At 41.0% G+C, this 144,179-nt stretch overlaps 1 protein-coding gene across 1 annotated transcript; it reads left to right on the forward strand.

The window, feature by feature from the left end:
• Positions 1–3,062: 3,062 nt before the first annotated feature.
• LOC6594072 lies at positions 3,063–109,303 on the forward strand. Its single transcript, XM_002019696.2, has 17 exons — positions 3,063–3,217; positions 39,104–39,513; positions 64,348–64,471; positions 64,547–64,670; positions 64,738–64,822; positions 65,869–65,979; positions 74,086–74,286; positions 79,261–79,412; positions 79,474–79,618; positions 83,154–83,284; positions 90,267–90,426; positions 91,589–91,797; positions 98,455–98,617; positions 103,757–103,978; positions 105,893–106,192; positions 106,999–107,177; positions 107,492–109,303. The coding sequence occupies exons 2-17, from the start codon at positions 39,426–39,428 to the stop codon at positions 108,440–108,442; spliced, it is 3,345 nt and encodes a 1,114-aa protein (XP_002019732.1). The 5' UTR covers positions 3,063–3,217; positions 39,104–39,425; the 3' UTR covers positions 108,443–109,303.
• Positions 109,304–144,179: the final 34,876 nt, after the last annotated feature.

Raw genomic sequence — 144,179 nt, forward strand, 5'->3', positions numbered from 1 at the left:
TACTCGCATTTCTGGGGTTTTTCGACAGGCCAACAGAGGAGGAGAGGGGGGCTATGAGGGGGAGGGGTAGACATCAGTCGCCAGTGGGTGAAGGGCTGGGCTTCTCCTACTCTAGGGGTTTCCGCTTGCGCCTGATGAAATGCCATGCTTAGCGGTTGAGCGTTGAGATTTTCACTGAAGGGGCATCCAGTCCTTGCCACAAGACCCAAAAACTGCACATGTGTGTGTGTGTGTGGCATGGAATTTGTGCAGTTTTAGTTAATGTTTTTAGACCGAAGACCGAAGCGAAGCGAAGCGCAATTTTCGGTCCAAAAGAATGCCGTGTGACGGAAGAAGAGCCAACAAATACTTTCGGATGACACCATCCACTCGTAACAGTTTATATATGAGTGAGAGAGAGGGGGACAGAGAGAGAGAGAGATGTGTGAGTTTTACTGGCATTGGGATTTTGCGCCATTAGAGTGTGGCCAAGCGTATAAATGAAATTTGATAAGATTAAGGCACCACCCCCCCCCCCCCCCCCCACCCTGCACACCCCGCCCCCCTCCACCACTTGCCATTGTTGCAACACACTGTGTGTGTGGCATGCAGCTTCTTGTGAAAAGCTTTTCTTTGAGTGAAATATAAGAGTGAAACCGTTGGAACAAAACATTTGAAAATAAAACCTCAATGGCATCCACATGGCCAAACATCTATGTTGCAGTCCACAACGAGTGAGCGAGAGAGAGAGAGTGAGAGGCGCATGTCCCTGAATTCGATATCGAATTTCGAGAGAGAGCCTCGGCTTTCGTGTAATTTTACACGCGCGTCTTCTCTGTGTTTCCTTACTGTAAAAGGGGGGGAGGGGTAGCAGTTAGCGGGGTTCGGGGGGGTGGTGGGTGAAATGGTGGCGTAGGTTAAGTTTTTTTTTTGTTGCCTGCCAAAATCTTATTAATGAATGACTGGCTTAACCCCCAAGAACCCATCAAAAGAGCATAGGCAAAGGGTGGGCGATAGGAGGGGTGGATGGTGGGTTGCTTGAAGATGAAGTGACCGGAAAATTGGTCACCCTGCAGCACTTGAACGTCGCCTCAAGTGTGTGGCCGTCTGACGCCCACAACAAAAAGTTTGCAAAATCTTGCAAAGATTTTGGACCACTTTTTGGCCAGAAATGGTTCATTTTTGTCGATTAATGTTGCCCCTGCAACATGCAACATAATTTGTGGCTTTGACTTCCACACGATGCTGCAACGGCAGCCTGCAACTGTGCCGCCAAGGCGGTGTGTGATTTTTTTTTATGCAATGAGCCATCATTGCTCTTGTGGGAGCGAAAGAGCGGGCACTCGGAAACGGGTTCCACAAAAAGTGCGTGGTGGAACGTGTAAGAGAAAAACATTTTTTGGAGTCGCTTTATGGGGAATATGGGGGTGTTTGGCGGGTGTTGAGGTAGGCCAAAGCAGGAGTCTCAAGATTGGCGATGATTCGGGATTTTTTGTATGATATGGGACACTGTTTATGGGGTATTTTGGAGGGATTTTGTACTGATAAAAGAGAAATTTATATATTCTTAGGATTTATTCCATTCAGAAATACTTTTGAATAGTTTTGAATCCTAAAAGATTAACCATTACATTTTTATAAAATTCTACAAAATACTTCTAAAAAATAAAATCTTATAAACAATAAAAATAAAATATAAATATAATCCTAAAAAATAAAAAAATAATTTTGGATAAAAAAAAAACTATGGAACTAACTAAACTAACACTGGAAAAATATAAAAATATCTAAGAAACATTCAAAATTTCTATAAAAATAAATCAAATATAAATATAATCCTAAAAAATGCAAAATAAATGTTGGATAAAAAAAATATTGAATTTAATTGGTTTGTTATATTTTGATGTATTATTGTACACAATTTTAATCAAAAAAATATTCACTGAAGAATATCTTAAAAAACACGAAAAAATATTCATTTTCTATTATTTTTTCATATTATTTTCTTATATATTTTTTATATTATTTTTATATTTTTTTAAAATATTGTTTTTCGTTTTTTTTTCTATTAAAGATAGAGTCGAAATGCAAACTTCCTGAAATCTGTTCTGCCTCTTTAGATTTAATATTTCATATTATATCATATTTAATACAATAAAAAAAATAAAATAAAATAACGGAAAAAGAAAAAAATAGAAAATTTTAAATTTTTTTATTGAAAGAAAAGAAAAACTTTAATATTTTTTTAATAGAAAAAAAAGAAAAATTTTAATATTTTAGGATTTTCTTATTTTGTTTTCAATCCTCTAATTATATTTAGGGCTTTAAAAGCAACCCCTTATAATTACCTTAATACCCCCTAATACAACCTTACAGCCCCTTTATAATAATATTTAGTAAAATATTTATTTCGTAAAATTTTAAATATTTATTTCTTATAAAATTAAATAATTTTCTATCCATAATTAATTTATATTATTCTTATTCTTATACCTCCCACATCTTATTCCCATCTTATACGAGAGCCGCCTTCGGAGAAACATGTTCATTCAAGTGCAAGTCGAAGCTTGCATTCCACGATCCAAATGGAGTCCACAGACGCCTTCACGCTCTTTTTGTTTCGCTCTTTCGGTCGGGCCTCCGCTAGCTTGCTCTTTCGGCCCTGCCTGCCATGCCTTCGCTTTTCGATATCGAAACTGTCGAAGCGCCGCGTTGGCCCACTTACAAGACACGCACAGACATGCACAAGGCAGCAGCAGCAGCGCAGGGCTCTCGTGGCTCGTGGATTCCGCTCGTATTTTCGATAATGCGCGAACCGAATGGTGGGGGGGCGGGGGGTAAGCGGCGGACCCGAAGCCTGGCCTGGAGCCTCGGCAGTGGAGTCGTGTCTGGAGTCCAGAATCGAATCAAAGCCACGAATGAATGACTGGGCGCTTTAGTACTGAAAAGGTCGTGGATTTGTGTAGTTCTCGTGTGCTCCTCCGCAGAGTGTTTGCCCGTCCGTCGTCGTCGTCGTCGCTGTCGCCGTCGTCGAGTCGTCGTTGTTGTCGTCGCTGTCGTCGTCGTCGCCGCCGTCGTCGTTGTTGTCGCGGGTCGTGGACAGCAGCAGCAGCAGCAGCCGCCGTCGCAGCAGCAGCAGCATCAAAGACCGCCGTCCGCCGTACAAGAAAAAAAAGAAAGAAATATAGAGGAGGAAAACAAGTGTTGAATATCCCTTCAAGAATATAAAACAAATCCGGTAATTGTTGAATGTTTTTGACCCAGTGATACGCGCCCCCTACCCCTACACCACCTCTCCAAAAAAAGAATAAAAGTGTTGCACGTGTGGAACCAGAGACTCTACTCTCCCGCTCCACCATCGAGAGTGCTGTGTGTGTGTGTGTTGTTATGCAAATCGCGTCCGTCGCAACAATAACTGGGCTACAGCGAGAGCGAGAGAGAAGTGGAGTGGAGTGGGTGTGTGAGTGCTGTATCTGTGTGTGTGTGTGTGTGTGTGCGTACGCGCCCACAATGCATAAATCAAAAATACACATTATTGAGTCATAAATAAAGTTCCACGAGACGAAAGGCAGCGTCGTTCCCTTCGCCGTTCTCCATTCTGCTGTTTTAAATAAACCCCAAGGCTGTTCCCCCATCCCCCCCTTCCCGCCACCCCCCCACACACACTCACACACACACATACACCCGAAAATTTATGCCTTCTCGCACTCTGGCCATATTTTTTGCTCAATTGCTTTCGCAGCGCTATTGATCCTGAGATCAGGCGAAGGCGGAGGCTGCGTGCCCAGACTCCATCCAGATATGATGTGTGCCTCGTTGCCATCGCCGTTTGCTGCATAAAACTTGCTCAATTCCTTACACGCCCTCAAGAGAAACAACAAGAACAACAACAACAACGACAAGAACAGCAGCCTGTAGCCAGTAGCCTCCTCACTCCATAGGAACCCCTTTGGGGCCTGCTGCTTTTATTACAAAAGCCGTAAAAAAAACGCCAAAAAAAGGATACAATAAGGCAACTTTTGTTGAGGGTAAGTGCAAGCACAGGATATATGTACACGACACAGACATCCTGCAGGATACACATAGGTGTAACGCATAAGCCATAAGCACCGTAGTACTACCTACCCATAAAAAAGGTAAAGCAATCCATACGACATTACCCGAGGGCTGAATTTTCGGGGCATTCCCTGGCATAAAGATCTCAAAATGGTAGATTGGAACGGGTAATTTTCAGAGCCAGAAAAGGGAGAGATCTGGAAATTTTGGTATAGGATAAATAGGATAAATATTAAGCAACTTTCCAGGTGACTTTGGGAGGCTGAAAGTTGGCTAAAAGTTGGTTTTGGAATGCAGAAAAAGTCCCTTGAAATTTTTGGGATAATCTGCTTTTTTTGTACAAATTTTTGGGAACTCTGGAAAAATTTCTAAATTTTATTCAATCCCCAAATGTTAGCTTCGAGTGTTTATAAACTGATTGTGGTGTCAATACGTATAAAACGGGATTATTTCCTGAGCATTTGAATGAATACAAGAGCAGAACTTCTAGGTAGGAAAATGGTAAGGAAATAATTTATTGATGGCAAAAACCAAACTTAGAGGCTGTGGAGGAGAGAGTAAAAAGTGTTTCAGATATAAATTAAATGATTTTCAGACACCTTTTTATATAAAAAGAAGATATAATACATACAAAAAGGAGATAGATGGATAAGAAAGATTGATTGAAAGATTTAAAGAAATTAAGTGAAGAAATTAAATTTTCTACTAAAAAGCATGGCTGGAATTTGATAGGATCTATAAGGAATTTTTATATAGAAAGGAATGTATTAAGAAATCTATTTGTGAATCTATTAGGAAATCTATTGAGAAATATATGGAGGAATTTATTGAGGAATCTATTGAAGAATCTATAAAGGAATTTATTTGGGAATCTATTGATGATTTTATTGAGGAATCTGTAAAGGAATCTATTTAGGAATTTATTCGGAAATTTTTTGAGAAATATATTTACGATTTTATTCAAAAATCTATAAAGAAATCTATCTGGGAATCTATTTAGGAATCTATTGAGGAATCTATAAAGGAATCTTTTTGGGAATCTATTGAGGAATATTTTAAGGAATCCATAAAGAAATCTTTTTGAGAATCTATTTGGGAATCTATTAAGGAAGCTATTTAGGAATATATCTGGGCATATATTGAATCCCCTCTGTAAAGAATATCTATTAAAACTCCACTTAATGAAAACTTTCAAAAAAAAACATCTGTTCTCAAAGTGAAATTTTTTCAAACGTAAACGCAGAAAAGTATGCTATATTTTCGAAAAAAATTTGGATTAAAATTTGTTTGCTTTGCCTTCCCTGCTGATCCCCTTTCGCTCCCTTGCCCTCAATTTGTTGCAAACTAAATATCATGCCACTAGACACGTAAAAAATTGTAAGCCCCGAAAATCGGATCATAAAAATTGAAACCACAAACAAAAAAATGTGTGTCGGCGGCTGTCCCACTTTTAGGGATATTTTGTCAGCCTTTTTTGATAATTTACTGAAAACTGAGTCGTTTCATTTAGTCGTTGATGTTGGATTGGCGGTTTCGGGGGGGACGGGGGGCAGGGGGTGTTGAAGTGCGTTAGGGCCCATGGGAGAAATCATATTAAAATTCTGTCTGTGGCATAACCTAGTTTTGTGTTGTATTTTTTGTATATTTATTTTTGGTGTGTTGCAAACAAACTCTTTTTTTTGTAGTGCCTGCAACCTAGTCCTCTCATGTGTTTGCCTCAGTCGCTGTGAGTTTGTGCCGCCGCCGCATCTGTGTCTCTGTCTCTGTGCCGCTCTGTGTCTCTGACTCTGCCTCTGGGTTCCCGTCGCCGCCTCTCTGTGTCTCTGCCTTTGCCTCTGGTTTCCCTGCTGTGTCTCCCTCCTGCTGGCTCTGTCTACCTCCTCCTCCTCCTCCTGCTCCTCTCTGTGTCTCTGTGTCTCTGCCTCTGAGTCCTCGCTTCAGTTGTACGACAACGAGTATTGTTGCCATTTCACTTTTGCTGAGCACGTCGTAGCGCTGCGTATTTGCTGGCATTGCTGCAGGCGCTTGCCAAATGCGCTTTGTTGCCACCATTGTCAACATGCAGCAAGAAGGAGCAGCCAGAGCAGCCAGAGCAGCCAGAGCAGCTGTAAGAAGGAGCAGCACCCAGGAAGGAGCAGAATTTTCGCATTTTTCGGCTCTGTCAGCGCAAAACGTGGCCTGGCAGTGGGCCAGCCAGCTCTCGTCTCTGATTTTTGTGCCATAGCCTTAAATTATTAAAATTCTGGCGCATAAATCAAGCAGCTGGTCAGGGGCGTACAACCTGGCGTATGCGCAACTTTAAAAAAGAGAAAGAAAATCATAAAAATTAGGCGGCAGTAGCTGTAAAAGTTTTTACACTCTCTCCCGCGCTCTCTCTCGCTCTCTCTCTTTGGGAGTGAAAGTTTAATGCAGCGTGTAAATATTGTCGTGACACAACCGAAAAACTTTCACTGGCAACGCTGCGCTGTCCTGTTGACAGGATCTCAAAGGGATATGTGTGTAGGGTAGAGATTTATGGGAGAGGGACCAAGAAAGTTTTACAATTAATTTGAATAGTTTATAAGCGAGCGAAAGGGCAAGACAGACAGACAGGCTTTAAAGCCTTTGGAACAATCCTCGAATAACAAACAGAAATCAAAGGCAAAAGGCAAAGGCGTTTAGTGGATAAATAAAGCTAAATAATCCATCAAGTGGCATTAACTTGAAACAATAAATTCGTACACACAGCCCCTTCATAGATTTTGCAGGCAGAAAGCAGAGCCAGAGCCACCAGAGCCACAGCCAAAGCCAAAGCCAGAGCACTTGAAGTGCTTGACAACTAATCAGGTTTCAAATGCCTCGCACAGATACAAAACACACACACACACACAGACACTCGAGGCAGTCGGCTGTGATTGCAGCAAAAAGGTAGCAACAATCAAAGGGGGGCACCAAAGTGGGACCCGCAAAGCCCCCTCGCCACTTGAAAGTGTTGGTAATCAAAGCTGCTTAAAGACAGAGGCATGCCCCTGCCTGCGCTTTGATTGTTACGGAAAAAGGAATAAAGGAATCGGTGTATCGGCATCGTAAAAAGGGGAATATGAATCGAAGAAGGGAATGGGAATCTGAATCATCGGAACAGGGGTATAAGAATGGGAGTCATAGGAACAGAGGAATGGGAATCATGAGGAATGAGAATGTGAATCAGCGGAACAGGGGAGTGGCAAATAGGAACATGGGATTGGGAAATTGAAAAGGTAGCGATCCTCATTGAAAAACGTAATGCAAATCGATGAAGGGAATCAAAAGGTAGTTCCAATCGAAGAGTGGGAATCGGAATAGGGAAGTCGTCATCAGGCCTGAGGAAACGTAATCGAAATGAAGAAATTCACATCGGAAAAAGGGTAATCGGAATGATAACTAGCCACGAAAAGGAGGAATCTGTATGGAAAAATCATCGGAAAAAGTCAGCAGGAAAAGAGGAGGTCAGAATGAGGCCTCGAAACGTGAGGAACGACTCAAAAATATTCTCAAAAATAGGAATCATCATTGAATAAAATAATGGACACTAGTAGGGAAAAGTGTACCAGTCCATACATCGGAAAAATGAAGGAATAAACAGCGAAAAGGCAGAATAAGGAAATCGGATTGAGAAGGGAATCGGAATAGGGAATTGGAATGAGATGGGAATCGGAATGAGAAGGGAATCGGAATGAGAAGAATATCGGCATCTGAATGAGAAGGGAATCGAAATGAAAAGGGAATCGGAATCGGAATGAGAAGGGAATCGGTATAAGAAGGGAATCGGAATCGGAAAAAGAAGGCAATCGGAATGAGAAAATAATAGGAATGAGATTGAAATCGGAATGAGAACGGAATCGGAATGAGAAGGGAATCGGTATAAGAAAGGAATCAAATTGAGAAGGGAATCGGAATCGGAATAAGAAGGCAATCGGAATGAGAAAATAATAGGAATGAGAGGGAAATCGGAATGAGAACGGAATCGGAATCGGTATAAGAAAGGAATCGGAATGAAAAGAATATTCAGTGAAAAGGGGAATAGGAACATCGGATTCAAGAATCGGATTGATGACACGAAATCCTCATCGAAGAAGGGAGACTCATCCGACTGAGGTGGGATCCCCCACCATATAAAGTGAATCCTTATTGAAAAATGGGAAACAGGAATCGACGAAGGACATGGCCATGGAAATGGTATCCATGAATGAAATCACCATCCGGAATCCGTGAAAATGTCAAAAGTTTGAGGTTCTCTGGAATTTCAATTCATTTTCTTTCATTTTTTGTGTGTTTTTTCTTTTGTTTTTTGTTTACCGTCTAGACATTTGGCTAATGTTGTTCCCCCTTTGGCCCTTGTGGCCCCTCTTTCGGTCGTGGGTGGGCGCAGAGATTGAATTTCGTTGTACAATAAAATTCTACACTAGAAATTATTTTGTGTGTGTTTGTGGGAGTCCGGCAAAGGGCTCTAAATAATTGATTCGCGTTGGCCAAAGAAATGCCAAAGACGGTTGACGATGAATGTGATTAAGTGTTCGATTAAGGATTTCGAGTCTATAATTTGCAGCCGAAGGCAAGTGACCTATGAACTGGCTTTTAGCAGATATTATATATTATAGATATTTTCTGACATTTTTTGATTGATTTTTGGGTTGCGTTTAAAGGTTAGTTTTTGGGGAGCGAATAAGTGGAGGAGGTGTAGGACTTTTTAGAATTTTTTCCATATTTTTGGGTAAGATTTTGGTGGCTATTTTTGTGATTTACGGAAGCTTGTCCTTGACCAAAGTGGACCTCAATTTAAGGAATACAAAAATTATGAATTGGGATTTCTTGATTACAAATATTTTAAGAGTGTTCTTTGTTGGATAAAAAAACGATTAAAACGCTGTGAATGACGCAGGAAACTCCATTGGATTTGCGTCAATGAAAATGAATAAAACTCTCTGAATAATGATGGAAATTCGATTGGATTTGCGTCAATAAAAATGATTAAAACTCTCTGGAAAATTATAGAAATTCTATTCACTTTTCATTGATAAAAATGATTAAAACTCTCTAAATAATGATGGAAATTCCATTGGATTTTTATCGATGAAAAAGATTAAAGCGCTGTGAATTACCAAGGAAATTCCATTGTATTTTGGCCGATAAAAATGATTAAAACTCTCCGAATAGTGATGGAATTTCTATTGAATTTTTTGAGCTAATAGCAGCGATAAAATATATAAATTTTTAAAAAGGGTTTTGAGAAATAAATTTTAAAAGAAAATGTGAAAATAAGGAAGTTTATTTTACTGGAATTTCCAGGTGAAAAGAAACTTTTCTTGCGATGAAGAAAACTTGTTTGTTTGCCTCTTTCTTCGATTGAGCAAAACTTTTTTCAGTCTTTCTTTGAGCAAAAGATTTATTAGAAATATGGTTTACAAAAAAAATACTCTAAACAGTTGGAAATTCCCATTATTTTGAGAATCAATAAATGAATTTTAATCCCTTTTAAAGGCCTTTGAAGCTGTGTTTAAACATGATCCTTGATAGCCTAAAATGTCAGCAAAGGCTGGCAGATTTATCAATGAAAAATCCTGAGCTCTTGTCTTGCATTTAATTTTCTTATATTTAAATATAAAACGGAAGAAAAAGTTGTTGGAAAATTTCTATTAAAGAAAATTCTTCCATTTAAATTTTGCTGCATTTCCCCCAAGCACTTGTGTGTTTGCCTCGGAAAACCCTTGAAATGTAGGAGGATTTTTCTTTGCTTTCAGCTTTTTGCTTAGCATTTCCGCATTTTCCGAGATTTCCGATTTAAGCAAAAAAAAAGGAGGACCTTAAATCACATTCACATTCGAGTGCAGCATTTCCTTTACTCTCTTTTCTTTCTCTCTGCTTCTCTGCTGCTCTGTGTTTTTCTGTCTCTTGGCTTTTCTTTGATTTCCTATACATTTTCCAGGCATTAAGTCCTGCCTGCTGCCGGCCTGTAAATTAGCACAAATTGTTTCGAGATGCCAGGCCATGCGTTAAGTCCGGCGCCAAATGCTAATCCCCGGATACCAGTTATTCCCTATAGTATCTCTCTCAACAGAGTCCCGTAGTCCTGGAGTCCAGGACGGAACGGCTTTAGAAAATTAACTCGACTTTCGCCTGAAAAGGCTAATGTACTTTCAATGTTGAGCCGCCGCTGAAAGCAGCTGAAAAATAATGAAAACCCAGTGGAAAAAAAGGCAGAACCCAACAGAGGGAAAACAGTGGGCAGCCAAGAGAGCAGGCAGCCACCGCAGGAGTGGGACGAGCGGGACGAGCGGGAGCAGCGGTAGCGGAAAAATATGAACTCATTCATGTTACTCTCGACCCAAATCCTGCAGCCGGCACCTGCCCCAGAATGGGGCAGAATGAAGGTAAAATGCAACAGCAAATGAGCGAAAACCCCAAAACCTCGAAGCCAGCTTTTAACCTCGAAAATTATTTACTTTTCGCGCACCAAAAGTACACGGTATCTTAAATATATCAAGAGGCTTGGTTAAGGTGCGTTTTGAGGGGATTTCAAGGAAAATCCAACGCCAAAGAAGTGCAAAATCCTTGGAGATTCTCGGGAAATTAAATTAAATGATTTTAAGGATATTATTTGATATGGGATATGGGATATTATATGGGATACCCATTTTCTATACAAAAAAAACACGCAGAGATTTCGTATGGAAAACCGAGTGTTTTCTGGGAATTCCAGTGAGGCTTTAAAAGGTTCTAGGGGTGCCTCTGGGTTCAGGGGAGTATTCTAAAGATTTGACAAAGGAAAAAAGGGGAAAAAATGCTTCTAAATATAATTTCTGTCGAATTTCTGCGGCTATTTCAAAGAAACTAAAATACCAAAATTATTTCTGAACCACTCAGAAGGGTTTGAAATACAGACCATAAATATTTCACTGCCTTTTTTTCAATTATCCATAAGGATAATTATCCATAAGGATCCATAATTCTAAGGAGAATTCATTAAAACTCAATTAATTTTTTGGAAGTTTTATACACCCTCAAAAAATTCAACATTTTAGGGTCTTAAGTTATTGAAAAATTCACTGAAAATCCATTCAAGAAAACAATCATTTGAAATAGTTGTGGAAAAACAATAATGGAAGCTATAAAATAAATCAAAAAAAATAAAAATAAAATATATAAAGTGGTTTAAATAAAAAATTATGCGAATATGCCAATCAAAAATTTAATATTTGTGAGCATAAATAAATTAAAGATCAAAGAAAAGTCGTGGAATGTTGTATTTTTAACCCAAATAATTTGTTTTTTAATTAATTTTTTCTGGAATATTTTTAGGTATTTTTCAAGTATTTGTGGTAATTTTTTGGTAGCCTCAGGGGTTTTCTTTTTTTTTATATTAAACATTTTTTTTTTAAATGTAATTAATTTTTAAATATATTTATACTTCATTTATTTTGGCTATAAAATGTAAACATTTTACTGCTTTTTTTGTCCATGAAAACAGTTGAGAAAGACCCCCATTTCCAGTTTATTTATTTATTATTCTGCCATTGGTGGAGGCCTTGGGCAAAACTATTTCCTTTAAATTTAAGGCGCAAATATTTGGTATATTTATGTAGGTAAATAGATCGTATATTTTGCGCTTAGTTGTTAAATATTTTCCCCTCATTTTATTAAGGTCTAATATGTATTTAAGCCATAAATATTTGAACGTATTTCTTTTTTTGCTGTCTTCGCTCTCTCTCTCTCTCTCTCTCCCTCTGCTATCAAAAGTAATGCCATCATATCGTAAAATGAGGCAACAGAACACTACTTAAAAGAGGTCTTCCAAGAGCTGCTGCTCCTTTCTTTTTTTGTTAGTTTTTTGTGATGCAAAGTGTATTAAAAGCATCGTCTAGTCTCTGTGCCTTTCTTCTCTCTCACTCTCCCTCTCTTTGCTGTTTGCTGTTCTCGCGTTTACCTTTCGCTGGCTCTGGCAGCGTTCTGTGTGCGCATAATAGCACCAGCGCCAGCGCCAGGGCCCGTGGAAATTAAATCAGCAAGCGGTGTGGCATCCATTGGGTAACTCTTAAAATAATAGCCATTCCAGGGCTTATGTTTTGAGTAAAATATGTACCACAAAAAAGGAGAGAGAGAGAGAAAGAGAGGGGGAGCGAGGAGGAGGCAGAGTTGCTTACGTATTTCCGTTTCCGCTTGGCCTGACTGCATTTTTTATTAACATTTCACCTTTGCTGGCATATTATTTAGAGGTCTCTCTACCTCTCCCTCTCTATCCGTACTTCTTGCCACATTTCTGTTGCATATTTTAGTGGGCGCTTAAGTGAGCTTTTACTTAATTTTTGAGCTGCAGCTTGCCCCAAGAACAAACAAGAGGAGAGACCCTGGCCCTCTATAATTTGTGTCCTAAACCGAGCATTAGCCCTGCCCCCTTTTTCTGGGGAGGGCGGTTGGGAGGGCACTGGGTCTCTGATCTACATTCAATAATAATAATTAATAAAACGAAACCCTCTGCTTTCTCTATTGATTTATGGCGGTCCCTCTCTCTCTCTCTCTCTGTGCGGCAAATTGTGGCACTTACGGTAATTGTTTATATGTACATATATCTATGCCACAAGGAGGTGGCAGTAGCAGGTGGCACATGCCCCTGATTAGCCCTCAGACACCTAATGTCAGGGGGGCACATATAGATTTCCCATAAATTTCATTATAATTTTAACTAAATTATTCATTCGAATGGGGATTGACCGAATGAAGGAGGGCCAGGACTTTGCTGGATTTCTCTTTCATTTTTAGGAATTTTCTAACAAAAGTATAAACAAAATTTATACCATTTTTTAAGGGTAATAATAATAAAATTATAAATAATTTTTAAGAATTCCTGAATAAAGGAAATTGTGCCCTGAAATGGGATTTGTGCTGGGTTTTCCTTCGTCCAAATGTGTATTTCTTTAGAGGATTAAATGTAGGGAAACACCAAGCCTTTTTACCTTTTCCCTGGAGCTGTACTTTTCCTCCTACTTTCTTTGGGGATTTCAAAATGAAGTAAAATCAAGCGAGCAGCAAAACCGCAAACAAATGCTAGGAAGGAAACCTTGGAAAATGAAGAAAAACCAGCAGATGGAGAAGTAAAATTTTGTGGCATATGAAATGAGCAAATGTAAAGGGGTGGGGGGAGAGAGAGGGTGCCAGAGCGAGACATTCAATTATCTAGAAAGCAAAACAAATATGAAAATTAATTTGACATGTTCCGACATTTTGGACAAACATAAGCAAAGCGCACACACACAGAGGAAAAGCAGGGGAAAGGGGGAGGAGGACACACAGGAAGAGCAGGGGAAAGGGGAAAAGCGTGGGAGGACACACAGGAAAATCAGTAGAAAAGCCCAGGAAAATCAGTGGAAAATCTAAAGCACTGAAGGAGTGACAGGACAGGGAAAAACATTTGATTAACCCCAGGATAAAAGGGCATCAAAACAGCAACAAAAACTGTGGCAGGAAGGCAGGAAATGGCGTGATGGCGCGCTCAACTCTTTAATCGGGAATTCCTTTTGGTCTCTCTCCCTCTTTTTTTTTTTTGTTTCTTAGCTAATTTTCAAGGCAAATTGTGAACATTTTTTAGTGCCCTTTTTTTGGGATTTTTTTTTTTTTTTGCTGTTTTCTGTGCCATAATTTTGCTCATGCAAGAAGAGTCACGCAAACTTGTGCGTCTCGTCTCGAGTGCCCCTGTGTGTGTCCCTGTGTGTGTGTGTGTGTTTGTCACGCATGAAGCAAATGCTGACAGCAAAGCAAACAGACAGAAAACAGCAGCAAACATGAAGCAAAGAGAGCTAGAGAGAGAGAGAGAGACAGAGGAGACTATTAAAAGCCAGAAACTAAAAGTCGAGCCTAAAAAATGTATGCAAGGACACACAAGTCTGCCTGTGTGTGTGTGTGTGTGTGTGGCAAAAGCAAAAGGATTCTTGGGGAAACAAACAAACGAAAAAAGAACGAAGCAAAAAGCCACAAATGTTGGATGTGGCTCTGGAATGATGATGAGGATAGATATTCTCGTGGCATTAAAACGCAGGCCAGGAAGCGTATTCAAGGGCTCGAAGATGGCAGTACCCTCTTGGGGGGCCACGATTTCTATGGTTTGCTGTTTTTTTTTGTATAATTTCAAGATCAAATTGGAATAGTAAATGGGGAAAATTTTGATTAAGCTTGCTTTTAAATAATTTTTTATTTAATTTTAATTGTGTTTAGCATTATATTAATTGTTTTTAAATTAATAGAAATAAAAGATAATATTTTACTTTACATAAATTAGGTGCATATAATTTGTATGTATTTAAATAGCTATATATAATATATATTAAATTTTAATTAATTTTTATGTACATGAGAAATATTTTAAAATTTATTAATTAAAAATAATTATTTAAAAATATATTAATATCAGCATATAATTTGTATGTATGTTTGTATATAATATATATATAACTAATTTTTAATTACATGAGTAATATTATCGAATTTATTAATTAAAAATAATTCTTCACAAATATATTATTATCAGCTTTAAATATGTACAGTGGCGCCGAAAAAAATAGCACCAGTAGGGACGACCGTCTTTACTCCTTCAAAACAAGACCACTGTCCAACATTTGCTGGACTTTACTGCAATATAATGTAGCTTTATATGTCTCCTCTCTGAGAGAAGTGTGCTTACTCTCTCAATTCTAACGGTTCTTATAACATTAGGCAATTTTGCGAAAGAGGAGCGAAATGGAGCACCAACAAAAATAGCACCAGTAACTGTTTTATGTAAAAGCTTCTACTTTTCGGAGCTTCTTGATATTTTAACTTCTTGACTGAATTAAAAATCGGTGGCTTTAGGTGATTGTGACAAGAAAGTTACAAAATTTAAGTAGTTATGGGTCTTGGAAAGCTCTAAAGTGAAGAAAAAAGCCAAAGGATCAAAACTTTCATTTCAGAAGGCAGGACCTATGCTAAGGTGTGGCAAATTGTCTGTTGTTCAAAAGAAATGATTAGCAATGCTTTTCAATATGTTTCTAACAAGAAACACGTGGAAGAAAGGCCGCGATATTCCCAATTCTGGTAAAACTACTGGTTCGTGAGAGCAAGGAGGACCCATTTAAGTCGGCCACAGAGCTAAAGCAAGGATCTTAAAAAATCGTCAAGTACCAGGAAAGTTAGATCTTGTTTACAAAAACGTAAAATGGGTACTCGTAGTACGAGGAAAATTTCACTTTTCACGGAAAGGCATGGGGCAAAAAAAGTTTGGTATGCAAAATAGCACTAAAGTTGGGCCAACGAAAATGGAGAAACATCCTGTTGTCCGACTAAAGCCAAAATTTATTTTTTGGTATAAAAGGGTCTTGTTCTTGTGTGAAACGACTACCGAATGCAGAATACAACACCCTGACTCACATGTAAATTCATTAGACATAGAAAAGCAAGCAAGATCGTATGGGCATGATTTTCGTACTAAGTAGGTAATCCAATACATGGCACAACCCCATTATGGATCAACATGTCTATGTCAATATCAAAGAAACAGTGATTCTGCTTTATGCAGAATACGAAATAGAGTTGTTTTGTAACTTCCAGCAGGAAAATGACCCAAAACCATCTAGAAAGAGAGCTCGAAAGTGGTTCGAGCACAATTCACTTAGTGCAATAGATTGGCCTGTTCAGTCTCCAGACTTGAACCCCGTTGCTAATATTTTGGGTCAAGTTAAAAAATATGTTTCTAATGCGGAATCAAAGAACAATAAATATATTTGGGGTATCCTGCATGGTTCGTGGATCAATATCCCAAGGGAAAGATGCGAAAATTAGGTGAGCTTTAATGCCAATATGTTGAGCTGTTGTTGTTGCTGACCAAGGCTTTGCAACAAAATGCCAACCTTTAAATACAACTAAACTAACATATTTTACTAAAAAATGTGGAAAGTTTCCTTGTATTTTATAGTTTTTTGATTTCTTTGTAAATTGGTGCTATTTTTGTTGGTGCCCAAATTTCTGATAAAATCCTCTTCTTTTCAAATATTTTCATTTGGAGTTTGCGAATTATGCCAGTGCTCTGGGATACGATAAATTATACCTTAAAGTTTACATATTAGTCTTAACAACGTTCATTAGAACCATTGCTTAAGCAAAATCCGTCAATATAGACACATTAGTCCACTGGTGCTATTTTTTTCGGCGCAGCTGTACATACGTTTCACAAATTTATTATTGTACAGCATTTTTCATTTTTTAAACTTATAAATTACTAAAAAAATATATATAATATTAGTAATTATTACTAATAAATTGTTTTATTTTAATTATTATTATTATTTAAAATTATTTTTTTTTTTTTAATTTAAAATTTTCTAAATTCATATTTTTTAACATTAATATTAGTAATAAATATATTAGAAAATATTATTATTTTTTAATAATTTTTTTATAATATTTTTTATTACATTTGAATTTATATAATTATAAAAAAAAACCTTTCTGGTTGGATAAAGACAGACTTTCTGCTAAAGACAGGAACAGCGAATAAAGTATATATAATTTCCTGCCTTTCCCAGTCACAAAATACCCCCCTCTCCAACTCCCAGCAAAAAACAAGGGTATCCAAAAAAAAGAAGCCTTCGCTCAAAGGCAGGCAGCAAAATATGTATTTCCTGTCTGCGCTTAAAGATTTCCTAGACGCACACACACACACAGGGAGATACAGATACAGAGGCCCCGCCTGAAGCCCTGAAATTGAAAGCGCGTTGCATGTCAGCGACCCTCTCTTCCGCCCCGCTTGCTCCGCTCCCCTCTTCTCTGGGGGCCACGCCCGCATCCTTTCCGTCTGCTTAGGCTTGCAAAAACTTTTCCCCCCCTCCAACGCATATGAAAATGATGCCAGCACACGCACACACACACGCACACACACACACACGCGCGCGAGTGTAAGGACATCATTTTCTCTGACTCTGACTCTGCCTCTGCCTTTGGTGTCTTTTGATATTCGTTTTATTTTTTTGCTCATCTTTTTAAGATATTTTATACAAAGAAATGTCTGTGTTATTTTTTTGTATGTGCCATAAAAATGAAGTTGAAGTTGACTGTTGCCAAAAAGAGAGCAGGAGAAAGCCAGGGAGAAAGCTAAGAAAAACCGCCTGCTGAATGTGTTTTTTTTTGTTTTGACATTTGACTGTTTAAATTTGAAAGAAATCGTGACGCTTAGGATTTTAAATATAATTAAATTCAATATCATATGATCTCTACTTGGGCCCTAGGTTTTTAGATATATTATTTTGTTAATCTATCTATGAGTTTTAAGACTTTTTGTGTAAGAAAATACGAAGCTTTATATTCAAATTCGCTCCTAAAACTTTCCTACTTAATCAATATTTAATTCAATAAATAATGCATAAATAACAAATAAAAGTCTGACATATTTATGAGTAGAATTTCATTAAAAGTGATTAATAAATAACAATTAAAACTATTATCCATTTATGAGAATTTTTTTTATTAAAATTGCCACAAATTGTGTTTCTGATTTTATTTTATTTTTGTAGAAATTAAATTGATTTAAAAGCCCTTGTTTTCTATAGATTTTCCATAGAATTTTGCCCTTAATTCCCACAGAAATTCCTTAATTTCCATGCGGATAGATTTGGCCCCCCCAAATTCCGCATACACATCTCTTGTACATGAAATATTTCTACCCCCCCAAAACCCTTTCGCTTTCGGTTAAGCTCTAATTCCGATTCCGATTCCGATTGGCCTGTCAGAGGGCCATATAAATTTTCCGTTTGGCTTTCACTTCATATTTCCATAATACACATAAATAAAGTCATTTTGGGCTACACTAATACCCACTCAAACACACGCACACGCATAAACACTCACTCACACACACACACACACGCATAAACACTCACACAGAAAAAAAGGAGTACAAGGGCCGGAAAAAAAAACTAAACCAAAAGTTTGGGGGAAAAAAACTTTGGATAAAGTTTTTGTTTTTTTTTTTACCTAGATTTTCGAAATACCACCGAAAATCGAAGCGTAATCAAAGCAACGGGGAATACAAACAAATGCTAATGCTAATGCCGGAGACTTAGTTTTTTTTTCTCTCTCTTTCTGGGTAATGATGTAGTGGCCGTAGTAGTAGTGGTAGATGTGTGTGTGCATGCTCGAGTGTGTGTGTGTGTGTGTGGGAGATGGCAGCGCGTGTGCGGCACTAACGGAAACGACAGCCAGTTACGTGACTTTTATATTCTCAACGCATTTTTCCTGAGATCCGTAGTTCCTACACTCAGCCAAAAACAAAGGTAATCGATGGGAATCAAAAGGAAAATATTTGCAAAATCAAAAAAAAAATAAAAATACAATTTAAAGGGTGTTTTTTTTAATACTTTCTAAAATTTTTCGCTCTATTTTCAAGCGTTTTATGGAATTTACTCAAGGTTTTTGTAATTGCATTTTCTAATATTTTTTTGTATTTAATCATAGGTTCTTTAGTATTTTCTGGCATTTTGTTTTCTTGTATTTTCAGTTATTTCTAATATTTTGATATATAAAATACTAGAATAAAGTTTATTGAATACTAAAATATTTTTGAAGTATTTTTGTGTATTTTTAATTTCTTCTAGTAATATTTATTTTTATTTTTTGTACTTAAAAAAATTGGTTTTTGCATTCCTTAGTATTCTTAATTATTTATAACTATAAATTACTATAAATTTCCAGTCTCCTAAAACTTTTTCAAGTGCTTTTTATGTCTCCAATTTATACTTAATTTAGGTCGAAAGATTTTCCTTGGGGTGAAAAGTGTAGCATAATTTGTGCCACCATTTTATTGAATATGTAAATTTCTCCAAGTGCACGGACACACACTCAAAGGATTTGCAACGATGTGTTGGGTTGAGGGATAAGAAATAGTGAGTGTGTGTGTGAGTGTGTATTATCCCCTCTGATATGCTGCGAAAACTTTTATGTAAGCGAATTTTTCGTGTGTGTCAAAGGCAAAAGAGTCAAAGGTCAAGTTCGGTGGATGAGTGCCACGCTTGCTTATGCGGTGACATGTTCTATGCCACTGGCCAAAAGTAAAGCAAAACGTGACTGGGTAACAGGATCAGTGACAGTATCCCAAAGAGACAGAGACAGAAAGACACTCCTTTTGGAATCAATGTAAATCCCTGGCGGCATTTGGTTCTAATTAAAAAATTTACCTATGACCCAGGCTTTACCTTTTTACCCACTTCTCCGGTGGCCGTCTTCTGTCTCAATTAGACCAATTTGTTCAAGTCATTAATGTCAATTGAGGCAACAACAAGCAGGAGCCCACGAAGTGTGGCAAATGACAATGAATAGACAGAAAAAAGAAACACCGAAAGAAAAAACCCCGGTGGAGGAAAATTAGCGCATGACTTTCATGCGTAAAATTGAAAATCATTGCAGCAACACCTGACAACGCGAGTGGCGTGAGGCGCCACTCACGCCTTGTGCCACTTGAGGCACAAAAGTTCAATTCGGTGGAATAACAGAGGAAACTGCCTTCTGGCATTACGTGATTTTCGTTTATGATTTGTGCTTACTTTAACCACTTCCGAGCTTCCGTTTTCCGTTTTCCGGCTCCGAGCTACGTCGGAATTTGTCCTTGTCTCCTTGGGCCATAAAAATGAATATTTATGTGTGTGTGTGTGTGTGTGTGCGACAGTTACACATCTCTATACATAATATATTTTGTATGTGCCACACATCTGCATAGATGTGCCACAGGAGCAGCAGCAGCAGTTGGCATTCATCAAATCGCATCGATTATTGTATAGCATTTTCCTTGAAACATCTTTTACGCTAGCCCCTGGGTAAAGGGTGGGGGGGAGGTATTTCTTCCCCTCTTCTCTCTCTATGGAGCTGCTACACTGCACCGCCTGCTCCTCCCTCTCCTCCTCTCCATGTGGCTCTTCCTCCTGCTCCCCTCTTTCTTCTCTCCATGGAGCTGTCGCGTCATTTGTCATGGACAGGAGGACGCAGGCAGGCAGGCAGGCACCAGAGCAATGGGTGATTTATCATATTTACTCGTACCTTTGGAGAGGCGGAGGGGCGAGTGGGGGGGAATACATGCACAGGTGCAAGGGTTCAGAACCTTAATGCAATTTGTTTCGCGCTGCCAGAGCATTTTATGGCCAGAAAACTAGAAAACATGGAGCCAGCGAGAGAGAGAGAGAGGGAGGGAGGGAGAGAAAGGAGAGCCCGAGGCAAAGGCTAAGAGCACTTTTGTGTGTGTGTGTGTGTGTTTTGTATTCATTTAAGTGCTTTGCATAATATTTAAAAGAAGATGAGCAAAAGAAAATAATGCTGCCGTCTCCCCTTCCATCACCAAAAATACTAGACAGAGCCGTATTTTTATGTATGCAAAAACGGATTATAAAGTGCTTCACTTAACCATTGAAAGGGCTATATTTATTGTTGTATATTGGGCCAAGATTTGCAGTTCAAGGTTTCTCTACAACAAAAACAAAACAAAACGTTTGAACTGCATCCTGCATCCGCAAAACATTCATCATCATTTATTCATACAAAATAAATCTCCTGCATTCAGATTTCGATTTCATTTTGAGGAATACGTGTACACCCACACATGGGGAAAACTAACATCAAACCGAAAGTGGTTTTCTAATGAAATGCCATTTCAGAAATGATTTAAAACCCCAAACCGAACCAAAAAAAAAACACCATAAATCTGCCAGGGAAAATATGAGAGACAGGCAGAGAGAGCGATGGAAGAGCTGCAAAAAATTAGCAAAAATATACTAGAACATAAATTAGAAATGAAACTAGATTAAGTACAATATTTGGGAGCTGAACAAAATATTTGAATTTTAGAAATCTAACAGCAGGAAGAGGAAGGAGGTATCTAATATAGTGAGTGATATTGGTGGATAGGTGGAATATACTTGTAAATATAATTAGAACATTTATGTGTACAAAATTCGATGCCCGCAATGGTTGCCCTTCACCAAAACACAGCCGAATGTACCCTAGCCCTGGCACTCGGTACTCTTCGGTTCTCTGGATCACTGCGGCAGCGCAGTCTGCATTTTTTCTTTCCTCCATTCTCCCCTCTGAAGCAGAACTGCGACTGAGCCATGAGCATCGCTGCTAGAGAGAAAGAGAGCCAGCGAGCTGCGTTGTTGTTTTTGCTTTTCATTTCTGCCTGCATAAAATGTCTTTACCTGCCGACAGATCACCCGAAAGCTTCGCCTCTTCGGCTTTCGGAGCGATGGACATGCATGGTCTTGCAAGGCAGCGCAGTGTGATATTTGTTTGTATTTGTAGTCGCTGCTCAGTCGCTCCATTAAATATGATGTTTAGCAGAGGAATAGCCTGTGTTTTTGTGTATATTTCTATGAAAACTAGTCGCTTAACGAATGATATAATTTATGGGTGTTTTCTTTATGGACTTGCCAAGGATTGGTCGTTGAAGCCCTTTTCTGTTACACATTTTAGAGAATTGTGCACGAGCTTTGACGCTCAAAGATCGATTGATTCAGGGAAAGTTATTTATATACTTATTTTATTGAGTCAAATCCCTGCTTATGGCCACACATAACCCAAAAAAATTTCTTCGAATTTCCACAACGCATCCACTTGAAGGCTGATTGAACAGTTAGCTTAATTCCCATCGAACGTTGCGGACTCTGTCGTGAAAAAAGAAGAAGAAGCAGAAAGTACAAGTATTTCTTGGAGATGCTACCGCATTATATTGCCTCGTGCCCCTCGGAGAGGATATAAAAATGAAAATGCCGCAGAAATAAGAAAGAAAATCATGAATAAGTGAGTGTAATCAATGGTTGAGTAGAGAGGACAAAAACGAGGGGGCGGTACAGCTGTGTGTGTGTGAGTGTGTGTTTGCATATGTGAAGAGCGAGCGGGAGAGCGAGAGGGAGAGAGCTTAAAACGATTTGTAGCCTTTAATGCGTTTCGTGGCCTTACATAAGCGAAACGGTAAGCGATACACGTGTCTCTGTCGCTGTTACTCTGTCCCTCTCTCACTCTCACTCTCCCTTTCACTTATTATACTTCCTTCTCTTTCGCACTGGCGCTCTCTTCTTGTTTGTGTTTGTGCTTGTGTGACAGGTGCTTTGTGTTTTATGTGACACGTTTGGTAATTTGATAGCCACGGATATACAAATACTCCCACACACTGAGCGAAAAAACGATGTCAAAATTTAGGTGTTTGAGGGAAATTTAGCGGTTTTTATGCCTCAAAGATTCACCTTTGGATCTGTGTAGGAAATCTTTCAAGATTTTACCAATTTATGAATTTTTTGAACATAATCCATGGAAAAAAGTCTTAGGTCTTTTCAGAAAAAAAATAAAAACAAAAAAATGTAGAAAAATAAATATTACAAAAAAAAAAACAAAACAAAATGATACAAAATAAAAACAGTTATTATTATAATAAAAAAAATATATAACAAAAATATATAATAAAATAATAATAAATAACAATAAAATAAAAAATAATAAAAATGATCAAAAGCAACTGTATTTTTTTTAGCAAGAAGTCGCTCTAGTTTTTGAAATTTTCGAGTTTGTTTCAAAACACAAGGCGGTATTAAATATTATTGAAATATATACATACATATGTATATTTAAATATAAAAAAGTAATAAATAAATTAAAATCTTAAAAGATTAATTTCAATAAAAAATGAAGAAAAATAATGAATAACTTAAAAACAATCTACAAATATTTTTAAAAGAATTTAAAAATTATTTATAAATAATTTATAAATACTTTAAAAATCATGAATAAAATCTATGTTTTCGTGTACAAAATCCCAGGAAAAAAATTCATCTACAAGGTTTCGGCTTTTCTGTTAACATTTTTCGCCATTGCTTTTTTTTGTATATTCTTTCTCCCAGTGTACATATAAATATTTAAATGGCAAAAAGCTTACACAATTTACCAAAACACTTGCTTCCCTGTACCGTTTACCACCTTCCCCTCCCCCACGCCGTGCCACTGTACGCCGTAAAAACCTTCAGTAAAGTTGCAGAATTTATTTGTTTGCTTTGGTTTCCGATTCGGATTCGATTTCGAATCGATAATTCAATTTTGGGCATAATTTAGCAATGGATTTTGATTGATTCGCTCATATCGAATGACGGACACGGCATGTCGTGGCAAGGCTGTTAATTTGCATCAATTTCGTGGCAGGCATCACACTCTGTGGCTAATTTCACATTTGATTAATGTGTGTGTGTGTGTGTGAATGGAGCCCCAAACCCTACCCCCAATCCTACCTTTTTCACTTTGAGTTCCTCTAAGCAGTTCATGAATGAGTGAAAAAGGCTTGCAGAAAGGTTGAAAGGATGTGCGGGCTGTGGCATCAAAGCGCATGAGAAAATTGGTTGAAGGGGGTGGCAGAGGGGCAGGCGGGCGGGCGGGCAGGCACTTTACACCGAACGCAGGCTCTCAAACATATCAGGCGTCTAAATCTGTCATCTGCTCTATTTTTCGGGGCACAAAACACGAATAGAGAGAGAGGAAATAAAAGAAAATATAAGAAACACACAGCAAAAATAGAAGAAAACATGGGAAAATGGAGCAAAACAGAGGAAAATAAAGAAAAATTGAAGAGAAATAAAGAAAAAAAAACAAGAGCGAAAGAGACAGCAACAGAGAGAGAGAGAGAGAGAGAGGGAGAGAGAGACAAACAATAAAAAAGGGCCCCAAAAGTGGGTCTAAAGCCGCTCCCCCCCCTCCCTGCCGGCAACTTGCAGCAGCCGCCTTTGGGGGGCAACAGCCTGACAGTGGGGCATGGATGGAGGCACTTATGTGATAGTCACCCGCTTTGATGGCGGCACCTTTTGTACCCCTGCCGCGCATCCCCGTGGCATGTGTTTTTTTTGTTTTTTTTTTGGGGGGGGACCAGTACAAAAGAGCGGAAGAGCCAGAAGACTTTTTGGGCCTCTTTTCTACTCTACTCTTTTTTTTTTGTTTTTTTTTCTCTGTCGTGTGTTGTTTTGGGCTTGTTTTTATCTTGCTTTCTGGCGTTTTAGCCGCAGGCAATGGGAGTGGCATCTCAACTTTGACACATGACAAGAGGAATCTCTAACGAGGCAGGCAGGAGGGGCAATCTCTCAACTGAAGAGGAAGATGCAGAGCTCTCTCCAGGGCTCATTAGGAGCAAAAGCCTCCGCTTAATTACTCTTCCAGGAAATCTTCGAATTTCAAGATTGCGTTGCCAGGACACCACAGCCGGCAATTTTGGTGCCGCTTTCTAATTGGGATTTAAGGACACGAAATAATTTCAATTTAATCGCTGCGAAAACTTTATACCTAATTGTTAAATCAATGAAAAACCCAAGGTAGAGAGAGAGAGAGAGAGAGAGGAATTCAAACAATACAATACAATACACTAATTACCAAAAGTTCTATCGGTAGGGGGGCTACGGGCTACGGGCTGGGGAGGGGTAGCCGCTAATTAGAGGATAACGAAATAACCAGGAAATCAATACCAAAGTTTCCCTCCCTCCAAGAGGTCCTACCGCTCCCGCTCCCGCTCTGGGCATTAACTGAGCAAAAGTCCTTGGCACTTTCAAGTGGGTTTCAATCAAAGCAAAGTCCCCTTGTTTCCTATCCCTATCCATATCCCCATCCCTGAGCCCTGGTTCCCCCCCCCCCCCCCCCCCCCACCTCTTGGACCACTTCTTAGACTTCAATCTCAATCTCAGACTCTCATTCCCGTTCCAGAGTCAAATCAAAGCGGGAGAGAGAGGGAGAGTGAGCAAAACAAAAGCAGGGAAATAAACAATCGATATCGCAACGAATAAAATAAACAACACATGGATGCAGGGGGGGGGGAGCGGGGGAAAGGGAAAACTGCGAAATGCGTTTGCCAGGCAAACACAAGAAGCAAATACATACACTCAGAGAAAAGAAACACACTGAACTTGTATTTACTATTATTTAATTTAAGATTTAAAAGTGTCTACCCATAAATTTCGAACGAAAGCGTTTTTCATACACATTTTATTAAATATTAAGTAAAGTATTTGATTTTTTAATATTTTTATATAAAAAATACATTTAATTTTATCATAAAAAAAATATTTTTCGTATATCAAAAATAAAATAAATTATAATAAAAAAAAAATAAATATAAAAATAACTAAAATATAATTAATAATATGTATATTTTTTATAAATATTTCATTTTATTTTTTAAATAAAGATATTTTATTTTTAAAACAAATATATTTCATATTTTAATTTTTTATTTTTTGATTAAAATGTTATTTAAAAATTTAACTAAATATTTAATCTAAATATTTTCATATTTTGATTTACAATAATTCCTACAAATGTAATATAATTTAATATTGAAATGAAATATTTTCACTTTTTTATATAAAATATTTCATTTAAATTTATTTTAATTTAATATTCAAATTAAATATTATCATTTTGTTATTTAAACTTTTTCCTAAAAATTTAATTTAATATTTAAATCAAATATTTTACTTTTTTTTATTTAAACTTTTTCCTACAAATCTCATTTAATTTAATTTTCAAATTATATATTTTAATATATATTTTATTTTAAATTTCTTTATTTCAAATATTTCCTAAAATTTCATTTCATTTAAAATTTAAATTACATATTTTCATGTTCTGATTTTAAATACATATGTCCCTACAATTTTAATATAGTACATATATTTTTATTTATTTCATATTTCTAATAAATATATTCCCCACAATTTTAAAATGTTATATTTATTTTAAAGTTTTTATATTAAGATTAAATATGATGCCATATTAAGAAGACTTTTTAATGCATTTATATTTAAATCAAAGTAAATTATTTTAAATTTCATAATTTTTTAAAATTTAAAACCCGAATATTTAATTGAAATATGTTTTTTCTCAGAGTGTAGACAGCAGATGGGAACAGAAGTGAACAGAATTACACACGAACAGGGAGCAGAGACAGGAATACCGACAAGGCCAATACCAAAAAAAGGCAGCTGGCGAGAGAGAGAGAGAGAGGGAGAGGGGGGGTAGCGAGGAGGAGCCTTCAAGACTGGCAAAAGCTTTGGGGATCTACGGGCCAAGACAGGCGAAAAAGTGAGCTGGAAAGTTACTTGTATTTGATATGGTGTTAAGGCGACACCTCGGACCACCCATACTCCCCCCTCTCTCTCTCTCTCTCCCTCTCCACACTCTTCCCATTTCTCCGTGAAAGTATCTCCTAAGCACACACAAAGCCACAATGAAATGTCATGTTATTTATTTATCAGTGATTTTTATTAGAAGGAGAGACGTCAAGGCTGCTTACAAACAACAAAAAAATGTATTAACTAATTGCTTACATTCAAGGTCATTCCGCCACACCTTTCCCCGCACCCCGCCCCCACCAGCAGCATTACAAAAATCTGATTCTCAAGGGCATTGCCCGTGGCCTGCCAGTCTGTCTGTCTCTCATTCTGATAAATGAGAAAATTCCACAACAACAAAACTTGGCCAAAAACCAAAAATGATTGAGGCTTTTGTGTGTTTGTGGCTTCTGATTATCTCTTGCGGCCAAAGGAACAGTCACCTAATGACCAATTCAGAGGGCAAAAGAAGGGGTAAACATGGTTAGAGGGGAGGGGTAGAGACTTACTCAAATATTAATATGGTTTTTGCTTGAATTAAGGGCTTGATAGTATTTCGAGGGGGTCTTCCCACTGCTTGAAATATTACACAATGATTAAAGTTTTACTTTGGAAAAATGTGGCCTAAATTGTTAAGAAAAGTCATGGGAATTTATTTATAATTTAGAGCATATTTTTGGGGCATTTTTGGGATATTCTTTTTTGTCACATTTTCGGCTTTTAATTTCTGTTTCTTTTGTATGAAATTTTAGAAAATAATTATAAGTACTTCTGGTTATATTTTAAGTCAATGAAATAATGATTAAATGTGTGTGGAAAATTCCAGGAAAATGTCAGGAAATTTTTATTGTGTAATTGAAAACTTTTTAGATTTTCATTTAATGTAGTAATTTTTGTGGGTGTTTTCGAAGTAAGAAATAGTTAGTTTTTAGTGAGAAAATATTGATAAAATATGGGGAAAATGAAGGAAATTTTGTAACAGGAGATTGCCATCAAATTTAATTAAATATTACAAGCCAAGGTAAAAGAGTTTTTTCATCACTCAACCAAGGATATCCTCTATTGAAAAGGAGTCGGAAAATCCCTAAGTTCTTTCTAGCACAAAGGTTTGCTTTCAACCAAAAGAAAATGGATCTTTGGAGATGATTTTCCGTGAATGAAAATGAATCAACTGCTTAAAATTTGTCTGTTTTGTGTGTGGGGCATGCAACGTTTGCCATTGCATTTAGTTATTTCGGGCACTCCCTTTTGCACAGGGTCTTTGGGTGGCAGCGACACATGGAAATTTGATGCCACATACTGTCCCTGCCCCGTGCCCCTGCCCCGTGCCCCATCCCCGTGTGTGCATGTCCCCTGTGGCATTACATTTTATCAAAGTCTCAACGCGCGCTTTGTGGCGTCTGCTGCTGCTGGCTGTGGCAAGTAAAATTTGATCCGCTGCATGGAGGACACTGTTACAAAGGCTTTGCCGCACTCCCCCGCCCCCCTCTCTGGGGCGTCTCTGAGCCGCTCGTTGTGGGGTATTATAAATCAAAGTCAGGTGTGTGGCATGCGGCATGCGGCAGCATCCTTTTAATTTTTCGCCTACGTGGAAATTAGTTGCGTAAATCCCAACACGAGAACGCACTCGACGCCCGACGCCCGACGACCGACTCTCGACAACGCACTCTCTGCCTTCTCTAGCAACAAATTAGGCAAAAAGCTTATGTAGGAGCATGTGGCAAGTTGTGTGCGTGGGGCAGTGGCAGTGGCAGTGGCAGGGCCAGGGGCATAAAAATGAATACGGCAGATGGTAAACTATCCGCTTAATAGTGCGGGAGGCAGGGGGCTGGGGGGCGGGCGGCAGGCGTGCAATAAACCAACACAGAAAAAGAGCCCCAGAAAGAGCCCCCAGAAGGAAGGCGGGGGCAGACACAGAGGCAGCCAGGCAGTGGGTGGCGGCCTGGAGGGGGGATGTACCGTCTTTGGGGAAATTAAAGCGTGGCAAAAAAGTGCCCAGGCTTCATGTTAATTTTCATTAAAATTATATTAACTTGTAACGTGGCATGCCCCACACCCGCTGCTGCTGAAAAGACTGGGGCATATGAGGCACAGAGGTGGCCAGGGGGCGAGGGGGCTGGGGGCAGAGCAGAGCAGAGCAGAGCACACATGGATGGAAAATGCGACCAAGCGACTAATTTTTAGTGTCCTTGCAAGTTTATCCATGAAAAGGCGCGGAGGCCAAGGAGGGGTGGCGGGAAGGGGGTATGTGTGTGTGTGTGTGCCATATCCTGCGGGACACTTAAAATATTTAAATGCGCAAAATAATAAATTAGGAAGTTTTTTTTCCTTTTTTTGGGGAGAAGCTATGGAATTTTTGGGCTTTTGTGGAGGGGTTTTTCGAAGGTTAAGCAGGAGAGAAAGGTGAAAGGCAAGGGAGGGAGGGAGACCTTGCCCCATGCTCATGTCCGTGTCCATGTACAGGGCTCTCCTGACACCTAACATGACAGCCGCCCGGCACAGGACACCCAGTGTGAGGCCGCAAGGAGGCTTGGGGTTAGCTCAAGTGAAGTGCAGTGCAGGGCTGAGGGGATCTTTCGAGTGTGAGATGAGGCGAGGACCGCCAACTGGGTCACTCGGCGGTAAGCAGGAGCCGGGCTCAGAGGCGGGAAGGGACAGACAGAAGACAGAAGACCGGGGCTTAAATAATAAAACTCCAAACTTAAATAATGAAAAGCAGGCAAAAACCAAGGCAGGGAAATACAATTTAAGGCGGCCTTAAATATATGTTTTAGAATTTATTTCTAATAAATTATGGATTAAACTTAACGAGAAAAGAAATTAAAATATATAGGGTCGGAAACGATTTTATTTGTATATATATTCCTAACGCAACAGTATTCCTACTTTATGTTAAAGGCTTTTCTGATTGAAATTTCGAGGATAATAATGGAAAATAAATATCTGGTTATTTTAGTTTATTTTCACTTTATTTGTATCTCCTTTTCCTTATTTATTTTATTTAATTCTGGTGAATAAATATTTATTTTTGTTTTTATCTCTTTATTTTGTGTCTGGTATATTTAATTTTTAGTGCTTGTTTAATAATATTTTTTGTTATTTAATTTTGTCTATTTTTTTAATCTGGTTTGTACTAAAAATTTTTGTTTTTTTTTATATAATTAATTTATTTTTATCCGTTTATTATATTTGTATATTTTGCATATTACTTTAACAGTTTTGTGATACAATTTTTTGATTTATTTTTTAGTTATTAATTTTATTTAATTTTTACCTTAAAAAATTTATTTTAAAGGGTTTTCATTTAAACTTTCTGATTTATTTTTTATTTTATTTATTTTTGACTTTAAAAAAATGTATTTTAACAGTATTTCAATTTAATTTTCTGTTTAATATCTTTTTTATTTTAATCTGCTATATTTTTTTATTTTTTCTGTTTCTTACATTTTTTTCTAAATTTTTTAAAACTAGGTTTTATTGGATTTTGACTTTTTTTAATCGGAATAAAGCTGCCAGATTAAGAGGTGATTTTGCAAAGGCAAAAAGGCTGCCTAACATCGAAAAAAATAGACTCCTTTTTAGCTTTTAAAATTGTGAAATTAAAAGCAAAACTAGGAGAACATTTTAAACGCTTCGACTAGACCAAAAAACCCGCTGCCTCCAGTAGGGAATAAATTTAAACCAAACCCTAAACGCAAGGCATATATCATTTCGATTTACCTTTAAGCATTTTTCCACTCTGCCATAACGGAGGCCGCCATCTCTCTCTCTCTCTCTGTCACTCTTTGGCCAACACAAACACAAATACAAACACAGAAGAACCGCGTCTAAACATTTATTTACACTTGGGGCGTGGGGGAGGCGCCTCCAATGGACACATCTGTCATTATTGTAATTGTCAAGTGCCCCGCATGAACCCAAAGCCGCACAGATACAGATACATCTGAGATATATATAAACCATTATGAGTTCTCTTTTGGCCCATAATAAAGTCGATGCGAATGGCTCTGGCGGGGCGTGGGCATGGGGCGGGGGGGCGTGGGGCAAGGCGTCTAGGTGTGCGCTTTACGAGGAGTCGGGTCGGTTGGCGGCAGTTGGCCATTTATTATGTTGCCACATAAACAATATTTTATTTAACATCATTACCCACAAAAGCAGGTCCATGTGTGCGTGCCTGAGTATCTGTATCTGAGTATCTGTGTATCTCTGCATCTGTGTGTGTGCGTCTATAAAAATTGTCAGCTTTTGTGGTCTGTCTTTGGGAATTATTTCACGCTTTGCTTTATTATAAAACACTTTTATGTTTATGTCTTCATATAACCCCCCAAAAACACAGCAGCAGCAGCAGCTTCCGTTTCCGTTTCCGTTTTGTTATTGTTTCAGTGGCGGCGTCTGTTCCTTGGCTTTTCATTGCACCTCCCACTTGTGCTGTAAACATAAATTTCACGCCACAAGCAAAGGCAACACAGAAGATACACAGAAAGACAGATACAGATACAGATACTCCCGTATGCCATGTCTCCGAGACACTCGCGTGTGACAATAAAGCGCATCATAATCACACACACAAAGGCGGGAGAAAGGAGCAAGGATAGAGAGAGAGAGGGAGAGAGAGGGAGGGGGAGAGCTCTCTCTGACTGTGGAAAGCCTATAGAATTTCCCTGTCTGTCAGCTGTAAAAATTCGCTTCAGTTAATTAAAACAAAACATTTTGCAATTATACAAAAAAAAAAAGGGCGAAAAAAAGGAAAAAATCCAGCAAGGAAAAGGATCTAAAGGGAACGATAAAGGGACATGGCTGGCGGCGCGACTGCAGCTGCTGCATAGATACACATGCCACACACTCACACACACTCACACACTCTGTGTGGCAACATTATGGTGATGCTCTGCTCTTCTCTGCTCTGCTGTGGCACTGCCAAGAGTTATTGTCATTGCAGCTGTTGCTCTTTTCTGCCGCCTGCCTCCTGCTGCCTCCTGCCGCCTCCTGCTGCCTGCATTTTATTATTATTTTTTGCTGCTGCTGCTGTTGCACCTCTTGTCAACGAGGCAGCCAAGCATCATCATGAATATATTATAAATAATATAAAATTATGGGTGTGCTGATGGGCGTGTGTGTTTTCTTTAAAGGTGCAGCTCTAATTTTTGATGTAAAATAAAGCCATAATTTATTGAAACCGAAGGCAGAAAAGCCCGAAAGAAAGTTGCCCAACGGATAGTAGGGATTTTGTTGTGGGATTCTGGGGACCGATTCAGTCGAGGAGGCAGCAATGAGGCATAGGTGAAGCATCTCAGAGGCCTCGTGGAACAGCTGGGCATTGGATTTAGCTTTTAGAAATAGTATACCTTGAGGAACAATGAGATATATTATCGATATACCCATGGATAGGGTTCCAATTGGGCTTTGAAGTGAAGAAATATCTCGGAAAAAGGTTTTCCCTATAGAAACCCTATAGAATAGTTGAAAGAACCATTTTAGATCCTTCTTTTAGTGGTTTTAGGAATTATATATTATGAAAATTAAACAAATACTATTTCTGGGAGAACTATAAAATATATTATATATATATATTCAGGGATAGATCTTCAAATAGGGCTCCAATTGGCTTTTTTTGTGAAGGAATGCCTCAGAAAAAGGTTTTCCCCAAAGAAATGTTCAAATAATTGTTCTTCAAACATTATAGATCCCTCTTTTAGTGGTTTTTGGGTATTATATTTTATGAAATTTAACCAAATACTATTTCTTGAAGGACTTTAAGATACATTCTCGATATAGCGAAGGATGGATCTTCAAATAGGGCTCCAATTGGCTTTTTTTTGAAGGAATACCTCAGAGAAAGGTTTAACCCATAGAAACCCCAAAATACTTGTCTTAAAACCTTTATAGATCTCTCGTTAAGTGGTTTAAGGTATTATATCTTATACAAGTTACTCAAATACTATTCTTAGGGGAACTGTTAGATATATTATCGATATAGCGATGGATAGATCATTAAATTGGGGATTCTTATGAAGAATTACCTCAGAAAAAGGTTTACCCTAAATAAATGTTCAAATAATTGTTCTTCAACCATTATAGATCCCTCTTTTAATGGTTATAATACCTATAACAGTATATGAATATTACTTAAATACTATTCCTGGTAGAACTGTACGATATATCCTCAAAAAGGTTCCAATTGGGCTTTGAAGTGAAGGAACACCTCAGAGAGAAGCTTCCTCTAAAGAAACATACCAATAATGGTTCTAAAACCTTTTTAAGACCCCCTTTTAGTGGTTTTAGCTATTATATTTGAGGGCTTTATAGATCCTTATAAGAAATCAACCTTTTTTCCTAGCAAACATTTGCCAGAGACCCCTAAATACCCCGCTAAGCGTAGTAGCTCCTCTTTCTGCTTTCCTTTTCCCCCGTGTCTCTTTCGCTGTCTCATGTAGCCATGCAATCAATCAATCAATCAATCAGTGGTCACACAATCAACATGATTAGACGACCCCGCCGCGCGTTCCGTTTAATTAGTCTCCAACGTCTCCAGCCATGGAGAAGAGCGTGAAAAAGTTGTTAACACCATTTGTGGCAGTGGCAGTGGCAGCGGCTGTGGCAGCCACACGCGGCGCCAATTGTACTGTTTTGTGCCGTGTCCAAAATGGTTTTAGATTAATGGTTGTGTCCGTGCCTGAGACAGAGTACGGGATGGGGGAGGGGGGGTCAAAGAATTAGGTCATATGCCACCTTCAATGTGTCGTTGCATGCGGCTTATCAAAGGAGTAGTGCTGGAGTCCAGGGGTTCCAGGAGTCCTGGAGATTTTTATTAAAAAATTAAGCCTAATTTTATAATTTACATATCCGCGTGGAAGCCGGGAGGAAATGGGAGTAGGAAGAGGGCTCCAAATGGGGGAAAGAGAGGAGATAATACACCGAAAAAAAGGGAAGTAAGGGAGGAGGTATTACCCAGCCACGAATAGGGGAAAGAGAGGAGATATTACCCCCCCATGAATGGGGAAAAAGGGAGGAGGAAGGAGGAACTTCCCACCAATAAAAATGTGAGACAGAGAAGAGGAAATGCTCCTCCTCCAGAGATAAACCCACCGCCCAGACAGGGGGTTTCCTCCGCCAAGGAACCCCCCACGGCTTTTCCTGTGCCCCCTCCCCCCGTCCCCTGTGTGTGTGTGTGGAAAAGACGCAGACAAATTATGGACAAATTATGTCGACCTGGAAATGAGCAAAAGCGGCGGTGGCGGCGGCGGCGGCGGCTGGCCTCTGGTCTGGGCATAGAAAGAGCGCCTCATTATGTACCCACTACCCAGCCCTCTGCCTTCCTGTGTTGTCCTCCCCCCCTCGTCTATTTGCATGCGTGGTGGTGTCCTTTGGCTTGGGGGGGCTTTCGTTCTGGCTCTGCGGCTAGGCCGCATATTTAAATCGCAGGAAGTCAGGCAGCGGCAGCGGCCGTAGGTTTATCCTGCGGGCAGTACTATCCATGTGTGTGTGTGCGTGCGTGTGTGTGTGTGTATGGCTACTTCCGGTCGTTTGTCGCCATTTTGCTACCATAATGTGTCCTCCTCGTCGACGTCGTTTGGCAGCCGCAAGGCATTTGTTGATTTAGTTTTTTTTCTCTCTATTTGCTGACGACTTTTCCAGGCTTTTCTTTTTGTTTTTTGCTTTTCATTCTTTTAATTTAACAGCAGGGCAAATATTTAGGTCGTACAGCCCCCCCTGCACCCCCCTACACCCCCCCTCTAGAGCCCTCTGCTCAATATTAAAAATGCAACAAAAAATAAAATCATATTTCTTTTCTTTTTTTTTTGTTGCATGAAGGAGTCTGCAAAGTGGACGCTGCGCAAATTTTTGTTGTTGTATTATTTAGTAAAAAGTTCACTTGAGCGTGTAGTGGGGTCAGGGGGCAGGGGGGGCAGGGGGCATGGGGGCTACAGGCCCAGAGGCACAGGAACCCAGTGATAAGCCGTGTCGGCAGTTTTGCCGGAAATTGAGGCTGAAAAAAAAACCAAACAGAAGAAATTGTTGCAGTGTTGCAGGTGCAAAAGTGTATGCCCCCGCCCCTCCCCAATTTGGTAGGTTCTTGGGTGGCCGAAAGGGGGGAGAGATGGAGAGAGGGAGGGAGGGAGGCTGTAAAATGTAAACCATGAAATATGCAAGGCAGGTCGGAGGAAGGCTTTTAAAATATTGCTTAAATTTTGTATGCCAGAATCCAGGCCGGATCCAGGCGGCAGGATTTAATTGAAAGGGGAGGCCAGTGTCCATCGAAAAATGGGGGACATCTCCTGCACTGCACCCCCCCTGCTATACGAGATCTTTAAACTGATTTTCATTGAGTCAATCAATTTACATTTTCCCCGCTCCATCGTCTCCATTCTGGCCTTCCGTTCCATGCTGTTCCTTCCTGTTGTTCCTTTCGCCGTTTTGTTCCATGCTGTTCCCCTCTGCTGTTGGTTTCTCCGTTCTGGCTTGCCGATCCATGCTGTTCCTTTCCTCTGTTCCTTTCCTCATTCGGGAACTCCGTTCCATGCTGTTTCTCTTCTGCCGTTCTTTTCTACGTTCTGGTATTCCCATTCTGTTCTTTTCTGCTGTTCCTTTGATCATTCTGGCATTCCATTCCGTCGAAAACTGTTCCTTTCTGCTGTTCCTTTCTCCGTTCTGTCCTACCGTTTCCTGCTATTCCGTTCTGTGGCTCCGCTCTGGCATTCCCTCCGTTCCATGCTGTTCCCTTCTGCTGTGCCTTTCCCCGTCCTGGCATTCCATTCCATGCTGTTCCCTTCTGTTCCTTCAAATAATGTCAAATCGTCTGACAAATGCAGACGATTATACGGCTAAAGGATATACATATATCCCGCAGGAAATCCTCGAATCGGGAGCTTGAAGAATTGAATGCAAATCAAATTTCGAATGGCTGTAAAAACAAAGGCTGCGAAGGGGAACAGAGGAAACAAAGGGGTGGGGCAAGGGGCACGTTTAAGGGGAAATGCTAAGTCAAGCGACTAAATTACCATTCACTTGCCACCCACTAAAAAAACAATACCCCTGCCACCTGCCACCTGCCTTCCTGCTTTCTTTTCACGTAACTTTTTCAGGCAATCTTTAACTCTTTTTCCACACCCTTCCCTCTGTTGTTTCTGCCCCTCTCCCCACTGTTTATTGATTTCCCTGTGTGACAGTTTTTCCGTGCTGCATAAACTTTCGCTGGCTTTCCTTCCTTTCGGGTGACTCTTTTTCTTGCAACCGCAAATTCATTTCAATTGGCCACAAGTGTGTGTCTGTGTGTGTGTGTGTGTGTGTGTGTGCTGCACTTCCGTTTCTGCTCGCAAATTTAATGTGATTTACAATTTAGACGATGTGCAGACATAAACGATACCGAAAGAGCGACGGCAAAAGCACACAGGGAAAATGACAGGAAAAACAGCGGGAAATGCTAGACAGAGAGAGAGAGAGAGGGACAGTGGGGGAGGGGAGGGGAACTGCCTCAAGGGTCATGGAACTAAGTTTATTGTGCACATTTAAATGAAATTGCTGCGCTCAATTTATTCGCTAAACGCCAAAAGGCATTGGCCCAGGCCCAAGCCCAGGCCCAGGCCGAGGCCCAGGTAAAAAAAAACGCAACAAAAAAGAGCAAGAGAAAAAAACTATCATTCCACGGGGCATAAAAACATTCACACTGCCAGGCTGCAACTGCAACTCCAACTACAACTCCAAACTCCACTCCGTGCTGTGGAGAACCCACTACCCCCCGCTGCCCATCGCTGCCCATCGCTTATTCATTTCATTTCGTTTCGTTTGGTTTTTGCATTTCGAATACCCTTTCGCAGGGCACGAGGAGGGTTCTGTGGATTTGAAGAGCTGTTTGGAGGGCCCCAAGAGGGATTTCATAAATCTAAGAGCTTAAGGTTCTATGAAATATCAGAAAGGGAGATTGGGAAATTCCTATCTTTTATTTGTATTTTTTTTTTGCTTGATTCTTGGCTCTTGAAACACTTTTTCAAGCTTTTAATCTACCAAATTGTGGGTTTAGAATATATATATATTTTTTTATTAGTTATTTATTTGTTTTTTTTTAAGATATTTGAATGGCAGCTAAGATTGTTGGCCAAGAGCATGATTTTTCGTGGAAAAATTACACATAAAAGAGCGAGTTTTTTTGTGGGGTTTTAGCAGAATTTATAGAAAAAAAAACAACCCCTTAAATATTAAAATCATTTAAATATTAATCAAATAATATATTGAAAATATATTAAATATTTAATATCAAGAGTTCATTATATTTTTGGAGTTAATACAAAGAAAATGCCAAAAAAAATTTAAATTTCCCATAATTTTTGAGGTTTAAAATAAACAAAACAAACAAACGTTAAAAATTAAAACAGCTAATATTTTAAATATCAATAAATCATAATTTTTATGGATTTAATGCAAATTTAAAAAAAAAAATTATTTGAAATTAAAAAAACCTACAATTTTAAATATCATTAAATCATAACTTTGTTGGAAGTAAAACAAAGAAAAACTCCATCAAAAGAGCTAGATGATTCTCAAAATTTTGTAGTTAAAACATTTAAAACAGTTAAAATTAAAAAAAAAATTAAATTTTTTTTTTTATAGAAAATACAAAGAAAATTCCATTAAAATTCACATATTTTTTCTAAGTTTAAAAATAAATAACAACAAAAATGTACTCAAAATTGTGTATTTTTTACCTAAAAAAACAACCAAATATTTAATATTAATATTTATGGTTAAATAAAATAATCTATTAATTTGAAATATATTAATTTTGAATATTTTGCTTAACAAATTAAAAGTAAGTGCATCTAATATTCCGCAAACAAAAACAACAACAACAATTGATAGTTTTTGTCTGTTTTTGTGATTGTTTTAACAATGGCAATGGCTATAGTTTTATGGCCCTAGGAGCCACCAAGTCCTTGTTGCCATTCCCTCCCCCCTCCAACCGTCCCTCCCTCCGTCCAGAGTCGTTTTATGAAATGTGGTGCATATTGTTGGCATAATTGACTGGGTTTTTGTCATAGGTTTTTGCTTGACATTTTTTGTTGTTGTGTGTCTTTTGCCTTTCATTTCCGTTTCCCGTCTAATGTGCCATTTGTTGACTGTTTTGTTGCCCCCGGGGCATGGGGCATTGCTGCCTCCAAATGGGTTCACTGGCTGCACACAAGTGACTTGGAATTTGTCGAAAAGCGGCAGCAAAGCGAAAGAGTTATGACTAGATCAATATCGTGGGAAAGAGGGGGTGGGGGGCCATGTTTTGCCACTTTGTGGCTTAGTTCTTTCTCTTTTCTAAGTTTTAGTTGCCTCTTCTAAGTTTAGTCCTTGAGGGAAGCCCTCCTTTGGGGTAGGGGGAGCTGCTGCTGCCTCTCAATAAACACTTGCCACACACAGCTCTTAATTACCTCCAATGCAAAACTTCTGTAACAGAGGCAGAGAGGGAGAGGGAGGGAGAGCGCACGAGTAAGTAGTAGGCAGTGACCTGCCACACACCTTGCCACCTTGCCACAGCTACTTCCTGTGGCCTGCTACTGTCTCTTGCTGCTCCTTCTGCTGCTCCTCTTCCTGTTTTTTTCTGCTCCTCACTTCAGTGCCTGTCATATGAAAGTTTTTGTCCAAAGGGGAGCGCTTGCCGGGGAGGGGGTGGGGAGCGACCAGGTTGTTCTGACTGCGTGTTAAACAACAAAAACGTGTGGCAGCAACTTTCCAGTCAAAGTTTTCATGACTCTTTTGTCAATTACCGTTAGTTAGGCAGAGGTTTACGGGGTGGTAATGGCAGCTCTAGAGTTGATATTAGTTGTGGGGGGACAAGTCGATTTGCGTGGGGGGCGAGAGGCGGAGGTCTACTTAGCCTTTTCCATTTCCACAGAGAGAGATATGGCGATCTAGTCCGCCTTTTCCATATCCTGAGAGAGGTCGAGCCTTCTCCCTTTCCTGAGAGAGGACCTCTACTACTAAGCCTTCTCGATTTGTGCTTACCTTCCCTCTCTTTCGCTCTGTACCTCTCTTTCTACGGCCTGTCTTTGCTGTTTCCCAATTAATGCCCCAAACAAAACTTTGGCTATTCATTTGCCCAAGACAGACGGACAGGAAGACATTTAGATAGATGGACAGGACAGAACAGAACAGGACAGAACAGGACAGGACATACTCCCTCGTGTAACTCATGCGAATGTCTGTTTGTGTGTCGTGGCCTAATCTATCATTATTGATTGGCATTAAGTTGTTGCCTGTGTGCAAGGCCTGTGTGTGGCGTGGTGGCATTAGGTAATGGCCTTCAAATTAATGAGCATTTATTTATGGCAGAGGAGAGCCCACAGTCCAAAGCTCAGAGCCCAGAGCCCAGAGCCATGTAATCCCCCCAAAAAGGCGAGTACCAGAGAGCAGGAGAGCAGCAGAGAGAGTGGCTTAGTGGCCGCACAAATATGCGAGAATTTTAATTAAAACTCAACTAAAATGCATGGAAACCTTACAGTCCTTGGACTCCACTCTCCCTCCCCCTCTCTCGTGTCTCTGTCTTGCCGCTGAAACCCAAACGAAACCAATGTTCCTGTCGGCTTAAGCCCCTGTCCTGTGTGTCTCCTTTTTAGCCTCTTCTGCGCCCACAAACTAATTCCATATCTCTCTAACCAACTCTCTCTCTCTCTTTCTCTTTCTCTTGTGTAATTGCAGCGGACAACAGGATGTGAGGAGATGTGCAAAACAAAAAAAAAGGATTTGAAATTACATTTTTAATGCCTGTTGCAGGGGCGCCAAATGAGCAACACGTGCGCGCTTTATGTTAAATATTTATAAAAAAAAACACACACACACACACACACCGAAAAAAAAGTACAGCCACGTCGAAATTCTATTAAATATTCATCTTAACGGTTATGCGACCTCTTCTTCTTCTTCTTTTTCTGTTCAAACAGCGGCTAAAAAATGAATGTTTGTTAATATTAAAATGAATTTATGTGCCAGAGCCCGAAAGTTTTTAATTAAGTGAAAAGCCAGGCAAAACGCACGAAAGAGAGTGAATGAGGAAAAGCGAGTGACAGATAAACGAGATGTTTGAACAGAAAGCGGCAACAATTTATTTGCATATTCAATGCTCATCTCATAAGCTGGTGTCAAAGTGAGCTTAGAATAATAATCAACGCTTAGACAGTGCCATAAGGATCTACCAGCTACCAACAGCAGGAGAAGGAAGAGCAACAGCCACAACAACAACAACAACAAACAACAGCAACAATCATGACCTTCGCACTGATGCTCTGGCTGGTTGTCGTGGGAGCCGTGCACTATACGGACTCCCATGAGCATGCAGATGGTTTTAAACCAGGTGAGTTTTTTCAACACAGAATTAAGAGAACAAAAAATGAAGGGAAAATGTGGGAAAAATCTCAGAATTATTAAGTATGATCGTATCTAATCGACTGCCAAATTTGGTTTGGATTGGCTGATTGGTTTGGCCAGAAAGCACAAAAGAAGTTGCCGTTGGGATGTTTGAACACCTGGCCTGCGTTGTTTTGCAGGCTAGCAGCATAGCGCTTTTCATTGCCTACTTTTGGCGTGTTTATTTAATATATTTTATATTTTATTTCTTTGGTTGACAGATCACACACACACTGTTGTTGCCAGTTTATGGCAAAATTATTTATTTACAAAAAGTGTTGCCTCCGATTTTTTTGTGTGTGGTGGAAAATGTTATTTGCGGATTGTTTGCCCTGCCATTTGCCGTATTTGTTCGCACCGAGCGGCATTTTCATTCCACATTCGGGTGTTTTTTTCTCCAGTCGTGAAGACAAATAAAATTTAATTATGCATCCAAAAAGTTATACACATTTTTAATTAGTCATTTGTTAACTTTTGTTTTGAAAAGCGTTTATGGCGCAAAGTCACGAGAGGAGGGAAAAACGTCTGAAAAGTCTCTGCCCAAAGATAAGGTTTATTATATGGCTAATTAGGCGGCAAAATGGCCAAAGAGAGAACAGCCAAAATTATTATGGAATAAAATTATGGAACGTATTTTGGAAAGGAAAAAGGAAGTGGGTACTTTTTACGTTTTATTTCTAAGGAATTTGAGGGAAAAAATGTGTTGCATATTTTGTATGAACTTTTTTTATGGGCATATTTAAGCATATTTACGGGGAAGTTTTTCAAAAAAGGTACGGGCTCTTTTTTATGATTTATTTTTGGCTAGAAACAATTTTCGTAGAAAATTAAATGGAAAGGAATATCTTTCTTTTTTAAATTAATTTTAAAAAGTTTTGAGATATTTATTGTTTGTAAAATAAAAAAGAAAAAGTAATATAATTAAATTATAAATGTTAAAGAAATATAAAAATACCGAAAAACTGAGAATAGAGTGGGTCTTTAATACTTTATCGAAAGATTTTCTTGGGGGACTATACGAAGAAATTTTATAATCAGGCAGGCTCCGTTTTTCATTTACTTTTGCGGATTACGTTTTCAGCCAAAACGTTTCGTTTTCGTTTTAAGGTGTTCCATTTTTCACATATTTTTTTTATCGATATGTTACATTTAGAAGTCCGAATTAAATTGGGCGGGAAACAGCTGTGCTCACCCAGATTTTCTGTTGAGCGCATGTTACAAGCACAGTCTGAGCTGTTACATGCACATTTGTGCTGTTATACGCAAAAATTTATTAATTTCCAACGTTCCGATAACCAAATCGGAATGCGTCAGCTGCTTACACCAAAACGAAATTTGTTGTTGCTGTGGCCAATTTTTTCCGAGTCAAATTTTAGGTTGGGTTAAAATAAAATTATTTATAAAGAAAGCACAAGTTAAATTACCCTGATATAGGTATCAAGTTTATGTTAATGCATCAATAAGTCATCTATTTTTTTCCTTTTGCAATTAAGGTTCGTTTTGTTGTATAAAAAGCCGTTTACTTTTCATTTCGTCAACGAAAATGTTTTCGTTTTGAAAACGAAGAAATCTTGCGGAATGGGAAAAAGAGAGCCCCAATTTATGTGATTTCAAAAGTAAATCGGAAAACTTTTGTGAATGTGAAAAACGGAGCCTGGCTGAATAATATTTGGTGATAAATATAATGAAAAAAAAAATGTTTTCTGTTTGAATTATATTTTAGGTTAAAATTATGAATTTTTACTCTATGTATAGCCTTCTGTTCCTTTAGTCCTTTTCGTATATATGTATATCTTATATATATTATTCTCATATCCCTCCCTTAAGAGATCCGTGCCTAATAATGGATTGAGAAAATATTCCGAAAATACTCAGAATATATTACGAAAATATTCTGAAAATAATCCTAAAATATTCCAAAAATACTCTGAAAATATTCTGAAAATACCTTCAAAATAATCACAAAAATACTTTGAAAATATTCCGAAAATATTGCGCAAATACTTTGAAAATTTTCCAAAAATAGTCCGAAAATATTCAGAAAATACTCCGAAAATATTCTGAAAATACTCTGAAAATATTTAAAAAATATTTAGAAAATATTCCGCAAATACTTTGAAAATATTCAAAAGATATTCCGAAAATACTCAGACAACTTTGAAGTGCATATTCTAAAAAAATGTATCTTAAAGTGGCATTTCCTGTGCCTTTATAAAATCTTTTTTTCTTTTCGAACTTTTTTGTGTATTTCGTATTTTCGTAATTTTTTTCCATTATTGAACATTTACTGAAACATTTTTTATGCCCTGACCAAAAACATTTAAAAGTGTGGTTAAACATTTTCGCCCATTGTTTGCATAAATGAAGAAAAGTTTAACAAAAGCTGCGGAAAAAAGAGAGAAATAAAATTATGCAATTTTATACAACTTCATTATGGGACATGTGCGCTCCATCCTGCTGTCCCCTCGGCCTCCCCCTCCCCTCGCCCTTTTGTAATAAGCGCCAATGTTGGCCACAAATCCACAAAAGCGTCACCTGTGTCACCTGTGTGTGTGTGCCCCCCTCCCCCCTGGCAGGCAGCTACTTTCCAGGACCGAAAAAATGCATAAATTCTCATTTTTATGTGTCTGCTGTTGGACTTTACATTAGCTTTGCCTCTGGATGGAGGTGTCCCCTGTCCCTACCCCTACCCCAATGTTGCTGCTGTTGTTTCCGCCCCCCCTCTGATTATCCCCAGAGAGCTATAAAAATATATACACATATTATACATAAATACTATATATGATGTTATTCAACGCTGGTGACCAAGAGGGAATTTCCGCCAAGCGAAAATTGAGTTAAAACCGGAATAAAACCAGAGTGTACCAGAGGGGAGGGAGGGGTGTTGGGGAGCTGCTTAAACTGAAGGTTAACTATATTTTACGTATCTCGAAGGGTTATAAATTATCGATCATAAGCAAATGTGTGCCCCAGCTGCCACATAAATTACACAAAAGGTTAGAGAGGGGGCGCCCCCTCCCCCCCACCCCTCGCCACTTTAATAAACGCTTTAATTTCATTAACCAAAAAAGCACTTGACGGCCAGGCAGCAGCAGCAGCAGCTTGCGGAAAGCGCCCGTCCGCTTACATAATAATTAGTAAAATAAATTTCACCTAAATACACAGCGGAAAATTCTGCACAGAGTTAGAGAGCGAGAGAGAGGGGAGAGCAAGGTGGATTTTTGGCTGGAAAAACGCACGTAGCACTTACTCTTTGGTCTGGGTCCTTCCTCAAGGCAGGTGGCAGGGGCAGGGGCTGGGGCAGGACAGCATCGTTTGCAACGTCCTCGTTCGAGTCCTGGCTTGTCGTTGGCAAATTATTTCCCATCATTTTTCACGCAAAAAGCGCAAAAAAGAGAGCTGCAGAAGGGAGGGCAAAGGGAGAGAGCCAGACAGCAACGCAGTTGTCAACGTCGCCGCGGACCGGCTCGGCATGGCATTGCGTTCGTGCCTCTGGTCTGGTGTCGATGTCCAAAGACAGGAACAGGGACAGGGACAGGACACCCAACAGACAGGCAGACAGACAGACAGACAGCTAGACAGAGTGGAGCATCGGAGCATCACGGAAGGACGATGCGATGTCATCCTCCCGAAACTGAAATCTAATTAAAGCGTGCAGCAAACGTGCAACAGCCACTGCGGCGGCTGCATGTCTCCGTGCAGTTAGCGGATTCGTCCTGTGCCTCGACAATGACGGAATATTTTGGTAAGCAAAGCGTTCTTTTATGGCTGCCAAAACGTGAGCCATTGCTGGCACAATGGGGCTTTCGAAAGTTCATTTTGGGATTTAACATCAGAATTTAAATAAATGAAGGGAATCTTTAACAAAGAACTAGAGATTTTCGGGGGGGATTTTGTGATATTTTAGGCCTTATTTTGGGCTTTGTAAAATTAAGGAAGTAATTTCTTTCAATATTTCATCAGTTTTGAGGGAAACAACTGTAAATACTTAACAGAATTATTTATAATTATTGCACTTTTATATATTTTTTTTTTATATACATATTTACTTATATTTACATTTCTTATATTTAAAAGATTCTTCAGAATTTTCATTAATTAAAAGAATTAACAGAATTCATTTATAATTATATTATTTATATTTACAAAAATTATTAACCATTCTTCAGAATTTTCATTAATTAAAATATTTAAAATAATTAATTATAATTCTTGAATTTATATATATTTACATTTTTTATATTTACAAAAATTATTAACCATTTTTCAGGATTTTCATTAATTAAAAGCATTAACAGAATTTATTATAATTATTGAATCTTTTTATATTTATATTATTTATATTGACATTTCTTGAATTTACAATAATTACACGCCATTCTTCAGAATATTCATTAATTACAAGTTTTTTAATTCATATTTATTTTTTTTTTTTTAAGCAAGGTATTTATATTTGCATTTTTTCAATAGAACAATCAGCAAATTATAAGTACATTGCATTAACATTTACATTGTATTTTCCGTGTGGCTAAATAGGGGTCTAGGGGGTAGAGCAGTTGGGGGACTCAGTCCCAGCGGGTGGCGGGTGGCGGGTGGCGGGTGGCGGTGCAGGTTGAAGGCAAGGGGTTCGCTCTGTGTCTGTCTAGGCGCTCCAGGTGGGCTTTGGTTAGCCTGAAAATCTCTTGATGAACCCAAGGGACACCGAGTTCTTGGTGGATTTCCTTGTTAGCGGGGAAAGATCACAGAGATAAGCGAAATTCTTGGAAATATAAGCTTCATATTTCTAAAATTGTAAAAGTCACAAAATGTTCTTTAAAGTAGTTTTTTTGGGGCATATAAAGTTGACTTTCTTTTACAGTCTTTCCAGCTCGGAAATCACCTTAAAAACAAGACCAATTAAAGGCCAATGTACACCTAAAATTATTATTTATTATGATCCTACATTCCTTCCTTTCTGCCTGCCTGCCTTTCTTCCTTCCTTCCTTTTTTGTGTGTCATTAAAAACCCTGTCTACGGAAAACAGCAATTAACAGTGCCGCCGCCGAAGCCTAAAAAGTATCCCCGTAATTTTCTAATTCAATTTCTGTGACAGACACATAAATAAAAGATGCAGATACATTTTTTTTGAAAAAAAAACATAACAAGAAATAAAAGAAACAGAAGAGAAAGCAAACCAACAAAAAAAAAAAAAAAATAAATACTGTAAAAGCAATTCCTTGAAAAAAAGGGGCACAAATGTCAGTTTTCCCAACCAGCGGCAGCCACGACTACAACTACAGCCAAAATGTATCTGTGTATCTGTGTATCTTTGAGTGTGGCCTGCCACTACAACATTTCGACGAATCGTTTACCAATTTTCTCTGACTGTTGCAAATCAAAAAGAAAATCCCCCACCCCCCCTTTGCCATGCGCAGGAAACTTTTTAAATTAACTAAAAAAACAGCCAAAAGAACGGAAAAGATGGAAAGGGCACTACGGAATACGGAATACGGAGTAGAAACACGATGTCGTCGCTGGTGGTGTTGGCATTCTGGTTTGAGTGTATTTTAGAGGCAAAGTGGAAAACTTTTAGTGGCATGTTTACAAAATAAACTTCACTGGGCCCAGGCCCAGGCCCAAACGAAATAAAGAAAAATGCTGATTGCCACAGGAGGAGACTCACATCAGAGCAGCGGCAGAGGCAGCACCAGTGGCAGGGCTGGCAGTCAGCAGTGGCACCACTGAAAAAAGATGATTATGATGCGTGGGTGGTGGGGCCTTTGGTGGGGCAGTCGCTCAGCTGACACACATTTTTCGGCAACATTTGGGTTTTTTTTTGGGGGCAAGGTAAGAGCAACACACCAAAAACTTTGGTTTCTGCGTCGGGGCTGAACTTTTGTTTGGTTTGTTGTCACTCTCTGTCACTACCCAACATATAAAAAACACACACAACAAAATCAAGAAAATAAAGAAAGAAAAAGTTTTTTACACCCATTTTGGATACCCTTTAGATGCGCTGGGATTAGGGGTATATTGTTTGAGAGGGAATCGGGATTTATGGTAGAGTCTGTTTCGAGTTTTATTGATAAAACCACGACGGAACACAGACTTCTGTGTCTTTTTATTCCCAATTAAATCCACAAATTGATCCTCCCTATATTTACAATATTTATTTGGTATTTCTGGAAATTAATATTTGTCTCTAATATTTCTTTGCTCACATAAGAAAAGACTGTGGATATTATTGTAGGATTTGTTCCCAGAAAATAAAGAAAACCTCTTCGAAAACTCCACAAATTTCTTGATGAAGATTTAATATTTTAAAATTTTATTTTTTAACAGATTTGTGGCACTTTTGTGTCTATTTATGCCTTTAGAAACTTTAAAAATCTATGGAAATATTCGGGAATTTCTTATTTTGATGGTATTGAGGCTTTAACAGGAAAATATTAAATTATTTAATTTCATTTTAATTTTATTATTTTATTTTCCTATTTTATTTCATTGTATTTATTATATTAATATTTTAGAAAATACAGAATTATTTAAAAGAAATCAGAAAACAGCAAAATATATATTTTGTATTTCAGTTAATTTTATTGTTATTTTTTAATGAATTTATGAATAAAGAAAATACCGACTTATTTAACAAAAAGTTTATTTAATTTTAGTTCTTATTTTTTTTTATTGATTTTTATTTATTTTTGTATTCTTTAGGTATATTTTATAAACAAACAATACGTCGAATTATTTAACAGAAACTTTTGAAAAGCGAAATATCTTTAATTTTATTAATTTGTATTACTATTTTTGTATTTAATTAAATTTTATTTTGTACATTTTAAATACATATGTATGTATTTAAAAAATTGTTAAAATATCGAATTATTTAACAGAAATCGTAGAAAAATTAATCTAGTTTATTTTATTGAATTCTAGTGTATTATTGTTGTTTAATTTTATGTTATTCCTTTTTTATTGTTATATCTTAAATTTTTTTATATTTATTATTAGTACTATTTTTATTTTATTGCCAAAAAAAATGAAAATTCACTCAGAAAATTAGAAAAATTGCCAGTGAAAGCTTTCTGACCTTTTACACTCTCCCAGCGTGGCTTAGCACTGAAGAGGAGTGTTCCCCACGCAACACCCCTTAGTACTGGGTATCCTGAATGTCTCGACTCTCTCCATCTAAAATTTTTCTCGCACGTTTTTCCATTTTTTGTGTCACTTTTGTTGTTGTTTTGTGTTGTCTGTGGTGTGCTGTGGTGTGGTGCCTTTTTTCTGCTGACAGTTGGGCAAACAAAGCATAATTTTTAATCTGGCCAAAGCAAACACTGTTACATATGCCGCACACACACACACACACACACACACACTCTCAAAGAGACCGAAAGGAGATTGGGAGAGTGTGTGGCAGAGGGCGGACTCTTGCACCTGAAACGTGGCTTTTAGCTTGATTGTTGATGGCGACAGCAACGACAGCAAAAAACAGACACAACCGAAAATTATGTTTATTTGGCTTTGTTGCGCATACGCAGCGTATGTTGCATGCCCCCCCGCGCTACGTGACAATATCATCCAGGCCCAAAAAACCACGCCAGCAAAAACGAATACCCGAAATCCCCGAGAACCCCGAGAACCCCGAAATCGCCGATTCATTGAAGAATTCTAATTAACAATCATTCAAAAGCGATTTAACCCGAGGGAAGGTTTTTACCAATTTTCCCATTCATACAACAAATTTTTGACAATTATGAGCGGCATTTTGTGGCGGCAGGTTTATTAATGCTATGCGTGTGTGTGCGTGTGTGTGTGTGGCAGATTGGTTGCCCCTGCAGCTGACATTTAATGACCGCACAATCTGCTATTTTGCGGTAGGGAAAAGGCATTTAAAATTCAAGTTCATGGCAGGAAGGACTGACAGACAGAACAGCAGCTGCCACTGACAGGTGGCCACATCACACACACACACACACATGAGTCGTGGTTGTCGACCCTCGTCTAGACATGCCTCTGCCTCACTTTAAAAATCCCCAATCAGGCATGACAAATGTGCAGCCGGAGAGACGTTGAACCCTTGCTGTGGCTCTTTGGCTTCTGGTAGAGCTGTTTGCAAATTTCTTAGCACGAAATTAGTCGCCATAAACAAATGGCAAACAGAACGGAACAGAGGGGTGGACAGAGGGGTGACAGAGGGGGGGACATGCATTTAGCTGCCTCTAATCGAAAGCAAATAAAATGCATGCCACATACCTGCATGCCATAAACTGTCACTGCCACAGAGGCACAGAGGCAGACAAACACAGATAGATGGATAGATAGATAGAGAGAGGCAGGGAGAGGGTAGGTAGAGGTAGAGGGTCCCCACAGACATTGCCGGATAGACAGCAGTGCCTGGTGGCAGGGCTGGTGGCAGTGCCTGGGGGCAGGGCTGCCTTCTGGTTGCATGCCAAGTCCTCGTTTCTCTCGTCCGTGTAGGTTTTACCATAATTTGCCACTCGGTTGTGTGTGTGGCACACCGAAACCCCTTGCAGGACAAATTAAAATTGTTTACGCAAAATGATATTAACGCTACAGCGAATTGCTTTTAGAGGCGCCACCAAATGTGGGGCAAAAATGGCGAATCAATCTACAAATCAAACGAAATGAAAAATGCCGAAAGTTTCCCTTGCAAAATATCCCCGTGGAAAGAGTGGAAAATAATACACACACCCATAAATAACACACACAGACACACTGCCAGGATCTGTCGCTAATCCTAGGACTGTGTGAGGGGGTGGAAAAAAGGGATCCCCGTCGGTGGCAGTCGGTGGCATTTTTGGTGTCGTTTACATTGTCAGCGCATGTCGCGCTTTAAATGCTTTGATTTCATTTTTCATTTCGGTTGTGTCACAGAGAGGGCTGGAGAGAGGGGGGGAGAGAGAGCTTTCCCGGGGACACACACCTGAAAGGAGAGATTGGGTGCTGCTTCTGGCTCAATTCAATCACAAGCTACTTACAGACAAAGCCATTATTCCTGGCCATGTGTGTGTGTGTGTGTGTTCGTGGAAAATTTGTAGCATACTTTCCCGGGCAGAAGAACCCTTGGAATGCCTCGTTGTGTTGGTGTGTGTGTGCCATAAATAATCCAATTGAAGACTTTGGAGACAAAGGATACACATATCAGGCAGGCTCCTATAAACAATCAGGAAGTAGGCTCTGGCTCAGGCTCTGCGCCTGTGGTTGTGGGAAATAAGCAGGATTAAGGATGCTTAAAAGCAAGACACTCTCTCTCTCTCTCTCTCCACGGAAATTAAACGAACAGCGAGGCATCGAGGTGCCAGAACCTGCCACAATTTGAATCCCAGTTGCCCCCAAAAAATAAGTGCAAAATAAACTAAGAAACGGTAAACATGCAAGGCTCTGCTTTAAGGAGGGTAGAAAATCGTTTATTTAGTTAGTCGGCCAAGTGATTTTCCTGGGCGCTAATGCCCCTCCCTCCCCAAAAAAAAAGGGAGTAGAAGAGGCCTGGGGTTTCAGGAACAAACAACAGGCACAAATTGTCGTTTCGCGCTTCAGTTGAGCAGCCAGCAAGCAGTAGGAGCCGCTTAAAGCCCAGAGTCAACACAAAGCAAGACAAAAAATGGGTAAGCCCCCCCCCCCCAAACCTGCTGCTGGCATTCCTTGAAGCCCACAAAAACCAAAGGAAAACCCAACGCCCACCGTCCCGCATTAAATTGTGTAAATTTTTCTCATGCCTGAGCAAAAAGCGTAAAAGAAAAAAAACACTAGCATCTTAGGCATTTTTCGGCCTGCCTTTTAAAGATGTGCCCTTAACGGCCCGGCCCCGCCCCGGCCTCCTACCTTTCATATCTCTCTCTCTCTCTGTCTCTTTCGGTGGCTTTTTTTCACCTTCTCAAATTGTTTTCGGGTTTTTATTTTCATTTTATTTATTTACTTGTGTGTTCAAAGAGAGCCAGAGAGCGTGTGGGGTAGAGGGGTAGTGGGGTGGTGCCTCTCCTCTTCTGTTGGCCCTGGCTGATTGAATTTTCCAAGCGAGTAATTTTTAAATTGTGCTCTGGTCAGAAGAGAAGATAATTCAATTTTAGTGTTTAGGTTTCTATTACCAGAAGCGAGCGGGCACTGGTTCGCTGGAAAAGTTTCCTTGTGGCCTGTGGTTTCCTTTTTGGACAAAGACAAAGAGAGGGCGAGAGAGAGTCAGTCCATTTACATTGCAACTTTATGATCCGATCTGAATTTTCTACAGGGTGACGGTGGAAGGAGAGAGAGCACACAATTGGTTGGAAAATCAGGGCTGGAATAGGGTTTTTGCACGAGTATTTATCCCACCAGTTAATACTACAAAAATACTAAGAAAATGCTTATAAAATACTACAAATTACTAATTTACTAACTGTATTTTCTATGGTATTTTTTATTCTCTTTTCGTAAAATTTTTTTTATATTTTTATATTTTTTTTTTTATTTTTCAGTATTAATCTGGTCTACAAAAACAACTAGATAAAACCAGAGAAAAAATAGTAAAAATAACAGTAAAAAATACTGAAAAAATAGAAAATACTAATGGTAGTGTTTAGCATTTTTGGTATTTTTTATGGTAATTTTTTTTTATTTTCTTATAGTTTTTTGTCGTAGAATTGTTTCCAATATATTTTTGATATTTTGATTATTAATTTAGTATTTTTCCAGTAATATTTTTTTGTGTGTTTTGGCTAGTTTTTAGTATTTTTAAAGTGTTATATAGTATTTTTTTGTTTTTATCTAAGAGTATATTGCTTTTTTTATTGCTGGTATTTAACGAGTCTTTTTTGTGCTTTTTTAATAGTTTTTTTTTGTATTTTCTTTGCTTTATATTCTGGTATTATATTCGTGTCACCCTTATACTTGTAGTAGGGGGGGCGTACCTGTCATAAAGTAGACCACGCCCCCACGACAACTCCCTGTAAGCACTTCAGTACCCTGTCTCCCCGCTCCCCGCTCCCCGACATTGCACCATTCACCCTTGCAGCCCCGTTATCGTATGGCCAATCGTTAAATGTCATGTTCAATGCTACGCCTTGCCTTGCCCCCGAAAAACACAGCAGCATCAGAAGCAGCAGATCCAAAGCACAGACTCAGGCGAGCATGCGAGGAAAATGCCACAATTTGTATGCATTATGCTTGCTACGAGTAACAGATACTGCCACACACGATATGTAGCATCCACAGAGAGAGAGCTACAGAGCTTCGGGCTCTCGAGTGCTGGCGTTGTGGCGCTTGAAGCAGAAACTAAGCCAAAAATGCCACAAAACATTTACCATATATCATGCATTTTTACGTACACTTTTGGGCCACTTGTGTGTCTCTCTGTCTGTCTGTCTCCCACTATCTCTCCCTCTCCCTCCCTCTCTCTCTCTCTGTCGTAATTTACACATGCAGTGCAGTGCGGCGCGTACGACTCTTGTGGTTTGCTGCTGCTTTTCCTGCTGTTGCATGGCAGTCCATGGCATTCCGTTTATCTCGGGAAAAGCTCTGCGGGTTAGCTCCTGGCTTCAACTTACTTTCTACTCTACCACTGTTCTCTGTGTCTATCTATCTCTCGATCTCTCTATCCCTTTCTGTACACCCTTTGCTGTAGAGTCCTTTAGTTTTGGTTTTTGGAATACCCTGGGTTTTCAGCGCTACCTGTTTTTCGCAGCGGATTAAAGATTTATCGATTTGTATCTGTGCTTCATTATTGTCCCTCGAGTGTATCTGTGTGCACGGGCTTGTATCTGTGTAAGTTAAGCTGTTTATGGGCCTCGTTGGCTGTTGTCCTTCTGTGGGTTTTCTTTTGCTCAAACAATTTAGTGCCAAAATAACCCAAGAAAATACACATTTACTTATTTTTGTGTGTATTTTTTTCGCCTGCTTTTTTCTGCCTTTCTATTTATATATTTCTTCTATTTCCGTGTACAATATTGATCCTTTTTTTGTGTCTTAAATTAAAGGCAACTACCTTTAAGGCCAAGCATTTTAATTAGCCCACTTTATGGCCCAGTGCCTGCTAATGACTGAAATCTAAGAACCAAATGGCACTCCTCCTTCCAAGCCACTTGCGGCCCTGCCCTCAACATTCATCTCCAAGTCCTGGCCAACACTTTATTACCATTCTAGCCAAGGATATGCTACATTCTTTGGACTAGGGCTACGACTAGGACTGGGACTTTTTGCAGTGCTTGTAAATTACACTCGAGTGACAGTTAGTCGTCATCAGCTTCAGGAGCGTAAGGACTCTACACTTCCTACTGCAATGCCATCTACTACAAGTATATTTTCTTATACACTAATGTGTGTGTGTGTCCTGGGCCTATCCCCTGCCATCTCTATCCATCTGGTCCTTGCCTTTGGCCTCGACTAAATACTCAGCATGTGACGTGAGTCAAGGACCCAGGTAATACTCTCCTAGTGGAATGCCTTGGTCTTGGGTTTTTTTTTTTGTCCTTCCTTTTGTTTGGCCAAACATTTTTTGCTTGTCCTACACTTTAAGCCCCCCCCCCACCCCCTTTGGCTCCATTATTAAAATGCCCTGATAACAGTTTTTGGCTGCAAGCCGAAAGCCAAACACAGGAGGAGGCGGGACATGCCTTATGGCTGTCTGGACATGTCCTTTATGGTGCGTTGAACTTGTCCTTAGTCCTTTGCATAGTCCTTTGCCTTTGCGCCGCGTTGGCAGAAATCTCTCTCTCTCTCCCCCTCTTTGCAAGGTCAGCTTTGGTTGGCTTTCTCTTTTCTTTCTTTTCGGCAGACCGCACAAAACGTGATAAAGTCAATAACAAAACCAATTTCGTTTGGGTTCTGTCTAAAATTTATAGAAAATATCATACAAACCGTTTGTGCCACTCTGCCACACGAAAATTGGCGGTCAATTAAAATCCAGGGATCCTCTGCACCCACCCATCCCCCCTGGCAGCTTGCAACATCCAAGGGGGCGTATGAGTAATGTGCTGATTGCTTTTGATGTTTTTTTTTTGCCTTTTTTGTCTTGCTTTTGGCTACAACCACAACAAAGTGTTAGAGCCAGGTTAATTGATTCACAGACACCGCAGAGCAGACACCACTCGCACCTAGCACCTCTCCCCACCACCCCCACCCCCCGGTGGCCCTTCTGCAACCCCCTCTTTCCCACTCCCCCCCTTGACGCCTCGCATGCGTGTGCGTGGTGGAACCTTTTGAAATATTCATGAAATCAATTTTGAGGCAAGCCCTGGACTTCCCCCCACATCCCCCCAACCCCGAAGGCTGACTAATCTCGCCATGGATCGGGCATATCGTGGAATATATATATACAACGTGAATGTGTGTGTGAGCTGGCGATTATATCCAAAATATGGCTATGGTTATTACCGGGCAAATGGCTGTGTTTCCGGAGTGGCAAGGACCCTTGCACTTTGCCTTTTCGGCTGGGAAATTTATATTAATTGGAATACACAGAATATTCCCTCTGGCTTGGTGGAAAGTTTATATTCTAACCAATTTAAAGATATTTTCATGCAGCTTTTCTTGGGAAAAACAGTTTGCCTTTTCCTCTACTGCTTTGGGTATCAATGTCGGGTTTATTTTTAAGACGTTTTTCTTTTGGGAAATCAATCAGTGAATATTTATAGAATTTTATAAATATATTTTGTGCTATTTTTATGTTTTAAAGAGTTTTAAATTGGTTTTTTTTAGTGGAAATTAAGTAAAAAAAATAAAAATATACAAAATAATCTAAAATTTCTTTAAAAATAATACAGAATATTAATAAATAATAATAATAAATAAACAAAATATAAAAATAAAAAAAAATAAATAAATAATAATCTAATTAATTTTTAATACAGAATGAAATATATAATAGCCAGAAAAAGGGAAGAATCTGTGGAGTTTCCGAATAAAAAAATACCCCAAAGAGGTAACCAAAAGGTGATCCATCCTCTTACCCCTCCAAGGACATTTTTCTTTATCAATTCTCTGCCTTTTTTTGGTTACCCCAAGAAACCCTTTCATCAATCCAAACCAATTCAATCCCCCTCCAACATAACACCTATTTTTCCAGCAATTAATCAAAGAAAAAAGGCACCACCCCACCCCAGCCCCTAGCTGTTAGCCTGCAACATCTGTTGCCACATTAGCCCACAAGTTGAGAACCATTTGCCACATCCCTCGTGGATGCTGGCGGCCTTTCAAAGTAGCCTCAGAGGCCCCGATGCCACGCAGCTGCTGCTGCTCGCTGCTGCCTCTGCCTCTGCGGCTAAGCGCAAAATTAAGCAAATTAAAAGCCGCACCGAGAGCAGAGCAGAGCAGAGAGCAGAGCACAGATGCATAACTTATACATATGTGTGCGTGTGTGCGTCCGTGTGTGCGTCCGTGTGTGTGTGTGTGTGGCATGTCCTTTCTATGCCAGCGGATAACGTGCAACAAGCAACAGCAACAACTGAAAACCACAGCCAGCAGCCACACAACCCAAACCCCTCCCCCTACCCCCCCCAGCGTCAGGGTCACCTACTGCAAAAAAAAAGTAATGGAGCAAAAAAAAAAAATATATAAGCTGGAGGAAAATGCCATTGAAAAATGTTCGCTTTTGCCGGCCATTTTCAGATTTTTCATCAAGCTCAGGTTCAGGTCCCCCCCTCCCCCCCTTCGCATACACATAAAAGCCAGCCCCTCTCCCCTTTCTGTGTGCATGTGGCAGGGGGAGGGAATGTGGTGGGGGGAGGTGATGTTTGTGCTGGTGAAGCGCTGCGAAAAGGCTGCCAAAAACATTTAAATTAAAATTTCTCTACATATATACAGGGCACTCTCTCTCTATATATATATATATATCGCGTATATATATATATATTTATACGATTTCAGCGGCAACAAAAGCGTCAGCAGGCACCGAAAATTTCATGGCCTCTCCTGCCGCTTCTGGCATTAACTGTTATGGTGGGCGGAAGGAGAGGCGGGGTGCTCTTTGTAGGCGTGGCCATGTAAGCCGTTTAGCGCTCTTTGATGGGGCAAGCAGCACAAAATTTATGGCATGCTTTTAGGCCGAGGGGCCATCAGCGAAATGAATCGCCGAGGAGTCCCCTCCCAGAGAGAGTGGGAGAGCGGGAGAGATTCGGAGACAATTGTTCCGTAACCAGAAATGCAGGCCAACAAATGACAGTTTAAAGTGTTGCTGCAACACACACACACACACACATGAGTGTGGGCCTCCAAAAAGGGTTACGGAGGGGGGGGAGACGGGCACTTTGGTTGCATGTTTAATGGCATTTGTTGCTAATCAATGAATAATTTATGTGCCAAGGTTTTGCTACTCCACACACACACACACACACACACACGGCACTAATGCATATGTATTTGGCTGTAAAGAAGTTCTGTGCTCTCCCCCCCCTGTGCGTGTGTGGCGGAATATTGTATGTTTTTGGGAACACTGCAAAACAAAAACAAACACACAGGGTATTTGGAGAGGAAGTTGAGACTGAAAATCGAATCAGAAGAGGGATTTTAAAGGATTTTTTTTTATAAATAAATTATATCTTGAGATTAAGACTTCTGGCATGAATATAATATTTATTATTATTATTATATTTATTAATTATTATTTTTTGTATCTATTATTATAATAAAATACAAAAAGTTAACAAAATGAAAAAAATTACTATGTTGCTTTTTTAATAATTTGTTTACTTATTAAATATTATTTTATTTTTCTTAATATTATTTTATTTATTTATTTTTGTTTTATAGATTATTTTTCTATTTATTTATTATTGTTATATTTGTTTATTTTTATTTTATTACTATTATTTGATTTATTTATTATTATTATTTATTTAATATTTTTTTATGTATTTATTAATATTATCTTCATTTGTTTTTATATTATTTATTTATTATTGTGTGTGATGAATTTTTTTAATTTATTAGTTGGTTTTTTATTATTATATGTATGTAACTATTTTTATATTTATTTATTTATTATTGTTTTATTTTTTGTGTAGAAAAATAATATTTCGGCCAAAGACGACGACGACCCAAAACTATTTTAAATAATAGAGATATTATTATTTGATGCAATATATTTTATTATTTTCGGCATTCGAAGGTCTAAAAGCTTCTTCATGGTCATGGTTTTGAGGGCTAGATCTACCAATATTTTCTGCAAATGTTTGCTGTGACCAAGAGCCAATGAAACAAATGATCTTTTAATGAAAATATATGCGAAAAGAAGGCTGCTATCACTTCAAAAATATCGTTTAAAAGATTCATCCCAGAAAGAGCTTTATATATAAGCTAAGTAGTTCCTTGGGTTTTGGAATGATTGTAGCATGATTCCAGATAAAGAAAACGGGAACCAGACTCTTGAATACTTTGTTTAATTATTTTATTTTATTTAATTGCTAATTTTTGATGGAATAACGAAATAAAGTCAAAAGAAAGGAAAGAATTCCTTTGCCCAATTCATTAAATAGATATTTTTGATTGGTTTCTGGGAGTCACTTTGAAGGCTTTAAAGCATAATCCTACTTACTTTTCTACTAGCTTTCGAAGGATTTCCCAGTAAGAATCGATTATCCTCCAAATGAAAACCCAATGATCAATTCAAGAGCTTAAAGATATATCTATGTATCTATCCATCTATGAGTGTATCTGCTGCTTCGGTTAACGCCTTCAACTGTTCGGCCTGCCCCTGGGTGCCCCTGAGTGCATGTGTGTGTGTGTTGCATGTGCATGTGCATGTGCCTCTAAGCCTAAAATGTTGTTACTGGCGTGTGCCCCATTACACACATTCCCGCCTGCCACTTGTTTCGATGCAGGTTGTGTTGCAACTTGATGTTGTACTCGTGTCGCATTTAATATGCGACTTTTAATAGCGCAATTATTATTTGCATGTTGTAATAGGGTTTTTTCTACCGCCCTCCCCCCTCCCCGCCCCAGAGGGAGGGTTGCTCTAAACAGTTGCCAATTCCAGGAATATATATATATGGCCAGGAATAGTCCTGTGGCAACCCTCTGCGCGGCAAAAACTTTTCATTAGAATAATGAAAAATGCGGAAAGCCCATGGTGTATTGTATCGATCCGATGTGGCCAAAAACTATTTAGCCATTCAAGTATTCCGGCATTCAACATGCCACTAAAATATTTAACAACGAGTGCCAAAAGGCCCCCCGAAAAGTGTCGCCGCGGGTGGGCGAGGGCTAGGGCTAGAATAGTCGTACAATTTTCCAGCAATTAATCTTGATACAAGGCCTCTCTTTTCAGGCCACGCAATAAACACGGCCATAATCATAACTAACGCCAAAGAAACTCAACAAATGCTTAGCTCCCGCGTCACACAAAAACTTTTAGACAATAGATAGTGGAAAAGGAGTTCGGGGGGTAAGCCATGTGTGCTGGCTGGGGGAGGGGGAGGGGGTGGTGTGGTTCTGTATGGCATTTAACCATTAGATAAATGTTGACGAGGTCAACGGGCGACAAGCGGAAGTTATGGCCCTGCGGAAGAGTGGGGCCACCAGGGGCGAACACGTACAAATAAACTCCAGAGTCCTGGAGGAGACAGGAGCAGGCAGGCAGGCAGGAAGGCAGGCCAGGAAGATGCTGCCGGCTGCCAGTCAACTTTGGCCCATTAGCAAAAAGAGAGAGAGAGGGAGAGAAAGAGAGAGCCGGTAGGTGAAAGGGAGGAGCAGAGAGCGTAGGTTCTGGTTTCGCGGTGGGTGTGGGGGGCGGGGGGAACGGGACTTTAGCTGCATTACGTGCCCTGGCCAATAATCTCTGTCAACATCAATTTGCTCAACAGCCGCCGTGGCAGCCCAAGAGCCCAACAGGAAACTAATTAAATGGTGTCCCATAAATTGCACATTAAAGTAAATTTATTGCAGCACCACCGCCCCGCCCCTCTAGCCCCCTCCCCCCCTCTACCAGCCCCTGTGCCGAAAACACACGAAATCGAAATTATTGCCAAAGTCTCGTTTAATAAACTTTGTGTGTGTGTGTGTGTGTGGAGGGGGGCAGAACGTGTCGCGATCGTGAGGTGCAACGCGCACCAATTGTGATTTATTTAAAGACTTTGAAGGGTAGCCAGGAGTAGGGGCAGGCGGAGTTGAGGGAGAGGCAGTGCAGGATGTGGCAGGCAAATTTAATCAGCCAAACTTTTTCGGTAATCGTTTGAGGCGTGTTACAGGCGAAGGATAGCACATTTCCCATAAACGAGCTCTCACAATATCTCCTTCTGCCGAAATCAAGGCACCTCTGAATGGATACAATTGATGTGTCACCCATTGCTCCCTATTGGGAGGCCTCTATTGTTTGTGTATTTGAAGTATAGATGGTCGGTTGTCCTTGAATGGTAAAACTATCCAATAAAGTATCTATATTTTCCGTTCTTTCTTCATTCTTTCCCATAGAACATCCTCAACAAATCACCTACAATTTATTTATTTATTTATTTGGTCTTCTATTTTATTCTAGTGGTACAGGATATTCAAGGTACTGCTGGTAAACAAAAATTATTTTAATTTTATTGTGATTTATTTTTCTTTTTTTTATATATATATATATATTTTAAAAACATTTTTTTAATTAGTCTTTTTAATTTTTTGTATATTATATTATTTATATTAACGTTTTTTTATTTATTTGAAATTAATTTTTTTGTATATCCATTTTATCTAATTTATTATTTTATTTTTATTTTTTTTGTAGTTGTACTAAATTTTAGTTTTGATTGAATTATTATTTTATTTAATTTCTTTTTAAATTTCATTATCTTTCAATTTATTTTAAAATATTTTTTTAATTCAATTTATTTTTGATTTTTAATTTATTTTATTTTAATTTCGCTCATATAATTTGTATTAATTTTAATTTTAATTTTGTATATAATTATATCAATGAAAAATCATAGCAAATGTACAATTTTTATTTATTTAATTAATTTTACTATTAATTATGGTGATTAATTATTAATTATTATTAATTATGGTGAATATGGCATGGAAGAGCATTGAAAAAGACAAAATTGCAGCCAAATGTTTGCATTTTCTTCCGAATAATTTTATTACATTTTCTCTAAGAGCTTTTACACATCTAAACGAACATTCATTCTTAGTACTACTTGGTAGTACTAACTAGCAGAAGCAATAGAAGGCAGGCAGGCAGGCAAGCAGGCAGGCCAGGACTTGGGTCCTGCCTTCCATCTTCATTTTCGTTTTGTGGTTGCTTCGTTGCCTCCTTTTGATTTGTGGTTTTTGGCCTTAGAACAGTACCTTCTTCCTCTTCTACTTGTGCTTGCTACCTTCCTTTCCGGTTGTTCTTTTTTCTTTTTTTGTTGCAACAACAATTTGTGCTAACGATGTCCGTGAGCAATGAAAGAATAATACCAACCAGAATCCACACAATCCTCGAGGAGCACGTGTCTGCAGTGATCCATAAATGGAAGTCCCGTTTCCGTGAAGGATGGCGGGGGGAGGGGGCGGGGGGTTGCCTTTGGGGTAACACACATATCTCCCTCTCTCTCTCTCTGTCTCTCTTGTGTAGCTGCTGATTCGCCAATATTTTTGCTTTTGATTTTTTATGGTCTTTTTTCCATAGTTATTAATTTTTTCAGAGCAGAGAAAAAACTTTTGATATTATCATTGCCAAGTGCAGGAAGACTGCAACTGCCTTCAATTGTCCTTCTCTTGCTCCTTTCCCCGTTCCCCCTTCTCGCTGCTTTCCCTTTGTTATTCTTGTGCGAGGGTGAAGGGGGGAGGGGAGGGGGGGGTAGCGTTGTATGTGTTATGTTAGCTGTTGTTTCGCGTAGTTGCTCTCGTGTCTTGTTATTCGATTTAACGAAGTGCACCGACATGTGCCACAATTCCCAGGCCACACCCCCCCTCCCCCCGAAAAGCAGGAGAAACAAAAGGTAACTTTAAGATACTTTGGGTTGCGGCTCAACCCATTAAAGTGCGATGCCTCATTCCTTGATTCGATCCCGAATCAATCGTTATCCTTGTTATCCATTATCTGGTAAGCATCTGCCACATTTGTCGAATGCTGCTGCTCGTCACAGCTTGATGCAACATCATCCAGGGGCATACCAGTGTTGCGGTTGCCATTCTGCGAATGTGGCAAATGCGACACAAAGTTGCTTCACTGGCTGCCTGGCTGCCTGGCACCCCCCACTGTGTGTGGCAGCAGCACCCGTAGTAATGTCTGGCATTCAAACAGAAGGTACTCCCCCCCCCTTTGGGTTTTTCTCTCTCTTTCGAGAGAGGGAGGGAGAACACATTGTCACGTGGTTTTTGTATTTAGTTGTGTCCCCCCGCACCCCACCCCCCCGCCTGCCAGCCTGTCGTTGCCAAGGACTCCATTCTGGCACTTGTGCCACTCCACACGCCACTGTGCTACCTGTGCAGCAGCTCCTGCAGCTTTTTCTTTGCGGTGACTGCAACCACTACGATTCGTGGCGCCCCCTTTTCTTCTGCCTGCCCGACCAAGGGGGCGGCGGCGGAGGGGGGGTTTCGCCGCCTTTCATTGTCCTACAACTTGCTTCAGTTTCCATTTGTTTGTTTGCTGCTTGCCACTCTCTGTGTCTCTCTGGCTGTATCTGTGTCTGTGTGTGTGTGTGTGTATCTGTGTGAGCTTTCCCCATTGTTTCGTTTGTGTTTGTGTGCGCTGCTTCCTTCTTTTGTTGTTAGGGAAATTGAAATAAATGTATGTGTAAATGCGTCAAAATTAAGTTTATTTCTTCTTGTGTTTGTTTTTTAAATGTCTTTGCCAGTGACAAGTGTCAATTAGAAAAAAGTTCAATTACATTAAAGGAAACAGTGGGGAGTGCCCAGAGGGGGGTGGGGGTGGCAAAAACTACAAGGCACTGGCACTGGCACTGGCACTGGCATCATTGTTATAGGCATCCTTCGCCCACAAATGAGTCAGGAGCAGGGCGAGGGGGTGGGGGGAAGGACCATGAAGGATCATTGTCAGTGTCGAGGGGGGGGGGGGGGGGGGACTACTGCTGGGGCGCTGCTTTTGTCTGAAGGCAAAACAATGAGGGAATGTGGGCTGGGCCTGACAATAATTGGGATAACTTTTTGGTACGGAACGGCATGGAAGCATGGGCATGACTCTTGAGCACATAATTAAGGCACAAGGAATGTCCCAGAGATGGAACTATAGAATAAATAGAGAGATGTAGAGATATGCAGGCAGAGAGCGATGTGTAGAGATGTAAATATGGACAAAGTTAAGCGGTTAATGGAGGTACAAGTGGCTTTAGAGTGAGCTTTTGACAGAGAGTCGGTTAAGGATACACTCTGAGACAAAGATATGATCCAACTTGTACGTAAATTATACAGATTTAAGGTACAAATCTAGGGAAATTAAATAGAATTTGATTTTGATTTAAAAATAAATGTTTTAAGAAATATAAATGCAGACCATTTTATTTTTTTTGTTGTTTTATATTTTTATTTTAGTTTTATATATTTTTTAAAATTTATTTGTAGTATATATTTTTAATTTTTTTTAATTTTTGGTTTCTAGTATTTTTTAAATTATTACTATTATTTTAATTTATTTATATTCTTTTAAATTTGTATTTATTTTTATCTATTTTTTGGTTTTATTTACTTTTAGTACATACTTTTAAATTTTCATTAGTTTTGTAGATTAATATAGTTTTAATTATTATTTAAATCTATTTATATTGTGTTATATTTGTATTTATTTGTAACTATTTTTTTTTTGCTTTATTTACTTTTAGTATATATTTTAAAACTTTTATTATTTTTGTAGATTATTTATTTATATTGTTTTATATTTGTAGAAATTTATTTTTTTTTTTTTTTATATATTTTTAACTTTTTATTATTTTAATATGTATATATTCCTAAATTTAATCATTATTTAACTATAACATATAATTTATTTAATATGAAATATATTTAGATTAAATTATTTTTTTACTAAAGTCAAAATTTAACTGAAAAAACTACATTTCTCCTTCTCTGTAAAAATCTACCGGAATAAATATTAAAATTCCAGCTCTGTATTTCTTTGAGTGCAGTTATTGGCAAATCTTAAGCTCCACAATGAAGAGGCGGCTCCTTCCTAAGGCTGCCAGCCTTCCTTTAAATTGTGTCTCCATCCTGTGGCTGTGGCTGTGACTGTGCTGTAGCGCTGGCCGAGGCCGAGGCTGTGGTCTGTGGTGCTGCACATGACATTGGCATTTCATGGCCTATCTCCTAATGAAATAAAATATTAATTAAGAAACGGCCGTAGACAGTGGACACAGACAGAGCCCAGATCTCTCTCTCTATCTGTCTGTCTGTCTGTCTGTCGCTTTCATCATTGCTCGGACATTTCGAGCCTGTGGCCTGTAATGTTTGGCATGCAATTAAACAAACGATGAATGAATCATTCGAATGAATCATTCCACGTCTGGAGACGAGACGCTGTCCGTTCACGTATGGCCGCATGGGCATGGGGCATGGGGCATGGGGCATGGGGACTGGAGCAGACGACACTCGCTGGCATTTATAATTTGATCATTATTTATATTTAAATAGGTCTCCCCTCTACCACCCCCTGCCATTTCCCCCCTAAAACACATCTGTTGGCTGCTTGTTTTTTTGCTACTGCTATTGGCCCCCCGTTTTGGCCTGGCTAACAACAAATTGAAGGGAAATGATTCCATTTCATGCTAGATTAAACATGTGTCCACATAATTTATCGATTATTTATCATGCGGTGGTCTGTTGTCTGTTGTCTGTGTGTACGCTTAGGTTCGCTCTTGTCGTCGACAACGACACAAAGTGGAAGTATAGCCCGAGGCCCTCTCTCCCTCTCCCTCACTCTCTGCCTCTGTGGTGTGTGTGTGTGTGTGGGGGTGGGGGGGCTCCTTACGTGTAGGCCTTTTGCGGCCACATTGCGCACACAAGTGCAAAATTAGAAACAAAAGCTCTGCCAAAGGCGTTTACCATCCATCCACTGGGTGCCTGAGAGGCAGTCGGAGGTGCAGACGTGACGCTGGCTATTGCTGCCATTTGTGGCACTTGTCGCTGTCCCCCAAATACCCCAAGGATCTAAGGAATAGATTGGAATGGTGTGGGGGTGTATGTGGAATTAGGAGCCAAAAGTCAGAGCCTTGCTATTTCTGTTAAATTTCTGGCAGTTTTTCCAGGAAAAACTTGCCTTCTTTACTAATTTTCACAATGATGGAGGCCTTGAGCAGTTTCTAGATGGTTGGTTTCTAAGAAAAGCTTAGGCAAAGTGCGTGAAGCAACATAAGATATTTTTTTAGAATGATTCAAGTTCTCTTTTTGTCAGAGAAATATTCTTTTCCAATAGAATTTCAAGTTTTAAACATCGAAAAGTGACCTTAGTTCCAAAATTATAGAAAATACGTGCATCAGAGGCACAAATCCAACCAGATAACGAAAATGTGCGTGTGAGCAAGTCGTAATTGTGTAAATCTCAAGGTAAAGAGTACATTTCTGCATAGATCTCACCAGCCCACATATTGTAACCACAAACACGCTTCAGTTAAAAGGACTTTCCTCGCAAAGGCCGTGCACTTTTTGCTCTATTTCCAATAGTCTCTGATCCTTTAAAGGATTCCCTCTCCCTTTTGAATACATTTCCAATTCTAGCTCCCTTTTATGGGGTCACTAAAACTCTATCGTTAGAGGGTTTCCCCTGGGTCCATCATTTCACTGACTATATTTTTAGAATCTCTCGTATTTGCTTTTGCTGCCAGAGTTTTCCTGCCTCTATGGTTTTTTCCCTGCCACACGCATTTGCCATTGCATTTTTACCGCATAAACACACACACACACACACGCACACACCGAGAAAAAAAGAAGGGAGGAGTAGAGGCGTCCGCCAGGAGCATAACACGAAAATGGCGGCCATTTTGTAATCCGCATGTGGCTGGGTAATCACCCCTAAGCCTCGTTTTGCCACTAACCCCTGGCCATCACTCTTTCTCTGTGTACCACTAGCCAGCGTGCCCCTTCCGCCCTCCGCCCCTCACTCGCCACTCGCCTCTTGCAACGTGTGGCAGATTTTGCCGGGTTTTGCTGTAATTTTTTTTCCCGTGCTGTTTTGTTTTTGCAGCATTATGCGGTGGTCGCCGCCGCACCGCTTGTCGCCGCACCACCTCCTCCCCTCTCTCTTTCTCTCTATCGCACTATCTGCCCATCTCCCTCTCTAATTCTCTTCATCTGCCACTCCATTGTCCCACCCCCCGCCTCCATCTCCATCTCCACTCCCCTAGCGTTTGCTGCTCTGATTTTGTTTGTACAATTTTTGGGCTATTTTTGGTTTTGGTTTTCATTTTTCCAGCCGCAGATCGATCGATATTTTAAAGCTTAGCCAAATGGTGCGAATGCAGCGAAGTTGGTCAGATTTTGGCTAATTAGAGAGCGGCCAAAGGGGGGGGGAGGAGGCGAGCCGGTACTGTGGGGGAGGGGATACCCATTCTGGTTGGTTTGCCAAAAGCTTTGCCCGAAATCCGTTGAATGGCTGCCAGAAAATAAGAAAATATTTCATATTTTCGTCTGACAGAAAACAAGTTTATCAGCAAATCTTTACCACTTCATAACTATGGCTGTGTGTGTGTGTGTGGCGGGGGAGAGGGCGTAAATGCTTGTTTGTGGGCGTAGAACAATTTATTTCTATATTTGACAAATTGTTGCGGCACCCACTTGAAAATCAATTTGCCAGCACAAAAATTGACTTCACTTCTCTTTTGCCACCAGCCAAAGGCAGAAAAGAATTTTCCTTCAACTTTTTCTCAACTCGTTTCTTTTCTCTCTCTATTTTTAGATGGGGAAATTCTGCGTGTTTTGGTGAACAGCTCGGCGGAAATCAAATGCGATGTGGGCTCCAGTCTGCCCGATGATAAAGTCCTTCTGGTTGTCTGGTACAAGAATAATTTACCCATTTACAGGTAGGGTCAAAGCCAAAGTCCTTCTGTATCTGTGTATCTCTACATCTCAATCCTTTTTCCTCTTGCTTTGGACAGCTATGACACACGTGGTGCCCACGCGGGCACACCATCGCATTGGCGAGACGAGGAGGTCCTCGAGAATCGGGCCGTCTTTCGCACGCACAAGGAGCCAGCGGAATTGACTATAAATCCGGTTAAGGTAAGTCCATTCCATTCCCGGCAGAGCGAGGGGCAACATTGAATTTTATAATTGAAAATGTTCGCAGGAGAAGGATGCGGGCAACTTTCGCTGTCGCGTGGACTTCAAGCTATCGCAGACCCGAAACAGCAATGTCAATCTGGAGGTTGTTGGTGCGTATACAAAATACTGATAGGGATGACACATTTGCAAACGATTTTTAAACGATTAAGCGATATTTTAGGGGATATACGGAAAAGGTGACAAGTTGTGGCTTAAATAAATCGAATTGTTGAGCGTTAGTTCCTGGAATTTATCGATAACACCCTCGGGAAATGATTATTTATGGATAGATAATTTTTCTAATAATAATTTTTTCTAATATTTATCGATGTCAATCAGAAAGCGATAATTTATCGATTGAAATAATAATTTCCTTTTTATTGATTGATAATTAAAATTTAGTGTTTGTCTGAAAGTTTTATCAGCTATCGATACAAATCGATAACTTAAATATATTCCAAATTTTTATTAAAAAATATTTGTGAAATATTTACGAAACGATACGTAATCCCTATCGATATCGATTACTATAGACATTTATGTGATAAATATGTGCTCGATAGGCAAACAAAAGCAATCGTTTATCGAAATGTTTGAAAATTCAATCTCTATCCAAATCCGCAGATAATTTTCCCTGATATTCCAGGCGGGGCTTAACAAAGCTCAAAGCTTACTTTTCCATTTTCGGTGTATCTCAATCAAACAATTTTCCACTTGAAAAAACACACACAGATATGTATAAATAAATAAATAAATATGTACAGATATTTTCGCAGCCAGAAACAATTATAAAAGCAATTAACATTTGTTTTTTTGTGAGAGAGAAAGAGAGAGAGAGAGCAAACACGCGTTGCACATAAATTAGCTGAAATGATTTTCTGGTTAGCCGCAAAACTTACAATTTATTATTCGAATGCCCATAAATAGTATAATCTACACACACACATATATATATATATATATTAAGCAAAACGAATCCTTTGACAGTTGAAAATCTCGGGTAAAAATTGTTTCCGATTTGCGGCTGGCGAATGTCAGAAATCATTGCCGGAAAATCGGAAAAAGGGCTTCCCTTTGATTCGTTGCTAAATGATTGTTAATTAAACTAATTAAATGGCATTACCTTTCTGTTTCTGTTTTTGTTCTGTATCTGCAGTGCCACCGATGCAGCCGAATATCTTTAATGAACGCCGCATGAGAATCGATTCGAGGGCTGGACCCTATGAAGAGGGCGGCAGCCTGGAGGTCACCTGCGTCGTCTATGGAGGTAAGCGAGGACCTTCCTTCCTTCCTTCCTGCCGTCTTCCATCAATAATTAAACTTTTACAAGTGGCTATAAAATAATGAAAACAACAGGCACGCGAATATTATCACAGAATTTTGAATAAAAGAAAAACAATTGAATGGGAATGGAAATGGGAGATGGGAGATGGGGAAAAGCCTTAGGGGCCAAGAGGCATAAATAACAAACAATAAATAAAAAGTTAAGCAAAGAAAAGTAAAGGTTCAATTGTTAGGAAAAGCCAACACAAAAGTCACTGAAAACAGAAGCCAATTGAAGGGAGAGTGGGGGGTGTGGGAGTGGGGGCTGGGTGGGGGGGACGAAGGCCAAGTCAATTTCTCAAATGTGTCGCCTTACAAAAGGATTAAAAATGGCTGCAAAGAAAGGGCCGCTATAGAAAGAGGCAACAGAGAGGCAGAGGGAAAGAAAGAAAAATGAGTGGGCGAAAGAGAGAGAGAGAGGGGAGACTGTGGGTGGGGAGGGGAGGCACGGGCCAAACAGTCAACAGGCTTTGTTATCGATGATGATTCCACCTTCTCCTCCTCCTCCTCAAGGCGAAAATCTGACAATAAATATTCACACACACTCAGCAGAGAAAAATAAGTACAGAAAACACTGAGAGAAAATAGTGAAAGAAAATAATGAGAGAATTGTGTATCTATTTACTGGATATTTTCTTGTTCTAAAAAAATCAGTAAATATATGTATAAATAATAATAAATAAATCAATATATAAAATATAAATAAAAATAAATAAATAAAAAATAATAAATAATAATAATAGTTAATACTAAAATGAAATTATAAATGAATAAAATGTAAACTAAATTAATAACATATTTTTGTGTAATGAATCCATTTAAATTATTTAGACACAGACATTTTTAATTTTTTGAGTTTTTATTTTTATTTTTAAAACATGCTTTCAGTCTTAAACGATTAAAAAATCTACATAAATTTCAATAACTATTAATAAATTATTTGATGAATACTCTTAAGCCGTAAAAAGATGTATAATCTTTTTGATACAAAAGGCAAATCATTGCAAAAATTGCAAATCAAGCAAAATGAGTTTCGGGATTTTTTAAAATTTATTTTTAATTTATTTATTTATTATTTTTTATACAATAATATTTGAAGTCTTTTAGACCTTAATTTTCTATAAAAACCAGACCAAAAATATGCTAAAAAATTTATAAATATTTTGTAGATATTTTTTTTTTGACATTTTCGATTTGTATACATTTTTATCACATTTTCTGCCTTATTTTTCCGTCTCTTTTTGTCTGTTTATTGTTCATATTTTTCTCAGTGTACACCCGCACACACACACACACTACGATTACGAGTACGATTACGGCCAACCCACTCTCTCTTCATACCCGGGAGTCAATTGCTGTTAATGAAAACCAAAATAAAGATTAAATGAAAGAATAAAATGACAGAGCCGAAAGACCCCCCCAGCCCCAGCTCCAGTCCCAGTCCCAGTGGAAAGAAATGCGAAGCTGGAACCGACAGAACCCTAGCCACAGGACAAGCTATATGTCCTGCTGCTCCTCTATAAAAAAACAACAACAACAAGAACAGTGCCCGACATAAGTATGTCACAGCAATCGCGTGCTTTATCGCTTCTGTTGCTGCCGCTGCCGCTGCTGTTGCGTACTCCTTTTGTTTCGTTTGTGGGGTGTTTTTTTCGGGGGTTAAAGCGGAAGCGAAACCACTTTGAATGGTTTGACATGTCAACGTTGACATAAAATAAATCACCGAGCAACGGAGCAATGGAGGAGACCCCGAAGAAGAGGCAGAGCCCGAGCCCGAGCCCGAGCCAGGAGCCAGGAGTCAGAGGAAACTGCACTTGAAACTGCCTTGGCAAACTGTTAACTGCTTCTGGTTCTGGCCAGTAGTTGCCTGGGCGTTTACAAGTGGGGAAAAGCATGTGGGGGAATGGGGGGGCGGGCACTCAAAATGTTGTATGTGCCAATTAAATGGGGGCAAGGAGAATGTTGCAAATGTACAAATGTGAATACATGCTGCATGCGGAGTCGTTGACAAGGAAAAAAACGGAAGGGTGGGAGGGGGGTACAGGGGGAAATGTAAAAGGAAAAGCAATTGGAATAGTGCCCGATGGGGCAAGAGAGGGGGTGGGGTGTGTGTGTGGCAAGGGCTGACATTTTAAACAGGCAACAAATTGGAAGACCCTGCTCCTGCCCCACGGCTAATACCCAGTGATATCTCAATTATGTCTCAATCCCCCGCCAGAAAATTGTGTAAAATTGGAAAATTGAAAAGCCTTACGGAGGCGGTGGGGGGCTAAATCTTAAACAGTGGGCGGAAATGAATTACCAGCAAAGGCCTGACATTATGCCTAAAATCCTGGTCTGCTGCCTGTCTCACTCTGTGGTCTTTGGGTCTTTGGGCATTCAACATGCAACATGCAATGTCCATTACAGAAAGTGCAATACTGTGGCCGAAACAAAAAGACAGAACGGAGAGAGTAGACCCATAAAGTGGCTGCAAAAAGTTGCCACTTAAACAAGTGCAATCAGCAGAAAGTAAGTCAAAAAGGAGGCAGCAGCAGAAGCAGCAGCAGCAGCAGGAAGCGGCTGTGGCTGTGGCTGTGGCAGTGGCAGCCGAGTGCTGCACGACAGATGGAAATGGCCAAGAATAGGTGGTGGAGGAGGAGGTGGCCGATGGTGGGGTTTTGGCCTTAAGAGTGTGCAAAATATCGGCCAAGAAGCTGTAAATTTTATTGCAGATGGAAGGGGTTTCTATTTCAAATGAACGCGACACGCCATGGCAAAAGAGAGACAGAGAGAGAAGAAATAAAGTTATAAACCAAAAACAAAAAAACAGCAGCCAGAGGTGGCAGCAGGCACACAGTCTGTGTGGGTTGTAAAAATTACCAATCTACAAAAGGGACTCGACTCCGTCGCTCCCAAAATCATAAAGAATATACACACATTTTTCGGGGGGCGGTTGGGGAGGGGGATGGTTGGACTAAGGGGCAGCCATTGTGCGGTGGGTGTTTGGGGGCTTGGGGGCTTGGGGGTTGGGTTTATGTGGCCACTAATGCATAATATTCAACGTTGCCGTTCTTTTGCACGTCATGAATTTTACACGCGGCTTCTAGGACCCATTCTAGCCATTGCTTTTCGCGCTCCCTGGAGCATATACTGACTGGAGTATTGAAAGCACCAGAGGAAAACATTAAAGAAACAGGGCAAGAGGGCAACCATATCGAATATTTTGGTACCCTTTTGTTGGCTTTTGTATGAGCCATTAAAAGAGAAAAGAAGCTACAATAAATAAGAAAATATATAGAAAATATATAGGAAGAAGGAAGTGGCTCTACATATCCCTAAGATACTCAATGATATCCATCCCATTGTCCATCAGTCAGTCCTTGAGGTTAGGCCTCAGGCAAGAACAACTACTACTAAAAGAAGGGAAGGCTATGAGAAGAAATCGGTAATCAAAGGTCAAGAGATACTCCAATAGTCGAAGGAATACTAGAAGAAAGGGCTACCTTCCTTAAGAGTTTCAGACGCTAACTTTAAGATCTAATCTCTGGATCGTCTCTCCTTTCAATCTCTCACCAAAAACCCAATATACCCTCTACTATATATCCCTCAATGCATATCCAGCAAAACTAAAAAGTGTGCTAGAAATGGCTTTCTCTTACTCTCTCCATCTTTCTCCACTGTTCGGGGGGTGTGTGTCAAACGGAAGTGCAGGCGTTTTCCGCTTTTGGCCCAAAGTGAACGTTGGCCATATTGTTATGGCTGTTGCTGTTGTAAGGCAGGTTGTAGCCGGCTACAAAATTGTATGCATTTTTTATATTTTTTCGCTCCCACACTCTTTTTTTTTTTGCCTGTTTGTTGCTGTTATTATTATTATTATTATTATTACTCCACTTTTTGTTGTTGTTGTTGTTGTGGCACATTTCAAAGCAGGAAAGTGCAACACAAAAGGGGAGTCCCCTCTGCAGCAAACAAGTTATTTACAAGAAGGAAAAAATGGTGGAGGTGGAAAGTGCAAGGGGTACTTGCTATGTGGCAAAGTGGCAAGTCTTCTATGCCACAACATTTCGCATAATACCAAGGCTCATTTATATTTCATTTATTGCCACATTGCCTTCAAATGAAAGCATTTTGTGGCGGTGGCGGTGGCAGTGGCAGTGGCACTTTGAAAGAATAGAATTAGACACGAAACCACGACAGGAGGAGGCGACTTTTCACAGAGAACTTTTCTAAAGCTCTCAAATAAAAAAGGAATGAAAAATCATTTATCATGATATTTAAAAACAGTAACTTTTGGTATTTATTTTGTTGATTTTTGGTATTTATTTGGAATTTATTGGGTATTTGATATGTATTTAATTGGTATCTATTACGTATTTATTTGGTATTTATTATTTTTTTGTTTGGTATTTATTACGTTTTTATTATCTATTTAGTTTGGTATTTATATGGTACTTATGTATTTGTTTGGTATATTTTCGATATTTATTATTTTTTTGCTACTTATTTTATAGCTATTTGGTATATATTTGGTATTTGATATTAAATATGTATTTATTTGGTATTTAATATGTATTTTTTTGTTATTTATTATGTATTTACGTTGGTATTTATTGTGTATTTATTTGGTATTTATTACGTATTTATTTGGTATTTATTATGAATTTATTTGTTACTTATCAGGTATTTATTATGTATTTATTTTGGTATTTTTTATATTTATTTGGTATTTATTTGGTATTTTTTATGTATTTATTTGCTATTTGTTGTTTATTTTTTTGGTAATTATTCTGAATTTATTTGGGGCTCATTCATGTATGGGTTTCTTTTCGGTAGGGGTCTATGCCCTATGGCTATTGATTCATCGAGTGGTCCAACCACCAGTCAATGTCTCTACCGTAGATGGAATACTTTCCTCAAATGTTCTGTAAAACATTCTTAAATTCTTATTTAAACCAGGATTCAGCTTTTTCTCCCTTTAAAAAGAACAACAAATGACAATTGAATGGTGGAGTGGTGGAGTCCCCGAGTGGACTCCGAAATTCTGTTTGTTGCAGACGATCCTTGAAGTTAGCGAAAGCTTTAAATTTATTTAACAACTTCCTCAATGGACAAAAGGCCAAATGCCAAAACAGCAGACACGACGAGAGCAAAGAGAGAGTGGGAGGGGCAAACACCCACTAAAAGAGAGGAAAGAGAGCGAGAGAGAGAGAGAGAGAGAAAGGGAGAGCGCGCTGAGCAAACAGAAAGTGTAGCAAAGACAACAAAACATAAAAAATATTTATGTGTGGCATGGCAGAGGGTTTTTACTTGTTCCTTTTGTGCTTTTGTTGTTGTTGTTGCTGTTGTTGTTGTTGTGTGTGTAACTATCACGAGCAGCATACAGCATGCAGCATGTAGCATGCACCAGCAACAGCAGCAGCATGATTCCCGAAATGGTTGTTGCTGTGTTTTCTCCATCTATTTCTTAAGTGCTTTGTTTGCTTCCCAAGGCACCCTCTCGAAATACCCCGCCCCCACCACCACCCTTTGGCTGCGGTGTATCCAAAATCCAAAGCAAACGCAAGCGAGTAAAAGCCAAAAGCAGATGCACGAGAGATGCAGATGCAGAAAAGATATGCAAAACTAAACAAGCAAATATTTCAGCATTGCATAACTAAGCCAGAAGTTCCACTTTTCACTGTATCTCTGCATCTGCATCTGTGTGTGTGTTCTCTCTTTGTGTGTGTGTGTGTCGGCAAACAGAACAATAAGGCAACAAGAAATAGGGACTTCTGAAAGAGAATAAGAGTCCTGGAAACCGTGGGCAACGTTGTGTGCAAGAGCACACATAAGTGAGTGCCACAGCGAGGAAAGGACTGTGGGGCAGAGACATGATTTTTGCTGTAAAGATACCATTGAAGATTGAGAGAGGATCCTGTGTACAGGCAGCAGCACTAACAAACCAACGGCTCTGTTTACAGCCCACGCCAGCAGCGGCACTAACAGGGCAGCAGCTCTGTTTAGAGCCCACATTAACAGTAGGCTATCACGGCAGAGCAGCAGATCTAACAGGGCCATAGATCTGTTTACAGCTCACGCTAACAGTATGTTATCACAGCAGCACTAACCGGGCAATAGATCTGTTTACAGCCCATGTTAACAGTATGTTATTTCCCTCGCCTGCTAACAGTCTAGCTTCATTGGCCTGTTAACAGTCTGTGGAAGCTCTCGATTACAGCCCGCTCACTGTTAAAGCTCTCTCACGATCCACACGGCTATCGAGCTAGCATTATTTACGTTCCAACTCGTCCCCAAGGGCATAGAAGTGCAAGAAAATAATCCAAAAAGAGTAAAAAATAATTCTAATATTTTCCAAAAATAAAATGCTTGAAGTTCATTTATTTTCCCACAAAACCAGCCCAAAAATTACCAGAAAATTTCGTAGAGCACTCCCATAGTCCCCTGGCCGTGCGGAGTAGGCGCGCGGTCTGCTTTAAGGCTGCCGCTGCTGCTGCTTTTCCTCAAAAGAAAAGCGCTAAAAACTGGCACGCATTTGAATGCTGCTGCTGCTGCTCATTAGGAGGCGGGTTTTCCCTCATGCCTGCTGCCAGGTGGACGGTTGGACAGGTGGCAAAGAAATGCTAATGTCGCCTCTTTTGCATCGCTTTCTCTCCCCCTCCTCCTCTCTCTCTCTCTCTCTGTCGCTGTGGCACAAAAACCCGTTTTTTGATGCCTGCTCTAAAAATGGCAAAGCACTCAACAAAAAAACACAGAAAAATAAAAGGAAGGACAGCAAAAAAAAAGAACTAGTGCAAACTTTGAGTGTGTGCGTGTGTGTGTGTGTGTGTGTGTGGCACCTTATGTTGACATTAAAAGCAAAAAAAGAGAAGAAGAGAAGCGACGAGACGAGGAGGCCAGAAGAAACTTGGAAACGAGGCTTTAAAAAAGCGAAAGCGAAAAAGTTTTGTAGGAAAAACTAAGGCAAAGAGTTCTTTAAACAGGGACTGCAGCCAAAAATTAAAGAAATGCATTGCCAAAACAAAATTTGTATCCCATTCTGCCCCCTCTGCCGCTGTTGCCTATTTTTTTGCATTGTTTTTCCTTTGGCTAAGGGAAAAGGCTAATAAATCACAGGCAACCATTAAGCCTCCTTGCTACACACACACATGCGCTAATCTACTCCACACACACACAGGCGGATACATGTGTATTTTTTTGGGTAGTATATTTGTGAAATATTTTCATAAACAACATAAAACTCAACCAAAATGGCTCTGTTATTAATCAAAGTAATGTGTGTGCCCTTATATGTGTGTGTGTGTGTGTGTGTTCTGTGTGTGTGTGACACAAATCAAGTGCAGTTTTTGGGGGGCACGTCTATGCCCGTGGTTTAGTTAAATATATTTTTGTTTTGCAGGTGGATTTAATGGCACTTGTATTTGTTTGATGGCCAGTCATCAAGCATAATAATAACTATTGTATAATATATGTCATACACTTGAGAAAATACATGCATACATAGAAAAGCCTCGCTCCCGTTTTCTTGTAGTGTATTTATTTTTCTTTGCTCGACGGACCACCCGTTGCGATTAAATTAATGTGCGCTCATATACGCACACAAAAGCTAATTTCAGCGCTTGATTAAGTTGAAGTCGTTAAAAGCGGCCAAGTGCTGCCGCCACACTGCCACAGTGCCACACGCTGCGTATGAGTAATGTGCGCTGCCTGGAGCGTGCGTGTGTGTGTGTTCAAGAGACTCACTCTCCTTCGAGTGAGTGCAATGCCATTGAAGCCACCTTCACGTCTAGCAAATCAGTTAACAAGCGTGTAGTCAGTCAGACTTAATTAGTAGCTCGAATCAAGTGGCAAGGTCTCTTTCAAGTGCCAGAAACGAAGGATCTTTAATCACTGGAAATTCAATTAAGCAATCAAACAATAACTGAGAGCATCTATTACCGAAAATCATGGGCTATTTGGTAGCCTTAAGATTAAAAACACTAGATACGATTTAAGCAAACGACAAGCAATTATTTGCTCTACAGCACCTTTAATAATCACTCTCATCCCCCCGTCTCTGTCTCTCCCCTAGGTTCTCCACCACCCACTGTCACCTGGCTGATGAATGGGCAGCTGCAGAACAGCGTTGTCGATTACACCTACGATGGGACCATCAACAGCAAACTGGTGGTCCGCAACCTGTCACGCATCCACCAGCATGCGGTCTACACCTGCCAGGCGAGCAATTTCCACAAGAAATACGTGGCCACCAATATAACCATTGAGCTATACCGTGAGTACTAGGTTTTTCCCTTCATTCATTAAATGTTTTCCACCGAAAATATGCTGCTAAAAATGTTTTTTGGCAAACAGATTATTTCAAGGGTTTGCAGGGGGCGGTAGGGGAGGGGGTTTTAAGCGTTGCGATAAAAGTTTTAACAAATAGCTGCGCAGATAAAAACAAACACAGGAACAAAAAAAAAAGGAGAAAGGAGAAAGGAAGCGGGAAAGTGGGTTGGCAACAACACAACAAAAATAGATAATAAAATGGCTTATGCAAATATCACAAAATATAGCACACAACAGAAACACAGTGGGGCAAAGGGGGTTGAGAGAGGGAGGGGGTAAGAGAGAAAGTATTGCCATACAAAAAAAAAATAATTGGGAAAAACAGAATAGCAACATTTGTGTGCGTAACTTATTCCTACCTATGTATGTACACACTGCCTGACCCCTGACCTGGCACATATTGTTTGAACCTACCCCCTACCCCTCTGCCACCCCCCCCCCACCCCCCCCCCCCCCCCCCCCCCCCCCTTCTGTTCAGGTTAGTGAAGTGCCGGGCCAGGCCAGGTCCGGCCGTGCCTCGCATCCCGAATGCGATTTATTATTTTGTGACAATTTTTTAAATGCCTCTAGTGCCACACGCCCCCCCGACTGTGCCCCGTCTGTGCCCCGAATCGTTGCAATGGCCATGCAAATTGTTAAATTGAATTAAATTGTTGCCAATTCCAAAGGCTGCAAGAGCCAGTCGGGGGGCGTGGGGATGGCGGGATTTGTGTCAGGGCAAGCTGTTGTTGCAGCAAGAGTTTATTTGGAATGACAAATATGCCATGAAAAAAATTCCATCAACTTTATTAGTTTCAAAAGTCACAGCACGCGGGCGGACAGGGGGTCACGGGGGTCAGGGGGTCAGGGGGGAGTGCATTTTAAGGGATTTGCATTCTAAAAAAAAAAAAAAAAATCCCAAATGAAAAATCGCTGAAAAGCGCAATGATTGAGGATTATTTTGGGACTCAATGAATGGCATAGAAATTCGGAGAGTAGGAGTTACCAGGAGTTACCGATGGGTAGCCCATGACAGACATGCCTTGAGATACTCTCTCTTACACCTCTCCTTCGGCTGCCTCCACTTTCCCTCTTCCCTCTTTTGATGGCCCTTACATCTATAATATTTTGTTGTTACAAGGCTCCAAAAATCCCAAATGAAACATGGCTAAAAAGCGGAATGATTGAGGATTATTTAAGGACTCAATGCATGGAGTGGATAACCCTAGACTGGGAGTTATCAGGAATTATTTCGGGCACCACCGATGGGTAGCCCATGAAATTTCTTTCCTTGAGATATTCTCTCTTACACCTCTCCTTCAGTTTTATCCAAAAACTGCCTCCACTTTCCCTCTTCCCGTCTTTTGATGGCCCTTACACCTATAATATTTTGTTGCCTGCCACTTGATTATTAGCCCCCAGTCGGCATTGCGCTAACATCCAAAGATTGGCCATAGAATTTTATGGCACTTTCGGCGCGTCTGTCATGGCGTCTCAAAATGCCAAAGCAATTGATGTCAAGTCCTCTGTCCCTCCCCACCCACCAAAATAAATGTTGAAAATATTCCTGCGGCAGCTGGTGATGCGCCGCATATTTGATATTATTGCGCCCCCATTGGTGGCATGTGTAGCAATTGCGGCGGGCATTAATAATGATGGGCGATGCGGGGGGCATGCCACACATACGATTGGGTCAATTAATGTGCCCCAAAGTTCACTAAAGACATTATACCTCATTTTGGGCCTTATTAGCGGCATGTGCAATAGATGACCTTGAAAGACGAGGGCAGCATTGCGTGGGGCGTTTTTTGCTCGTACTTTGCGTGTAATAGTCACAGGGAGGGGGAGGGAGAGAGGGAGAAAGCTAGTTGAATAATAAGTCTGACCTTAATTAGTTAATTTTATGGCCACTAACAATTAGATTACGCCCGTCACGATACTAGACCCTCCTCATAACCCCAGCCCCCCGACTGCTGGGGGGTGGCAACACAATTATGAGGTAGGATAGGCCTCATTAGCACACACTTTAAGGATTCGCCCCTTGACACAAAAAACAACAAAAAATAAAACCATAATTGAAGAATTATATGGGGATTATTTTTTGTATATTTTTTTCTTAGATTTAGTTTTAATTTTAGCTCTTAATAAATTTATTTGTGGAGGAAATTCTCGTTGGTTTTGATAAATACAAAAAAAAACTATAGCATACATTTTGGGGCAGAGCTACGTCCAAGAACTCCTGTGGATTCCTGTGGCAGCTGTAGCTCTTGGAGGTGCTTCCTTGAAGATTTTAAAGGGGTTTTGGGGCTTCCATTTTTAGCAATAGTTTCTCGGATTTGTAGTTGATTCCTTTGAAGACCAGGAGGAGATTAGAAGTGGCCGTAGAAGGGGCTTCTAGGCCGACTTCCAGGGTCTTGTCTGCAGATGGCTACATGATTCGATGGCTCCTTTGTTTCGGCTAGGTCACTCGGGAAAGCGGTTCTAGAGTACCTCCCACGGGAGGCCGAGATGATGGTCTCGGGATCCTTGGGTTTGGTGTAGATCTGGCTGATGAAATATCTATTTATTTGTGTGAAAATACACCATAGAAATCCCCAATTTCAATGGAAGCTGTAACTCTTTTCTTTCTTTCAATTTATTGTGTTTTTACAGGTGTACCATCTGTGTTTTTTTTTTGCTTTAAACAATTTAAAAGTTTAATGCCCTTGTTTGCATAATTGGACACGGGTTGCCGCTTCTTTTAGAGGCTTTATACATATATTCTATGCTCTCTCTCCCCCTCACTCCCTCCCTCCGCCACTCTGTGTGTAGTGCGTTTAATTAAACATTTAAACGATTTTCCAATGCAAATGTGCATAATTAATTTAATTACAATAAAACGCGAACAGTAACAGCAACAGCAACAGAAACAGAAACAAACCTGTTCAATGCCAAATGAAAACAACGGCAGGACAGCATAAAAAATTGAAATAATATTGTAATATATGCAAGTAAAATATATATAAATGCTGCAACACCATTCAGCATTCAGCATTTACCATTCACCATCAAAGGAAATAAAAAAAAATAAATAAATAAAATTGTAGATAGTTTTCCACTGCCTCCAGTTTTTATCATCGCATTTTGGCTTAACTGAAATGTCACGCCTTTAAATTAACGCACAAAATGCGCGGCCAACCGCAGTAAATGTTGCAACAACAAAAGTGGAGCTTAACCTGGCCATGTCGTTGGAAAAAATATATATGGAATGCAGATATGATTGTATCAATAGCATAATGCGGTGCAAGCGTTGCAATCAGCAATGATTTATTCATGAAATGGATACCATCTAAGCAGTTGATGGCAGATCGAACGATCGTTTACCTGTGGTAAAGGGTTTTTAATGGAAAAATTGATGGACTACAGGGAAGGATCTTTCGGGGCAGAGAAACTCCCCAGATCTTGGGCTCTTCAGCTTGGCGAGAAAGGAGCAGCTTTATGGCGGTAGGATAACTCCTATTAGGCCATACGGCATCCCTAGTTTGTATTAATAATTCATGAATGTACGGCCAATCTAGAAAAATACCGAATATATGGCCATGGCAAAAGTATGAAGATGGACGCTCGATCATATGAAAAAAAAAAGAAAAAAGTATAAAATATTTAAGAAGAAATTGTATCTATTTTCCTCTCACATTAATTCCTTCAATGGCTTTTCCTTCTTAGCAACTCTCCTAAGAAAAGTCTTCACAGAAGACTACTGTGGCTTTTGCTTAATTTTTGGGTTTTTTGGCGTGTTACCCCAAATAGCAGTATGCCATGAAACCCTTTTTGGAATGCCTAAAATAATTAATCAAAGCGAAACCTAAGCCCCTTTCAAATCGCATTAGATTGATACCAATTTAAAACTGAAATTCCACAATTAAAGAGCTCTTTCCATACCCCAATCCACTGCCAATAATAACTCCTAAAAATCTGCCAAACAAACAAAATGCCAATTTTAATATTTATAATAATTTTCAAATTGAAAACCAAAGTAAAATGCAGAAAAAGACGCACAGAAAAAACCATTAAAAATAATACAAATACAAATAAAAATAATATTGATAAGGAGGATGGTGAAAAATGACTGAAAATGCCGATAATGAACCTTAAACCCAAAAAAAAACCCCCTACGTGATGGCATGGTATTTGTTTTTCCACCTGATATCCTATATATATTTTGCCTGGCACTTTTTCAATTTTGTGGGTAAACAATAATTGCTGTCAGCATATGAATATTAACAAATATTCAAATTACATAAAATGATAATTGCATGAATATTTATTGGTCATTGGCCATTGGCCATTGGTCATTGGCCATGGGGATCCCTTGCCTACCAGGACATATGGCAATTATTTATTGAATAGATAACTTCCACAGAGATTCGTCATTAAATTGGGTTCTTTAAAACTATATAAATGGGATTTTCCGCCTTTTCATTTGCTTTGTTTTCTTTATGGATTTTCTCGTTGCTTATTTAATTGATATTTTCTCTGATATATTTTCCTGACATTTGCCTTGGCGTTTTTGTAGTCCTTTCCGATATTTATCATAGCGTTTATGTGTCCCTTTTTCCATGCCCCACACATTGTTGCCACATTTGCCGCGATTTTTGTTGCTGCTCTGCAGAGAGCGGGAGAGCGAGAGAGCGAGAGAGCGAGAGAGAGAGAATCGTAATTTGTTGCAATTAATTTTAATTGCATTGCCTGTCATTTTCATTTCCATTTCCATTTCGTTTTCGATTTTTCACACACAATTTGAATAAATCAACAAAAAGCGCTGCCCGGCAACGAACCAAAAAATAAAAGAAAACGCCGGGCCTTAAATGCCATTTAAGCAAATAAATTAACTATGGAAATTAATGCCACACGCTCATAAACAAACTGTTTGCCTTTGCCTTTGCCTTTGCCGTTGCAGTGCGTCCCCTTTTGGTGGAAATCAGCTTCAACAATCAGCCCATGTCCGCGGACCGCAAATACGAGATCGAGTGCCAGGCGATTGGCTCTCGACCCCCGGCGAAGATCACCTGGTGGATGGGCAATCTAGAGCTCCACGGGCACAGCCAGAAGGTACACGTAATCCCCGAGAAAGAGAGATCTCTATATCTACAGCTATTCTTTTTTCCCGCAGGTCTCTGAGGATGGCAATGTCAGCACTTCGGTGCTGTCGATTACCCCCACAAGGGAGGACCATGGCAAGGCCTTGTCCTGTCGCGCCACAAACGAGCTGGTGCGGAATGGCATACGGGAAACGGCCATGAAGCTGAATGTGTTCTGTAAGTAGATACAAATATTTTTTAAATTACAAAAAAAAAAGAATCACAAAAAATTCAACAAAAAAAATTTGTAAATAATTAAAAAAACAGTAAAAAAGAAAATTAATAATAAAACAAACAAAAATTATATAAATAAAATTAAATTTAAACAAATTTTAAATTAAATTTTGAACAAAACTTTTAAATATGAAGAAAAAATTACAGAAAAATTAAAAATTACCAAAAAAAAGTATATAAATAAAATAACATTTCATAAAGATTAAATAATAAAATTGAGCTCAAATTAAAATACATAATCCTTTGCAAAAAAATTAACATCAATCAAATATAAAAAAATATAAAAATAAAGACAAAAAATTAAGTCTGGTTTTGTAATGATGTCTGTAAAAAAAACGTTAAAGTCAGTTCTTTAATTAAATAAATTAATTGCCTTTTTTAAAGATTTTTGAAATATTTGAAAGGATACAAATAGCTATTCATTATGATAGAACTTCTGGTACCTTCTGCCAAGAAATGCTCCAACAAAATTCTCCACCAAATTCTCCAAATATATTTGAATTAATTTGAATAATTAAAAAATATTAGAAAATGTTAAAGAACAGGAAAACAGTAGGCCTAGCTCTTTCCCTGCAGTAATTTTGATGCCTAAATTAATGCTTAAAGATCTCTTAAAATCTCTCAAAATATAAATAGAAAGCCGAGAGCCCTACCAGCCCCAAAACTCTCCTAATTGAGGCCCATTTTGCCTGTATTTTTAGCCCCAAACCCATTGAAATATTTATTTCTAAGCCCATAGAACCCGCAAAGCTTAAAGTACATTCTCTAGCCCCGAAATTCCGCCACTAATAACACCCATTCTTGCCATGATGGCATATGCCACTAGTGCTTTATGAGTGGTGTCCCCCATAAACCATCAATGGGCCTCGGTTCTGGTTCTGGTTCTGTGTCTGTTTCCGTTTCTGTTGGCGGATTCCATAAACTATGTCAACCGCTTATCGCCCATGTCCTTGTCCCTCGCCCTTTTTTTGGGGGGAGGGGCGGGATGGAATCAATATTCATTTGCATACGAATGGCTGCCAAAAACTCACTCGAATGTCAATCGTTTGTTTTATGTTTGCGATGGGGGGGAATCAGGGGCAAAAGGCGAAAGAAAAAGCTTACTTTAAAGCGGGAAAAACACACACACACACTCGTGGCAGGCACAGCTCCTTAATGTTTCAATAGTCTCGTGTCCTCATCCTTGGAGGGGTTCGGCTGACGTCTTGGGCAAACAGTTGCCACGGGTTTGCTATTATCTAAAAAGCTTGCCGCCTCGTTCCGTTCCTCCAAATGCCATTGAAACTTTTACTCCTTTCGTTGTGGCTACTCGAAGGAGCTCTGCTGGATGCTGCTGTCTGCCTGGCTACTGGAGGATGCTCCACGTCGCGTCGCGTCGCATCGCGTCTCGTCGCTGATATAAAAAATTAGATAACAATTTCAATTTCCATGCTCATTTACATGTTTATAGCGTGCTTAAAATATTTTGCCCTCCCACTTCCTACCAGAGATTTCATATTTCCACCCGACACCCGACCCCGACCCGGACCCAGACCTCCCTCCTACCCCACCGTCCTTCCTTCAACAATTTTGTGTCTTTTTTAAGAACGTTCTTTGTTTGCCTTTCGGTGGTGGGGGAGGGGGGGTCTGAAATTGAAAAGTTGATGCAATGATGATGGAAAAGAGAGTGGAGGCGGGGAGAGGGGGGGTGGACGGGTAAGCTGCGCTGCCAATAATTTTCTCATTATATCACAGGAGGCCATAAAAACGCGTTATCTTTAATATATCTTAATTCGCTCTGCCCCTGCCCCTCTCTGTGGCAGACAGATATCATTTTCCACACAATCAGCCACAGGAAAACCTTTTACCTGCTGGGTGGTGGGGGGTGGGGGCAATGACAAGGCAGGAAAGTGTGTAGAAAAAAGACGGCTTTTCCCCAAACTATATTTGCAATTAATTGTGCGGGTCGTAAGCCAATTTTCCAAAAGGAAAAAACCAAGAGAAAATGGCATAAAACTTTCAAAATATAATGTAATTTATGTGTGGCAGGCAGCAGAGGGGCAGGCGGCAGAGGGGCAGGCAGCAGAGGGACAGGCAGCAGAGGATCAGGCAGGCAGGGAATCAATTTAAGGGTCTGCTAACGAGAACTTGTCCAAGTTTTGTGTGCAATAGACAATGACAGGGAGGGGGGAGGGGGCACACACACACACACAAAGATGCAGAGAGTTGCAGCTGCAACATAATGTGGCACTGGCACTGGCACTGGCAGTGTGGCAATGGCACTCAAAAGTCGTTACGTTAAGCTGCAGTTTGGGTTTTTTCGGACCTCCTCCGTCTGCGTCTCTCTGTAGAACCATAAAATGCATTAGCCAGAGAGACGTAGTAGTTGGCCAGCTTTCGTCCAGTGACAGTTATTACCACTTAAGCCCATCCTAACCGCAACAGTGTGGCCTGCCAGACAGACAGCCAGCCGGGCAGCCGGGCAGCCAGGCAGCCACTTTTCCAGTTTGGCCTCTCAGTCGCTGTCCACAAGAGAAAACTCTTGCCGCTTGCCACTTGCCCCCTCCAGAGACATGGCCTCTGTCTTTGCCCCCGCCGCCAGGGACATGGATCTCCATCTCTCTCTGGCTTTGCCCCCTCCAGAGGGTCTCCATCTCTCTGTCTTTGAACCCCCGCCGCCAGGGACATGGGCCTCCATCTCTCCATCTGGGGAGTGCTCTTCTCTAGAGAGAATGTTCCTTGTCCTTGTCTGTGTCGTTAGTTTTTTGCCTGAGTTTTCCTGGGCTTAAAGTCATCCGCTAATGAACTTGTTGAGCGTAAAAGAAGACTCGAGAGAAAAGCCTGCGAAAACTCTTTAAATTATGCAAACTGCTTTGACTCCATCTTCCTGTCGCTCATTGTCCGTTTCTGTCCCACACCCCTCCCCCAGCCCCCAGCCCCCAGCCCCACTCTCTCCTGCTTTCTCTCTCTTTGTGTGTGTGTGTTAAGGCAAGCACTTTTCATTTTCATTAACAAGTCTTTGCAAAAGACGAAATCGGCTTAAAGAAAACTTGCTTATAGAAGTTGGAGCAGGGGGCGGGGTGGATGGGGGGAGGAAAGACCCAAACTACAAGCAGGAAAGGAAAGTAGAAGAAAACTTGCCGAAAAACAATGTGGAAAATAATAATAAACAAGTGGGGGAAAAAGGTGAGGGTGGGTGAGGGACGGTGAGGGAGGAAGAGGCAAACAGAACAGAGATAGAAAAGTGGCAAAAAGAGGGCGAAGCGACACTAATCACAGATAAGCTTAGATTAACCCCCTTTTTTTGCCACCCACCCTTACCCACACCCACCCATGGCAACCTCTTTTTTGGGGCTGAAGGATTGTCCAAGACAGCAAATTACATCCGAGAGCGAAGGAGTCCTAGATCTTAAGCCCTGGCGAAGCTCTTGCAAAATGCAAATGAATACAATGCTCATCCCTCTGTATTTTCTCACTCTCTCTCTCTCTCTTTTCGCAGTCATACCCACATTGCAGCTGGACCTGGGCTCCAATCTGAATCCCGAGGATATCGAGGAGGGCGATGATGTCTATTTCGAGTGTAAAGTGCATGCAAATCCGGCTGCTTATAAAGTTGTATGGAAGCATAATGTAAGTCCCTTTCCCACACCCCAAAAAAAAAACTTTATTCCTTTGAAATATTTATGAAGTGAGAGAGATACATATAGATATACATATACATAAAGAGAGAAATAGATGGCACATCAACATTTTCCATGACTGACCTTCAAACGTACTTGAAACGATGCATCACTCGGCTCCACTCAAGGCAATTGAGCGTACAGGTCGTACCGAAACGGAACGGACCAACTTCCGGCAATTCCCCAAAGATTGGCGTGAGATACACACACGACACGGCACGACACGACACGAGAGAGAGTGGAGAGTGGAGTGTGGTGTAGGCTCTGGCACTCTCTGGTAAATTATTATGAAACCAAAATTAAGTGGTCATTTTTACTGAATTATTGGCCAATTATTTTGAAGGCAATTGAGTCAAGTGCTGCCCCCAAAGACACTGGGATGGGTTCGATACGGGTTCGGGGGTCTCTGAAGGATGTGTTTTTTCTTTTTTGGGGTGGGGGGCAAGTTTACAAGCCAAATTATTTGTTTATTAGTTGTACAAGAGGCAGCAGCGGCAGTAGCAGCAAAACAAAGAACAATGGCAACACAATGGCAGGGCAGGACAGGGCAGGACAGGGCAGGGCAGGGCAGGGCAGGGCAAATAAATGTTATTCAATGTTGAGCACACACAGGAGAAGGGAATGGTAGATTTAGAGGGTGTAGAAGCAGTTTATACCGTATACTCTCTTAGAGGGGGAATTAATAGCCTAAAAATATGTAAGGAGAGCCGCTCGGGAGGCTTGTGGATCGTGAGAGCAGTGTGAGAGGGCGTTAACAGTGAGCGGTAACAGTCAGCGGTAACAGTCAGCGGTAACAGTCAGCGGTGACGTAACAGTCAGCTTTGGCAGAGAGCTGTCACAGAAAGCGGTAACATTCAGCGGAAGCGAGACCTGGGACCTGGAACAGGGAGCTGTAACAGAGAGCGGTAACAGTCAGCGGTAACAGAGAGCTATAACATTCAGCGGTAACAGAAAGTCGGGACCAGTAACAGTGACGTGAGCCGCTACAGTGGTCTGTTAAGGAGAGCCGCTACAGTGATCTGTAAACGAGAGCGGCTAGTGACTGTTAACGAGCCCGGTTAGAGGCTGTTAACGTCGATCGGTAACAGATAACTGAAACCGCCCGCTTTAACAGACTGTTAGTCTGTTGGACTGTTAACAGCGCTATTTCCCAGCTCTTCTAACTGCTGCCCTGACTACCTTCCACAGATCTTTGCCATTTTTTCAGCCATAAATTAATAATTATTTCGAAACAAAAATCATCAAGTATCAAAGACGTTAGAGATGCTTCAATCTGCCCCAAAAAACAGATATACTCGTACGCCTACAGGGTAATCTTGAACAAGAACGAACAACCGAGCAAACGACGACGAATCAAGTGTATGAATAATATGAATGCTAATTGAATTCATTCACAATGCCAGCAACAACAACAGCACCACAATGAAGTACATGGGCAAACAAGGAAGCTAAGCTAAACAACAACAGCAACAGCAACAACAACACAACAACAGAACAGAACAGAAGAAGAACTTAACTTGGTCATAACTTTCAACCGAAAATAACAACAAAACAAATACTTGTCCGTACACTCGAAGATGGCCAAAAAGTTTTCCACAAAAGAGCAGGGGGTGGGGGTGTGGATAATTAGGGGAAGAGGGATGGCGGACACGAAGGTAGATAAAAACTTTATATGAAATAATAATTTGTGGAAAAGGACAAAAGGCAATAAATACTTGTACAAGGAAAATATTTAGGGAAGATTTGTGGGAAAATATCAGAAAAGGCACAGGATAACTTGGCTATAGAGAAGGCTAATTAGAAGGTGGAAGAAATACATATTTATAAGAAATAGCATGCCATTTCCCATAAGCGAAAGGATACATTCACTTTTTGGAACCTGTTACCAACATCTAAATTAGTACAGACAAGCCTTCGCGCTCCTGCAGCAGGATACGCAGGTATCGCGCAGCAGGTCCAACGGCTGCCGCTGCTGCACGACGCGTGACAACGCCACCTTGTAGTGGTCCAAGCGGACACCAAGGCAAAGACCCTGTAACCCATGGCTGCTGCTGCATGACGCGTGACTCCTGTAGCCGCAACAACACAACCATGAGGTGGTCCAAGCGGACACCAAGGCAAAGACCCTGTAACCCATGGCTGCTGCTGCATGACGCCTGACGACCCCTCGAGTGTACGAGAAAAGCGCTGAGTCCTTGCCTGCTTGTTATCTAACATTGAACCAAAATGCTAATTATATAAGCAAGGGACCGAGCGAGTGCGAGAGACAATCAATGAGCTTTAGAAGTCAATGTTAAATGCAAATGAACTGACAACAAAACAACAGCAGTGGCTGAAAGGGGGTGCGTACGAGTGGGCTAACAAGCAGAGCACAGCCATATAGCCCATACAGTTAGTTAGTCGTCGGCAATCGTCACTTACACATTACACTGGCAGCAGTGAGGCGCCTCCGCCCTTCCAACGAGTGTCATAACAATAAAAGTTGACTACAGCTGTACACAGAAATGAAAATGGAAATGGAAATGAAATGGAAACTAAGCCAAAAACCAGAGAAACGAATGCCAGAGAGTGTGTGGCAGTGTGGCAGCGTGGCAGGGACGGGGCTTAGACAGACAGCGACACATGGCGTATGCGTAATTAGTTCAAGGCTAAGGCGGAAAAGTGAAGCCAAGTCAGGCCAAGACGAAGCCAAGTCAAAGCCGATGGGCATAGGGAATTCATTAAAAGTCAATTGTTAATTGGTGGACAAGGGAGGGGGTTAGGCGAGGGCTGGGGCTGGGGGGGCAGCAATGCAGTGCCAGCCACAAATGCAATTAAAAGTCCAATCAAGTTAAAATAAACTCTTGGTTGCATTTGGAATTTGGCATTCAGTTGGCAAGTAAATTAATTTTCTGTAGGACGAGCATCGATTCCAAGGCAAGACAAAGGGGTGGCGGGATGGAGGGGGGTGGTGGCATTGTAGAGACCTTGTCATTTGTGAGTGTGCGTGTGTGTATGTGTGTGTGTTATTATTCAATTATACATGCTGACAATTAACGACGAGCTGGCAAATTAAATTAACAATTAGTTTTATTAAACTTGCACACACACACATACGCCTAGTGGGGAAAAGTTTTCCCTGTGTGTGTGGAAAACTTTTGCATGCTCATTAATAACAACAACAACAACGGCCAGGAACACACAGGAACAAACGAAGACGAGGACGAAGGACTTCCACGGAACCCCAAGGCACAAGTTTGATGGGGAAAAACGTTGCCAGAGCAACTGGGAGTTCAAGCTTCAAGTCAATTCTAACTGGCAGTAAAAGTTATTTAACCCACACACACACACAAAGGCACCCACACACACACACACAGAGAGAACCGCAGAAATAGCAGAACAACATAACCAGAAAATTTGATTAGAAAAGCAAGTCAGTGGAAACAGGTCTTTAAACTTTTCTCTTGAGTTTAAATATTTATTCAAATTGAATATGCCTGAATGCCTCAATGTGCTGCTGCTGTTGCTGCTGATGAATGATGAGTGGATTCTACCACGAGGAATAGATTTTATGATTGAGTGTGAAAGAGCCCAAGGTTGAGCGGGAAACAATGTATTTGTCCTCGGAATAAATGGTGTATCAATATTTTATGCTGTGTAGGGTATATTTAAGGGGTATTCAAATTTTATTCAACTAAACACGAAATGCAACTAACACTTTGGGGATCCATAATTAAATCGATAGTTAGCTAAAAATCGATAATTATTCGATTAATTGTTTATATAAGAAATTATTTCATTACAAAAAATATAATTTCAAACAATTTTAAGCTTGAAGTTATTCAGAAGTTAGTCAGAAATTATTATGATTTTTGTTTTTTAGTTCAATAATTTATATTTTTAATATTTTATGGAAGAAGCTATGATATACACTTTTTTGTTAATTTTAAATACATTTAATAAATATTGAATATTTACAAAATAACTAAATTAATTGCAAGTTACATGTACATATGTACATATATACAAATTTTAAAATTTTTTTAAAATTTAATAATTTATATTTTTTAGTATTTTATGGACCAAGCTTTGATAAACATTTTTTTAAATTATAAATATATATATATTTTTAAATATTATATATGTATGTATTACATTTATTTACATTAGATATTTATATTTAATAAATTTAAAAGAAATATATTTTATAGTTTATTCCATTAAATACTACCCAGAATGCTTTAATATTAATTTATTAAATTAAATTATTCATCAGCAATTATTAAACAATTTTATACAATTTACTGTGTTGTTTATGTAGAATACCTTCAAGAAGTATTATATTTATATTTATTAAATGTATTTATAATTTTAAAAAATTATAGGTTAATCTATTAAATATTACTTATAACGCTTAGCGCTTTATTTATTTTTTTAACTATAAGTTTTAATTAATGAATTTATTACATTTTAATTATTGTTTAAAATATTAATTTGAAATTTAAAAACTAAGAAATAATTCCAAAACTAGTATATTTTTAATTAAAAATGTATTCCATTTTTGTGAGCCCACTTTTGGGATTCTATGGGGCATATCCCTTAGCTGTTTTTTGTTGTTGTTGTAAGCCTTTTGGTTTGAATTTTTCTTGCACCAAAACTCAGCCTGAAATCCGGCCGAAACGAGGCCAACACGGAACCGAAAACCGGCAAAGGAATGAACGAAAGGAATGAATAAAGCAAATCCACCTCAATCAGTCAAAGCCATCAGATAAATTACCAACACTAATTGGGTATTTATAGTCGAAACAAACATCAATGACAGACTATCACAAGTGGCAGGCAGGCAGGCAGTCGGACAGGCAGGCAGTCGGACAGGCAGGCAGGCCGGCAGGCAGGACTCTTCAGAGGAGTGGCTGTGCCGCCGAGCAAACATGTCAGACAAACAGACGGACGGACAGACGGACGGACAGAAAATGGCAACGCATAAAATGCGCCATTAGCATTGAGGGGTTGTGCCCCAAAGGGTTGTGCAGACATCATCAACGAACGAGAGTCCAGGGGCGGCGGGGATTTGGGGAGAGCGCCAGGGACAATGAGCCAACGTGGCGGAAAAGCTGCAGCGGATGTGCCCCGAAACTATTTGGAAAATACTCACCGTAATCCTACGCTCCTCCACTCCTCCGCTCCTCCTCTCCCCTTTTTTTGTTGCCTTTTCACCTAACCAACATTATTTTTTCCTTCATTTTCTTTCGTTTTTTTTAGGTATTTTATTGTCACAGAACCTTGAACTTTATTTACTTTTTCGTATATGCCTGGCGACATTTTTATTTGTTTTATGACAACAAGGTCGCCGAGCCCAGGACCATTTGGGCCATTTAAGCCCCCGAAAACCCCAAGGGAATTGAGGCTGTGCGGGCGGGCGTGGCCCTGGGGGGGGTGTGCCTTTTAAGGATCTCTTTAAAAACAAGGGTAATGCAAATACCCAAGAAAATGGATTCGCTGTCTGCAGAGAGAGAGAGAGGGAGAGGGAGCACATGTATCCGCCGTATATGCCGTGTCCTAGTATCTCCTATCTGGGCTATCGGTGGCACCAACAATAGGTGTATCAATCATTGTCTGATTCCGAATTGAATGGCCCCCCGATTGTCAGTCAAATACAAATATTGTTTGGGGTTTTTGGTTGAGGAATCCCGCTGTCTAAGCCTCTGTCTATCCATCTATATACTCGTAATTGTTGACATCCATATAATGGAAAGGGCACACAAGGGCCGAACAAAAGACGGGGATGTACCGCCACCCACAATGCATTATGACACATGGAGCTCCTCCTCCTCCTCCTCCTTCCTTTCACTGAGAGTTCAGAGTTCAGAGCTCAGAGATATGTGTGTGTACTATTATCAAAGTGTTGCATTGTTTCTATTTACACAGGAGGGCGTTTGTGTGTGTGTGTGTGTTTTTTATGCTAAGGTCATCGAAGGCTTTGTTCTGACTATGGCTCTGGCCATATTTATTTCCATTTGTATTTATTTGAATGCTTTCATTGTATCCCTCTTTGGCCATTCCTCTCGGTTTCTGTGAGACGAAAGTGCGAATTTGTTTTGCTGCTAAATGGCACAAGGCTCTGGGGAAATGCGTCAAAATGTTGTCGAGTGTCGAGGCCCGCCCCCAAAACGAGCATCGAGCATTATTTCAAAATGAGAGCAAGCGAAAGTGCCACCCCCACCCCAGCCCAAGAAGAAGGTCAAGCAGGAGCAAGCCTCTATAAGTATTTGGGTGGGTGTTAAGGATTTCCTCTCTGTGTGTGTGTGTGTGTGGGGGGGAAAACTTAAAGTAAATATTGGCTGATTTTCCCGGGCACACACACACTCAAAGATGCCAAACACGTAGGCTTAGGCGTCGGTCTAATGAAGCTGCCGTTCGGTTCACTCATGCAAACATTTATGAGTGTTCTCTGGCGCCCCAAAAAAGGTGGCAAAATGTGTGACCTTGTGCCCTGAAAGAAAGCGGGGAGAGGGGCCTTAGTAGAGGAGAGTTTTTAAAGCTGAGATAAGAGCCAAAGATCCAGCAAAGGAGTGGGCTTAAAGACCTGCTTTATATATTTTCCTGGTACCTGGCAGCCCTATTAATGATTATCTTTTAAGCCCCAAGACAATGCATTTTTCAACCGAAGAAGGGGGGACATCCTCATGTCGTAGATCCCTCTTTGTGCGGATACTTAATATGCTTAACCAGCGCTAATTAATGGAATATTTTTGAATGCACAGCACAGTGCAGTGCATCGCCCTCTCTCCTTTGAGGACAAAGCAAAGCTCATTAGAGGGCTTAAACATCCCTTTTTTCCTTGTTTTGTACATGTCTCTCTCTCTCTCTCTCTCTCTGTCTCTCTTTCTCTCTATATATCTCTGTCTAATTATAAGCTTAATGCTGATTTTATTTGTACCTCCATTTTGCAGCATCAAATCATCCAGCACAATCAGCGAGCGGGTGTCATCGTCAGCAGCGGCGACCTGGCCCTCCAGGGCGTGACCCGACATCAGGCCGGGAACTACACCTGCACTGCCTCGAACGTCGAGGGCGATGGCGATTCAAATGTTGTCGAACTGAAAGTGATGTGTAAGTATATGAACAGAGGGGCCGGAGAGTCCAGGGATGGCGGCAGAGGATGGGTTTTGGTCTGAGCCATCAAAATGGAACGCTCTTTCTCTTATTTTGGAGACCATTAACAAACGGTGGCGGGTTGGAATCGTGGCTTGTGCCCGTGCCTCTGCCTCTGCCTGTGCCCCACTCAAATCCTTCTTTCAGGCCCTGCTCGAGTGGACCTTTGACACACAAAAACGAGCATTATTGAGTGTTCGAGTGTGGCCAGAGCGATGAGAGATGAGTGCCTGGCATTGTGCTGCCTGGGCCGCCGCTCTTTGGCGAAAGTAGATCTCTCTCTCTCTCCCTCTTCGCCGCTGGAAAGGACACTCCAAGAAGTATTGCCCCCAAAATGTTTTCTGCGAACCTTTCACCGCAAATCTTCTGCTCAATTTGTGTTGAATTTTCCCCGAAGAACTCGGTGGGTGAAGGAGGCTGAAAGGAGGCCAAAAGTTTGGTTAATTAGTTTGCCCTTTTGCGAGCAATTTAGCACAGGCGGCACGGCACATTCCCTATTCATCTTCGTCTGCCCCAGGGTGTGCGGAACACCCCCTGGTGTTGCTTTGGTTTTTCCGGTGCCATTTCCCTTTTATCACTTGTACTTTTTTCCTGTTTCTGGCTTTTGTTTTAAGCAGAACTTCCGCTCTGGCCACAAAACTCGCACTCACAAATGGGGGGCTCCACCTCTTCCTCTGGGAGGCTGGGCCCTAGCCTGCAATATCGACAGTTGTCGTCAGAATGCGGCACACAATAAATTCAGGGGCCACTGTGTGGCCAGCGACAGTTGAAAGATTTGAGAATTCGAAAATTGAATTTTGCTTTGAAGCTGCTGAAAGTTTTTTGGGCCGTTTGGTCGAAAGTTTTCCACGGCTGGAGGAGTAGTATTTTCCTAGTATTTTTTCGTGGCTTTTTTTCTTGATGTTGCCTGTGTTTTTAGGTTTCTCTGTTGCACTGTTTCTCTGCTTGAACGAGCAACAAGAAAGCCCAAAGCCCAAAGTTTTCTACTTAGAAGATGGATCCATTCGGTGGGAGGGGGGGAGAGGCAGAGTCATGCAAAAACAAAGAAAAGCCTTCACTCTGATGCGATTATTGATTCGAGGTTTCTCACTCTTCTCTCGTTTTTGCTCTGCCGTTACAGATAAACCAATTTGCCGGCCCGATCAAAAGAAAATCTATGGCGTGGCCCGAAACGAGGCCGCCGAAATCGTTTGCGAAGTGGATGCCTTTCCGCCGCCGGAGAATTTCAAGTGGTCGTTCAACAACACTGCCGAAACGTTCGATATGCCACAGAGCGGATTCCGGCCCCATTCGGCACAGGGCTCGACACTCACCTATACGCCAGTGAAGGTAAGTCGGAGGAGGAGTCGAAGGAGGAGTCAAAGGAGGAGTCAGAGGAGTAGGAACAGTCAAAGGATAGAAAGAGGACTCGGAGGAGTAGAAGGAGGAGTTAGAGGAGTCAGAGGAGGCCTCAGTGGAGTGGGACCAGTCAGAGGAGTAGCAGGAGGCCTCCGAGGACTCGGAGTAGTGGCTCTTCCTCGTCAAATGTCAAATGTATGACACACATTGGTTTGGTTCGGAAGGACTGGTGGATCGACTACCGAAAAAGTACATTTACATTTTGCGTTAAATGCTAAACACCCAGCGACATTTTGTGTAGTGCTGCCTGCCTGCCTGCCTGCCCGCTGCCTGATGAATTTTTCATTTCATATTTTCCCATCGCTCCGTTTTAATGTGGAAATTGTTATTGACACATTTGACATTTGGCCGGCTAGCTGCTCAAAGAGGGGCAAGAGGGGCAAGAGGGGCGAGAGCGGGGCGAGTGTGTGTTATTGAATAGCAAAAATTTTAATTAATAGGCGGCAGCAACATGGCCGCTGTTTTGGCCTGTGTGCGTGTCATGTTGTCAGAGGACAAAAGAGGAGAGAGGACCCCCCCCTTGACAGAGAGACAACAACAGTGTAGGGGCGTGTCCTGGCAGTCAAGCAATTTTAATTAAAAATTCTATTAGCAGTGCTTTCTAATTAAAAAAAAAAAAGAACAAAAAACGCCAATGGAACATCATTATCGAACAGAACATGACAGAAAATGTCAAAGGTTATATGGAGGGGCAAAAGAAGAAAGGATCCAAGGAAATTATTGGGTAGTAAATGCCATTTGCCATTGACTTTAATAGTTATCATCAGGACAGAGGGAGGGGAGACCTAATCAAGCAGATAAACGAGATGAAAAGAGAAGACAAGTATCTGTCTGCCTCAGTTCTTCCTATTAATAGACCAAAAAATGTCCATTGGCCATTGATGCTCCACCCCGGCAATTGGCCAAGCAAATTGGCCCATCAATGAGGGGGCTTCCTTCAGTCTGCCATCAGTGTGGAAATTTTTCCAGTTTCAGTTTCTGTTTTTGCATCCTCATCAACCCCATCATCATCATCATCATCTCTGACAGAGCCGGCAAGCTGGTCTCTCCTGCAGCTCCTGCAGGTCCTGCAGGTCCTCCTGCTACTGTAAATTTTTATGTTCTGCCAAAACAATATCTCGAATGTGAAACTGCAGATGAAACGAGTGTCTCTCTCTGCTCCTCTCAGTGGATAAAATTAAGAAGCCATTCTCCGAAATTGAAGGCTCTGTTTTGTGGAACGGAAAGAAGTGCATTGAATGGCTTTTCATAGGTATTTTCAGGCAGGTTTTAGAAGCTCAGTAGAAGCTTTATGGAACTCCTGCTTAAAGACACTTTTCTGATTCCTAGTCTCTACTTTTTCTTGAGGCTTTCTTCGGTGTTGTGTCTCTGGTTTTCAATTTGTGATCTTTTTCCCCCATTTTCTCATCACATTTTTCAGCACAAAACCTGTCCACTGATTCGTTGAAAACCCACTCGAGCAGATCTTTCATTTGGGGCTTCATTTTGGAAGCTACAACATTTCGAATGCCTGACCACAAACGTGTTAAGTCTGGGAGTGGGAATGGGACTGGGACTGGCACTGTGGGTGGAGTGGCCTGGTCGCTTGTAAGCCAACATGGCTGCAGCAGTAGATGCTGAAAATGCTGCAGTAGTGGTGGCAGGAGGCCAGCGAGAAAGGCACTCAACACAGTTGTTCAAGTTGCATGGCACCCCAGTTGGGGTTTTTTTGGTTTCTATGTTGTTTCTTTTTTTTTTGCCCTAGCTGACCCAGTTTAAAATGTTGCGGCTTCTTCTACTGCTTTTATTTCCTTCCCATTTGCCCTTTTTTGGCTGGGGAACTAATCAAACTGGCGACGACAGCTACACAGGGGGCTACCGGGGGGTACAGGGGGGGCTCACATTTCAGCGATCAAACGAACGAATTTGTGCTGTCACAGGACCCCAGTCAAACGGAATTCAAATGAGTTCCGTTCACAAACACTCCAACGGAGCACAAAACTGATTGGACACACACACAGACACACACACACACACACTAGTGCACATCACATCACATAAATCATTTAGCTCAATTGAATATGAAAAATCCCTTCCGTTCTGTTGTCATATATGCTGTTTCCGGTTTCCGCAACCGCAGCTCAGTCGGTTCTGTGTTTTTTTTTTGTTGCTCCACATTTCGTTGCCCAATTTTTTGTGTCTTCTGTGTGTGTGTGTGTGTGTGTGATTTGCTCCAAGACAGGCTGTGCAGTCGACAGAGCCAACTTGTCATTAATTTTTGGGCATTTCTCTTTTGCCCTTTTTCCACTGGTAGCTGAAAAGGGGCTGGAGATGTAATAACTTCACTACATCTCATACATCTCTATTACCTTTAATTTATTGAAAATTTAAAGACTTTTAATATTTAGTTAAGCGGAGACACAGAATTTGTTGGTTAATCCCGATGGCACTTTCTTGGGGCATGCTTTTTGGAAGATTTCCGTGGTATTTCGAAATTATGGCATACTTTCAGGCGTGTGGCCATGGTTTGCCTTGATTGGTCCACAAATAAACGAGAAATCGAACTATGATTATGACCGGGCTTAAAATCCTTGATTCCTGATAAGAACTACATCAGGGGTGGTCCTCCGATCACTTTTCTCTTCAGGCTGAAAAAAATCACATTCCCCTCCGCCTGGAAGTATGCAACCAGCTCTTATTTACTTCGGACTTACTTTCCCTTGGCATAACTCTGCCATTTCTCATCCTATCTGGGCATACCAGGCCTCTTCGTGATGGGAAAAGAATCCCCAATCCTTTAGAGTCAGAAAAATACGGATATTTCGCTTCCAGTGCTGTAGCTGCACTCTTTCTCTTCCGATCTGGGCATGCCAGGCCTCCTCGTGATTAGGAGAACATCTGTAATCATTTAGTATATACTTCCACTCTTTCTCATGCGATCTGGCCATGCCACTCCTCATTGTGGTGGAAAGAACATCCCTAACCTTTTAAGGTCTGACCAATAGGGATATATCGGTGCTAGTGCTGTAGCTGCACTCTTTCTCGTCCGATCTGGGCATGCCAGGCCTCCTCGTGATTAGGAGAACATCTGTAATCATTTAGTATATACTTCCACTCTTTCTCATGCGATCTGGCCATGCCACTCCTCATTGTGGTGGAAAGAACATCCCTAACCTTTTAAGGTCTGACCAATAGGGATATATCGTTTCTAGCGCTGTAGCTCCGCTCTTTCTCGTCCGATCTGGGCATGCCACGCTTTCTCGTGATTAGGAGAACATCTCTTATCCTTCAGAGTCCGACTGATAGCACGGCCAATAAGGATATATCATTTCTAACGCTATAGCTCCACTCTTTCTCTCTTAAACTAGGGCTTCCACACCTTCTCTTAATCGGAAGAATGTCGCTTATCACCATAACACAGCCATTTCTCGTCCGATCTGGACGTGCACCCACATCTAAAAGCTCCCTGATGTCCTTTGTGCCGAGCAAGCCTTCCCACGCCTTCAGTATATTCCGAAAACATTGAAATGCTGCCCGACAGGCTTTCATGTCAAGCAATTTCCGCTGCTGACATATAAATTTCTCAAATATTTCCCCAAAAAAAAAAACAAGCACGCACATATTTCAGTCCTGCTCTCTCGCTCTCTCTCTCTTTTGGCAAAAGAAACTTATTAAAATGTCACTTAAATGTTTAAATTTTTAATTAAAATGCATAAATAATAGCATTTTGCACAGAGAATGCAATGTCTTGTCAGAGGAGCTGTCCCCTTGCTTTAGATACTTGGGCACCCACCCACACAAGCACACAGGCACGCACGCACGCACGCACGTCCATACATGTATGTGTGTGTGTGTGTGTGTATATTCCCATATTTTATGGATTTTGTTTGTGTTGCTGCTGCCGCTGCTGCAACGTCTGACAACTGCAACAATATTTACCCTTTTCTGGCTGCTGCTGAAACATTAAAACAATATAAACAAAATAAAATAATCATAATAAATAGATGGGCATAAATTTTGCAGGCACTGTGCCGTGTCTCTTTCTCCTTCGGGCAAAAATTATCACAAGGATTGTCGGCTGTACGATGATGACAGTTGCAACACACAGAGAGAGAGAGAGAGCCCTAGAAAGCAGGCTATGCCCCAAAAAGTATGCAATGCTTTTTCCCCACATTGATTATTACTTAAAATTCTATGCATTTACCTCTGTATGTGTGTGGCCCTGGCAGCTCTATTATTATATTGCCATATCCTCTCTGTCTCTCTCTCTCTCTCTCTCTTCCTCTCGTGTGTGTCTCTGGTGTCTCTTTCCCTCGTTGTTTGTTGGTGTTGATGCACAGTGTTGGCAGCTGCCATGTTGGCGCCTTTGTGCCAACACACAGACACCTAGCACCTAGCACCTAGCAAATATATGCTATGTACGAGTATATTTTAATTTTCATAAATTTGTCATAAATTTGCATAAATATACTTTTGCCCCAAAGGCTGTGTGGAGGGGCCTTCAACACGTATACGGCCATGTATGTTGCTATTTTATGTGGCTTTTAATTACCACAAAGAGATACATTTTCCTCTCTCTCTCTCTCTCTCTGAAAAGATCAATCAATCAGTGTTTCAACTTTTAAGATTTCCCTTTTTTCCGTGCCATTTGCTAGGCCCCGGAAAAACTTTCTAACATTTCCTTAAAGCCCAAAAAAAAACCCCCAGCAAAAAGTTTACAAACTTCTACCCGCCGTATTTGTATCTGTTGTTGCCCTAATTAAAATGACAACCGCGCACACGAGAGATACATGCGAGTGGGCCAAGGGCCAAGGGGCAAAAAAAAGGGCCGCCATGGAACGCGTACCGACTGATAAATAAGCTGCAATTTGCGTTGACATTTTGCTGTGCACCGAGAGTGATTTCAATTTTTAATGAGTTCATGTCGCTTGAAGTTGATTAAGTGCGTTGATTCTTTGCCAACCAGAAACAAACCGTTAAAACCCAGCGACAAAGGACACAAAGAGATACGCAGATACGTAGATACAAAGATACATACGTGGCAAACCAAATCAATTGTTTGCGAAAGTGTACAACGATTATAGAGAGACTCTGCCAAGAGTATCTAAAGCTTGGTGTATCTTCTAGATATATTTTTTCCTGTGGGTGCTCTGTGTGTGTGCACTTGACCGTTTGTGGGTAGGATTTCATTAGCACAACATTTGACAAAATGCAAACAAATAAACGAGTAGGACAAACAATAGAGCGACAGACCGCAGGCAGGCGGCCACTTAGCACAGGGCTACTAGACAGGATACACAGGGATATCGAGACAGAAGGACAGGCGAGCCCAGCCCAGCCCAAGCTGGCATTAAAGCCATGTTAACATTGTTTCCCTTTTCGCCCACTCTTACATGTGGGCGGTGGGCGGTCCACACACACACACACACACACACACAAAATGCCTCATTTGTTTTTACTGTCCGTAAAAGCTTTCCGTCTTCCGTTTTCCGTTTTCCGTCTTCCATCTTGGACCACATCGCCCTGTCTATTGACATGTCATGAAATTATATTAATGAAAAACCTATTGACAGCTGCGATCAATCAGAGTGGGCCAGAGCAGCACTCTGGACACCCCAAAAGTACAAAGGCATTGATTTCATGAATTAAGTTCTTTCCAGAGAGATGTCTATGAAAGATTCAAAGAGCTTGAGAGCTGTGGGTGTCTACCAGTCGTCTAGCAATCGAGTATGGGCCAAAAATTTAATATTCCGCTCATCCGAAAGTGCTGATTGGTGTTATGGACAAAGAATGTCACCATTCCGCTCATCTAAAAGTGCTGATTGGCTTTATGCACAAAGAATGTGACATTCCGCTCATCCGAACGTGATGATTGGTGTTTTAGACAAAGAATGTCACCATTCCGCTCATTCGAATGTACTGATTGGACTTATGGACAAAAAATGTTACCATTCCGCTCATCTAAAAGTGCTGATTGGTGTTATAGACAAAGAATATCACCATTTCGCTCATCCGAAAGTGCTGATTGGTGTTATGACAAAGAATATCATCATTCCGCTCATTCGAAAGTGCTGATTGGTGTTTTAGACAAAAAATTTCACTATTCCGCTAATTCGAATGTACTGATTGGCGTTATGGACAAAGAATGTCACCATTATCATGAGCTCAAATTCAAACATGAGTCATTTGCTATGTGTTTGGGCGTTAGGGACCTTTAGTGATGCACTACTGAACCATTGAACGACTTGTTCCTCGTCACAGATCCTCCATATGCGAGCCTGTTCGCAGATTCAACTCATGCTTCCAAATGATATCTTCCAGTTCTTCCGGTTATAACTATTAAATGTATGTGGAAACCTTTTACCTCTCCAAATCCGTAAATAGATGAATGTTCCCTCTTCAACAAAACCTATTCCACAAGCTCTATGATGCCACTCCTCCTTTGAAATATATTCTAATAAATATATACCTATAAAAATGTACATAAAACATCCAAAAGCCCGTCCGAGAACCGTTTGACAGATTGATGAACTGAATCAACGTCAACCCCAAACAATAAACCGCCTTTTCAAACTCTTTTTTTTTTTTGTTTTGTGGCCTTTGTTGCAGGAAATGGACTTTGGCACCATCATGTGCTGGGCGGACAACAATGTGGGTCAGCAGAAGGAGCCCTGTGTGTTCCATTTGATAGCCGCTGGCAAACCGGAAGCGCCCACCAACTGTACGGTGGTCAATCAGACGTCCGACTCTTTGGAGGTATACTGCATCGAAGGTGAGTTATTTAACAGATATACAGATATACGGATATACAGATATACAGAGGGGTACTCGTACATCAAATTGCCAGGCAATTTGTTGCCCCTTTTTGGGGGGTTTGGTTTTCTTGCGTTCCAATAATTGCTGATGAGCCAATCAATGGCCGAAAAAGGCAAAAGGCAATGGTCAAAAGAAGCAGCAGATGCAGAAGCAGAAGGAAAAAGGAAGGAGCAGAATGTTGTGTGTGTGTGTGTGTATTTTGTTTCCTGCAACGCTTTTCAGACTCATTTAAAATACATGAGCAACTTAAGTGCACTTTGGCAGCACATCCAAGAGAATGCACAGGAGTCTGTGTGTGTCTGTGTGTGGGGAGAGCAAGTATCCTTACAGACACAGACACACAGGCACACAGACACAAATAATAATAATAAAAATGCAATGAAAGCATAAAACTAGAAAGGAAACGTACTACCACCAGCAGCAGGAGCAGCAAATAATGTTGCTAAAATTTTCAGTACAGTTTTCCAGTTGGAAATTTTTCGAGTCAGTAATAAATAAAATAAAAGCGCACCAAGCGATGAACTGCTGCTGCAAGTAAGACCTGAAGAGTGGCAAGAGGCACGAGGCAGTAGAAAGTTAAGCGCAAATTTGTACATACAAAATGTTTTTGGCTTGTTATGCAAGTTGCTGCCAAAGAAGCCAAAGAAGCCAAAGCCAAGGATAACTCTCGAGTCGGAGGCAAAAGCGAGCGATGTGAAACTTTAAATACAAATTCAATTCGCATATTTTATGCGCAGCGGAAAGACAGAAAAAAAAAAAATGCCAGCAGGACAAATTGCAGTAGAGCGGCAAGCAGAGGGGAAAGCAGTTCAAAGTTCACTGAGAAATGTCCTCGCAGAAACTCTGGGCATCAGCTTATGATGCATTTATGCAGCCCTTGAGTGCCACGGCGACGAGGCAAAAGCAAATCAAAGTGCAGCATAACGAGGCGGCTGCCGCACTGCCAAAGTGCAACAAAAAGCGCATAATAACTGCATACTTAATGGCGCGCTCTTGCCACCCCCCTCCCCCCCTTGCAACAAAGCCATTTTCCCTCCACAGTTTTCCCCAGTGTAGTGGCCTTAAGCCGCTTTCCTGCCAATTGCTGTTGGCCAATTGTTGTGCTAAATGTTGTCTCAAGTGGGGGATTGCTCTTGGATTACCCCACGGATTGCTGCCGCGGTACACCACTGCGTCTACGTAATTTGTAGCAGCACCACAGAGAAGAAAGTTGGCCTTGGCGGTGCTTTAATTGTGATTAAATATGGTTTAAGAGCTGCGCTAGAATTTAAGTGGAAATAAGGGAGTCTAACATTCTATAGGAAGTGCCCGGAGTAGAGGCGACCTCTCTGCCAGGGAACACAACTCGTATATCAATCGGATTACTAATTCAAATACTGTGCACCACGGAATTTGTCCAACAAATTGATCGCTCTCCCCTTGAAGGAGAAACAGTACGAAGCGAAGAGAATATTACATTTATTGATGGAGTTTCTACAACAAGCCCAAAAGAAGGAGTTCAGAAAGTGTTCATTAAAGAATCCTCTTGAACAGCGAGTGGTCCACGATGTTTGGGGAACCAAAGACGACGTGGGAGACATCCAATTGGATCACAAACAAATATTTTCATCCTCATCATCTCGCACCGGGGAAACCACAGCCACATTGTGCACGACAGAAACTATTCCAAAAAGTCCTGAATCCCTCTAAAATTCCACAAAAACCTTTTGGTTTTTTTGTGTTGGTAATTTTCTCCCTTTTCCAGTGATCATTTCTGATCATCCAGTGCGTATACTTGATGCACTCTGGCTGCCGCCCCATCTCCCTCTCTCTATCTCTCCCTCTGTCTCTGCCATTGTTCGCCCCACACCCGCGGGCTGCTAATTTAGTGGCTGCACATTATTATCATAGTCATCAGCATCATTAAAACTTTAACGCAAGTTGTTTAAGCACAACACAAGAGCACCAGCAGCACCACCAGGAGCAGCACTAGGACGGGCAGAGGACGAAGGCGAGCGCTCAATGCGATACTTTTTATATTGCACTTTACATTAAGGCAAACGACTGCTGATGGGCCACACCCCCCAGCGCCAGCCAGCCAACCCCAGCCCTAGAAGGAGAGCCCTTGCTGCCACCCCCGCCCCCCGCCCAAGCCAGGGGTTCTTTTGGTCGTTTGTTGTACGCTTCTTTAGAGGGTATTGTGGGTGAAAAAAAGGAAAGGGAAGGGAATAAACGTTTCATCCATCAAAATCCTGCCTCTGTACCAGAGATTAATGAGGTACCCTTTGAGATAGAAAAGACGACTTCCAGGGTATCCAATGCTTCGACTATTGGCAGAGCTCTTTCGTTTTTCTTTTTGTTTTTATAATAACTCAACTTTAGCCATGCGGTCGGTGCACGTTTCGACTTTAATAAGCCAGCACGCAACTCTTGGCCAACTCAACTCGACATGGCCGCGTCGCCTCGACTCAAACTCAAGCCAGAGACCGCCAGGAAACCCCCAGGAACCGCCCAGGCACCGCCCAGGAACCGCCAGAACCAACTCTGGACTCGAATTGAATTCAATGTGGCGGCGGGCGGGCGGCCCCGCCAGAAAGCTTGAAGACAACTTCTGCTGCCTCTGTTTTTTCTCTCTCTCTCTCTCTCTTGTTGGTTCGGGGGCAAAACAACAACTAACCAAACTCATCAAGCGTCGGTTTAATATAATAAAATTTCAGTTTATAACATTTTGCTTGGCCCTAAGACTCCCAACTCCCCCACGCTGCCCCTTGCTGCTGCCTCTTGCTGCTGCCTCTTGCTGCTGCCCCTTGCTGCTGCCCCTTGCCGCTGCTGCTTTATTATTTTTACTCCAATGTTGCTGCTGCTGTAGCCATTGTTGCTGCCGCTGCTGCCGCCGCCGCTGGTAGCAGACGAGTAAATAAAATTAACCCATTACAATGAAGTTTTTTTTTTTTTTTTTTTTTTTTGTTCCTGTTGTTGAGGAAAATTTCATTAGCTAAACGTTTTAAAGTGCGCACAAAATGGCCGCCAACAACAGGGATACACAGAGAGAGAGCGAAAGAGAGAGAGAGAGGGAGAGGGGGAGAGGGATCCCTAAAAAAAAGGGATAAAGGGCAAAGAGAATGGACAGCGAACAATGGAGGGCCGCCTTTGAAGCAAAGGCCAAGCAGCCGCATTCTTTTCACTCTATTTCCTCGCCCCGTTTTCTTTGTGGAAAAGCGGCTAAACTCATAGCCAAACATATAAAACATTTTCCCCACAACAATTTTCCACACCCCGCCCCCCTCCTTTGGGGCACTGCCTCAAGTAGTTCCCAGAGTCGGAGTCGGGCCGCCTTTATTACAAAATATTTTAACATTTTTCGCAAGTGTTTTAAGTCGGCTTTGTGTCTACAATGAAGTGCCATTTGAGCAGGCCGAAAAAGCTAAGCAAAAGGCAGGATATTAGCCTGCTTTTTGGGCACAAGGATCTCCATTCACTCGCCATTCCTCCCCCTCCAGCAGGCCTCGAGACGGAAACGGGTTGTTCGGTGAGGGCCAGAGTTCTTTTGTGGCGTTATTAAATGGCATTTAAAATGTAACTTTAGATTACTTTAAATACACACACAGAGAGCGAGAGTTTTTTTTTGGGTCTGGGAGGTCAAGGGTTAAAGTCACTTCAATTACGAGCGGAGTACTCCATGGACTCCATGGGCAAAGGGTCGTGCCTAAACACTTGATGACGCTGATGGTAGTTTTTTCGGGTGGAGGGGGGTTTTGGGGGGAGTTGAAAATGTGAGAGGAGCAGGCTTTGCAATTAAGTGGGGAATATGAGGCATCAGAAGGCAGAGATCTCTGGTTAAAGGTTGTCAAGGGAAGCTTTAAATGTGGGTTTAATTTGTTTGAAAGAACTATTTCTCAGTGGGACTTTCATTGGTATTTAATTAAAATTAATTAACTAAAATTATTGCTACCTCTGAGATTTATGGATAAAGATCTAACGCCTTAAAATAACCCTTACATACAAAAAATGTACAAGAAATGTTCAAAAACAAATCTACAAAAAATTAACATAAAATGTACTAAAAATCTACCGAAAATGTACAACACATTTACAAAAAAAAAATACCACAAATGTAAAAAAAAACTACAAAATCTGTACAAATAATCTTCAACAAATTTACCAAAAATGTACAAAAACAAATCTACAAGATATGTAAAAAAAATTAACAAATATTTACATAAAAGGTAAAAAAAATGTACCAAAAATCTATAAAAACAAATCTACTAAAAATGTACAAAAAAATTCATAAAAAACGTACAAAAAATGTACAACAAAATTAATAAAAAATGTACAAAAAAAGTACAAAAAAAAAAACAAATACAAAAAGTGTACGAAAAATTTACCAACAATGTACAACAACAAATCTACAAAAAATGCACCACAAATCTACAAAAAATATACAAAAAATGCCAATTTTGAGCAAGCATTAAAAATGTTAGAAAACTTCCACTTTTGATCGCTATTTTTTGCAGGTCCACTATCCACTCTATTAATACAAATCTAAACTCCCATAAAATACGAATCAAAACTCCTGTAAAAGGTCGTCAAATATTCTTTTGAAGCCTACAATTTTGGGTATATATTATGTCTATAACTTCGTCTAAGGTTTATGGCCATCATTTGGCATATATTTTACATAAAAAAAACTCACAACAAATCCAAGAATGAAGTGCTTCAAAGTTCCAGCTGGACAAATTCAATCTCATCTCTCATTACACATTCATTTCATATTAAATATATCTCGCACATTTTTGAGGCTCCTCCAAAGCTTCGAAAACTTGTCTCAAATCGCGGGCTTAAAAGTTGTTTTGAACAATAACTTTTGGGCTGTAATGTAAATGCCATTTATATCCAAGAGAGTCATAAATAAATCTTTACCGTGACGCAAATCCCAAAGCAAATCATCAACAGATTCCGAATCAGTCAGAGACAACAGTCAATTCCATCAATCCCCACCCCCACAGTCCGCCCCCCAAATCCTCGGTTAATATGCTAAATAATCCCAAATTCGTGACAAGTTATGCAATCAGAGTCTCAATGTCTCTCTGTCTCTCTGTTTCTGTTTCTCTCGCAGGCTTCGATGGCGGCATGCGGCAGTGGTTCCTCATGGAAATCTACGATCAGCATAGCGGGCAGCTTCAGGCCAACATCAGTGCCAAGTTTGCGGCTCTGTCCGTCACGGGCTTGGATGCGGGCCGACTCTTCCGGATCTATGTCTATGCGGTGAATGGACGCGGACGCAGCGATGGGGTGGCCCTCGATGGCTATACCCTCAAGGCCGCTGAAAAGCAGACGGGTAAGTGCACCCCCTCCCCTATGGCCCCCTCTCTTGTCTATCCTATGAATTTTTAATGCATTCTGAAAGCGGGGCGCGTGCGTTTTGCTTTTTATGAATTTTTTATGCTAATACTTTGGGAGAGCCCCTCCCTCTCTCTCTCTCACACACAAATTGCATAACTTTGCAGTGGCTCTCCCTCTCTCTCTCCCTCTCTCTGTCTATCGTGGTATCAGTTTCCTCTTCTAAAGATTGTTCTGGGGCTTTATGATTATTATGCCACCTCGCAATTTAATTACGGCTAAACTGCTCAATGAATTGTAAATTCCGCGACACAAAACTTTCCTCCAGCCTCCCTGCCGCCTCCCCTGCAGTTTTCAAAGCAAAAGAGTGGAAAATTTTATGCACGAAAAGTAGCGCAAAAAATCTGAAATGATTAGCATTAATGAATTGTTTTTTTTTTTAGGGGCGAGTTCTAAACGAAAGAAAGCAAATTGTAATGCTAATTAGGCAAAGAGGCAGGGTGGCAAGGGGGCAGGGTGGCAAGGAGGCAGGAAGGCAAGGAGGCAGACAAGAGTTTTATTTTCCTTTTCCCTTCCTTTTTGGGGGGTAGCTAAAAGGTTGTTGTGGGGACAGAGTCACATTTTGTGTAAACAACTTGAGCCGACATTTCAATTTTTCATAAAGTCACAGGCCAAGACGGAGAAGGAGGCGAAGAAGAAGGAGGAGGCGCAATGGCCAACACAGACAGACAGAAAAGTGCAAAGCAAACAACAGACAGGACAAGACAGGCAGCAGGGAGGGAGGGCAGAAAGAGCAAAATGGAGTTGCAAATGGAAATGGAAAAAAGGAATGAAATTTGTCTTTGGTTAAAGTCAATGTTTAAATGCCCTGACCAAAAGGGATAAATGCTGCAAGTATTGGGTTTTTTTGGGAATAATACACGGGATTTGATTGAAGACAGGGCCCTGCAGGGGGGGAACAGAGAGGGGATGAATCGATTGAGATTGTGGGGCAAAAAAATTAATAGCCATTCAATGGGATACAAAATTATAGGGGAAATGCCAAAAGTAGTAGAATAAGTAGGAGAAAAGGTAAGGGCAGAGCAAAGGGAGAAATGCAGAAAGCATAGGGGGAAAAAACAGAAGAAAAGTGACAGAGAATGAGTGAGAGAAAGCATTTGCTTCATAAGGAAAGATGTATGTATATACAGAAGAAATAATGGCAGAGCGAGTGAGATCAGAAGCTGAAGAAAAGAGAGGCAAAACAAGGACAGAGCAAGGGATAAAGTAGAGAGAACTGGAGAAATTCAGAAAGAGAACACACACAGGAAAGAGATAGAGTGATAGACAGAAGAGATGAGACAAATCGAGTTAAAGTTCACAAAAAAAACAGCGAATGAATAGCGAAAAACGCGTCCGTCTAAGTGCTTCCTATAAGAAGAAATGGAAAGGCGCTGTTAAAATACAGACAAAATGTTAACGCTATGTTAAGTGTAGCCGCCAATGTTAGGTGTAATGTTATGTTAGTTCTGCTGTTAATCTTTTATTCTCCCATGCAAAGAGGCATCGTTAATGCTATGTTAAGTGTAGCTTCTAATGTTAATTCTTCTGTTCTGTTAATTCTCCCATGTAAAGGGGCATCTTTAACGCTATGTTAGTTGTAGCCGCTAATGATAAGTTCAATGTTCTGCTAATTCTTCTGTTAACCTGTTATTCTGCACTGCAAAATGGCATCGTTAACACCATGTTAACTGTAGCTGCTAATGCTAATGGCAGTGTTAAGTTAGTTCTGCTGTTAATCTGTTATCCTCCCTTGTAAAGTGGCCTCATTAAAGCTCTGTTCGTTCTTCCAGCTAATGTTAAGTGTAATGTTATGTTTATTCCTCCTCCCAAACCCAAGACTTGCTTTAATTTCTGTTTCCTCTCGTTACAGTTGCCCTCACCTCGTACAAGGGCAGCGCCCAGAGTCCGGACAACTTTGAGCTAACGCCGATCCTCTCGATTGGCATCTTTGTGGGCATTCTGGTGGCCATCGTTTGCATTGGCATCGGCACAATTGCCGCACTGAAGCTGCGCTCGCACAAGCACCAACAGCAGCAGAAGTTTGTACATCCCAATGCGAAATTCTCACGTCCCGGCAATTTACAAATTAAGGATAAAATCTCATTGCCATTGAGTCACTCCGAGGAGATGTACGACGAGAAGAATCCCGATGTTGTGCCCTACAATGAGGGTAAGTTCCTTCAAGATGAATGTGTCGTCTGGGGCGACTGCGACGACTGCGACGACTGCGACGACTTCTGTTTGCAATTTATGGAGCCCTGGACATGGGGCCTGAGGCTAGCAGCAGTCTGCTGTGGCCATCCCTTTATGCAAATGCATTTGACAGGCAAAAAGCAAACAGGAACACAGCTCCTGAAGGGGCCTGTCCTGCCTGGCTGCCAGCATTTTTGTGCAGTGTTGAAATATTTAAATGACAGCTAATTGCTGTCATGCCATCGTGTGCCAACGTGTGCCATCGGTTAGCTGCTTGTGTTTGCTCATGTGTCTGCAGTCGAGTGCTGCCTTAAAGCAGGATGATGCGGATGATGGGAGGATGCTTAAAGGACAGCCAGCACAAAATTTCACTCAGTGCACGTAACGTTCCTTTCGGGTTCCTTGATTAATGGCAATCAAGAAATCAAGCGGCAGTCAAGCTCAACTCCAGAAGCAGCACAACAATTTAATCAATTTTCCAAACGTAAAGCAATTTCATGGCCAACAAAAAATTGCACAACCACCCCGTGGTGGGGGAGGAGGGGGGAAATCTAAAGGAAGATGGAAAACGAAAACTTGCGCTACCGAAAATCAGCAAAAGATTTGAGGGGCAACGGCCAAAAACCCGGACGGCCGACCAAAACTTTTCCCTGGCTACTTAACAACGAAGGGGGGGGGGGGGGGGGGGGGGGGGGGGGGGGATGGAAAGGTGGGGGGAGAGGGAGGGGGTGTGGGTGTGGCCTCAAACTTTTTGAACTAACCAACCGTTCGGTCTCCTTCCAGTGGATGGTGAATATAAACAAAAATCAGCAACACAAACGCCATCGGGACATCTTTCGACAACCAGCGAGGTGGAAATCAGCTGCAAGCCAGGCTCAACATCCGGTGGCACCGGCAACATCGTCGGTGGCGCCTCCACGGCCAACAACTCCAACGACAGTGGCACCTATCAGAGCAGCAAGGTAAGCCAGTCAGCCAGCCATAGAGGCACGGGGGGAAGGGGAGGGGGCCTGTCCAAAACTGTCATCATGAAAAGTTTTTCGGCCACGAAAAGTTTTAATTACAGTCGAACTACTCTATGACGAACTCGGGTAAAAGTCGCTAAAGGAAAACATTGCCATGACAAATGCTTTGATTTTCTTACCGAATAAAAGTCTTGATTATTGCTTAACTAAATGATTACCTCCAGAGATTTCAGGGGGGGCGGGGGAAGGGGGAGATTCTTCAAAAGTTTCCACTGTACTTTTTATTAAATTGATGAAAAATGTCTTTGCAGGACGATGAGCTGCACTATGCCGAGCTATCGCTGAATCAGGTGCCCGCCACTAGCTCCAAGAAGGGCCAGCCATGTGCCACACAGGGGCAGGGGCAGGGGCAACAGCAGGGTCAGGGGCAGGGGCAGGGGCAGGGCCAGGCCCCGGGCCAGGGACAGGGCGTGATGGGCGGCACCCTGCCGCATGGCTCTAGCATGCGCAAGCTGTTGCCCAGCATCCCGGCCACGGCCACGCTGCAGAGGCACAAACCGAATGCGGGCGGCATGCAGCATCCACATCAGCACGCTCCGGCGCCCACATACGATTACGATTACTTTGAGGAGCCGACGATATACGCGCAGATCGACGCATACAAGACACGGGGTGGCGCCACGGCAGCCGGAAGTGACAGACAGATGCAGATGCCGCTGCAGATGCAGATGCAGGTGGACACTGGCGGCGGCGGCGGCGGACCTGGCCCGAGCGGAGTCGTCTTTCCGCCGTGCATCTCATCGCCGGGCTCGCACGGCACTCCATCGACCGTGTCGCCGGGCACGGTGCAAATGTACACGCTGCCCTCCCATCCCGGTGGCTATCACACTCTGCCACATAATCACCATCAGCAGCAGGGCCAGGGACCCCAGAACTCCGCTTCGATGATGCAAATGATGCAGCAACAGCAGCAGCAGCAGCAGCAACAGTTGCAGCATCATCATCCTGCTGGCAACATGCCCATGCCGCCATCCTACCAGCAGCACCAGCAGCAGCAGCAACAGCAGCAGCAGCAGCAGATGGTGCACGGCCAGATGCTCGTCTCGAGCAACAGCAGCGGTCTGGCCTCCACAACGGCGGCGGTGGCCAGTCCCAGCAGCTCCCTTTCGGGCCTCTCCGGTGTGGGGGGCAAGTCCTACTCGCGCGAGATAGTCACGGTGCGCACACCGCTCATGTATTCGCAGCAGGAGAGCTGTGTTTAAGAGCCCCAAGCCCCCTAAGTCCTCCCTTCACCTCCCCCAAAAATGATAGTTATCTAAGTCTTGAGCTCTTTGTGGTTTGTGTCTAGACTTAAGCGTTGCCAAAACGAATTGAATTAAAGAATTGAATTGAATTGAACTAAAAAGGAATCAGCATCAGGAGCGACACGAGAGAGAGAGGCATAAATAAATCAAAATCGATTAACGAAAAGCGAGAAGAGGGCCAGCGCCTGGCATAATTTATGGCAATTCATTTTCGATTCCACAATAAATTGCGCAAACATGAATTTGTGAAAATCCGGCGGAGGAAAAAGGAGAGTGGGAATTTTTCCGGAATTTTTAAGCCTAAGAAAAGGCGCTCCAACAAGTCCCCAGGCATCGTTTGAGAATAATAGAGAAGCAGAAGAATGTTCCTTCCTTACAGTAAGTACTCGAAAGTGGACAAACAGTTCATACAGGCATACACAGCATATATATTTTTCCACACCCAAAATATATGTATCTGATCTGAGAAGTTTCCAGCAAATTTTGTAAATGTTTTTTGTAAATGTATAAAGTCGGTCAACAATTTCTAGCAATTAGGCTCAAAAGAAAAACGCATAAATCTAGTAAATATACTAACACATATACTAAATAATAGACTAACACACACACACACACACACACAGACAGGAAGACAGACAACCAGAGATATTAAGAGAGAGCAAAACTTCTTGGCAATTATATATTGAAGATAAATTACATTATTCGAATCTAATGGATACACATACACACACACACACACACACACAAATTAGCTGCAAATTAGCTTAGTGCATAAAATGAGAGAAATACCAAGTATTAAAACGTGTATATAACAACAACAACAACAACAAATCGTAAATCAAATTTATATATATCTGTATATTTTACAAAAATCAAACCGCAAAATGAATGTGAAATTAGCAGCACACATTCCCAAACAAAAACAAAAACAAAAACAACAACAAGCAAAAAAAGACTATAAATATTTCGTTGCAAGAATAAAATGAAAACTATTGTTGTTTGTAAATTGCATTTATATGTGTACTATATCAAAATGTACTATATTTTATTTGTTCTCCTTCGAATGTGTGTGTATAAATCAATGCACCTTGTAAATTATTGTTACATTTTAATGTTTAAAGGGACAAAAAATGTTAAACTGTAAAACGGAAAAGATCAAATGCAATTCTCTAAAAACTCTAGCAAAAAGAAAGAAAAGAAAGAAAGAAAGGAAAAAAAAAACAAAAACCAAAAATAAAAGTGATTTCTCTTGCATCAATTAGAAACGGAAAAACAAAAGAACTCACAATATTGTACCACATAAGGAATCCATCTAACATTTACGCGTACATTTCTGCATGTAAGTGTTTCCAGAAAACAAAAAAAACCACTAAAAAAATATATATGAACCTAACGATAAGTGTAGCTAATTCTAGCATCTAAAAAAAAATAAAAACTAAAATATAAATATAATTGTAAAATATATTAAAGATTTAGTTTAAAAGAAAACGAAAAAAAAAACCAAGCATATAATCGATAAATGAATTATGAATGTATGTTACGATTAAGCACTCGAAATGATACGGAAAATGAATCCAAGCCCCAAATTCCCAAAATGAATCCAAAGAGAAATACAAGGAATACAATAAAAACCAACAAAAAAAAAAACAAAACAAAAAAAAAACTGAATGAAGAACTCAACCAAATAAAATCCATACAAAAATTTCAATGAAAACTAAAGAAAGGCATTTTTCTTTTCATTAAAAAATTATAGAGGAAGGGATAGGATTTTCAGATGTTCGATCGGGCCGTTACTCGCTCCTCTATTGTGTTTTTTTTTATCCCTAATCCTTGACTAAATGAAAGGAGATTTTTCAGATATTTCATATACATTTCAGTGCACTTTGCCTGGTAAGTCGCTGCGCCCCATTAGCGACAAGGCTGTCCATTTACTGCTGTTGCAATTTTGCAACAATTTTAATGCACACACACACAGACACAGACACAAAACATAGATACACAGAGACATTGAGAATGCAATGCCCCAAGGCCCTACCAAGAAGGCAAGTAGCCTTTTCAAATTGTGCACTCAAATGGACACACACAGAGCCCGAAGAGAAGGAGGAGCTGTACGAGGACATGCGACGACAGGACGTATGGGTTATTTGTGTGTGTGTGTGTCCTTTTCCTTTTTTTCCCCCCATCCTGGTTTTCTTGCTTCATTTTCTTTTTTTTTTTGGCAAGCAAACGTTTGCATGTGCAGCGAAGCGTAGATCTAAGAGAAATAAGAAGACAGGCAGCAAGACAGCCAGCAGCGACATTACATGGATTTGTGGCTTTGGCAATGGCAATGGTCATGTTCAGTGCTGCCAGCTTTTCAACGGGAAAAAAAGCTGTTTTTAACTTGAAGAAAGCGAAAAAAAGCTGAACAAATTTAGAAAAAAATCCAAAAAAGAAAAAGCGTAATTAATGGTTGCAACAATTTTGTATTTTTATGTTTTTTACAGTAGGTTTACAGGATTTTTACAGGATTAGCTTCAGATACGAATTCGGATGGTCAAGGTCGTTCCAATCTGGTACCAGCCCTGAAGCCCATTCATACGCCGCCGAATCCAACGCTGCGCTTCAGTTTCGACCCGGAGTGCACCCCTTGCAAGATCCGAACATCAGAAGCGATCGTCATCCTTCGACGTGGCCATCGACAGCAAGGACTTTGACAACGGCAACCAAAGGAGGGGCTACGCGGCCTACTAGACTCTAGATAGATTAAGGATATACGCGTCCCTATATTTAGATAGTAGATGGAAATGTTTTCCAATTGTTTAATTTTTACTTGGCTAAGTTGTGATGAATAAAACTATTGAAAACTACCATCCTTGCTGTATTTTGTATGGGAGAAACTATCCCGATTGCACGCCCAGATCGGGCTATTACTGAATAATTATTATTATAATTATTATTCTTGGTTTTTATTGAATAATTATTATTCTTGATATTTATTGAATAATTATTATTTCTGATTTTAATTGAATAATTATTATTTTTATTTTTATTGTATAATTCTTATTTTTATTTGTATTGTATAACTATTATTATAATTATTATTCTTGATTTTTATTGAATAATTGTTATTCTTGATTTTCATTGAATAATTATTATTTTTGATTTTTATTGTATAATTATTATTATAATTGGTATTCTTGATTTCTATTAAATAATTGTTATTCTTGATCTTCATTGAATAATTAATATTTTTGATTATTCAGACCATAATATTTCAATATTTCATATTATTACTTATTACTATGGTCTGAAGTTGCTTTACATGGGAGCACGTTGGTCCTCTATGTATGTATGTTATTCAGTTCAGAGAGGACTATTTACAACTTCTACACTAACACTACAACTTCTAATTTTCCGGAGAAATGTATTTATCCCGAAGTTAACTAACTTTTTTACAAGACAGGAATCCGAAGCAAATTGCGGTTAATCAAAATTTTAAATTGCTGGAGTGGTTATCTCAAAGAATCGAACTTAATCCGATTGAAAACCTACGGTCAATCGTGAAACGACGGCTTGAGCACAACGAATCAGCGCCATCTAACCAAGGCGATCCCTGGGAATGTATAGATGCGGAATGCAATCGAATTCCAAAAGATATTTTTGGGAATTTGATAGAGAACATTCCAAACCGTATTAAAAAAGTAATATCTACTATGCACAAAATGTTAATATTATGATTTACTTTAATTTTTATGAAAAAGTGCAAAACCGAGTACATGCGAGATCTTTTGGTTTTTTACTTTTCATTCTTTGAAAAATTTTTACTCGTTCTTGTAATTATTGCTTATTTGTTGAGAATACAAGTATTTATATGGGGAACAAATTTGGTTTGTTTGGCTTTATTCGTTTGCCTGTTATGAGAGGCGAAAGTCAGTGATTATGAGTATGTACTCACTTTTGCTGCCCACTGTATATAAAAAATTAAGAACTCCCGCTTGGCCTTGGCATTGTCCTTCAAAAAAAGCTAGATCTGACGGGAAAAAAGCGAAATCGACAGTCCTGCTTATGTTTGACAAGAGCTCCCTCTCTCTCTCTCTCCCTCTTCTGTAAATCTCTGGCTCCTACTAAGTATTTGCGTTACTTTGTTTCGCTGGCAACAAAATTAAAAGGCACACAGAAAAAAGAAATCAGAGAGAACGAAGAGAAAGAAAGCGACGCGACCCCTGGGCACAGGCATTGCAGCAGTGAACAAAAATATAACGAGCCTCGGACTCGGTTTTTGGCCGGTGGCTCATATGTCACTTTGTAGTCGTCGTGACGGGACGAAGGGGGTGGGGGGGAGGGGGGGGGGGTTTCTTGGTCTCAGTCTCGGTCTCCTTCCGGAGTAATTTATGTGGCCGCCCATCTGTCCTGTCTGTCCTGTTTACTCTGTCTCCTCTCGTTTCACTGACAGATTTGCCAAAATTAAAAATTGTAAAAATCTACGCGCAATTAAACATCTTCCTGCCTTGGGGGAGTATCTTTTGGCAGGACTTTAACTGAAATACATATTTCGTGTTCTCTATCGTAGAGCTTCATCGATTCATCCTCCTCGCAGGGACTCAATCAAACTTCTCTCTGCCAGTGCCACTGACTGGCACTTGAACACAACCCTCTCTATCTCTCCAATGCTTTTGTTGTACCCATCATCCATTGTTATCTGCTGGCCATTTGTTATGCACCTCTACGCTGTTCCGTTCGAGTTCGATCCAACCAGGTCAACCAGGAGAACACTCCAGCTCGAATCTCCAGTCCTCAAGAGGGAGATGGAGAGGGAGAGGGAGAGGGAGAGGTAGAGCCTGGTGGACGATATTTTCATCAGCATCGAGGCAGGCATAATGCAGGCATATTTATAACATTTGACAGAACATTCACAAAGCAAACGCATCGAGGCTTGATGCTTAATCGCACTGACTGACTGACTGACAGACAGACAGACTCTCTCTCTCCCCCTCTCTCTCGAGCACTATTTATAATTATTGCTCTTGGGGACGAGGCGGGGATTTCCCTTTAACAATCTCTTTTCCATGTGCCATGCAGCTAGCAAAACAATCTCATTACCATTATTTTTTAGATGCTTCAAACTTTCAATCAATTTCCCTAGCAATATCCGCTCGGGAATGTCGAAGGAAAAAGAACACAACTTCGGGGACAAGTCTCAAGGAGCAGCAGGAGCACACTCCCTGCTTTCATGGCCCTGCTGATGGGACGCCCGCCCGCCCAAGTGACAGCATTGTTTTGCGCCATGACGCAGCTGATGCTACAGGAATTGCTTGCTTTGAAGTAAACAAGCAATTTTGAAAAAGAAAGCAGCCAACACCACACACCACTCCCCCTTCCCCCATCCAAGACATGGGCCCCATCCATGCACACATACCCGTACTCGTACTCGCACTCGTATGCATAACTTGGAGGAGCCTCTGCTCAGCCTCTTTGCTGTCAGCTGTCAATGCACTCGACGCGTCTGCTCTTGTTCGCAGTCTCCGTGCAGTTCCTGTCCCTGTCCCCGTCCCCGTCCCCGTCCCCTATCCCATCTACAGCCATTTCCACTTCCACTTCCTTCTCAATGCTGCATTTTTTATGCTGCATTGCACTTTGACTTCCTTGGGCTTTTGTTTGCTCGCTCGCTCGATACTCTACGTCGTCGTAGCCTGCCTTATCAGGCAAGAGTTGTTATACCCCTTTCGCTTCAGAAGGGGTATGTTGTATTTGTCGAGTGGTTTGTTGGAGGAAGCAGGCAGTAGCAGCAACAGTCGAGCCGATCGAGGCGCTAAGCAATGCAGCGAACAGCAGTCGGGCTTGAATGCTGCCTTCGTTCCCAGCAAATGCTTTTTACCGAAGGGGGAACGGGCTTCGCGTCTCTGCTTTCGTTAGCAGCAGATCGGCGTCTCTGCGCCCAAGCGCTGCCGTCAAACGAAGCTCGAGCTCGAGCCCACAGTCGGGTTTGATCGCTGGCTTCGCACTTTTCGTGCTGCTTGGGCTTCTCTGCTTTCGTTAGCAGCAGAGCAGAGTCTCTGCGCCCAGGCTCAGGCTCAGCGCTGCCGTCAAACGAAAGCAAGATCAAACATGCTTGATCGCTGGCTTCGTCGCAGCTTCGTCGAACTTCGCGTCTCTGCTTTTTGTGGCAGCAGACTAGAGTCTCTGCGCCCGAATGCTTTTTCTTGGGCTTCTCTGCTTTCGTTAGCAGCAGTGCTTGGATATGTATGAGTGTATTGTTGCCTTGGGTATTGAGGGTATGATTTTCTTTCCTTCTACATCTGTGTAAGGGGCATTCTTTAGTCGTTATTCCCAGCAAAGACTATATTTTTTTCTTGCTTTTTTTCGCCTCGTTTCGCTGCTGCTGCTGCTGCTGACAACATTGTCATCAACATAATCATCAGCGTTAAAGTTTTGGGCAGAGTCTTTCCCTTCGATATTAAAATGTCTTTGAAGTTGCTGTCGTTGTGCCTTCCGTTTTGTCGAAGCATAATTAACGAATATTTCACATGAGAGACAGGGAGAGTAGCAGATTCAAGAGAGAGAGACAACAGACAGCAGTACACGCTCGAGAGGGAGAGAGAGAGGGAGAGGCAGAGCGAGATCTTGCAGTTAAGATGACAAATGTTTGCCCATAAATTACAGTTACGCCTGCAATAAATATTCAAATACCAGAACGGAGACTGGAAACCCAAAAATGGTCATGGCCCGGACAGCAGGACAACTGCTAACTAATGATCTATTAGCCAAGGACTTCTGTGTGTCTCCCCTTCTCGGTCGTATGTGTGTGTGTGTGTGTGTGTTCTGGTTTCTCATATCCGGTGCTCTCGTCTTATTAGTTCACAAAAGCGACCACGTTTGACTTTTATTACAGTGCCCCGCCCTCGGACTGTGTGTCACGGAGTAGTTTTCCCCGCCAGAGAGGGGCAGAGAGAGAGAGAGAGAGACTACGATTTATCTTGCTTTTGGGGGATGGACCCGGATGTTGACTAACTTACAAATGAGCTTCGCATTCAATTTGTCTAAACTGATGCAAATATGATTGAACAAATTTATTTTCCCCCAATTGCGAGTCCATAAAAAGGGCTTTGCGAAAAAAGGCAAAGACCCCAAGCCCTAATCCCTTCGAGGACTTTCTTTGGGGTGCGGGGTGGTGGGTGGTGGGTGGTGGTCGGGGTAGTGAATCAATTGTGTTGCCTCATCATCAAAATCTTTCAAAGAGCAATTGCTTTGCCACCACCTTTTGCTGGAAACTTTCTTGGACCCCCGAAAAACTTCAAACTGCCATCTGGCTGCCATTTATCGCTGTGGCACGAGTGGCACTGTCTAATGCGCATTTGGGGCGACACTTTTGCCGGGTTCGGTGGGGTTCGGTGTGGTTCGGGGCGGTTCGGTTCGGTTCGGACAATGCGAAACAAAACTGCAAATCTAACTAAAAACTCGACAGAGCGCCATTCCCCTACGAAAAAAAACTTCCCTGGAAACAAAAGTTTCTGCAGAGAGAGAGAGGGAGATAGAGAGAGAGAGCGCCAAGCATTTTATTGCACTCTCAAGCAACAAAAACAAAACGTGGCTCAGCGACTCCCAAAGCCAACGTAAAATATGAAATATATTTCAACTTTTACACAGATACACAGATACACAGATACACGGATACATGGATACACGGATACACAGCTACGAAATATGTGCGGCATTCTCGGGGTCTTGCAACGGCTGCAACAAGCCTTAAGCATCTGGGGCATGCTACAAACGAGAAGAAAGAATGCACTGCCGCCTCCTGCCCCGCTATGCCATGACACAAATACGAGGCGCCGCCTGACCCAACCAGGTGGAAAAGTTCGCTATGGCATCCAGAGTCCAAGTAAAACTATTTTCACAATGGGCGTTGGAGGTGGGGGCGTGGCATTTCAAGGCCATTCTGCTACTGCCACTGCTGACCAAATGGAAAATTATTTGCTCTCTGTCATTATTTTCCTTCCCCCAGCTCAGCTTTGGCTTAGTCCTGGCCGTGGTTCGTGGTTCTGGTCCTGTGTGTTGGGGTCCAAGGTCCATCTGATTATGGTTATATATTTGACTTTATGTATTTTCTAAATTTTATTTTATACATTCGAAACGGTCTCCCTTGGGAGCTGTGGCCTTAGTTTTGGAGAGGGTAGCCTTGAGAGGGCTCTATATTTATTTATGAAAGTGTTTGCTGGAGGAAGAGGGTGGTAGGATAACAGGAACTAATGAAAGAGAAGGACTACGGGGACATTTGGTTGGTGTAGTGGCCATCGAACCAGCTGAAACGAACGTGATCAGACCACAATCCTCATAGGCTTGGAGGTGCTCGATCAGGGTCTTGCTCTGGGATCAGTGATGTGTTTGATTAGGGTTTATGTTGCTTAAAAGCAAAGGGCATCTCACCTTAACTAACATTTAAACTTATGTTACCATCGTTAACACCTTGAAGATATAACCAAACCTAACCGATATATGAAAGAGACCTAACCTATAAGGGGTTATCGGTACGACAGTCGGTTTTTGGTAGCAGAAAAGTTGGGATAACAGACTCTTATTCGATTTAAACATTATTAATAAGCAATACTTTATTAGAAATTTTACATAAATGCAAACATTAGCTTTTCAGATATGGTACGATAGTTTTTCTTGAAGCTTGATGCTTTGCTGTGGGTTTTTATCGATAATTGACATATCTATTCCAAGAAAAATAATCGCCAAAATAATAAGACATCGTGAATTTAGCTCAATATTTCGAATTTACAAAGAATTATTCCAATCTGAAGGTTCGCAAAGCTTCAAAGCCAACTATCAATAGGTTCTAGAACGATTATATTTTGTTTTCCAGCATTTTCCAGCACTGGAAACGTGATACTTAAGTCATTGCGATACCTGATGCATTGGTAAACGCGCGTCCAATGTGTTCTTTCGTGTTCAAACCTATTCCAGATATTCCCCTTTTCCCTTAAAAAACTTGTTAGCCCAAATTTAAAACCACATTTCGCATGATAAATGACTCTTCACCGATAACAAATACGTATCGCGAGCACTCGAAAAACCTTTCAACAATTTTTGTGACAGCTAATCGATAACATAATTCCGCACTATGCGGCATACACCCAACCACAGACCATTGCTGCCACACACACTATTGGTGTGCAATTTTTGCCTTGGAAACACTCATGTTTAACATTTATGAGCTGTCACGCCCCGCAACACACCCGAACTATGGGGCAACAGTGCGTATGCGTAACTTGCGTGGGGTGCCATTGTTGCTGGCTGCTGCAAATGCACTTTTAGCCACATGCAACATCGGCAGCAGCATCGGCAGCACACTTTAATTAATTATCAATTAATGTGTTACAAACCGCAAAAGGCATTAATTTCATATGCCGCGTTGCACATCCTGCATATCCGAGGGGGCGGGGCGGGGCGGGGCGGGGCGGGGTTTGCTTTTGGGGTCTGTCATGGCTTTGATTATTATCGATTTCTTATTAAGCTTAACGGATTCTCTGTGTGTGTGTGTGTGTGGTGTGTGTGTGTGTGTGTGCATGTTATTATTATGTCTGTGAGGTTGCACTTAAGCCATCAGCAAATAGCCCAAATTGTTGGTCATAGCGCATAAATATTTGGGTCGAGCCAATCCACTCCACTCCACCATTTGCCCAAAGCAAACCAGCAATCGAAGGGGCACATTAGCAAGACACACACGCGGCGAGGGGTTGCTGGTATCTGATTAAACGGTCGAGTCCTATAGTTAGGGGTTTCTCTGTACATCATTTTCGGCTCGTAAATGTTTCTAGGACGCCCCTACCCTAGATCTTGATATTTACAGCATATTTTCCTGGCCCCCGCCTCGTTTTCCTCCTTGTTTTCACTCAAAGTCAACTCATTTTTCCTCATCTAATGCACGCTGGGGATCAATTTGCCATGTTAACAATTTATTGACTCTTTTGTTTAGTGCGCTTTTGGGATACCACAAGTTTCGCTTCTGCGCAACACCAAAAAAAAGAAAGGAAGGAAGAAAGGCTCTCCCCTGTTGTTGTTTTTGAAAAATTTGAAGCTGGCATGGGGGCTGGGTATCGTGTTTAATTAAGGTACTGTCCTCTGTCCTCTGTTCTGTGCCCTGACCAAAGCCTCCAATTAATTTTAATTACAGTTCGGCAGTGGCAGTGGCAGCGGCCAGAGATGATCCGAGTGGCAAAAGAAGCAGCAGCAAAGATGCTGCAACAAGAAGAAAACAAAAAAAAACACCGTTTGTATTTTCACACCTTTTGGCCAGCAAATGCGCTGTGAAGCAGCATCACCGCAATCTTTGTGCCACGGCCACAGTTTTTATTTCTTCTTTATTTTTTTCCATTGCATACTCTTTATATTATTATTTTTTTGCTGCTCTATTTTCTAAGAGTTTTCTCGTTACTTTGGCTAAGCTTTCTTACTGTTTCTACAGGGTATGCGGTAAGGTATTAGAGGGTATGCTGCACTCTACTGGAAACAGGACGGAAACCTACTTCTATGCACCCCTGCGCGAGTAACGGCCGCGATGGAGGCAAAAACCAGGGCCATTTAGCCAGGGAAAAGTTCTATAATGTCCACATCTCCATTTAGCCAGGGAAAACTCCTTTGATGTCCATATTAAGGACATGGTGCTATATGGTCTGGATCGCGAGGCAGTCAGCATTTTACACATTTCGTGGAGTACAAAGATTCCTCTTTTGCTCCATTTTCATTGCCTTTTCGATCATTTTCATCAGGTTTCCGTGCAATAAAAATACAGAAAAATATTCTTTTAAGAATGTCCAACTTTTCACAGCTTTTTCCTTTCTCTTCCGATTGTTTTAAAGCTGGGTTTCCTGCAGTAAAAATACAGAGAAAGATTCTCCTACAGGTTTCCAACCTTTCACAACTTTTTTTTTCCTTTTTCGATCATTTTCTTTAGGTTTTCCTGCAGTAAAAATACAGAGAAATATTCTCTTGAGAGCGTCCATCTTTTCACACCTTTTCCATTCCTTTTCCGAACATTTTCCTCAAATAAAATCAGTTTTTCCTGTAGTAATAATACCGAAAAATATGCTATCGATAATGTTCAATCCTTCACGCCTTTTTTCTTACTCTTCCGATCATTTCAAAGCAGTTTTTCCTGCAGTAAAAATACAGAAAAAGATTCTCCTAAAAGTGTCCAACCTTTCATTTTATCAGATTTTCCTGCACTAAAAATGCAGAAAAATATTCTCTAGAGAGAGTCCATCTTTTCCATTACCTTTCCGATCATTTTCATCAAATAAAAGCCCTCTCCCGAGTGTGGTCCAAGTATATATCGCATCAGTAACTCTCTTTAAACGGTAACCTCTAGTCGCAAAGTTTTTCCTTCGGCTTTGGGTGTTTTCCTTGAGGGGTCGTCTTCGCCGTCTAAGATTTTCTTTTTCTACATTTGCTGGCACACTAATTATGACCCGCAGGTGAGTAGGGCAGTGCTGGTCGTCTAGCATGACTGTCAGTGTGCATGTAATTAGTGGTTAAATTGCCGCCCAGAGGTCAGTCGCAAGACATCTCCCACGAGTGGGTGGCAGGGCAGCCCTTGGCGTCAAGGTGTCATGCTCATTATCAAGTGCCGTTTACAGGGCCTGGGCATGGGCATGGGCCTGGCCTGAGCATGGGCTCAAAGTGTTTCGACGGCGAGGCCAAAGCAATGCCACCCGCTGGCGGATTAATTTCGCCCTCTCTTTCGCCCTCTCTCTCTCTCACTCTTGGCGCTAATTAGAATGTAAGTTTTTGGATCGTGGTTTTCTCTGGTTCTCGAATTATCAGTTAGTCGGGCGCCACAAACAGATTGCTGTGGGAGGGGGGGCTGGGGGGGACATCATGAGGCACATTTTAATTCATAAGCTGACATTTGTCTCGTCTCTCGGCCAACGGCTGACTGGCTGACTGAAATGGAAAAGATATTTCATGCTCATTTACATGAAATTTTCATTATGCGCCGGCCCCACTACCCCCCGCCCCAGCAGCTCCAGCCGTCAGATTCTCGGAAACTTATGCAATGGCTGAGGCGCGGATACGGATTTGGCCCCAAAGAATGGGAGAGTGAGAGCGGGGAAAGACAGAAAGCCAACAACAAAATCACGTTCGTTTATCATCGCCCGACTACGACTATGATGATGTTGATGAGCATACAGACTGACGAGGACGAGGACGAGGACGAAGGCGAGCAAGACGAGAATGGAGAGAATGGAGCTGCTGCTGCTGCTGCTGCTGCTGGATGATGACGGACAGACGGACAGACGGACGGACGGAGGGACGGACAAAGCGTGTGACAGCATTTTGCATACGCTGATGAATCCATCATCTTTACTCAACGTCACATCATCAAATCCGAAGCGCTTAGTTATACTTTGTGGAGAGTGTTGGCAGCGCGAGACTGCGTCTGCCACTGCCACTGCCACTGCCACTGGCACTGCATTCTGCATTCTGCATCCGGCAGCCCGCACTCATGGCAGACGACGCATCGTACGAGTATATGCAAATATACGGGTTACGACATCAAACACTCATCATCAGACAATGCATTCGCATTGGCTGTAGAGTCCTACCTTTTGATTTAACCCAAGGGCTCTCTCTCTCTCTTTCTCTCTCTGCAGCCCATTGTCTACGCGGCGTATACGTAATGGCATTTTTTCTTCTGTTTTTCAAGTGCATTCCTTTAATTGTTTAACGCAGCCTCTTGTTTCTGTTCTGTTCGGTTCCTGTCTGTGTTGACAAAGTGCCCCCAACCCACCCCAGCCCTCGAGGCCCCCCAACCTGCACGTACACTGGTTGGCACTTAAGGGGATTTGTTTAATTGAAACGAATGCAAGGGCCAAATGACAAAACGAAAGACAAACTGGCTCTTGGCAGGGGCAGGAGAGAGACAGAGAGCAGAGCAGGGCAGTGCAGGGCAGAGGGAGGTAGGGCTAAGCAGGCAGGAAGGAACGGGGGCTAAGATGTCAGACCAAGAGAGGAAGGACTGGTCCAAGATCTGACAGCAGTAAGGGGAGCTTAGTCTAACAAATAAACAAAAATGCACTTGGCTTCTAGAAATAGTTACCAAATGTTGCTGCTGTTGCTTCTGCTTCTGCTTCTGATGCTGTCCAATGCCAAAGCTGTCACTGAGGTCCTGGCCTTAACAGCTGTAACAATAAATGGCCATTTGGCTAATTAGAAAACGCTCTACGCTCTGCGCTCCACGCCCCACAGCCTCTGACCTTTCATCATCCCGCTGTTGGCCCAAGGTCGAGGCCTCAAAGCTGATCTCTTTCTTGGAATATAATAGAACTTTGACTGGGCTTTTTTGAACTTGACAGGCAATTGGATTGGTCCCTGCGTAAAGGTCAGACGGCTCTGGAGGGGAAGAAAAGGAAATATTTTTGGCAGGATGAGGTTCAAGGAAAATTAAAGATAGAGACTGCGACAAATCACAGAGAAAATCAAGATAAATATCTGATTATACAAAACAAATCTGTATTTTTGTTCTTTGAACTTTCTGGTTTTTTTTCCATGTTTTTCTAATACATTTTTAGTATATTCCTATATTTTTTAAAGTAATTTTTTAGTATTTTCTCTAGTTGTTTTCTGGTAATTTTTGCTGGTATTTATGCGGTATATTTATAGTAATTTAGGACCGAAATTATTCTAGTATTTCACTGAAATTTGGTAAGTATTTAAAATTTAAAATATGTCTATGTTTCTGCATTTTATTTTTTATTTATTCATATTTTTTTAGTATTTTTTATTTTGCAATTAATTTAGTACTTTACTGGTATTTATTTTAGACCTACCAAGTATTTCTTCTAGTGTTCATGTGGTATATTTATGGTATTTTCGTCTTTTATATTCTGTTATTATACCCGATACTCAAAATGAGTATTGGGGTATATTAGATTTGTGGTAAAAGTGGATGTGTGTAACGTCCAGAAGGAATCGTTTCCGACCCCATAAAGTATATATATTCTTGATCAGCATCAATAGCCGAGTCGATTGAGCCATGTCTGTCTGTCCGTCTGTCCGTCTGTCCGTCCGTCCGTCTGTCCGTCTGTCCGTCTGTCCGTCTGTCCGTCCCCTTCAGCGCCTAATGCTCAAAGACTATAAGAGCTAGAGCAACGATGTTTTGGATCCAGACTTCTGTGATATGTCACTGCTCCAAAAATATTTCAAAACTTTGCCCCGCCCACTTCCGCCCCCACAAAGGGCGAAAATCTGTGGCATCCACAATTTTGACGATACGAGAAAACTAAAAACGCAGAATCGTAGAGAATGACCATATCTTTTAGACTGCAGAATCTGAATTGGATCGTATTATTATTATAGCCAGCATCACGAAAACAATTTAATTTTTTCTCGCCCTGTCTCTCTCTAACACACACGTAGCATAGGCGGCTTTGCTTAGAGTAAAACATTAGCGGCTAGATCTCAGAGACTATAAAAGCTACAGCAACCAAATTTGGTATCCACACTCCTAATACATCGGACCGAGACGAGTTTGTTTCAAAATTTCGCCACACCCCCTTCCGCCCCCGCAAAGGATGCAAATCTGGGGATATTCACAAATCTCAGAGAGTATTAAGGCTAGAGTAACCAAATTTAGTGTCCGTACTCCTGTTAGATCTCACTATAAAAAGTATGTTGACGCCCCTTAATAGAATATAGGATTAAATTACTTAATAATGGTTAACAATTTGAAGATTTGAATTAATATGTAAATAGTACAAAAATTGTGAATTAATTTGAAGTTGGCGCGTTACATTATGTACGTATAAAGAAGCGCAATCGATAGTATCAATAGTATCGAGCCAAAACGATCTGAATTATGATCACTAGATTTAAGAGATATATACAAAATAAACGAACGAGCAAGGAACTACATCGAGCGGATTAAGGAAGGTCTGAATTGTGTAGACGGATTCCATTGGAAAACTGTTGGAGGGACTTAGCTCGTACATTTGGCGCCCGAGCAGGGACCTTTGGAGAAGGTTCAATTACCGGATGGAGTTCACGACTGGAACTCAATAAATATTTCACCCTGAGTCTGGCTGACGGCGAGTGCGACAGCGGCTTCGGTATCGAATTGTGAGTGTGAACTGCTTTGAGCATCTAATATTTCTTGCAGGCATGTTTAGTTCCAATTCGATGTGTGTGAATAATCTTAAAACAATACAATTGTGTTAGTGTCAAGTGGTCGCGGCTTTGAGACTTCTGCGCTTTAATTGTTCTGTAAGCGGGGTCTCGTGTAGAAAGCAGATTACAATTACAGTTAGCTTGAGCGCATAGGTATCTGCATACACACATACAGCCTTTGCGTGCACTGCTGTACGTTGAAGCAAGGCACATACATACTTGCATATATATGCAGTTACAAGCCGGCACTTAAAGAACAGTAATTTCTATTTGACATTGATTTAACTTTGTAGTCGTTTCTTCTTTGCCTGCCGGTTCGTTGGGGCGCAAGTACACATTTTGGTACAGTGGCGCACAGTGGTTAATTGTTGATCAATTATTGAATTGGGCAGTGTAGTGAGAATTTAAAGTTAGCCGATTATTGAATAGAGTGGCTAAACTTGGTACCGGGTTACTTACTCATACCAATATTGAGTAATTTTTTTATTGTTAAATTGTCACGGGTAAAACCGGTGTAAATAGTCAGTGCAAATGGCACCTAGAAAGGGTAAAGATGCGGAGGTGCTCACTTCTCGAACGGCGTTAATGAATTCCTTTGTCCGTAACAAGGTCTATATCGAAAAAAATAGCGACTCCATGACGGCTGCGGAGCTGGAAGCCAGGTTAAGTCTAATTGAGACAAACTTTAATCAGTTCTGCAACATTCAGGCTAAAATTGAACACGATAGCGAGGACGCCAGCGAATATGAAAGCCGCTATGAAGCTGAGGAGGTTTATTGCGAATTAAAGGCCAAGTTACTAAGCTGTCTTGGACATAGGGGACGGCGGCAGTCCAATGTAGGTGATCTTCTAAATAGCACACAGGTGTCTCGTTCATCGAGACTTCCCAAGCTAAAGCTGCCTGAGTTCGCTGGAAAGTTTACGGAATGGACCAGCTGGTACAACACCTTCACTACTCTAATAGAATCAGACTCTGAATTGGATGAGTTGTCTAAATTTATTCATTTGAGATCAGCGTTAGGAGCTGGACCGTTAAGTGCGATTGAGGGTTTGGAATTAACAGGGCCTAATTATCGCAAGGCACTACGATTATTGAAAGATCGCTATGAAAATAAGGCAATTATTCTGCAATCACATGTACAGGAGCTATTCAACTTAAGGCGGCTAAAGAGACCCGACTCAGAGGGACTGAGAGGGCTGGTAGACAATGTAAATGCCCAATTAGTAGCACTCAACTCGTTAAGCGACGATAAGGAGATTCTGGATGCAGTAATTTTCCATCTGATTCGCACAAAGCTTGATGAAGATACAATGGATAGGTGGGAAGTTGAGTGGGATTGCCAAAAGTTACCGTCGTGGTCATTGTTATCGCAGTTTCTGATAAACAGAGGAGTCAATATGGCAAATAGGGAAGTTCGGCGAGGCAATGGAGCCCGACCCAGTGGTAAAGGTGAGATGAGAAATGCGACCTTAGCTGCAACAATAGGCAGCAATGGCTGCTACGTTTGTCCTGGGACCCATGGATTGAAAGGGTGTCAAAGGTTTAACGAACTATCACCAGTACAACGTTACCATGAGGCGAAGAAGCATTCGCTGTGCCTGATTTGTTTTAGCAAGCGACATACAACTAGAAACTGTAATGGTCCGCGTTGTAGGATTTGCAGCAAGCCGCATCATGAACTTCTGCATCGAGAGATACCTATTGTTGCCAAGGAGCCGGGGCTCAAAAGGCAGGAGTTGCAAGAGCCAAAGTCACTGCATAGCTCCCTATTGTCTAGATCATCCACCAACTTTCTGGCGACCGCTGTAGTTCAAATCAAAGCTATAGACGGAGGATATCGCAATTGCAGGTGCGTGTTAGATTCCGGTAGTCAATTAAATTTTCTGACGGCTAGGATAGTCTCGGCCCTGGGCCTAGAAATGCGCGACTCAGTCATACAACTCAGTGGTATTGGAAATGCAACATCTCAAGTTATGGGAGAGGTGCAAGCGACTTTTAAATCTAGAGTCACCAGATATATGGCTACCGAGGACTTCTGTGTGCTGAAGGAAATAACTCAGTATAACCCAACAAGCTCAGGAATTTGTTCGGAGTGGGTTCCACCCAAGGGAGTTACGCTGGCCGACCCTACATTTCAGTCCGGGGAAGATATTGACATGCTAGTTGGAGTCACATTGTTTTTCAAGCTAATTGTAGCAGGGCAAATTAAACTAGGAGCACACCTTCCAAGGCTTCAAAAGTCTCTGTTAGGCTGGGTCGTCGTAGGTGAATTCACGAAATCTTCTGAAGTTGCACTGTTAGCAACTGACATTGAACGAAAGGGGTCAAAAAATGATCAGCTGCAAGAGCTCGTACAAAGGTTTTGGAAGTGTGAAGAAGTCCCTGAAACAGTAGATAAGTTCACTGAGGAAGAAAAACAGTGCGAAGATTGTTTTGTGACGCATGTTAAGCAAGAGGCCTCAGGACATTTAGTGGTAGCTCTGCCCTTTAAGAATCCTAAAGTTGAGTTAGGCGAAACTTATCAAATCGCACTTACCAGGTTCTTGAATTTAGAGAAGAGGTTAAATCGTAGCCAAGCGCTGAAGGAACAATATGTTCAATTTATTGAAGAATATCGCCAGTTAGGGCATTTAACGGCAATAGAGCCCGCCGGACAAGAAAAGGTCGAATACTTCATGCCACATCATCCGGTTATTCGCCCAGAGAGTTTGACGACCAAGTTACGAGTCGTATTTGATGCCTCATGTAGATCTAGCAACGGCAGGTCACTGAACGACGCAACCTTGGTTGGTCCAACGTTGCAGCCTGATCTGTTCGAGACTTTGACCAGGTTCCGTTTCTATAGATACGCCCTTACGGCCGACATAAAGAAAATGTACCGTCAAATATTGGTTGCGGAACCACATAGAAACTATCAATGCATTCTATGGCGATGCAACGTTTCGGATCCTATCCAGGTGCTACGCCTAAACACGGTCACTTATGGAACAAATTCGGCGCCGTTCCTGGCAGTACGTTGCCTCTATTACTTGGTCGACAGGTACGCGGAAAAATTTCCGTTAGCTAGAGAGGCAGTAAAGCGAAGTTTCTATATGGATGATATGCTGTGTGGAGCCGAATCAAAAGAGGAACTGACAAAGTTGAAAGAACAAGTGACCGAATTATTAGGGCTAGGAAAGTTCGAGCTGCACAAATGGCGCAGCAATTATCAAGGAATGGACAACAACACCAGCGTAGAGCCCCTGATGCTAAAAACAGAGGACGCAGCTAAAACTTTGGGGATATATTGGTCAAGTCTAGAGGACAAATTCCAATTTTGCTTTAACATAAAGGTCTCCGCAATCGCCACGAAGCGATCAGTGCTGTCCGAATTGGCTCAGGTGTTTGATCCGTTAGGGTTCTTGAGTCCCTTGCTGATCTTGGGCAAGATCTTTGTTCAGGAACTTTGGCTTCTAAAGCAGGATTGGGACGAGGAGTTACCCGCAAGCTACGCAACTCAATGGCTTCGATATAGAGAAGAACTGAAACTAATTGACAAAATTTCAATTCCGCGATCCTCAATTCCAATTACGGCCGACCCATGCACTTTGCAACTGTTTGGTTTCTCTGATGCATCCAACAGAGCTTACGGCGGCGTAATTTATGCTCGTGTTAGGGATGAAGGGGGAGGAATTTCGGTGCGACTGGTAACGGCCAAGTCCAAAGTAGCCCCAGTTAGGGTAACATCATTGCCGCGCTTGGAGTTACAAGGGGCATTGTTAGTGGCCAAGCTAATGGCAAAGGTATGCGCCTGTCTTCACATACCAGTAGAGAAGGTTAACTATTTCACGGACTCCACAATTGTGTTAAATTGGCTGTCGTCACATGCTAGTCGATGGACCACCTTCGTTGCCAATAGGGTGGCTCAAATACAAGAGCTCACACATGTACAGGATTGGTTCAAGGTCGACACCAAATCAAACCCTGCCGATATTGTATCCAGGGGATTATTGGTAACCGAATTGAACAAGTCAAGGATGTGGTGGAACGGTCCAGAATTTTTAATGGACGCAGCAGATGACTGGACCAAATTTAATGGGAGTGAGGAAATACAAACAGTTCCAGAGGAGAGGAAATGTAAGTTCTCGCTGACAGTTGGAAAGGTAGAAAGTAATGAGAAGTTAGATGTCGTGGGGAGATGCAAATTTGCAAATGATTTCCTCAAATTGCAGCGAGTTTTTAGCTATATTTTTCGCTGGCGTAGAATATCGTTGAGATCAAACTCAAATGAAACAGGCAACCTTACTGCAGCTGAAATGGAGGGCGGATTGCGCTATATTGTGTATAATGTGCAGCAGTTGAGCTTGCATGAGGAATTCATTAAGCTTAAAGAGGGAAAGGTGATCAAATCAGCGAGAATTCAGAGTTTAAGCCCGTTTTTACAAGAGGAAGAGGGAATAGCTATTATTCGAGTCGGCGGAAGGTTGTCCAATGCCGAATTGCCATTTGACACAAGGCATCCCATCTTAATGCCGAGTAACCATAAAGTGGTAGAGGCGCTTGTTGAACTCACACATCGAAAGAATTTACATGCCGGGGCACAATCGCTATGTGCCTTTTTGCGACAGAGATATTGGGTAATCAATTGCAGGAAACTTGCCCGCAGGGTGATCCGTGGCTGCATACCATGCTTTCGTCGTCGGCCGCTCGCTGCAACACAGCTGATGGGAGCGCTGCCAGCTAACCGAGTGCGAGGCAATATCTACCCCTTCGAGCGCGCTGGACTGGACTTTGCTGGACCAATATGGATGCACTTTCACATGCGAGGAAAACGCCCAGTAAAGGTGTATCTGTGCATATTTGTATGCTTTGCAACAAAGGCCTGCCATATAGAGATCGTGTCGGACTTAAGCTCAAATGCGTTCATCGCGGCGTTAAAACGGTTCTTTGCAAGACGTGGATTGAGCTCTGACCTATATTGCGACAACGCCACCAATTTTGTAGGTGCGTCACGAGAGCTCAACAGAGCTTTCGACTCGCCAAGTCAGAAGCTCATTGACGACGAATGCAGCCAGCGAGGAGTCAGGTTTCACTTCATTCCCCCACGCTCCCCTCACTTTGGAGGATTATGGGAGAGCGCCGTGAAGGTGGCCAAACAGCTGCTGGTGAAATGCACCAACAGCACAGCACTCAACTACGAAGATCTTGCGACTGCCATCACACAAGTAGAAGCGGTGATGAATTCTAGACCTCTGCATCCCTTGTCATCGGACCCGAATGACTTCGAGGCGCTAACTCCCGGTCATTTCTTGGTTGGCCGACCCCTGAACGCGTTAGTAGAACCAGTAGACGACGCACTGTTGAAACTGTCCATGAGCAACCATTGGAAACGCATTCTAATGGTACACCACATGTTCTGGCACCGCTGGTCGGCGGAATATTTGACGTTGCTGCAGAAGCGGACAAAGTGGAGCACTGTAGCCAACAACATTCAACTTGGTACACTGGTCCTTATTGCGGAAGACAACGCTCCGCCCGGACAATGGCTGCTGGGAAGAGTTGCAGAGTTACACCCAGGAGCTGATGGTGCAGTTCGGGTTGTAACACTCAGGACCAAGACTGGATTATTTAAGCGCAACGTACATAAGCTCTGCCCGCTGCCTACAGATGCCGATGAACTTAATGTTGGAAGGAGCTTCCAAGGTGGGGAGAATGTTGACGCCCCTTAATAGAATATAGGATTAAATTACTTAATAATGGTTAACAATTTGAAGATTTGAATTAATATGTAAATAGTACAAAAATTGTGAATTAATTTGAAGTTGGCGCGTTACATTATGTACGTATAAAGAAGCGCAATCGATAGTATCAATAGTATCGAGCCAAAACGATCTGAATTATGATCACTAGATTTAAGAGATATATACAAAATAAACGAACGAGCAAGGAACTACATCGAGCGGATTAAGGAAGGTCTGAATTGTGTAGACGGATTCCATTGGAAAACTGTTGGAGGGACTTAGCTCGTACAAAGTATATCTCAAAATTTCGCCCCACCCCCTTCCGCCCACACAAAGGACGAAAATCTGTTGCATCCACAATATTGCAGATTCGAGAAAACTAAAAACGCAGAATCATAGATAATGACCATATCTATCAGATTGCTGAATCTGGATCAGATCAGATCATTTTTATAGCCAAAAGGAACAAATCAATTTGCAGTGGCTACGCAGCGACCGACGTCACGCTCAGACTGATTTTCTGTCTCTCTCGCACGCACTCTTTGTCGTGTCGTTAAATATTAGCGCCATCTGCCGGAGGAGAGCCATACTGACTTAGTATCGGGTATAACCGTAGAGTTGCGGTGTCCGCAGCAACTCACAACGTCCCCCCTCGTTTTTTTAGTTGCTTTCTGATATATTTATAGTATTTTACTGGTATTTTACTAGTATTTTGTCTAGTATTTTTCTAGTATTTTTTTGTTATAGTAAATTCTGTATAGATTGTATGTTTTGCGACTTTATTCTTGCTATGTTCCATTCACTTTCCATCTCTTAGCATGAAAATAAAGCGTAAATAAAGATTCTGAAACATGATGCCAGACGATTACAATCTCCTAAGAAGTAACCTTTAAACATGAACCCTCCTCCGCCCGTCCACCAATTACTTTGCCCACCCACAGAATATTCTCAAATTCTTGAGGTTGATCTCTCATTCCTCTCTCGGGGCCAACACGCCAACTGTCATGGGGACTAATTCAATGTAAATTAAAATGTCAACGAAACCATCCACTGGACGAGGACAGTAGGCCACTTATTGCGGATTGGGGAATAACCCAAAACGGAAATACAGACGGCAGGCGACAACAACAGAGGGACAACAGAGGGACTACAAAACAGTAAACAGTCCATTTGATGACTGCAAAATTGAAATTGAAACTGTAAGAGGAGACGAGGCGAGACGACAAATGGTAGGAAGGCAAGGAATCAAGCAAATGGCCAGAGTTTAGTCACTTGGTCAGCAGCAGAATGGAGAGAGGGGCAAAGAGAGGACAAGTGGGGCAAAGGGGAATGACAAAGGGAATGGTCTTTAATTAAATTACGACCAGTCAAAAGCAACTTTGATCCCTTTTTACATTCGCTCTCTGTCTCTTTTTCTCGCTCTATTGCAACAGCTTCCATCATCTCAACCATTCCTCTCTCTCTCTCTCTCTATCTCTTTTTCTCTTTCTTTCTGTATCTTCGGCCTAGTGAAAAACTTGACTTGTGTTGGTAATTGCGTTTCTTTTTCAGTTGCCAAGGAAAGCAACTGACTGCCTTTCCAGCATCGACGATTTGCTGCTGCTGATGCTGGTACTACCCTTAACGAGGGTATTGGGGGTTCCAAAAGGTATTTGGACGGAAGAGAATAATGCATCAGGGATCTTTATTTCAATATCAACGGCCGCCAGCTCCGTTGGATAATTTTCTCTACTAGTTTAGCACTTTTCCAGAATATCTGGTATTTTTTATAGTATTTTTCTGGAACTTTTCTAAACATTTTCTACTTTTTCTCTAATATATAGTACAATTTACTATATGCTAATTTTCCAGATTTTTTTTTGGTATTTTGATCTAGTATTTCTCTGGTATTTTTCAAAGGTTTTTCCTGATTATATGTCTTGTATATTTCTAAAATATGTCTTATCTACTCGTAGAATAGTGAATGTTTCTATTTGGTATTTCTTTAGTATTTTTGGTATTTTTTGTAGTATTTCTTTGGAGTTTTTAAAGCACTTTACAGCTATTTCTACTGACTTTTACTATTTCGAATTTTTGTGGTATTTTTTTTATTTATTTTAGTATTTTTTGGTAATTTTAAATATTTCTGTAGAATTTTACTAATATGAGTTTTTTTTTGTATATCTGGTTTTTTTACTATGTATTTCTCTGGTATTTTATCCAGTATTTTTCTGGTAATTTTTTGAAATGTCTGGAATAAAACGAATTTTGCTTATTCTATTTTTTTTTTAGAATTTCTGATATTTTTCTGGTAATTTTTCCAAATTGTTCTATAAGTATTTCTGTTATAATGTCAACTTTACTATTTAGTATTTTTCTAGTATTTCTGGGTTTTCTTCTAGTATTTTTCTTATATTTTATATTTCTGGTAATTTTTCCAAACACCTTCCACAGTTACCATAAACCTTTGAGGGTATCAGCACCTGCGGTCTCCTTGAATGTTCCGATTTTTCTAGTAGCAGCCTTCCGTTTGCTTGGGCTGGCTTTTCATTACTTTTCCGTTCCGTTTGTTTTTCTTATTTTTTGTTTTTTGTTTTAACTTTTGCCCAACGTTGCGTTTCGTTTGGTTCGTTTATGACAAACACAAAACTTTTGCCTGCTGCCTGCCTGCCTGCCTGCCTGCCTGCTCGGCTGACGTGTGCAGCCTTCAAGAAAAGTGCCCAGGACTAAGTGCAAGTTTTTGAGCTGGGTTTGGCCCCGGCAAGGAGAAAAAAAGTGAAAGTCAAACGGCATAAGTAAACACAGGCCAGGCCTCAGTTGAAAAGTGGGAAAGTGGACTTGGTCCTGGGAAGGAAAGGAAAGTGTCGCCAGGCTCCCGAGTTCCGAGCCCCAATTAAACTTGCAATGCTAATTAATAACCTGCAATCGTGCTGAAGAAAAATATGAAAAATAAGAAAATTACACCCTACCTTTGAGAGACGAAAAAGACAGATAGACAGATAGACATTTGAATAATTTTCCTTTTCCGTTTTTGCTATTTTTGGAAAATATCTTCCCTTGGCTGCCTTTTGCATACAATTAAAATAATTTCTTACAGCAATTAAACAGAGCATAAATATGAACGAAAAACGAAAAACGAAGAAGAAAACTTTGAGTTTCTTTTGAGGGAAAATCCCCCGACCGCTCGCGACGGTTTCACCTCTCGAAGAAAATATAAAAGTAAAAGTAGAAACGCTTAAAAAGCTTTCAATTTAATTGAGGCAATTCTTATGGTTCTCTCGTTCGTTCCTTCGTTCGTTCTCTAGGTTTTAATTGGCCCCAAAAAAAAAAAAAACTTTTTTGAGGCAGTCTCTTATTAATGCAACACACAGAGCGCCAAGACGGAAACAAAGAGCGTTAATTGCTCAAGTTGTGGCACGAATCCGGATCGTCCATCGATTTCAGACGATAGTGACCCCCTCCCCGCCCCAAAAAAAAACGTTGTTTTAATGATGCCAGCGCCTTTGATGCGGTCATAAAAATGTCTGCAACAGCAGCAGCAGCAGCATCAGAAGTGTGCCACAGGGCGTATGATTAACATAAAGCCAAGCGGCAGCAGAAGCCCAGACAGTGTAAAGTAGCAGCAGGCTCAAAAAGCAAAGCTGATTGCAGCATTAAATGGGATTTTGAGGCAACAAGCAGGAGAAGGAGCGGCAGGACCAACCAGCAAAAGAAGTGCAAATCGAAGTGCAGCTGCTCAGAGCCGTGTGTCTGGGCAAAAAGGCAGCCAGCCAAATGGACATTAACCACATGCACAACTCATTGATTCTCTCTCCGGCTCTGTCTCTGTCTCTCTCCCTCTCTCTCTGTGTGTGTCTCTGTCTCGCTCTGGCTTTCCCTGTTGCTTGTTCTTAGCCTTCTGCCAGGCCTTTTGCTACCATTTTATTTCATTTCGCCTTTGCCTTTGGTTGCATTTATTACCATTCAGCCCCCAAGGATCAACTTATTTGTACAAAGGATACCCTGATAATGGCACAAGTGCCGATGAAAAGTCAACGTTTTTAAGATGGTTTAAGGCCCCAGAAAAGAGCATTCAACAGTCGCTGCTTTAGCCGGGTTTTCTCCGCCTTTGAAACATGTTTTAATTTGCCAATTTTCAATTGCCTGCTTGTACTTGCAACGTCTGTCTGCCGCACAGCATTAAAGGTAAGCATGCACTTAAAGTTAAACAAGTGGGTGGCGGGGGTGGTGGCTGGAGGCTGGAGGCAGGTGGCATCGATGGGTGTGTGCGGATCAGAAAATGCCTGCGGTAAATGCAGAGGCAAAGAAAATTTAAATAAAGCAAAGTGGAAAAAAGCTGCACACACAGACACAGACACACACAGCATACAGATACACTAGTGGCATAAAAGGCACATAAATCGAAATCTGTCACAAAGAACATGCGCAGCCAATAAATTTCCTTATCTCAATAGCAGCGACAAGTGCCAAGGAGGAGCAGGACCAGAAGCAGAAGCAGACGCGGCAGCCGAAGCAGGAGTAGCCTGCCCCAGAAGGGTATGGGGAGCGGGCGAGAAGGTGGAGAGAATGCAGCAGCATGGATGGAATGCGAATGCGAATGCGGCTTGAAGGCGTGTCCGTTGCAAGCAGTCGAACATGTTGCATATGCAATGCGGACACTACTTTCGCTCCTCTCTGTTCTCTCTGCCCTCTCAGCTGTGCGTGTGTGTGTGTGTGTCTGCTGCTTTTGCCTTTCATCTGCCTTGCTATTTGTTTGCTCTCTCTCTCTCTCTCTCTCTAGTTGTTGTTGCCGCCTGTCACATTGCTGCGTAAATTGAAATTATTGCGGCAAGAGCCGCATCAGCAGCAGCAGCAGGAGCAACAGCAGCAGCCACAGCATCCTCCAAAGAATTGTGATTAATATTTCTTTTTATATACATTTAATTTGTTGTTTTCATTTGTTCGCTCTGGCCGCCTTTTGACGGCCATTGGGGAAATATGAGTGGAGAAATATTAATAAAGGAATTTTGAAGATGCGGGAAATCGTTTCCATTGGAAAGACACAACTTATTGATTGCCCTGCAGGAAGCCACAGGATTCTGGAGAGCACAGACAATAAGTACTCATGATTTCGTTCACTTAATTACACTTCGATCGGCTACAAGAACATGAAAAGTAAGGGCGAACACTGCCTACAAATATAAGAAGCATTTCCAGAGCGAGAAATTATCGAATTGCTGAAATGTAGAACGGCTCTGCCTCTGCCTTGCCGAGCCCTTGCATGTCCATTCACGTCTCCAAAGGCGAGCTTTTGTTATTGCAATTCCCTCCCCGACGCTGCCGACGCTGCTGATCTGTCGCTGCACTTAATACAGACAAATGCCATACTTTATGGGGCCACATACAAATAAACACAATACTTTATGGCGGCGGCTATTCCTCTGCCTTGCCAGGCGAAGGCGACGGTGAAAAGAAACTATGGAAAGATTGTTGTTGGAATTTGCATTGGTTTCGGCTGCAGGCGGCTGATCTGTCGGCAGATAACTTCGGCTCCGATCAACTTCGGATAATCAGAAGGCAGAAATGCAAAGCAAAAAAAAAAATAACACACAGCTAATTTGTGGTTGCATTGCTCGTTCGCTCTCGCTCGCTTGCTTGATAGCAGCGAAGCTCGTTCTCTCCAGCAGCGAAGTTCGTTCTCTCTGGCAGTGTTGCTTGCTCACTCTAGCAGCGTTGCTTGCTATCGTTGGTAGCGATGCTTGCTCTCTCTGGCAGCGATGCTCGTGGCGTCGTTCAGCGTGGTAGTGGGAGAATAAAGAAATGCAAAAACTGCATTGCAGCGCTGCCCAAAAGAACGGAGGACAGCCGACTGGCTGTCGAATCAATTGCTGAGCGACGCATCGCTTAGTCTCTCAGTGTGTGGCAGTGGGTGGCACCTTGCGCCTACATATGTATTTATGAAAAAGAAATAGAAATATGGCAAAATAGCAACAAATTCCACTCCAAGCTAGCTTCCCTTGAGAGTTATGGTGCAAAAAGTGTAGGCCCTTAATGAACAAACGGTTATAAAAGGTTACCAGGTTAACTCGACTTTGAACTGCTGTTTGCTGAACCATTCTCTGCACAAAGAAAGACGAAGCGAACTTTAAAACTGCCGCCCCTCCCCTTTCAATCTAATTATAGTAGAGACCCATGCCAAAGCCAAAGCCAACTTTTCAGTTGCCAACAAAACTAGCAAACTAAACAAGCCACAAAAACTATACAAACCCACACACACACACACAGAAGAGAGAGAGAGAGAGAGAGAATAGGGGGCATATTAAGTATACAGTTTTAAATCCATAAATCACACATATAATTATGCAAATCGCAAAAATATGGCCCAGACCAAGTTGTAGGCTTCTGGAAAACACACAGAGAATCCCATAGCCAAACCCAAGAGCTTAGCCAAGGACTCACCTACCGCTCTCTCTCTCTCTCTCCTCCCTCTCATCATCATCATCAACATCCTGGAAAACAGACAAAAATAGAAGCGAACAACCAGTAGTGAAACCGAAACTCAAGTTTTGAAATGCGGGCACGTGTTTGGCTTGCTGAAATCTACATAAGCCGGGGCCACTTCCCACCCCCACCCCCCACCCCCCACCCCTGTCTCCTGGCTGGCAGCCAATTTGGTAAGGGACTAACTAGCCAGCCAGTCAGCCAGCTGGCCAAGAAATCTCTCTCTCTCTCAAAAAAAAAGGAGCAGCAGGAGCACTGAAAAAATAGGTGGTTAAAAATCTGTTTTGCCAACATTTGCATGGAATGCGTTGGCCAGGCCATAGTTTTCTTTTTTTTTGCGCATAACTTTGGTCACAGACAGAGAGAGAGAGAAAGAGATCCGAATGGATATCCAACTTTTTGGTTCGTTGAGTTTGCTGTTTTCCAGTGATTTTGACAGAAACGTGGGGCATCTAGGCATTTGAAAATATGCATAAATTTGAACAGGAACAGGATACAGAAGCACAGGTGGGGGGGGTGTGTGGGATACACAAATAAATAGAAAGCCTCGACCAGAAATATGTTCCAAATGCATGACAACTTTTCAATACACCGGGGGAGGGGGGGGGGGGGGGGGGGAGGGGTGTGGAGCATTGTAATGTGGTCAAGTGTGCTTAAGAATTCACTGGCATCGCTTTTGTTTATTACATTTGCATATTATTTATTATTTATTTACATTACCATATACATAAGATCTATAAGAAGGTCTTTTATGACTTCCTCTCACGTGGCACTCAAAGCCCACCCCAGACCCTCGGGGGCGTTTTTTTTTATTTTTTTTCTGGTCCGTGGGCGTCCGTTCATCTTTCAAGCATTGCGCTGCTTATTTCATTAGCAATTCTCTTGAAATATACAAAAAAAGAATATATATATATATATTTCTTAAAAAAAGAGCCACAAAAGAAGGTCAAGTTTTGGGGAGACGAAGATACAGATACCCTCCCAAAAATAGGCCATAAAAAGCGCTTTGCTCGTAGGCCAGGTGTTCAAACAGCCCAACGAAACTTGTTTTCTTTATACCTTCTAAAATATTCAACCAATTGCCACGGAATTTTGGAACCTACTAGTTATGATAGTTATTTTTGATACTGCTCCCAGCCTACCAAAAAAATCAAAGCACCCTGCCCACCCTTGGCAAAGAGTATCAAAAGGAAAATGAAAATATGCTAAGAAAAATCGTTGGCAGCGCTTTAACTACCGGAAATTCCTTTGTGCTCTCCTTCTTTCGGCTGCCACGCCCCCTCTCACGCCCGCACAATTTTTCGCTGTTGACAATTTTGGCGGTTGTTGTGGCAACACGTGACTTGCAAGCCAAAAGCGACAGCCAGAGAGAGCGCGAAAAAGTTACTTTGGAATGCGCATAGAGATACTTTAAACTGGGGAGCCATGGAGCCATGGAGCCATGGAGCACTGATCACATTGAAATCAGTTTCAAAATAATTTGCTGTTGAAATTCAATTTGTTATTTCCACTTTCTGCTCCACCCACACAATCTTATTTGCGGGGCCACCATTAATGCCTCAATGGCTTTATTGGCAGAGACATTTTTATTTTGTATATAAAGTAAATTATGTCATTAGAGACTCAATTTACTCGGGAATGCAACGAGAGCCCACACAAATGTCATATAGGCACTCAAGGAAGTCCTCAACTGAGTTTGAAGTGAGTTTTGGAGAGACAAAGTAGAGAGAAAGTAGCTCCAACTCCACTCAAGTGAAAGCTCAAACAATATAACAGAAAACTCTTTGGAAATGAGAGGTTTTCTGGGGCCAATCAGGGGCCATATTTTAGGCAGAAATCAGCTTTAAAAAAATCTAAAAAATATCCCTCGTTTATCCCAAGGTCACATTCGCTGGCTATGATACCTTTGAACTCTTTTGTATTTATGGGCCATTTTTCATCAATCGCCACCTGCTGGGGCGCCGGTCTTTGATTAAGATTTGCCACACGCAACATCATCGGGGGCATCATCATCATCATCATCATCATCAGCCAGACAGCCTTGTCTAGACGGGAGTAAGACTTTCTGCCTTTCGGCTGGGATTGGGATTGGAATTGGCTATAGTCATTTTTTTCCAAGCTTTATTTATGATATCGAAACATTTGCATTTTTTTGGTGCATTGAACCACACTTTTTGCTTTCCAAATTCGAAAGCCAAATCGTTTATCAAAACCCAAAGAGAGCTCTCTGTAAATCAAATGAAACTTTCTCTGCGTTGACTGTACTTTGGGGCCACTTGATGGCTGCCATCCGCCGATGTACGCATAATTTATGGCCTCCGTGCGGGGGCTGCTGTTGCTGCCGCTTCTACAGATAACGAGCCACGTCAATTTTCGCTAATAAACTCAAGAAGGATTAATTTTGTGATTTATGATGCGTACCCGAGAGAGAGAGAGACAGTTCTATGCCCCCAAGGAGCTGCTGACCAAGAGCTATCTCTCTCTCTCTCTCTGGATGGATGGTCTAGACCGTAGCATACTTTTCAGCGACAAGGCAGACCCGGGCCTTAGGTCGATGGGTATTCCATTAATTAATGTGCTCTTTTTTACGTTTCCAGCGAAATAAGTAGCGAAATTTTAATTGGTCATAGGATACTTCATTAAATTATGATATTATGGCGAAAAATAGTGGCTGTTTAATGAGTAAAATTATCTGCAAGTGGAAGAAGAGGAAAACAAGTATCTATCGTTTTGAATGCCATAATTCCTGGGTTCCTAGATTTAAAGGATGGATTTCATCTTTAAAACAGAAATCCCTGATTTAACATTTTTAAATTAATTTTGTACATCAATTCTTTGGGTTTCAAAATTTCTTTAAAAATTAATACCAAATCTCATTAAAGAAAAATCAGTTTAAGACGATACTCACTTTTATAATTAAATGAAATGCTTTCCGAGAACCTAAAAAAAATAATATATAATATAAATTAATAAATTTAAATCGCAAAAAAAAATAATGATATAATTTTAATAAAAATAATAAGATAATAATAATAATATAAATAATAATGTAATAATAATAAAAAAATATAGTATGATTAAATGTAATATTATACAATAAAAAAATATGTATTAATTTAGTATTAAGCACTTAAATGTAATCATTTACATATATACAAAAATATAAGTTTGAAACAAAAAATTAAGGAAAAAATAATAAACATAAGAAATAAATGCCAATAAATTAAATTTAAATTTAAAATTAAATTAAGTAGTCAATTTATATATTTGATAAATATTAAACAAAAAATAATAATAATGAAAAATACGATAAAAATGATGTTAAGCACCAAAATTTAAAATTGTATAAATAATAATTAAATGCATATACTAAAATTTGAAAAAATTAATAATAAATATAAAAAATACGTTTAAAAATGTATAAAAAGAATTACAATTAAATGAAGCACTAAAATTGCATTTTTTACACAAATTTTAATAAAAAATGTCAGTAATTAAGTATAAGACTTAAGTAAAAATATGTATATACAAAGTTTAAATAAAATGTGATAACAATACGTTAAAAAAATATATACGAACAATTTTCATCTTTCATTTAAACAATTTTAGGCCCATATTAGCCAATTAAATTTGATTTAATTATGCCTTTCGTTGCACAAATAATTCCACAAACAATCACCAACGCTTATCTAAAAGAAAAGATAATCGAAATCAAGGCTGAGCCTTAGATTTAATTTGCAGGCAGCATCCATCAAAAAAATATCTTCTAAATTGGGGCACACACAAGCTGCCACTGCCACTGCCACTGGCACTGGTACTGGCACTGCCACTGCCACTGCAACTGCAATTTCGAAACTCAATCAAGAGAGAAATGATAAATTCCATTGGAAATCCATAAAGTTTTTCATAAATTAAATCTCTATATATTTCTTGTGTGGAACTTTGAAGTAGAAGAATGCCAGAAGCAGGCCACTCTCTCTCTTTCTCCCTCTCTCTCTCTCCCTCTCTCTCTCTCTAACGCTTGAGTTTCAGTTTATTTATTTACTTGGAGTTTTATATTTTTTTTCGGTTTTGAAAGTCAATAACTTGCAGAGGAACAGAAAGGGTCTCTCTTTCTCTCTTGGGCACAGACACAAGCCGAGCCCCATTCATGTATGAAATGGGGCCCCCCCTTGACGTCCCTTGGGTTGGGTTATAGCCCACATATGAACGGGTATTTGTATTATGAAAGAAGCCGCAAAACAAGCTGTTAAAACAGCTGCCAGCCAGCAGGCTCCAACTCCGTTTTTCCTTGTGCCTGCCGACAGTTTTCTTGGGCCTTGACTATATAAAAATTGTTTGCTGAGGCATTAAATTGAATGAAAATTTATGATCTTTTCATATTTGCCTACAGTAAAAGGAGCTGCTGCTGCGTGCCTGTGGGCCTGCGGCTAAGAACCTGTACGAAGTGTGTGTGTGTGTGTGTGTGTGTGCGGTGTATCTGTGAGATATTTAAACAAGAAACAGCTTTAAAGTGGCACACATCGTGCTGCTGTGCTGCACAAATCAAACAAATTTACGCCCAAATGTCAATAGACCATCAATCAAAATTGAGCAACGCGCAGCAGCAGCAGGCAGCGCATATTTGCAATATATCCAATAACTGACCTATGACCCCTGGCTGCAAGCCATCTCCAGGCAATTTATCATCACAAATGGCAAACAAAATGGACCGTGTGACAAAGAATCAAAGGAAAGCAGAGGAAAAACGAAGGCAAAGGAAGGTCCGAGAGAGCCATGCTAATCATTTTGCCTAACAATGAAGAGATTTTGATCCAGGACTCTGAGGAGGGGGGGCCAACAGCAAGTTGGTCCTTGAACAGGTGACAAAGAATGCCTCTTTGGAATGCCAAAGGGAATTTTTTCGGTGGCAGGTCCGGTCCATCGCGAGGCCTAAAACAACAGCCCCATGTCCTTTGCTTCTTGCTCTTGTTCCCTGCTTTGGACAGACTCTCCCTCTCCCTCTTTCTCTCCCTCTCTCTCTCCGTCCCTCTGTCTTTTATGAGGTGAGTAAGATTAATGTTCTCCCTGGCCATGGCAGAGAGCATTAAACATACACAATTTGTAGTTTATCTTTTTGGTTGTTGGACAGCATAACGACGATGAACTCTTCTGAAATATGGCCAACGAAATTCCAAAAGGAAATGTTGCCACAAAAGAAAGGCTTTTGTAGGAAGGAACTCTTTGAATCCCGGATAAAAGAGGGGTCCTAGGAGAAGGTCTCTACAAATATGGAACTCTCCAAAATTCAAGGCTGAAAGATATTCCTTGTGGGAAAATTATGCTTGTTTTTAGCCCGGTTATGCAAAACAATATTGATTTGTGGCAGCAGCCAAAATGAGGCACTCTTGACATCAAATTGACTTTCATTTTGAGCCTGAAAATGGTTGACAACTCCAGCGGATGTGCCCCGTTTTGGTGGGGGGTATGCATAAATTTTGAGTAATTTAAGCAGCAGCCCAAAGCCAGAGCAAATGTCTCAAGCCCACAAACAAGTAAATGGCCTCCATAACTCCCATCTTTCACTCTCTTCCTCTCTCTCTCTCTCACTCTGTCTCTCTCCCTCGCTGGGTGTGCCCCTTGGAGCGGTTCTGTGTGTCATGTTGGACATGTTAGTGGAATCTGCTTCTCGCATAACCCGCATATTGCATGAATGGCTGGGCTCTGACTCTGTCTCCGTCTCCGCCTGGATCTCCCTACCCCTGTAGGTCCTGTGCATGTTCACTTGTCAAAATACGTTTGTTGCATGTAACTCAATGTCGGTTTAGAGCAGAGGAACATTCAGCTGGAGCGGCAGGAGCGGCAGGCGGCAGCTGCTTTATGCGCTCGCTGACACAAATGCACTGGGACTGCTACTGGGACATGAAAGACAAGCGCAATGTCAAGCGAAATAATAGCAAAAGACATGAGCGACGACGACGACGACGACGATGCAGCACCACCACCAGCGGTGGCAAAGGGATGGGGTGGGGTGGGGTGCGGTAGCGTCAGAAGCTAAAGAAATGCCCCACAGTGATTTATTGTAGCACTCAGGCAGCTGGCGAGGCAGCAGCAACATGACTAAAGCTACCAGTAGCAGCTCTTGCCCCTTCCTCCTCCCCTGTAGCAGTGGCAGCTGCCCCTACCTCCTCCCCTGTAGCAGCCTGCCACGTCAAACAAATGCGCGAGAGCTTGTAACTTGATCATCAGCTGGCGAGGAGGATATCATCCCACCTCCTGCTACAAGCTACATACATGCCCCACCTCCATCATCATTGTGCCTCATCTACTTGGTAATTGCCAACATCTATGTGGCAACAAGGCAAGCCAGTCGATCCAATGAAGAAGCCATCATTGGATGCTTAACTCTTAATCATCGACAATTGTCCAGGCACTCTCAGGCACTTCTTGCTGTGAAATTTTCTACATGGCATTCAATACACCCAGCAAAAAAAGATAATAGCTAAAGCAAAGTCTAATAGAAGTACACCCAAATAAAAAGGCCTTGGGAATCATATAACTAGAGAATAGTTATTTCTGTTTGAAACAAAGGGAATTGTATTTTATTCAATCTTTCTTATCAATTTTACTACGCCATTTTTCCACGAGTGTAATCTCGGCAGCATTTGGTTCTCAATTCCTCCGATCATTGGGCAGAGCAGTCGCCATTTCTTCGTTCCTTCATTCTCCGCCCACAAGCAGAACGCAGACTGAGCGACGCCGCCAAGAGCTTCGCTGCTAGAAAGAGAGGCCGCTACGGGCTTCGCTGCTCGAAAGAGAGCGAGCGACGCCGCCATGAGCTTCGTTGCTCGAGAGAGAGCGAGCGCGCAATACAACAAACAGGCTGCGTTTTTGCCTGCATTAAAATGTATTTATCTGCCGACAGATCAGCCGCTTGATCTCGTTTTCAGTCGTTTCAGAGTTTTGCTCTCTCCGTCGCTTCAGCTTTCAACGCCTCTTGGACATGCACAGACTTGCAAGGCAGTGTCTTTGTTTGTGTGCCTGTTTCTATGGGATTTAGTCACGCAGTAAATTAAATATTTTCCTTCAGGGAATAACAAACGATGGCGCTTTTTCTTCAGTGTACTCTTTTGGCCCCACATGTCCTGCCATAGTGCGAATATACACATCCCTTGCACATGACAACTAATATGGAAAATATGGAAAAGTTTTCCTTTGCCTTGCCATTCGCTGCGTCAGCGGAATATCCATTTTCTAAAACTAAAAACTTTATGGCCATTTCAGCTCGAATTTGCAGGCAGAGAAATAATTTTGTTGGGAAAATGTGTATATAAATTTTCCTTTCCAAACTGCCTTCCTTCGAGTCGCTCTCTCTCTCTCTCTCGCTCTCTCTAACCCATTTTCGACTTTTCGTCTGTTGTAATCAACAGCATTTCATCAGCGTAAATTTTAATTAAAATAAATTACAACAAACTGACGGACGACGGACAGGCAGGAGGGGCAAAAGAGAGAGAAAAAATTAATGTATTTTGGACGCCTCTAAAAGGGTTTTTCGGCTGAAAAGGCAGGTGGCAAACGCCGGCTAATCATATTTCAAGGCTTTTTCTGGCAAGAAACAACAAAAAATTGGCCCTGAGAAATGATGGAGGAGAGGGAGGAGGCAGTAGGGAGGTGCTCCGGCTCCTCTGTTATTAGCAACGTCATAATTTCATTACTGTCAACGACCGCGACATGGCTGCTCCTGCTGCTGCTGCTGCTGTTACTCTATCTATCTCCCTCTGATACTCTTCTGTCTCGTCTAAATTACAGCACGCGTGGCAGGTCTATTTATTACCGTTAGCGGTAATCCTAAGCCACGTCGGCGTCGGCGGCATCAAAAGACAAAGAGGTAGCAACGCTTGAGCTCCTTTGCTACCCTAGAACTTAAGGGTTTCCTGGAAGAGGCTGTTTTTCTGGGAAACGGTTCAAGGAAGTGGCTCAAAGGGTAGCCTTTTAGGGGTAGGAAAAAGGATTTGAAATTTAATTTTTTGGTTGAAATTTAATTGATTAAAATGGGGCTCCTAAATGATCTTTGAATGTCTAATTATTCTGCTAAAATCTTGATTAATTTATAGAAATTTATTATGTAGGTTTTCAGATATCTTAAAATACTTAAAAATTATAAAAAATAATACAAATTATAAAAATAAAATAGTAAAATGTTTTTATTTATATATTTTTCTGTTTCTTTGGCAATCAAAGAAAAATAAAGGTTCAAGAAAGAGATTGGCAGAAAAAGGAAGTGGCTCAAAAGGAACATAATTAATTTTAAATTTAATTTTTGACTGAAATTAAATTAAATGTTGTTTAATTATTTTTTTAAAATCGTAATAATTTTTTGATATTT

The sequence above is a fragment of the Drosophila persimilis genome, unplaced genomic scaffold, assembly GCF_003286085.1.
Source record: "Drosophila persimilis strain 14011-0111.01,24,50 unplaced genomic scaffold, DperRS2 tig00003933-arrow-pilon, whole genome shotgun sequence".
Lineage (NCBI taxonomy): Eukaryota > Metazoa > Arthropoda > Insecta > Diptera > Drosophilidae > Drosophila > Drosophila persimilis.

Bases quoted from the DNA above. Each gene is read 5' to 3' on its own strand.
- LOC6594072 (XM_002019696.2), top strand. From the start codon at position 39,426: ATGACCTTCGCACTGATGCTCTGGCTGGTTGTCGTGGGAGCCGTGCAC. The intron at 64,823-65,868 runs GTGCGTATACAA...CTGTATCTGCAG, and splicing joins TGTCAATCTGGAGGTTGTTG to TGCCACCGATGCAGCCGAAT. The intron at 83,285-90,266 runs GTAAGTCCCTTT...TCCATTTTGCAG, and splicing joins AAGTTGTATGGAAGCATAAT to CATCAAATCATCCAGCACAA.